Source organism: Typopeltis vanoorti, chromosome 12, assembly GCF_054136105.1.
Source record: "Typopeltis vanoorti isolate ZY-2024b chromosome 12, IOZ_Tvanoo_1.0, whole genome shotgun sequence".
Classification (NCBI taxonomy): Eukaryota; Metazoa; Arthropoda; class Arachnida; order Uropygi; family Thelyphonidae; genus Typopeltis; species Typopeltis vanoorti.
The window spans coordinates 98,530,525-98,674,703 of record NC_143560.1 but is presented as its reverse complement, the minus strand read 5'-3'; the positions used below and the strand labels follow the sequence as shown (position 1 = coordinate 98,674,703).

Genomic DNA, 144,179 nt, shown 5'->3' with positions numbered 1-144,179 from the left:
AACAAACACAGAAGGATGCTATATTCAGGCAATATTGATGAGGAAAGAGCAGTAGCTACAGTATTCAACACTAAATATGAGAATAATTTTGAATGACAGGCTATATCAAGTAGTGATGTAGGTAAATATTAGATCTCACAGGTATTATATTGGATCTCAGAGGATCCAACTAAGGAAGAAGTGGAGGAATATTTTTGCCACATTAGAGAAGGAAGTGATTATTATACATATAGAAATGTTTTGCAAAAATTTGGCAAAAAACAGCAAAGCCACATGGTTTTTCAGGAAATTGACAACGTACACTTAAAATAACTAAAAATTTATTTCCATTATTGCCTAAGTTAAATTGGTATTTTCAGAGATTAATACATTTGTATCAGCACATGCAAGCAGGCATACTTCAGTAAATAAGATAGAACAGGAGAAATACAGGAAGGCCTACTTAAAACTGTGCCACCTATTTATTGACTTTGGTTGGGTGTTATTTGCTGTTGGACTGATCATCTGCAGATGAGATGGTTTCCCAGAGTGGCAAATTTTGATGCAGTCACATTTGTTCAGGTTTTCGATAGTTCATGAGGCTGCAGCAGATAAGTGGTGGTATAGTCATTGGCTAAAAAGAAAATGTTTTTTTGTAGGTGGTTGAGTTCTTTGCTGAGTGCAGTGTTATCAGAGCAAATTAATTTTCTCCTGTGGACTAGGGTTTTTATAGTGCTATATTGTTGTTGGTAGTGATGTGACTGTAGATGAGTATATTTACTTCTGTGTGTGTGGGGAGGGATTAGTTCTATAGAAAGTGAAGACCAGATTGGATCCTTGCATGTTGGCTATTTAAATGGGAAAGGAAGTGGTTAAGATGTCCAGACATGTGTCCAAATAACAAACATATCGTCCAAAGCATAACCAAATAGGTTTTTTTTTTGTGTATCGGGGAATTTCTTTTCAAATGTCTCCTTAAAAAAGTTTGCCAAGAGGAAAGAAAGAGGATAGCCCATGGCTGTGCCTTGTTTGTAGAATTTTCCTTGCCAAATGAAATAGCCTGAGTTCATAGTGGGCTGAAATATTTAAGTGGAAATGCTGTTTGAATTAGAGCAAAGGTGTTTTTTAAGGGGGACATTCAAGAATAAGGAGGAGACATCAAAACTACCATAAGATTTGTGTTGAGGAGGATGAGGTCTTATATATTGGATTTAAAATTGGCTGAGGTTTTTTTTTTTTTTTTTTTTATATATGTGAAGAGGTGTTGTCAGTAATATGAGAGCACTTTGGCTAAATGTTTGCTTTTGTAGGTGGGTGAGCATTTACAATTGGGCATAGTGGTACTTCCTCTTTTTAGATTTTTGAATGTCTATATATTCAGGGAGTCTAGAATTGTAGTGATTTAGCTTGTGGCCACCTCTGCTGGCCAAGATGTGACATTTTTTAGAAGTCTGTGGATGGCTGTGATCTGTCGATTTGTGGGCAATAAGTAGACCAGGCCCTTAGACTAGTATTATCTGAATGGTAGTAGAATTACAATTGCATTGCCCTTATCCGCTTTCAGGATTATTTATTTATTTCTATTTTTGAGATTTCATAGAGCTTTATATTTTCTGTTGGGCAAGTTACGTTTGGGAGGTTTTTCCTGTGACAGCATAATGGCAACATCCAGCCTTAAAAGATGTGCTGTTAGGAAACTCCTGAAAGATGGTTGATTTATTCAGTGTTTTCTTAGATTACTTGGTGTATTTTTAGTATATTATCATGGTTTTTTAGTGTATTTATTGTACTAGGGCATTTAACACCTCCAGAGAGTCCCAAGACTCCTCGAGGGAGGGCACCTGCTCTACAACTCTGTCTCCACCATTCAATCACCAACTACCACTGACCACCACTGGTATTTCCACAGACAATCACAAACATCCATGCCCACAGCGGGATTTGAACCTGCATCCCTTTTAGCTGCAGAGTGGATATGCTATCCACTTGGCCAACCAGGCCAGCTAGAAATATTATTAATTTTTAATAGTCTTAAGAATGTCACCAAAAACTTGTCACAACAGGGCAGTGTCTAAAGTGTTTAAAGCACTACTGAGGAGAACCTTTCTCCTGATGAGCAGAAACATTGCTGCAGTGATGATGATAGTATATCTGAGGATAATCTGACATTGGAAATATCCTGATTAAAAGAAATTATTAGAAAATCAACCAGAGAATTGGTAAAAGTGGAAAAATATTTAATAAAACTTAGACAGGATAAGAAGAAGAATCAGAACAAGAAGTGGCAGGAAAGCACTGAACTTAATGATAATAATAACAGCAAGGTAAGTCAATTAAAATGTAAGAAAAAAAGAGGTGATTTAGTATGATGATTCAATCATAAAATTTGTGCTTGCTGAGGGAGTCGCTACTTCTACCAGGGTGAAAATTAAAGATATGACAAACATAATCAAAAAACAGAAAAGTAAAAGAAATGGTGGTTCTTGTAGAAATTAATAATTTAACTAGCAACAAATCTAGCAAGAGAGAGAGAGGATATGAAGGCTCTGTTGGAAGAAGCAAGAAAGAAGCGAGAGAGTAAAAATTGTAGGTTTGCTACCCAGATACAACAGTACCAAGTGAAGAAAGAGGTCAATGATAGTAAACTATTAAATGCACTGTGTAGAAGAAATAGATGTGATTTTTTAGATTTATGGAGTGCATTTGATGGCAGAAAAGACTTGTATAAGAGGGACAGTCTACACTTGAATTCATTTGGTATTAGTAGCCTAGAAAAATTACTTATTGGGATGAAACCTAATGTAGAGAGTTTGGGAAAGAAACTAAATCATCAATGGAGGAATGGGAAAATGTGTGTGAAAATTCATCTATGGTATGCAAACGTGATAAAGATATGAATGGATTTGAACATGGTTATTCATCTGGCAAAGAGGTGGAAATATACGCTTTGGATCTTTTCAGTATGTCTGGAGAGGGAAAAGAGAAAGTTCTACAACAAGAAAAAATAGATTGCAAATCTAATTATAAGAATAGACCTGTTGATAATTTGTTATGTCTATATATAAATTCCAGGAGCATTAGAAACAAAAGGGTTGAGTTTGTTGCTTTATTGAATATGTTGTGGTCTAATATTGTTAGCATTAGTGAAACGTGGCTATCAGAATCAGATATGGTAACTGGGATTTAGTATAATGGTTATACTATTTTTAGGAATGACAGAAGAGATAGGAGAGGAGGGGGAGTATTACTAATGATATCAGATGACCTTAAGTCCACTTAGGGTAGAAACACAAGAAAACAATGATGGTAATAATGTCCCATGTAGCAGTGAGTTTGAAGCTATCTGGTGTGAAGTGGAAGCTAGCAGAATGAAATATATGGTGAGGTGTTGCCACAGACCTGGCAAGTCAGTTGCAGGAGATGATGAAATGCATCACCAATTTAGTCGTAAGATACTAAATTGGTGATTGTAATTATCCAAACATTGATTAGGTTGAAGAGAAATCTCATGATGAGAATGAAGAGGAATTTATCGAATTGTTGTAAGACAACTTTCTCAAGCAGCATGCGAAAGAAGGAACTCGAGGTTAATGAGTGTTAGATTTGTTCATAGCATCAGAAGAGGTTTCTGTTAAGGTGACAATGATCATGCCTTGCTTTCTTGGGAAGTATACAATTATATTGATGTTCCAATTAAAACAAGTTCCATGCTGAACTACAAAGCTCGAAAAATTATGGGCAGTTTAGGAGAATACTCTTTGGTCCCATGTGTCAGTTACTGAATAGGCAAAGTGTCAGCAGTGCATGAGAATCTTTGAATAAAGTGCTTAAATGAGGTGATATCTGAATGTATCCTTAGAGTACAAAGAATAAATAGGGTGGGAGTGAAATGGATGTGCAAGCTTATTAAGCAATTGATCCACAAGACAAAGATGTGGAAAGAATAAGAGTGAGAGGAGTTATGAAATAAAGGCAGAGTAGAAAAATAACGAGTATTATACGGAAAACTAAATCGGAGTATGAAAAGAAATTGGCTATGCAAGCTTAAAGGCAATCCAAAAGAATTTTATCATTATGCTGCAAGAAAAAGAATGAATGAATGTGGAAGAATAACTTTACTGAATCTAGATGGTACTCTAGTATCAGAAGCTAGTGGATTGTTCAATTAATGAGTATTCACATCTGCTAAGATATATATCAACCAGGTGTATGTAACATAGTGCAGAGTGCTACTGCTACATTGGATGAAGAGTTAGAGGTGTGAGAGTGAGGTTGAAGAGCTATTATGTAACCTGGATAAGAATTGGCAATAGGTACAGATGGAATATCAGCACATATGTTAAATGAATGTTCATCTGAATTGGCTAATCCTTTCATATGTTTGTATAACTTGAGTCTCAGCTCTTGTACCATTGTGCAAAAGTGGTGCAAAAACTGTGTCTAACTACTGAATTTTCAGTATCTCTGGTGTGGTGGTGAAGATTTTAAACAAGTTGGTAAGAACTTGCATATGGAAATGAATAGAAAACAGGCTATACTCTGCAAGGAACAGCATAAGTTTACTAAACGAAGGTTGTGCTTTAGTTGGATAAAGGGAAAGATACACTATGATAATGTTGGATTTTGCTAAGGCGTTTGATAGAATATCACATGAAAGGCTGCTGCATTAACTGCAGAATATGGAATTGGAATATAAACTCTTTACTTGGATAAATGGATGGTTGACCAGACAGACATCAAAAAATGGTATGCAGTAGTTGTGAATCTGCCAGAATTAAGGTGATCAGTGGTGTATCATGGTTCAGTCCATGGGCCATTGTTGTTCAATCTGTACATTAATAACATTAGTAAGGGTCCAACAGGAGATGTGCAATTGTTTGCTGATGCAAAGATAGACAGGGCCATTAGAGATGCTACTGATTTCCAGCACTTAAAGGATGATTTGAATAGACTGGAAATTTGGGCAAACGAAACTTGCTGTCAGTTTAATGTTAGTAAGTGTAAAGTTACGCACTTAGGCATGATGAGATTTCTAGCAGCATATCATATTACCAGGGTTATGCTACAAGAAACTGGTGATGCTAGGGATCTTGGCATAATGGTGGATAGGGATTTGAAGTTCAGAGGTCACATAGCGAAAGTTGCAAATACAACTCAGAGGATAATTACGATGTTGAAGCGAACCTTGACACTTAAGGACAAGGAAGCCATTTTGTCTCTTGATAAGACTCTACCTGGACTACTGTGTGCAGATTTTGTCTCCTGGCTTCTAAGGGAATAAAGAAGCTGTGGAAAGGCTGCAAAGAATGGTTACAAAGGTTATATTGGGATTATGGGATTTAGATTACGAAGACAAATTATGAGTATGTGCATTACTTACTGGGATATCATGTCGTATGATGAAATTTTCATTATATGGAAGGTGGGGAGAGAACATGTGATCATCCATGGAAGTTAAGTTTGTTTGCAATCAAGAAAGGGTTTTACTCACAGAACAGTGAGTCAGTGGAATATAGTTTATCTTTAAAAATAGTGAGTTTATCTGGTGTAAATGAGTTTAAGGGAAGGCATGACAGCTGGTTTGGGTGATATAGCTCCACAATGAGTCCTTAACTCCATGGAGGTCTCAGATAATAATAATATTGTTGGCCTCAATGGAGGGAAGGTTATAGAATCCATGCTCGATTCAGATAACCAAATCTTTAATTGGTACATGTTTGATTCAATGGCAAAAGTTTGGCTGCAATTCAATGCATTGATGGCATCTGCTTTGAGGATAGCGGAGGACAGGTTAACCACATTATTGGGTCGACTTGGAGGCTTTAGCAAATTTTTCACTAGGTTGGCAAACTTTTTGATGTGCTGGTTTTTTACTTTTTGTAATTCCTTATGAACTGATTCATTGGAGACATCTAATAGGACCAGAGGTTGGCATTCAGCATAGCCAAGAGCTCTGCTTGAAGCTTACAGAAAGTTCTGTTAGTGTCTGCAAGCACAGTGTTCATTACACCAATCTGTTCCCATAATAGGGGTGAAGCTAGTGTGCTTATAAATGCTGAGTGCCTTGTTCAAGTGAAACCAGTGTTTTAATTTTAAATAATTGGAGATGATGCTATTATTCCTACAATGTTTTAGGAAAGCCAGCCTGTTAAGTTGTCTCAAAAGTTTCAATTTTAACTTGTGAGCATTTTGTGCCAGTGAAACTCCATGGATTATAGTAATCCTGGTGTATAGGCTTATATGTTGATTATCATGATGTTTCAGGAAATTGACAGTGTAGATTAAATAATAACTAAAAATTTATTTCCAATATTTTGTCAAAGTTAAATTGACAAACTTGAGGGATGGATACACTCGAATCAACACATGTATGCAGGTGCACTTCAGAAAATGGGAATGGGAGAAATACAGGAAGATCTAAAACTACACCACCTTTTGGCTTTGCTTGGGTGTTCTTGGCTGTTGGGTTGATTGTCTGCAGGTGAGGGTTTCCGGGTTGCCCATATAAAAGGCAATTTGATGCAACCATATTTTTCAGGTTGGAATGGTTTGTGAGAGCTGCAGTAGATTCAGGTAAGGTGGCTTTTTTCCCCATCAGATCCTGTGACAGCTATCTAGGGCATGGTCTATCAACAAGCAAGTTTAAATTCGAGATGCTTTTCCCCAGCTGCAGTCCATATACTGGCAAATGGCCACCTGTTGCAAAACAGATGCACATACCATGAATGTGGTTTGTGTCTGCCATTTATTCACCTCCCCCTCCCCTAGCATTGAGTTAATCTGTCCCAGGCTATAGCCATGGGATTGGTTTTCTTCCTGGTACTCTGATTAAAACCAACCGTGCATGTAATTGGTAGAAGTCAGGTGTACATCTAAATTAATATGAATTTAGGCATTTTTGGAATTCACCATTGTCACTCTAGATCAGGGGTCGCCAAACTTCTTTACCGTCGATCCCATCAAGAGTTTCTTGACTTTTTCTCGACCCCCTCTATTTTACTATTACATAATTATAATAGGACAAGCAAAAAAAAATGCTCGTGAGTTTTTAGATTGTTTATTTTATAGTTAGTGTTTATTGTATGTATAATATAGTATATATATTATTATATTGGCTTAATGTCAAAGGGATACGTTTTTGTTTTTGACATCCTTCTTAACATTACATATTTCATAGGAGGGATAAATAATATATAAAATATAAAATTTAATTTAGATAAAAAAATAACAATAATACAATCTTCCTTATATATATGAAAATAAGGCTTTTATTAACTTAGTATACAATTTACTAATATTGTCAATGTGAAGGGTATGCTTCGTGACTCTTGACAAGATTAGTAATGTTGGGTTCAAAATTAATAAGTTTCAAATAGTCTTTGAAGATGATCTTTCATTTTTGCTGGTTTCATTGCATCGTTACTAAAAGTTTTTTTCACAAAGAAGATACATAGGCCTCGTTTCATTTCTTAATGAAGCAATAAACCCGTTTCAAATATTCTACTGAATATTGTCTGCATTTCTATTTAGAATCTGAAGCTGCCATTGTGGTTACTAGGGTTGTAACAAAATAATTAAAGTTGAAGTCAGTAAGCAAAAGTAATAAGTCTAAATAATATACTTACTCACGTATTTCTATAGGATATACAAAACTACCAGCCCTGCTCAACTCTTCAACATAGAGAAGTATGGCGAATGAATAATGATTGAATTATAATATGTATGTCGATGAATTTCAGAACATTAACGCATAATTGTATGTCGATTGCCAAAAATTAGACTGATACGTGTAAGCATAAGTAAATAAGCAACCGCGCACATGTTGCAATCTCGTTCCTGCTGGCAGGAACCACCGACATTCGTTTATTTGTAAATACGTCATTTTGGTCTACTTGATTGGCCTCCGTAACTATTTTCATGACTTTGCTCCATCTTGCAGGTCCTATTCATGTCACTGTTCCCACAATTCACTCTTAATTGCATTGTCATTCAGGATGGAGGTAATCCAAGTTAACCGAATTAAATATTACCCGTACAATGATGTCTTATATTTTTCTATCGACCCCTGAGCCCGAATCGACCCCTAACAATGTTATGTCGACCACTTTGGCGACCACTGCTCTAGATGAATAGATGAACCTTGTGTCATCGGTGGAAGGCTAATCAGATTTAATTCATTTTATTAAATTTGATGGTTCAAGTAAAGAATAGGTTTTTGGAGGTCTGTAAATATTCATTTTCTTTTATTATAATTAAGCATAGTAGTGGCGGTGCCTTGATTACCTTTCAGTATCACATTGTTGAAAAAAATGTAATTTTTATTTAAGCATTCTGATCATTGATGTCTCAGTTTACACTAAAAGTGATTTAAATTCAAATGAATAACAGCAGTGTATATTTCAATAAAATAAACACTGCAAAACCATTGAAAATAACTAAGAACTAAACCTACTTTTAAAAAAATTAATTTGAATTTTACAGTTGAATACATGTACATATTATTTTGAAATGTTATTTTAGTTTTGGCATTTCCTTTGAAAGTGATGTAAACTTTGAATCAGAAAGGAAAAAAAAATTAATATTTCAGATCAGACTCCTGAGGAGATGAGAAAAGAAAAAGAACAAAGGAAAAAAACATTGATTAGGAAGGTCAGTAAATAGTTCTTATTTCTTATTACTAACATATATTTATAGTTATTAGTTTAACTACCTTTTTATGATTGTTTGTAGCATTTACAAAGACAATAAAAGTTAGAGGTGAAATGAAGTTGTCAGTGCCATAAAAACTTTGCTCCTTTCCTGATATCTTTGTTAAAACAGTTCACAAGAGAAGGCATTCTCTTGATTATTTTTTTAATATGATATTTGTTAAAATATTTTAGCCTTATCATAACCTAATCCTAGATAAAAAATATTTATGCAAGTTGGAAATTTTTTGTCATTTTGCAAATAAAATAAAAATGGTTAACCGTATTTCAAGTTGCTTATTGTTTTATATAACACACTTTGACTATATATGCAGTGTATTTTGGGAAATACTCAGTAAATGCTAATAATAACTTTGAAATTACTTTGTCCTTTAAGATTTTGCTGATTGGCACACAAATACAAGCTACCTTCTCTATCTTAGTCTGTTTCTTCTTCAAACAGATTCAAGGGATATCACTTTAATATTATGAATGAATTCGTAGTTGGTAATTTGATTTTTTTATTTTTCTGGTATTTTTCTATTCATGGTTAGAATATTTTGCTATATAAGAATATTTTAACTATGATTTCAAATTTGATGAAACTAAAATGGTCTAATTTCATTTCAAAAAGAAAAGTATAAAATTTACCATTATGTATTCCTTTTGTGCACAGTCACCATTTCATGCTATTAATTTGAAGTGATCTTAATTAAATTTAAGAAATGCCAGCAACTGTTTATCTTTTGGAGCCTTCAATTATTGCATTAGTCATATAGTTAAGAAAAAAATACAAAAAAAAAATCATTCAATGGTAATTGAGAAAGTATCATCATTCTAGATATAAGGGAATGGGATAAGAATAAGAAATAAAACTAAAAAGATTTAACTGAAACTTGTTTTATGTATAGTTTTTCTCCATTTTTTTTTTTTAAACAAAACAGCTCTTCTCTTTTGCTGTCATGCAGTTGTGTTTATTTATAGGAGTGTACTGTTGCATTCTTATAGTTAACTGTTTTTCTATAACTGTTGTTGAAATAAATGGGAGACAGCATATTTCAGAGAGACCTTAATTGGCAATCTTCTTTCAGATAAACCTAAGTTGACCAATATTCCTTCATTATTTCCACCAATTCTTTGTACACTACACTGGTAAAAGCAGTAGTTTGGCCTGCACCCGATGTTCCTATTAATTGCAAAGATGTTATTTTCTCAGAAATTCACAGTAACACACAACATGGTTGTTTATTGTGTCGGAAAATGGGTTTGTTCTGTTAAACCGAAGTGTTGCAGTGGTCATTACACTCTGCCACCAGATTTTGCAGTTCATATGATACATTGATGTATAAGGTATTTCTGAGTGATCTGCAACATCCAAACTTGTTCATCTGATCAGATATACTGATTATTGCTGCTTATTATGGACTTCCAATGCTTCCAAGACCAGCCATGGTCTATGAAGTTCAGCACACTACTGAAGTTTGTGCTGCTGATTACTGTGGTTGATGTTTATCTTAAATGCAGCTGTCTTAACATAGCATCTTACTACTTATATGAATATTGACTTTGGAAACAAACTATAATTTTCAGACTTCCTTATTATCCTTCCAATCCCTGTTTGGTCCCTGGTGTTAGCTTCTCGTACTTCTCTTGGTCAAGATAATTCCCTCACACTTTCATTTACTGGCAGTGTTAGTTATTCACATTTGACATCCATAGATACCTTATGGTCACTCCTATATCTCATAGGGTTTTGAGGGTGGTCTTCTGCTACAAGAAGTGGTAACATCACAGATGACTTTTCCACGAAAAGATAGGACAGTCACAAATATCCATGGCAGGATTCGAACCCACAGCCACTTGGCTGGAGAGTGAATATGTTAACAACTTGGCCAATTGGGCCGGCTGCTGATAATGTTGCCTGCTGTTAATTTTGGGTGAATGCAGTCTTTTTTTCACTTAAGGGTCAAAGTTAATTAACTAGGAGAGACCTCCACATCTTTCAGGAATGCAGAGACCTGACTGGGACTTCTGACCTAATGTGCAATCCTCACCTTCATGTGGTGTGCCCTATTAATAGGTATCTACTGGGTACTGAATGAATGAGGATGGACAAGCAATTTGGGACTTAGCCAACCAAATTGTACTCTCTGTTGACTTAAACCACAAATGCATATGATGGTACAACATAATAATTTCATGGCAGCTGGGGGTGTCACATGATTAAACAAGGCACCTGCTGTTTTCGTTAGGAAACTAGGATGAACAGTGAAAAGCCAGCTACTGGAACAAGTTCCAACTCAATATTTAGGAGAAGAATAAACCTGACATCAGAAGAACTGAAGATAGGAACCATCAATATAAGGAGTATTAATGGAAAGGAAATTGAATTGCAGAAGAATTGGAAAAGTACCATGTGGACATAGGAGACTGAGACAAAGAAGACAAAAACAGGGGAGATCTTAATAAGTATAGGATGTTATTTTCAGGAAAAAATGAACAAGGAAAGAATGGAGTAGCAATACCAAACATAAAGATAAACTTGATTAGAAGCCAGTTTTTTATGGCAATACATATGGTAATTGGTTAGTAGGAAAATCACAAATATCCATGCCCTAGGTGGGATTTGAACCTGCACAGTGGATGCTCTAACCATTTGGCTAACCAGGCTGGCAGCAGTTTCATGTAGAGTTATGTGGGAAAACTTTAAAATGGAGAGATAGACAATGAAACTTGTTTGTGCCCATGGTCCCACAGAAGGTTTTTCTAAGGAAGAAGTGGAGGAATTTTTTGAGTCATGAGAAAAGGCAGCTGGTATAAAGAAAATAAATGGCAGAGTAGGAAATGAATCCCACCAGGCATATACGAACATTGGGAAAATTTGGAGAAAGGGGCGAAGAGATGCCCCTTTGGCAAGTATTTACTGGATTTCTGCTCAGGACATGGACTAGCCATTACTAACACCATGTTTCAACTTAAAGATATGTGCAAGTTCATATGGAGAGAAGACACAAGAAATAAGAAAAACCTCATTGCTGTGATATCAACATGCTGGTTCAGGATATGAGTGTACAGAGGATTTAAAATTGGAAGTGACCATTACTTAGTACTAAGCAGGATAAAAATGGATATCACATTGAAAAGAAGAGTATGTAAGAAAGTTTTAAAAAGAATTAAAGTTGAGCAGCTTTTACAGGTAAATTGTAGACTTGACTTATACAAACATTATTGAAGAAAAAAATGAAACAAATTATAAACAAGAACCAAACCTTGGAGTCTCAGTGGCAAACTCTGAAAAAGACATTGATTCAGTTAGGTAGGTATGTGGTGAAGTTGTGTTGCAAGAAGAGAAAAATAAGAACACCATGGTGGACAGAAGAAGTTAAAGAAGCAATCCTGGAAAAGAAGAAAGCATACCAAAAGTTCCTAGCAAATAAGTAATCAGATTTTAGGACATCAGATGTCTTAAATGAATACATGGGGAAATGTAAGAGAACTAAGCTATGTGTAAAAGTAACTATGTAACTATGTGTAAAAGTCATGGGAAGACCAGTAAGAATATAGAAAAAAGCTGAATGTGAGAATTACAGAGGAATTTCTCTACTCATTGTTCCAGGTAAGATTTATGCTAGCATACTTGAAAACAGGTTGAGAATGATTGTGGAAGAGAAACTTGGAGAAGAACAAGCTGGGTTCAGACCAAATAGAAGTTGTCAAGATCAGATTTTTGCTTTAAGACAAATAGTTGAGAAATCATAGTAATATGACAAGGATCTGTATTAAGTTTTATATATCTCGAAAAGGCATACAACAAGGTGCCCAGAAAAAAGCTTTTAAAACTACTACTTATATGGGGTGAATGGAACATTATATAGAGCAATACCTAGTCTATATTTAAGTTGTCGGTCAGCAGTTCAAATTGAAGACAATACAGGAAGATGGTTTGATGTAAAGTCGGGGGTAAGACAAGGATGCGCATGATCTCCACTCTTACTCATCTATATGGATCACATTATGAAACAAAGTTGCATTAGGCCTGATATTAGAATTGGCAGTCAAATTTAGCTCTTGACTTTAATCAGATGCATTGTACTCCTAAACATATATACTAAATTGAATCATAGCTATAACAAATATGACATGAAAATCAGCAGTAAAAAGACCAAAACTATGAAAATACACTCTCTGCCCAAAAAGAAACCGAACCTTTTGAAAATAGAAGAAACTAGTGGCGCCACTTGTTGTATCTTTTTGTTGTCGAAAGTAGCAACTTTCATTAGTGTTGTATCAACTGTTTATGACATTTGTTTCATTAGAAGCCGAGTTATAGTGCCAAGAGTGACAGTGTGTTTTGACGAACGGTTGAAAAATGAGTTTTAAACATAGAGCTGCGATTGACTTTTGTGTTAAACTTGGTAAAAGTTTTACCGAAACGCATCAAATGCTTCAAAAAGCATACGATGATGAATGCTTATCCCATACTCAAGTTTACGAGTGGTTTAAGCGATTTCAAAGTGGTTGAGAGACGCTTGAGGACAATGAAAAGCTGGGCTGTCCAAAAACTGGACTGAGCGAAGTTAACATCCAAAAAGTGCGTGATTTCATCAAAGAAAACCCAAAATTGTCCATGAGATTAATTGAAGATGAATTGGAGATGCCAAAATCAACTGTGCACAACATTTTGACCGAGAGTTTGGGCCTTCGTAAATTGAACGTTTTGTTCCCCACAAGTTCACCGACGACCCAAAAATGTATCGAATTGAACACTGCAACCTCATTAAAACCACTCGTAAGGACTCAAACTTCCCTGAAACGATTGTTACTGGTGATGAAACATGGTGTTTTGAGTATGAGCCCAAAACCAAGTGCCAGATTCTGAGTGGAGACCACCAGAAGAGGGGCATCTGAAAAAAAGTCGCTTGGAGAAGTCAAAAGTAAAACCAATGCTGATTTGTTTCTACGATTCCAAAGGCATTATCCACAAAGAATTTGTTCGGCCTGGCCAAACAGTCGATGGTGAGTTTTATCTTGAAGTTTTTAAGCGATGGATAGCAAGAATTCATCGTGTATGGCATGAATATTGTGATGCAGGCAGCTGGTTACTTTTGCACGCTAATGCACCATCTCATCGTTCGAACATTGTGAGACAGTTTTTGACCAAAAACTAAGTTTGTGTGTTGGATCACTCACCGTATTCTCCTGTGACTTCTTTCTCTTCCCCCCAACTTCATTTCTCGATGAAAGGAAAGTGATACGACACTATTGAAAACGTTCAAGCGGCAGTAACCATGACCCTCAACTGTATCTCAAAAACCGATATAAAAAAACTCATTTAACGAATTAGTTGACCTTGCCAAATGCTGTATCGAAGCTGAAGGAGAGTATGTTGATTGAAATAAATGATTTGAATAATTATAATCGCCTGTGTTTTATTTTCTATCAAAAGTTCGGTTTCTTTTTGGACAGAGGGTATAGACAGTATGGAAAACTTCAGCTGCATTCTTACTTGTTCTATAGGATCTCCATTCAAATATTTCAGATATTTAGGCACAGTTTTTAGTGAAGATGACAGATTAAAGCTGGAAATAGACAACAGAATAAGCAAAGGTGGTATGGTGGGTAGTCAGCTAAATAAATTTCTTTCTGAGAAATTAGCCAAAACACCAAACACTAGCAGTATACAAGACAGCATTTGAATCAGTTTTAAATTATGGATCTGAGAGTTATGTTAGAAATAAAGTACTTGATTAAAGACTCGAGACTTTTTTCTTAGATAAAATTTGCAAAGGTTTGGTTGAATTGAAACATAAGTAGATATTTCAAGAAAAATAGATATTGGAATGCTCATGTTAGATATTTATTTACATAATTTTTTTTTTCTGGGCATCTTCAGTATGAAGGCAAAAATTAAATAAGGTACAGCATAATGAAAATCTGTCAGTCATATTTGAATAAAGTAGAGTAGCCCTCTAAGCTGTAATGATTTTTTTTTTTGAATATGTTTGGGGGGGGGGGGGGATTAGGGTGACCTCTGTGAAGAACAATTTCCCACAAGGAATAACTTTAGTTCATTAGAGACCTGTTCAGATTGGGGTGATACCAGCAAGTTTTCAAAGCTGTCTGTATACAATTGCTCCATAAAAAAGAAAATGGCTTTTGTGTAGTAGTTAAGCCTTTTTCCAAATAATTCTGTGTTTGAAGAAAATGGTATGTTTCTCAAGTAGAAATTGCTCTGCCTGACTGAATGTAATATGATCAAAGTGCTCCTCACAATGAAGAGCTACAGATTTGCTGGTTTGGCCAAAGTATGATAGATAACAGATATAGGGATTTGATAGACCCCAGGGTAGACCAGAGAGGGAGACTGTCTTCCTTTCTAGAACCTAGGGCTTATTTAAATGGGGGTTAAAGCCATGCTTTCACTAAAGGAAATAAGTAATTTGGGGATTGATTTGTTTGGATACTTTGATCATATGGATTGGTGATACAGTTGACAACTTCTTGGGAGACCTTGCTGTCAAGGCTCGGTGAAGCCATAGGACAAGATGTTGGATTTCATAAAACATATTTCTTGTGTTAGTGTAATGCCTTTGTAGAGCACACTGAGTGAGCTTGAATGGATAAGAGTTTTAATGGTGCCAGATTTTCGATAAGAAAGTGGTGTGACAGAGCATGGATATTAAGTCCAGTGTGAGTTTTCTTTTTAAATAATAAGAAAGTCTGGGAAGGATATTGATCGTTTTAGATTTCTAAAGTAAATTGTATACAACGATGAATAGCATTGATCTTTATAAGAAATTCCTACTTTCAGATAGGGAACCTCTCAAATTCCCTATGCATGTGGTCTGTCATACTTCCGCACTGGCTGATATGCAGCTGTTCATGAGGAACATCTATGGTATGTTAAATATCAGAATCTGGACTTCATGAGCATGCCATCTTTTGTAAATGTAGATTTTTTTGAAAAACAACTAAAATCCTACATAAAAGCAATTTTCTTATGGAGTGATTTTATAAAAAAAGCTGTGAAAAGTTGCTTAATCCCTCTTATATGAATTTGTTCTTCACACAACTCACCTTAGTTAATTTTTTATATGTTTACGAAAAATTTGTTTGGACTTTGCATCATGCTGTTTTACTTTATTCACACGTGACTGACACATTCTCATTATTAATTCTTCAGTTATGTTACACCTAGTTTAATTTTTGGGTGCATGGTGAAGATGTCTTTTATCAGGTGAAAGTTTTATGCAAATAATTGTTTAATTGTATTAATATTTCTTCATGTTTATAATAGGATTTTGAGCTGTATTAACAACTGGCAGGTACTGGTTCATCATTTAGCATTATTCATAGAGATGATTGATTTGGAGTATGAGTGAAATCCTAAGTTTGCAGATGTGTCATCACCATGTGCTGTGTGATTTCATATACCAAATTTGTTAGTCCTTTAAACATTCAGTGACCAAATAGGCACTCTAAAATATTATATTATTATTTAATATTATTTGTTAACATTAACATTAGATAACAAAATATTGTTAACATTAGATAACAAAAATTCACATTTTGTCAATGTGAACAAAATAAACTTTTACCAAATTGGATATGGCATAATTGCATTGCATATGAGTCACATATACCATTTTTTTGTGCAATTTTTCATATATCAGTAATCTCTCCATTATCCAACCAGTGGGAAAGCAATTTGCCAGTTGGATAGCTGTACCAGAAATCATTTGATACACTTAACCCATTTAAAGGTTTGTTAATTGAATTTAATTATCTAATTATCTAATTCCTTTGAATTAGATAATTAAGCAATTACTGTATATGAAATAAATGAACAAGTACAAAAATGAAAAGGAAAAAAAGCATGCTCTTACTCTAAATTAATTGTACAGCTAGTTTTTTACTCTTACGAACATTATGTTCATTATAAAAAGGAGACCAAAATACTGAAGTCATTGCAGTATTTTAGTTCCCTTTCATTTTTTCAGTATTTTCGTATTATATAATTATATTTACAAATAAATGTAATTGGTCTGTTTAATATTAAGTATATGTGTAATATAAACATTTTAATTAATAATTAAGTACAGAAAACAGTATCATGCATGAACTTTATTGTAGAAAAGTGTATACAAATAACACCTAGATGAATTTTTTTCTTATATCTGGAGATTGGAGAGATCCTCCACATGGGCAGGATCATTCTTTGCCTGATCAACTTCCAATTCAGTGGCAGGATTGTAAATTATTAAATTGAGGAGTGAGAGTGGTGACAGACACTAATAATTCACAATTAAATGTTCACCTTTATAAACCTCTAATAAAAGTCATATGAAATACTGTGCAGTTAACTCTTCTTATATGTGGAGATTGCATTCTCAAGAATCACTGTGTATATCAAAAATGCATAAAACGAGACACTTGTAACATGGAATAATGGAGATTGCATTACCAAACGAGCAAGATTCCGATCTTTCAAGATTAATTTAACTGAAAAGCACCTATTTTCACACATATTAAGGCATAAGAGTAGTGAATAAAAATATATATATATATATTCAATACGTATAAAACAAATAACTATAAAGTAATTCTTTGTTTTCAAGATTAATACATCGTGCAACTCCTGCAAAAACTGTTTACTGAAAATCTGCGATTATCCAGCACTTCTTATTTGCTCTCCAAACAGCAGGCATCCTTGCCTTCATGTATCCCTTCAATGACAGTGATTTTTCTGAGTGACTACAAAATATGATCTCTCGCATCATGAGAAGTCTTATTTTGTAGTCGATGAGCATTACCTCCCAAAAGCAACATGCAGAAGATTTTGGCAGCTTTAAATCCATCTACCATCTTCTCTTTGATTGGATATGTAGGTATAACTGGGTATACGCTTCCAAAACAGGCCAGTTTCATCCAGGTTAAACACCTACTTCGATGTGTAACCTCCTTCTATGATCCTTTGCTTTGAAATGATCTGGAGCCTCACCAGTCATGTTGAAGTTTTGGAATGCATAGCAAATCTTACAGCAGTCAAACCACTCAGAACTTGCATCACAAGGTATCGATTGCTTTTCATATTTCATCCCATCTTCATATTTACAGATAGATAATACTGCATAAACCAATAATGCAGGAAGAATCAAAATGGGCACAGCTACTGAGCGCAGTGGACGGAGGTAGGAATCATGGTGCATGCATGGAAGCTTCCATGATGTAGAATAGGAAACAGCAATAATCCTTGTGTACTGAAATGAAACCTCATGTCCTTTCAAGTATCATCTCCATCTAGGAGGTTGGCTATTATGGATCTTGGGCTGTTTTCTTGCTCTCCGCATAGTTTGTGCCTAACAAGTCCTATATGTTCTTGAATGATGTGTGAAATATGCAAAAATGTAGATAATGAAAGTGTGCATAGTGAGTTACCTGTATTAACAAATTGAAGTCACAATAAATGAAACACATGATTGCAAAGTTTGACATCACTTCAGCAGACACAAGCAAATAATGAGAGAACAACATTTGTAAGATCATACTGGAATTGCATGGATGATGAGCCATTAGTTCAAATTACTTAATACATTTTTCTTGAATATTTCTCAGTGTATAACTGAGAATTGGGCATACAAATAAAATGAAAATAGCTGAATATCAGTTTGTATAAGTTCAAATCCATGTAAATTAAACACACATGCATAGAAGACTGTGTATCAGTCCCACACATTGAGAGGCTGCAGAACCTGGGAAAAAGTTGAGAGGACATTTAGCTCTTCTTCTTCTTTTTTTTTTTTTTAAACAAGATCCTTGGGGGAAACATGACATGAACTGTTCCAGAGGAAGTGGTAGATGGAATGAAGGATTCCATCTACCACTGGGCAGTGAGTGGATGATGATGATGATAATGAACAGCAGCTGCATTTCATTTTTATGTCTAAATTAGAGAAATGATGGATGCCATTTCAGTGGAACAATGCCCATTGAAATAGAGGAAGGCAGAATCAGACCACACACAAATAAGGTTTTAGGATCTATTTTTGATGCATTGCCACAAAAGTGAGAATAGGGTTTTCCTGTTGGACAGATTTGTGTCAGTGCTCATCAGCATGTTCCATTGTCATTTGATAGACATATCTGGTAAGAGGAAGCTTTCCACAGTGACCTGCAGTGAATAGTGCAAGAGAAAATTAGCCACCAGCTACTGTGGAACAGGCCAAAGGGTGGCAATATATTTGGAAATTCTGATGAAATCAGTGTTGAGTGCAGCACAGCTGTCTCGAAACTTTTCCATGACCCACATACAAAGATGGACAATAGCTGATTCACCTTTGATCTAGAGTAGCGAAATCCATACTGGTAGCCACTGATCATCTGGTATGCCTCTGAGTGAAGAAGTTTACTTAATTACTTTCATTATTTTAGAGAACTCTGGTAAGAGGTTAGATTCCATGCTCTGTAGGATATACATAAAATTAATATGAACTAAAAGTCAATATCATGTATATGTATATATTCTTTAAAAAATCAGTTTTTATTATGAATTAACAACAGTTTGTTGATTTATGATTGTCTATATGTAATATGATAAGTATCAGTTTTATTTTCTTGCCGTTTCTTCCTTAGCTGAGCTTCCGTCCAACCATTGAAGAACTAAGAGAGAGAAAAATTATTAGGTTTAATGACTATGTAGAAGTTACGCAAGCTCAAGATTATGACCGCCGAGCAGATAAACCTTGGACTCGTCTCACACCAAAAGATAAGGTATGTGTAAATTGCATAGCCTGAAAATCAGTCTAGTATTTAAAATCTTTAATCTTAATTAACTACTTGAATGATTGGACAAATGCATTAGCTTCATAGTTGACAACAGTTGGTGTGTGAACCATCAGGAAGGTGTGTGACTAGTATATCTAGGAAGGGCAAATGGTCAATAGCTTCCTGTTCCATTTCGAAGTGGATTTTAGGGTGTTAGTTATTCAAATGCACTAAAAATGTATCTCATGTTTATGAGCCATGTGGCCAAATAGCAAACTCATCAACATAGTACAGCCATCCAGTGGTGAGCTATAAGGAGCTTGCCCGAGCCCTTTGTTAAATTTTTCTCAAATTTGTGAGCCCTTGTTCTTCTTGTTTACTTTTTTATTTTTTCAAAAAAAAGAAGAAAAAAACATAATTTTTTAAAATATATTAAGCAAAAAACTCATACAGTAACCTAAAAAGCGATTTTATTAAATAAAATGTTATAGTTACTGTTACTACCATTTTACAAATAAGAATTCACTTTTGATAATTGCATATAAATAAATAAGACTATAAAATAATGCCCTTTGATTGGTATCGTTGATTATCACTTGAAGTATAAAAACAAAAGAGAAATATAACATACTTCAATATTATTGTGTTTAAATAATATTTATTATTTATAGATTGTGTTATAAAAACTTCTATCGCAAACAAAAGAAATTTATTTTGTTTATAAAAAATTGGACTATTTCATATGTGCGATTATAAAAGATTTTATTCTTATTATATTTTGATACATAAAAAATGTTTTTCTTATGTAAGATAAATTAACACAGATGATTGTGTGCAAATATTTCATGTTTAAATCATGAAATATTTGTTTAAAAATGATAACCTTTACAGGTTGATTGTCCCCTCATACTTTTTGATTGGCATTTGTACACAAGCTGTATTAATAAACATTTTTCTGTGAAATACGGATTTTTTTTTGCTAGACGATGCGAGCCCTTTGTTAAAATGTCCATAGCTCACCACTGCAGCCATCCAACCAGTTGGATGGCTGCAGTGGTGATATTGGCTCTATTTGAGAGTGGCTGTATTCATTACTCGATTTTCTAAGTGTTCTATGTAGAAATTGGCTAAAAGAGGAGAAAGGGAAGGAGCCCATAGCTGTCCCATCTAGTTTGTACATCTTCCCTTTCCATGCAAAATAACTATTTTGCATGGAAAGGAAAATAATTTATAGTATATTTCCATGCATATACTATAAATTTGAATAATTCAGATATGGTGCGGGGGGATGTAACTTTGACAATTCAAAGGGTGTCAGTTAGTGGTACATTGGTAAATAATGAAGTAATATTGAAGCTAATCATTATGTCTGAATGTTTTAAAAGTGGTCTTTTAATATACTTTTTTAGGTGAACCGAATTTTTTACAAAAGAGGAAGAATTATCTGTGGGAAAGAGGGGGGGGAGGCTACTAATTTGGCCAAATTTAGCTAGTTTGTATGTAGGACTGTTTATACTATCCACAATAGGTATAGGGATGTATCTTGTTTGAATTTTTGGTGCTCCATATATTTTGGCTAAAAAGGCTTGAGTTTGTTGACAGTTTCTTTAGGCCAGGAAGTAACTTTCTTCAGTAATTTACGAACTTTATTCTTTTGCGAGTTTACCTCCTGACTTATGTTTTAGTCATCGAGTGACTATAACATGAGTGGGGTGGTGTTCTTTATTATTAGCACTCACATTTTAATATATACTTGAATTGTAGTAGAAGGAGGCTATTTTGATTAGTTTGTGTTGTGGTTTAGAGAGAGAGAGAGAGTAGTGTAGATATCTGTGTGGTTTGTTAGTAAATTAGTATCATGTGTTGATATATTTGATTTTGTGTAACTAAGTTGTGAATATCATTAATGTATATATTGAAAAAAGTAGGTGATAATATTGTGCATTGAGAGGCTCTATGTTGTATATCCTGGCAGTGAGATAATTCCTGAATAAGAATTAAGTATAATTTGGTCATCATTGTGTCATTGCCAAGTATGTTTAAAGCTTTAATAAGTCAAGAAGGGTAAGGATAGCAAATTTATTTTTAACAAGTACTTTAAATTATTATTCGTAATATAACACTATTAATATTCTTATTATATTATTTTATACTCTTTTATATTTTTTTCTCTTAACAAATTAATGCTTTAATCATTTCATTTCTCATTGTGGCAGAGTGGGTAGTATAGGGATTGCTCCATAATGCTTTAAAGCTCAGCTAATCACTGTTCAGAAAAATCCTGAATAATCTTATGTTTACATTCTATAATTGTAAATTTTAATTGAAATTGTTTTAAATTCTATAAATTGATTTTTACACGTTCCATTTTGCATATGAGCAAACTATTTTGTGAGTGGAAATTAGATTTTATCACACTCTTGGATCATAAACAGGGAAATTTACTAATCAAAATTTCATTAATGTTGAAATCTTGACATTTTCTATAGGCAGCTATTCGAAAAGAGCTGAATGAATTCAAGAGCATGGAGATGGAGGTCCATGAAGACAGTAAGCATTTAACAAGGTATGTTTGAAAAATTGTACAATAAAATTATATATTGTCTGTTTGCAACTTTACTAAATATGTTTTTTCAGTAAATTTTCATTTATAAAGCAGTTTCTGTATCATATCTCTTGGAGCGTACAGTCTTAGTTTTCTATCAACATGATTTTTGTTAATTATTTTATCATTTGGTATGTCTCTTATTTGATCCATTCTTACTCTTCTTAATTAACTACACCAATATTCTCATCAATTTATTCACATCTTTAGATATAATCCATGTTCCTTTTTGATAGAAGTGTACACCCTGCTGTTTTAAATTCAGTTTTTAGCATTGATCAATACCCATCCTTAATTCTTTGTCTTGTCATGTTTCAGATTGTTATTCATCCACTCTGCCTCGTTAATTGGGCATCTCCTTTGAGTTTGACCCATCACAGGAGGCCAACACTAATCATTCATTGTGTATTATTATGAACACAAATCATTGCTTTCAGGGATGACTACACTAATCATTATTAACAATCTTATCCTACCTTTCCTTAAGTTTGTTTACTGCCAGATCACTTATGACCACCTTTAGCAGTCCATTCCACTCATTAACTACTTTCCAAGCAAATATATAGTCCTCACATCCTTGCTAATGACATTCTTACTCAATTTCCAGGGATAACTGAAAAGCATGGGAAGCATTTAGGAAACACTTAAATGATGTAGTATCATGATGTATCTTTAGGGCTCAAAGAATACATAGAGTAGGAGTGAAATGGATGGTCTTTGTGTGGTTGATGGTTGATGTATGGTCTCTTTCTTAATGGGATTTGTAAGAAAAAAGATATAGAAGAAATACTGTGTGAATAAGAGTAATGTCAGTTACGAAAATTGTAAGCAGCAGGCAAGGGTCACAATTATACAGAAAGCTAAGTCTGAGTACGAAAGGAAACTGGCTCTGCAAGCTCTAAAGACAACCCAAATGAATTTTATCGTTATGTTGCAAGTAAAATAAAGAATGAATATGAAAGAATAACTCTACTGAATGCAGGTGACAGATCCAGAAGAGATTATTCAACCTAATGTATGCAGTATTGCATTCCTGCTACCTCTTCACTTGATGAAGAGACTCAGGTGTATGAGAAGGTACTAGAGTTGTTGCACAAATTGAATAAGAATTCACAATAGGAACTGATGGGATATCAGCATAGATGCTAAAAGAGTGCTTAGCATAACTATCTATTCCTTTGTATAAATTCAGTCTCTGGACAGGGAAGATTCCACAGGAGTGGAAAAAATGTAATTCCATTGCACGAGAGTGGTGAAATGCCTGGCATATCCAACTATTGACCTATTAGTATCTCTGGAGTGGTGGTTAAGATTTTAGGAAAGTTGGTTAGGGTTTGCATTCAGAATTGGGTTGATAAAGAATCTCTACTTTGCAATGAACAGCATATCATGGGTTTACTAAGGGAGGGTCATGTTTGAGCAACTTGCATTTTATAATAATGTTACCACTGAGTTAGACAAGAGGAATGGATGCACTGCGATGCTTCTGGATTTTGCTAAGGCTTTTGACAGAATACATATAGTTGACTGGGATTGGATTATAAAATATTGGTGTGAATAAGAGGATGGCTGATTGGCAGATATCAAAAAGTGATATATGGAGAATGTGCATCTGCAAGATTTAAGATAATCAGTTGTGTATCACAGGGATCAGTTCTTGGTCTATTGTTATGCAGTCTATACGTTAATGACATTGGGAAGGATTTCACAGGTGATACACAGTTGGTGATGCAAAGATAGGCAGTGGTTAATCAGGAATGTGGCTGATGTATAATATTTGTATCATTATTTCAATAGGCTGGAATTGTGGGTATATGAAAATGGTTACAAGTTCAATGCTAATAAATGTAAAGTTAGTCATGCATTTTGGTCTGATGAGATGTCCACATGTATATGGTGTGAGCTGAACCTGCAGCTTCTTTGTTGGAAAGCAGGTACTCCAACTATTCAGCCAATCAGGCTGGTAACATCAGAATATGCAAAGCAATTTCTTCCACTTTCCTCTAGATCAGTTAAAACTCATGCAGTAGCTACTCAACATGTTTTATTTGAAACTCAGAAAAAAAAATTTTTTTTTTCTGAGTTTCATCTTTGTTTATTAATTGTAATGCTTAGGGAAAGAATATAATCTGTAGGTTTTCATATCTAACATTAACTAAGAAATAACCACGTGACAAGGCAAGTTAAATCTGGAAATAGACAACAGAATAAGCATAGATGGTATGGTGGATAGCCTGTTGAATAAATTAATATGCAATAAGAGAAAAATTAGCCCAAACACCAAACTAGCAGTATACAAGGCATTGTTCAAACTTGTTTTAAGTTACAGATCTGAGAGTTTGCTTCGAAATGAAGCACTTGATGAATGACTAGACCACAGCTATGACAGTTCTCAGAAAAATTAGGGGAATGAACCATTGCATCAGTGGTAGATTCATATAACAAATGAAGATATTAGAAAGGAACTTGACATTATTAGCATTCAAGAATGTGTCAGCAGAGCTAATCGAAGGTGGTATGGTCAGTTAAATAGAATGGGTAAGGAAAGGTTAACAAAACAGGTGTGTGAAGCCAAGGTGGCAGGAAAAGGTCCAGAGGAGACCAAGATCTAAGTGGATTGATTGAGTCAGAAGTGCCTCAGAAGCACTGAATGTTAGATATGACAATATTGGAGTGCTCATGTAATAGTCTGATTTGGAGAAAAATTGTTGATAGGATCATCATCAAATTCCTGACATGTACTCTCAAGGGGTGTACAGCAGTGTTTCTCAAACTTCGGATATCCGTGTACCCCTTCTTAAATTTTCATTATTACCAAGTACCCCTTTATCAAAATAATAATAAATAAAGTATATTTCATTGTAAATGTATATTTTATTTGAATTTATATGTTCATGTAAACAAAAAATATGATTTATTTTTAATAGTACAAAATTTTGGAATAGGCTCCTCTTCATTTCCCATCCATGAAAATCCACATTTCAAGTAATTCATATCACACTTAGTAAGATTTTTCATCTTCTTCCTAGTTGATTCTCTAGAGATGTCAGACGACACTCCCTTATAAATTTCATTTGATCCAGATACAATATCAACATTTTCTTGTTGCTTACAGCTGCATGTATTTGCTGTATTGCTCTCTTTTGTGTGTTTTATAAATCTAGTCTTTAACCAATGATCCATACTTAAGAATTTGAAAACTAAAAAAATTTCCATATTTACTCAAATATAACTCGCACTTTTTTTCCCAAAATTAAAGCTAAAAAATCGTGGTGTGAGACGTGGGAATTTTCCGAAACTCAAGTTTTCAGAAAAAAAATGAAAATGGTGTGACTTACCAAGAAGCTCCTATTTGATATCACTACTTTTGGCATCAAGAACAGTTTCCTTGTGGGCATCGTCAAAGTCATCTACCCAAATAGCTTCATCTTCTTTCCCATTATTTCAAGCAAAAATTACCAGTTATTTACAAGACTTGAGATACGTAATGAACAATCCTTCACAAATTACTAATGAGAAATATAAGCAGAGTGCGAAACAGATGGCAGTGGTAGGCCAGTAGAGATAGAGCAGCCATGAAGAAGTGCATATGATTTGTGTGGTATTAACAAAAGATCGCGTGAACCAAAGACAAAGGCAAGCCAACAGTAGAGTTGAAATGCTAATTCTCTTCAACCGAATTCCATAATATCTGAAATACATTCACTATATATTTCTTAGTTTTAACACATTCACGACAGGGTGGTGTCAAGCAAAACCATATGTTGCACCAGCAACATATGGTTTTGCTTGAGTCTATACAGCAGTTTCTGTTATAGGGGAGATGCGATTCATTAGTTAGTGCCGTTTTTATCCCAGTTATCTCTTGTATCACTGAATAAGGTACACAGACTGCAAATGCCTCTGTACCTTATTCAGTGATACAATTAAACTACTAGTTTTTCTTGTGTCTTCAGTATAATGATGCTGTTGGGGAGAGCATGTTATTTACCGCAGGGAGCGAGTTACTATCACCAGGACATGAACGTACATCATGGTGATAGTAACTCGCAATTTGAGTAGGAGAATTCATACATAATATATAATTTATTGAGCAATATATATGTTTAAAATAATTCTTTTTTTCTCATTAATGATTCCATGCATTAATGATGCATAGCCAAAAATTGCCACGTACCCCCCCCCCCCCCAAAGACCTTACGCGTACCCCAAGGGGATACGTGTACCACACTTTGAGAAACACTGGTGTACAGGATGATAGTATTTAATGAAAAATTTACATCGTTACTAACTTCCTATCTACAATTTTCCTCCAAATCAATCTGTTATCTGTCAAGACTCCAACATTATATGATCATATATTTCTGTCTTCTAAGGCACTTTTATTTTTACAACTTTTTACTGTATCATTCTACCTACATCTTGGTCTTCCTCAGGATCATTTATCTGTTAACCTGGCAGAGAACACTTGTTTTGCTAACCTTTCCTTTCCCATTCTGTTTAAGTGACCATATCATTATCATCTGAGAACTCTCGGATGCTCTGCTAACACATTTATGGGTGCTAACAATGTCAAGTTTTTTCCTAATATCCTTGTTTTTAATATGATATTGACACTGATGCCATCTGTTCATGCCCCTAATCTTTCTCAGGGATTTGGGATTTAGCTGGCCAAATATATATCACTTGCAATATAAGGGTGCAAGGCCTATAACAAATACATTCTGTGTGTGTGGCTTAAACCACAATGTAAAATGGTTGCAAACTTAATCATGTAGTGCTGTTATAGTAACCTGAACACCCCTTGAGGGTACATATCAGGAAATTGATTATGTTGATGATGACATTAATTAACCCACACACAGAATGTATTTGTTATAGGCCTTGCATCCTTATATTGCAAGTGATATATATTTATAAAAAAAAGTCTTCTTTCTTCAACTTTATTATCATCTGTAGTACTAATATTGTATAGGTTGAACAGTCTCTCATTACCACAGAAAAACTTTAATAATGTAGGCTCTCGAATGTATTATGCTTCTTTCAGCATACAGATTTAGGAATAAAAAAAGTCTCAGTAAATTTCACATGGGTAAGTAACAGGGGTCACACTTCTCTCTTCCAATCCCCCACCACAAAAAAATAATCATCATCATATCATCAAATTTCTGCCATGTACCCTCAAGGAGTGTACAGGTAAAATAATAAAAATAATTATTTCTATTATAATGATGTGCTTTAATAAAGAATATTATTATTATACTGGCACCTCCAATAAGTCTTCAGACTCCTTTGGGTAGTCAATTATAAAAAATAAAAAAAAAATCAACAATTATCAATGCTTGTACAATATCTGTCATATTTTGCCTTGAAAACATCCACCAACAAAACACACAACTGACTCTGACAATCTATTCAGCTCAAACTACTCTCCAACCATATAAAATGCATTGATAACTTTCCTTTTCAAGAATGTTTAAATAAATACATCTGTAAATTATACTTCCATAATAATAAAACTTAAAATTAAAGAACTCTTTATGAAAACCTGTTAAAAAGAACAAAATTAAATCTCAAACAACTATCCATTACTTGCTGATAAAAATTGATAATGGTTCAAATTTACTTATCTCTCGCAGTCAAGTAACATATGATTGAATTTATTGTGGATTATATTTAAATCAATCATCTTCTTCTGAAGTTATTCAGAAAAATCTTAAAATGCCAAGGAAATTACTGAGCATACAAAACATAATAAAATTAACTCGGGGAAAAAAAAAATGTTGAATCGACATACAGGAGAGCCAAACATTTACCTTTTTAGTTAGTTTGATGATACAAAATTTTGCATCCAGATCCATCAACATCAGTTTCTTGATATATATCCCCAAGGGATATTCAGGTTACTATGACAGCACTACATGATTAAGTTTACAGTATTATTAATCTCCTAAAACAATTTTTCTCCACATCAATCTATTAGTTGTGAGTACTCCAATATTGTCATATCTGACATTTCATGCTTCTAAAGCACTTCTGACTGAATCAATCCACCTGAACTTTGGTCTTCTTCTGGTTCTCTTTTCTGCCATCTTGGGATCAATCATCTGATTTTCTAACTTTTCTCTATTTCTAATATCTTCATCTTTAATATGATTCTGTCATTGATGCAATAGTGAACAATGTCTTTCAAACTATTATGTTTATGGATCTGAATGCTTACTAAGCAATAAGTATAGAATGTTATTTTAAGGCAATAATGGTCAAGGAAGGAGAACCAATTGCATTCAATACCAAACACGAAGATAAACTTCATGTGCTTTATATCTAACCCAACTCTCAGATCCATAACTTGAAACTGGTTTAAACATTATCTGGTATACAGCTAGTTTGGTAGTTTTAGGTACAAATAGGTTTCATTGTACATGTCCTCATCTTGAAGTTTATCCACATCTCTACTTAAATCTGCCTTCCCTTCAAGAAGTTTATCTTCATGTTTGGTATTGAATGCTATTGATTCTCCTTCCTTTACTTTCTTGACCATTATTGCCTTAAAATAACATTCTATACTTATTATTTAGTAAGCATTCAGATCCATAAACATAAATATAATAGTTTGAGAGACATTACTTTTCCATTTTTGTGGATGCATCATAACTATGTAAAGAATCACCAATTCATCATCAAATTCCTGCCATGTACCCTCAAGGGGTGTACAGGATATGATAGTACTACATGAAAAAATTACATCATTCCTAACTTCCTATCTACAATTTTCCTCCAAATCAGTCTGTTACTTGTCAAGACTCCAACATTATCAGATCTTATATTTCTATCGTCTAAAGCACTTTGTACCGTATCAATCCACCTATATCTTGGTCTTCCTCTGGGTCGTTTTCCTGCCAACCTGGCAGAGAACACTTGTTTTGCTAATCTTTCCTCTCCCATTCTATTTAAGTGACCATACCACCTGAGATTAGCTCTGCTAACACATTCCTGGATGCTGACAATGTCAAGTTCTTTCCTAATATCCTCATTTTTAATATGATATTGCCATTGATGCCATCTGTTCACGCCTCTAATCTTTCTCAGGACTCTCATATCTGCAGTCTCTAGTCTTTGGTCAAATGTTTTACTTCTGACCCAGCTCTCAGATCCATAAGTTAAAACTGGTTTGAACACTGTCTTGTATACAGCTAATTTAGTGTTCCGACTAATTTCTCTCTTATTCCATATGAATTTATTCAGTTGACTTCCCACCATACCAGCTTTGCTGATTCTGTTGTCTATTTCTATATTTAATTTACCATCTTCAGTAAAAATCATGCCTAAGTAGCTGAAATGTTTTACTTGTTCTATAGGTTCTCCATTCACAACACAGTTGACATTTTCAATGATTCTGCCTATTTTCATTGTCTTTATCTTTTTATTGCTGACCTTCATACCATATCTATTACAACAGCTATTCAATTTAGTCAGAGAATCTTGCAGACTTGTAGTGGATTTATTTAGAAGTATAACATCATCTGCATAAAGCAAAGAACTGACATTAACATCTCCAATTTTGATATCAGGTTTAATACCACTTTCCTTCATAATGTGATCCATATAGATAATGAATAACAGAGGGGATAATGCACATCCATGTCTCACACCAGATTTAACATTAAACCATCTTCCTGTACTTCAATTCTAACTGCTGACTTACAACTCAAATAAAGACTAAGTATTGCTTGATATAATGCCCCATTGACACCATATAACTGCAGCGTATTGATTAGCTTCTCTCTTGGCACCTTGTCATATGCCTTTTCCAAATCGACAAAACTTAAATACAGATCTTTGTTATATTCCCATGCTTTCTCGACTATTTGTCGTAAAGTGAAGATCTGATCCTGACAGCCTCTATTTGGCCTGAATCCAGCTTGTTCTTCACCAAGCTTTTCTTCCACAATTCTTCTCAACCGTTTCTCAAGTATACTTGCATAGATCTTGCCAGGAACACTCAGTAGGAAAATACCTCTGTAATTCTCACATTCAGTTTTATTTCCCTTTTTATATATGGGTACTATGAGAGCTCTACTCCAATCATCGGGAATTCGTCCCTCTGTCCAGGCTTTCTGAACTATGCAGTGCAGCCACTGTAAGACTCTTATACCACCATACTTCAGCATTTCTGGTTGAATATCATCTACTCCTGCTGTCTTTCCACATTTCAAGCCTTGGATGGCTTTTTCTACTTCAAGTATGGATATGTATTCCTGACTGCATGCCTGATCAGTGTTTTTTATCACTGTGCTGTCATCACTGCTTGTTTCATTTAGCAGTTTTTCAAAGTAATTACTCCATACTTCAAGGATATCTTTTTCTCCTTTTTTCATGTTACCTTTATCATCTCTAACTCCTTTTACAGCACTCTTTCCTCCATTCCTAAGCTTCTTCAACAACCTCCAGAATATTTTGCCACCTTCTTGATATTTATTTTCTATATTCTTGCCAAAGTCCTCCCATGACTTTTGTTTAGCTAGTTTTACACACTGTTTAGCTTTCTTACATTTGTCTCTGTATTCTGTAAGAGTAAAAGCTGACTTATTTGCCAGGAACTTTTGATATGCTTTCTTCTTTTCCGTCACTGCCTCTTTTAACTTCCTGTGTCCACCAGGGAGTTCTGATTTTTTTATCCTTGCACACAACCTCACCACATGCCTCTCTGGCAGAATCAATCAATGTTTTCTTCAGAGTTTGCCACTGAATCTCCAAGGTTTGATTCCTGTTCTCAAACTCATTCATTTTCTTTTCAATAATCTTTCTGTATTTTAGTCTACAGTTCACATCTGAGAGCTGCTCAACTTTTATTTGCTTTAAAACTTTCTTACATGTTATTCTTTTCAATATGAAATTCAATTTTATCCTGCTCAAGACTAAATAGTGATCACTTCCAATTTCAAATCCTCTGTACACTCTGGTGTCCTGCACCAGGGAGAAAACATCACTATCAACAATAACATAGTCAATGAGACTTTTCTTATTCCTAGCCTCTTCTCTCCATGTGAATTTGTGCACATTTTTATGTTGGAACATGGTGTTAGTAATAACCAGTCCATGTCCTGAGCAGAAATCCAACAGATATTTGCCATTATTATTAGCTTTGCTCTTTTCTCCAAATTTTCTCAAAATATTTTTGTATGTCACACAATCATTTCCTACTCTGCTATTTAGATCCCCAACAAGGACCAACTTTTCCTTTTTCATTGTGTCAGTTGCTTTTTCTAAAGCGTCAAAAAATTCCTCTACTTCTACCTTAGTAGAACCTTCTGTGGGACCATAGGCACAAATAAGTCTCATTGTCCAGTTCCCCATTCTCATATTTGCCCACATTACTCTACTTGAGACTGACTGCCATTCAAGAAGATTAGCCTCGTATTTTGTGTTGAATACTATGGCTACTCCTTCTTTTCCTTGATTGTCATTGCCTGAATATAACATTTTGTATTTATTGCTCAGAAAGCTCTCACCAGTTTTGGTCTTTTTTGTTTCAGTCACCCCTATTATGTCGATCTGGTACTTATCTAATTCCTCAGCTAGCTCCATTTCTTTGACATTCAGGCTTCTTACGTTGATAGTACCGATCTTTAACTCTGATGTTGAATTGGGGTTTGTTTTCAGATTTGTTCCAGTAGCTGACTTTTCGCTGTTCGCCCTGGTTTCCTGGCGAAAACAACGGGGGCCTTGTTTAACCGGGTGATGCCCCAGCCGGCATGAAATTTTGTCATGTCATGCCATCATTTTTTATTTTGGTTTAACCAATAAGAATACAATTTGGTTGGCTAAATTCCAAATTGCCAGCCCATCCTTGTTCGTTCAGTATCCAAGTCGATACCCAACAGGGTGCACCACGAGAAGGTGCAGATTTTACGTTAGGTCGGAAGCCCTGGTCGGTTCTCCGCATTCCTTTAAAGGCTATGTGGAAGTCTCCTCCCAGTTATACAGCTTTGACCCTTAAGCACCCCATCACCAATTCATTGTTTTTTAATTGATCTTGAATAGATACACTTAAAAAATTAAAAAAAATTTTCAAAACGTGTTCTGTTAAAAAAAAGTTTCTATTAGGCTGCAGCAACCATAAAATGCACTAATAAACTACAAATATATATATGCTCCTATCATACCTTTTAACATATATCTTTCAAGTAAATATATTTTAAGATGGCATGTGCTGAAGGTCATGATCACAAGGCCACAAACCAGTCACTGTAATATTGCTATGCTTTTGAATTTGAAATAAGTCCCAGCATGAGACTTTTACCCTAATTAGGAATAAATTAGGGTAAAGGCGTTTGACAGGATACCACATGAAATTCTAATCCGTAAACTACAACATATGGGAATGGATATAGGGTTGGTGAGATGGATAGGTGGGTGGTTGATGGAGAGATATCAAAGAGTGGTTTATTCAGGAGTGGAGTCCAAAAGACGGCCTGTGACCAGTGGGGTGCTGCAGGGTTCTGTTCTTGGACCACTGCTGTTTAATCTGTTCATTAATGATATAGGGAAGGATCTAAGTGGAACAGTTCATTTGTTCGCTGATGATGCAAAGTTGGGGAGGGCGATAGTGAATGCAGAAGATGCCGAAGTCTTGCAGGATGACTTAGATAGATTGGAGTTCTGGGCTAAGGAGAATGGATGTCAGTTTAATGTGACAAAATGTAAGGTTATGCATTTTGGGGTGAAAAGATTAGCAGCAGTATACCACATGGGTGGAACTGTACTCCAAGAGATTGATGAGGCCAGGGACTTGGGAGTGTTGGTGGATAGGGAGATGAAGTTTAGGGGACACATTGCGAAAGTAGCTAAATCAGCTCATCAACTCACTTGGTTGTTGAAAAATACCTTAATGAGCAGAGACAAGCAAGTTATTGTACCTCTGTACCGAGCCTTGATAAGACCTCATCTTGACTACTGTGCCCAGATTTGGTCACCTCGATTCCTTCTTAATGGGGAGGAGGTGGAGAGGATCCAGAGGCGAGTGACTAAGATGATAGCAGGCCTATGGAATGAACCATATGAGAACAGGTTGAAGATTTGTGGGTTGCAGAAACTGGTTGATAGGCGGAAAAGGGGGGGATATGATTGAGACATTCAAATTGCTAAAATGATTCTATAAGATTAATTCAGAGGATATTTTTGAGATCAGGACTGGTGTTGGGAGAACTAGGGGACACCTATGGAAGCTGGGCAAGAGTGTGGTTAGCAGTGGTGTTAGAGCTGGGTTCTTTACTTTTAGAGTGGTAAATGAGTGGAATAAGCTGCCAGAGTCTGTTGTGGGTGCTATGACAGTGAGAGAGTTCAAGGCAAGGTATGATAGATACTGTGAGAATGTCATATAGTTGTGTGGCCATGATGTTTAGGGCCTCCCTCGATGAGTCTAAGGACTCCCTGGAGTAGCCCAAAAATAATAATAATAATAATAAATTTAAATCTTGAGAAGAAAAGTGTATTACTGGACTTTCCATGTCTCTCCTAATTTTAAAGAGAAATAGATAACATACAGACAAACACAAACCTCTGAAAGCAGTCCATTCACTTCACAGATATGTGATCTTAGTTCTGACCCCAGCGATGTTCGTTACCAACTCCAGTGTGCAAAACCACACTTACTTGAACAAACTTAAATTTCAGTTCTTCAAGCACACTCTAATTCCTTACAGTATCACACTCTTTGACTTCTTTTTGATGTCAGAGTTGCTTTTGTGCATTATTTGCTTTGATATACTTTGATATATAGAGTTTGCAAATTGGAATCTCTTCTTTTTTTTCTATCTTCCTTAGCTAAAAAATGTCTCTACCCATTCTGTCAAATTCATTTCTATTCTCATAATGCTTACAACCATTCTGAACTTTTTGATATCCTTTCTTTAAATGTCTGTTTTCTCCATTTTTCCTAATAATGAAGTTGTAAGATTTTAATGGTCACTACTCCAACTGGCCTTTCTTTTCCATTTACGGTGATCAAGCAGATAGAAATATTGAGACATTTGGTATCACAAATAATCTTACACAAATTGTTTAGATGCTGAGCAGAATCTTTTGATTTATTTTTTGCCATTCCCACTCATGAAAGATTGTAAGCCTGTTACTTTCTTGTTTTTTTATTATTTATATTATTTTTTACATAGGACAGAAACCTTGCTCTACAGGCTAAACATAACTTTATAAAGCCACTTCAGGCCTCCAGTAAGCAGGGCAGTGGTCTTACACTCTGTGATGAAATTCATTTCCCACTTAAAGACAGTTGTTTTCATGCGACAGCAATTTTCAACAAATTAAATTGCTGAATTCATATTCAGCAATTTAATTTGCTGAATATCTTACACAAATTGTTTAGATGTTGAGCAGAATCTTTCGATTTATTTTTTTGTGATTCCCACTCATGAAAGATTTTAAGCCTGTTACTTTCTTGTTTTATTATTTATATGTTTTTTTATTATTTTTTACATAGGACAGAAACCTTGCTCTGCAGGCTAAACATAACTTTATAAAGCCACTTCAGGCCTCCAGTAAGCAGGGCAGTGGTCTTACACTCTGTGATGAAATGCATCTCCCACTTAAAGACAATTGTTTTCATGCGACAGCAATTTTCAACAAATTAAATTGCTGAATTCATATTATATTATCACAATATTATGATGATATTAAGTCGACAATTTACTAGATGGATATCCCTTTCCTGAAATGGGTGTCCATATATAATATTTGCCAAAGATAGTTCAACTTTTTTCTTGACAAGGATGTCATGTTTTCATTTCAAATTGTCTTTTGCTTCCTTGCTTGTGGAGATCTCTGTTTCACCACCTGATACTGCATCTGAGGAAGTGCACAGTTACTAGTAGCAGAATGATTAAGTTTGTCAACTTCCTCACAATATTAGTTGCAAAGGTGGTTTAACAATGGTTTTGCCTTTGCTTTTTTCGTGAGTTGTTTGAAGGTCTGTCTTTGTGTTGTAAATGATGACTTTGTAGACTGAATTGTGATTAATCTGCATTATTTTACATCTTCATCATTAGTTGCCCTCCTGCCATTAATAAACATGGGCTTTTACAGTGTTAACATCAGTTAATGGACACAAATGATGAGAATTGTTCTTAATCAACAGGTCTTGTTCATCTCATCCGTTTTTGAACATGGGAATATAATCCCACTTGTACATGCTTTGTGCTTCAATAAAACATTGTCCATAATATGCATTTTCTTTTACTGAATATTTGTCCTGTTACACCTTCAATCTCAAAATCACTTGACTGTATGCAGTCAGTGGCACAGCTATGGTTACATGAATATCATCAAAACAACTGATTAATCATAGTCATTATTAAATAAACCATAAAAATAAGATTTTGTATTTACAGTTGCATATACACTAAGCAATGAGAACCATCAAAACAAATCTGCAATTAAAAAAATTAATTGCAGATGCTTTGACCTACCATTGTGCATATATTTTAAACAGTTTAATGCATGGAGAGTTTAGTTGCAAGATTCTGAATTTTGTAATCAACTGGTTGTAAGCAGTAAGCATAGTCGCAATTTTTTTTTTTAAGTTTGGAAAAATCAGAGTTTTGAATTAACATATGCATGATGTGCAAAGTCACATGCAGAAAAAAATTTTAATTATTTTTATCAAAAAAAAGGTATCCTATAATAATAATTTAGTCTACAAATTGTGACGTTATAATAAGCTATCATTAAAAAATAACTAGTAATTTCATTAGACATGATTATTAATCTTAATTAATATGTACTATTTTTTTTATAGGTTTCATCGTCCATGATCACTATTAGCTGTTGGATAAAAGGTTTTTGCACCACAGGAGGATTACATGAAAAGACTCATGACATTATCTTTATCTGTGGGTTCCTAAACTTTTATCATTATATACAGTTAGTGCTCGTTGTCCAGCAATACATATGTTGTTGAATTATTGCTGCCTTCACCATTGTCAGTTGTATTTAATACAACTGGATATACGCACATAACTATCAACTCTGGAAAATCCAGCAGTGTTTGTGCAGTTTCATGTTAATATATGGATCTTAGTGATTTGCTTCCTGCCCTTCCACCTTCCCCCCTCTTGCTGTAGTGGAAGGCATGGGGGGAGGGGTGCATATGAACTGTAAGGAAAAAGAATTGTTTCTGAAGTGTTTTCCTAGACATATTGTTTAAAGTTCTGAAAATGGTAGAACAACTGTGTTGCAATCCACAATTTTTAATATATATCTATATATATATATATATATATATATATACATATACACACACAGACAAAGCACCTAGAATGGTATTCTGTATAATACAATCTAAAGTATGGCATTTTAGTCATTCAGATGTGTATGATATAATGTATTATAACTTTCTAACTTTTTTATTAGTTCTCAAGAAATATTTTGATAAGGCAAATTTTGTCCATAGAGAACATTGCGTATTTTAAAATTTTGAAGAACATTTATTAATGTGCAGTTTATTATTTAGGTTGTCTTCTTGTTGATATCCTGTGATAAGTTGTTGTATTTGATAGTATTTGTCTGTGAATATATTTGCAGTGCTTATGTCTTCCCTCATGTGTCTGTGCATATTGCACGTGCAAATGCACCTACATGCATTTATTCGCCAAGTCACAACCATTAAATTTCTCCAAAATGTTAAGATCCTGTGAAATATTATCTAGACATGCAAAAGTGCTTTTTTGTGAATTAAATATAGTTGAACTGTGTATGAGAAGAAATTAAGTCATATATCAGTCTCTTGAAATAAAGGATAGTTTTTTTTAATCCCTTTGAAGTTTATAATGAAATTTTATTATTGCTAATAAGTAATTGAGAATGAAAACATTCTGACGTTTTTGCTTGTCATTTTTTATGTGTAAAGACTTCACAGAAGTAAAGATTTTATTTATGTTAAATTGACCAAAAAAAAAATTCTTGTTTAAAATTTTTAATGTGTGTGAATTTCTAGATGTTTGTGATATGTTAGCTAATGATTGTACTTCTTTTTATAAATAATTTAATATGGACAAAGGAAAGCACTTTGTTAGTCCAAATGTGGTCACAGGTGAATTAATAATACATATCTGTAGCTTAATAATATAGCTGGAGCAAAGAACTCTCACTGCCAGTACTCAGCCTTGGTTTTAACTTAAGTCTGAAACATATTTAAGAATAATTTCTCAAACAGCACCTGCATATCTTAATGCTTACTACTGCTCAGTTGAATTATTTTCTTGAATTCTCTTCTCATTCATTTGCATAAATTAATTACATCTGATGACTGTTTTCAAGCAGACTATTCAGAAATTGAATATATTATTGAAAGCCAAAACACTTCATAAAAAGTATGTTGTCAGATGAGTCTGGAGAAGAAACCAATACAGAATTGTGGTTTTAAACATACTGCTTAATGGTATGTTTAAAAGAACAATTTTGAATAGGTTTCTTTCCCACTCATTTAACAATACATTAGTTTTTTAAGGAAATCGGTATGCAGACAAAAAATGAAACAAAGTATTGGCATTTCCTCTAACTATATTATTATTAGCAGTTAATGCTCTCTTGAGCTCATGTTTATGTATAGAAACACTACACAGCAAATAAGAATTGTCACATAACTTTGCTGACACATACTTGATGTGAAATGCTTCATTTTGCCATTTCTTGTACTACTCAGTCTAATTTTGTAAAATTCTGCTGTGCATGCCAGGCTGGGGAAACATGGAAAATAAGAGGCAAAGCCATTTGTCTTTTTTCATTGTACAGTAGCATACCATGTTTGTAATATTTTACCTCATTACTGCTACATGATAGGAATATTGTCTGATGTGTTTACTCTTTGATAATTCAAACTAATTGAAAAATATATATTAATGAAGTATTTATTAATTTCTTTAGGTTGTGTTTGAATCATGAACATCTAGTCTGATAAACTGAATAGATTACTACGAAATGCTTCCTTTCTCACATTTTTAATGTTTTAAAAATAATGCATAAAAGTTTTAAAGCATAATCTTATTTCCTTCTATAAGTTTTTAGTCTTTCTTTCTTTATTATGGCAGTTGAGTGATTTAGATTCTTCTATGTTCTGTTTTATTGAACACGTGTATTCCTGCGGTGTGAAGAGAAACATAATGTAACTCTTCTGGATCAACTGTGAATTACTTTTCCAATTGTATAAGCAGTGTTATGATAAAAGGAAGTATTAAAATAATATTCATGTAATTTATTTACAGCTGAATAAGCAAAATATACATCACTATTTTGTTGTTCAGAAGAGTATATATATATATAATGCAAGTCTGAATTTCATTAACCCAAAGTTTTTGGGTAGTGCCTTCCCAGTGGTTGTGTGTGTATATGTGTGAAATTTTAGTTCTGTGCTTCAAGAATACCCAAGTGAAAAAGATTATCATTTTCAAATATTTAGTTTGTTTCATACATCAGATTTTATATTTTGAGAGCAAGTAACTTTGAAGTAACTAAGGGAAAAAAAAAAAATCACAACAGAACTTAATATTTGTTATCTTTGGAATTGTGAGATGTCTTGCATAATTCCATTTTGCATATTAAAAGAGCTTCTTCATAGTGCTGCGATGTGCAGTACATTTATATTTATAGTCTGATTTGAAACATAACTTAAGAACTTGAACATAGTGTTTCTTGCTATATAAAGTTGTAGACCTAAATTACAAATGGAAAAGTGAATTTAGTCAGGGATAAAACTATTCCTTCTGTTTGTGATATCTTGACTGTCATCCTGGTATAACATCAGTGACCTTGAACTTTACAAGTTACAGAGAACTAGTTTTTGGTATTATAAAGACTACCTACAACGAAACAGATTTCGATTTGTACAGTATAACAAAGAATTATAATTGTTTAACTCTGTACACTGTTGATGTACATTTTGTTGTTTTCAAAAGAATGTCGCAATTAAACTTGTACAGAATTTACTTCTGTGTTTTATTTGTTATACATATATATATGCACACGTACACTAGTCTGCTAGACACTTCACTGAACCTAACTGCCTTTTTTTATTTATTAGAAATCCTGCTTTTAAAATTTAATATTTTCAGTGTATATTGAAATGTAATTTTTGTATTTTAACAAAGTTATCAACATAACCAAATTAACCAGCTGAAGTTAGATGTGATTTAATGTTCTTTATATGTGATAAGTCACTGCTAGGTGTTTGTACTGTGTAGCACATTTTCAGATTGTGCTACACAGTAGCACAATCTGAAATTTTGATTCCCATTTTTGGTATATTATAGTGGCGGTCAATTCCCAGCCTGTGAAGTTGTTTGCCATGGCTCAAGGCAATTTTTCTTTTTTTCCCCCGTTTATCATCGAAGACAATTTCATGATATTTTCGCAGACATATAAATACATACACCACTTGGAAGAAGGCAGTGGACACCCTTATGTTTGTAGCTGATATAATTTGGAGGAATATGATGCTCCAAAGTCAGTGCAGCTGTGTCCAGATGTGAAAGAGGCATTGTGATAGGATGCCATGCTATCTATTCATCAAATTGTTGACAAATTGGGCCATCCAAGGTCAACAATCGGTGATACCATACTGAGATGCAAGTTCAGGAAGTCAACTGCAGTGCTACTCACAGTGGATGACTCCACACTTACTGGATGTGACTGTAGGTGCTATGAAGGATAATATGTAAAAATCACCATTCATCAGTAAACATGTTGAATGCAGAGTTCCGGGCATCAACTGGAACCTGAATCTGCACAAGAACATTTAGAACTGAGGCCCACAATGTGGGTTTCCATGTAGGACTGCAATATGTAAGCTCCACATTACCCAAACCAACATACAGCATTGTCGTCATTGGTGTAAAGAATGTGTACAGTGGGACATAGACACTTGGAAAGCTGTATTATAGAGCTGTGAATCATGCAACATCCTCTACCAAGCAGATGGATGACTGGCAGATGTGAACATCTCTTACTAGAGTGCATAACCCCAAGTATGAAATTCTGAGGTGGTGGTGTGATGATATGGTCCTGTTTTTCCTTGGACTTCTGTTTGTGGTACCACAAACATTGAACTCCATGAGATATCTGAAAATTCTGGATAATGCAGTGCCTCCTACTTTATGGCATTTCTATGGAATTCACCATTGTATTTTTCACAAGACATGAACATCACCACACTTGACTGACTTCCCCAGACTCCCAATCTCAACCCTGTTGAACATCTGTGGGATGAACTGGAGTGTCAGATGAGGTCAAAGGATGTCTGTCCCACAACATTCCAGGACCTCATTACATGCCTACAGGAAGAATGGTCCAAAATTCTCATTGATTGCTATTGTACACTTGGGGAAAGTATGCCCTGCAGGATTGTTGCAGTCATTGCAATGAAAGGAGGTGGCCCCATAGCTGTTTGTTCCTTACACTCTGGTTGTCTGTTAACATCTTTCCAAGCAGGGTATTGTTTATATTTAAACTTATATTTGATTCTATTTTACATAGTGTATATTGAAATATAAATTTATATTTAATTATATTATTTATTTTCTTTAGAAAATGTCTTATGGCTTGCGAACATCGAAAAAATGTGTGTGGCTCTTGAGTCTAGGAAACTTGGCCACCACTGGTAGATTACACATAAAGCAATGTGGTTATTATAGAGCTGAAATACAAAAGGAAGACCATTCTCCCCCTATCTTTCTACATAGTTAATAGAACTTAATTTTCTGATCATTATATTTTCAAAAGCATGTGACAATTAAAGTTCTCTACATAAATGTAGATCACAATTATCAAATTTCCTTCAGAATACCATTTAAAAATATTGTAAAGAAGCAAAGTATGAATTCTGGAAGTTTTATTACTTGTTTGTTGTTTTGTTCATACATAGTGCAACAAAACAGTAACGAGACCAAATTAAATATGTATGGAAATTGGGAGTATACTTCAGGGAAGGGTACTGTAGAAGCATAAAAGTATGACCATTGCAGTCCTGCCAATCCTAACAAGTTGGCTTTAAATTGCATTTTTCTTAGAGGTTCTTTGTGCATCATGTCTAATGCTATTGTCAGAATACAGAGAATGAAACAACTGATCAATATCAAGGAAAATTCCAGGAGAAATCATATGAATATCTCACAAGACAAGGTTCTGTTCTGAGTACAGACTTTGGAAAAGGAAGAGGGAAAGAGAGAGAAACAGATGATCTTGAAGTGGATGACTAAAATTGCACATATGTTCATGACCTGATGGACAATATGTGCAATTTACGCAATTGAATGTGAATTAATGTTGAGAATGCCAGCAAGTTAAATGCGAGGAATCAATGTCTATAATTATAAACTGGTGGGTTGGGATTGGAGGATAATTTAGAAAATTAAATTCTTGTAAAAAATTTATACAAACATCTGATAATAACCGTGTTGTCCTAAAAGTATGTGACACATACTTTTCCACATTCCCAGCATTATTTCTGGGAATGAGTCTGTTCGTGCCAAGACGGACAGTGTGAAATAGCAATCACAAGACCAAATAACTCTAGAAATCACATAATCAGACAATGCTGATTACATTCTTCAGTCACAAAAAGATGACATCAAATTCATGGTATGTAAGTACTACATGAGGAGTTTATCTAACTTCCTATTAAGAATTTTCTTCCAAATTAGTCTTATCTGTCAGATCCCATACTTTGTTTTCTAAAGCACTTCTAACTGCATAAAACTACTTAGATTTTGGTAATTCTGTATGTCGTCTGCTATAGTAGCATTACATATCTGTTCTGAAACCTTCCTTGTTTTAAAGTGACCATACCACCTGAGATATGCTCTGATCACACATTCCTGAATGATAACAGTGTAAAGTTCTTTCCTAATATCTTCATTTTTAATGTAATTCTGCCATTGATGCCTTCTGTTCACTCCCCAAATTTTTCTGAAAACTCTCATATCTACAGTTCTCTGACCTTTGACAACTGTTTTATTTCTAACCGAACTCAGATCCACAAGTTAAAATTGATTTGAACATGGGCTAGTATGCAGCTAGTTTAGCATTTTGACTAATTTATTTAAAATATGCCGGCCTGGTTGGCTGAGTGGTTAGCATATCTGCTCTCCAGCCAGAAGGCTGCGGGTTTGATTCCTGATATGGATATTTGTGATTGTCTGTGAAAATACTAGTTGTGATGGCGGGCAATAGATGCCTTTGGTGTAGTTACGGTTCGTTAGTTGGTGGATTAATTGGCAGAGATAGAGATGAAGTAGGTGTCCTCCCTCAATGAAGTCTTTGGACTCCTTGGAGTGTGTCATGTAATAATAATCTCTTATTCAAATAAATTTATTCAACCTCACTGTATAGCTCACTTTATTGTTGTCTATTTCCATATTTAATTTGCTGTATCTTCATGAAAAATTGAGATATGTTAGCTGTACTTTAAGTTTCCCATTCACAATTCATTGTTTTCAATGTTCCTACCTATTTTCATAGTTTTTGTCTTTTTTGTTGCTGATTTTCATACCAAAATGTTACAACAGTTATTCATTTTCATTAAGGAATCTTGATGACTTCTATTAGTATTTGCTGTATCTCCTGTGTTTTGTTTCCTGTGAATTTTAAGCTATTTATAACTTATTTTATTGTTGTTAATAATGGCAAATGAAAATCAAAATAAGGGCAATGTTGCTTCTAGCAAAAAGAAGGCTCATAAACCTTATTACATTGGTTGCTAAGATTAAAACTTTTAAATTTAGTGTCAATAGTGTAAACTTACCTCATACTACTGTTACAATTGTTAAAAACCAAGATTAATATTAGTTACCTGTAATCTGACAATCTTACTGCTGAAATGGAAAAGTTTTTCCATTTTGACAAAAAATAAATAAATTGCATAACTGATGTAAATAAATGCTTTATTTACATCAGTTATGAATACATGTGGCTGCTTAAAAATGTTATTAAACCATTCCATGCATCTACAAGTGATGTAATAAAAAATAACTTTACTATATGATGACAGTCTGAAACCTAACTTATCATATGACTGGGGCATACACATATATCTGCATAAAGAGCTGAGATTAACGTCTCCGTTTTTTTTTATTGGGCTTTATGCCACCTTGCTTCATAATGTAATCCATATAGATAATGAATAGCAGTGGAGATAGTGTGCACCCTTGTCTTACAGCTGATTTTACAAACTATAACCATCTTTTATCTTTTTTTATTCTAATTGCTGACTTGCAATTCAAACATAGAAAAGCTTTTGTCATATGCATTTTCAAGATCTACAAAACAAATGCAGATCTTTTATATTCCTGTGATCTCAACTATTTGTATTAAAGTGAAAATTTGATCCTGACAACCTTTGTTTGGCCTGAATTCAGCCTATTCTTTAAGTTCACCTTCTACGATTTTTCTTAGCCTCTTTTCAATTTGCATTACATTTTACCTGGAATATTCAGTAGTGAAATACCTCCTGTAATTTTCACATTGTGTTATCTTTTTTTTTATAGATGGGAGACTATGAGAGTCCTACTCCATCATCCAAAATTTGACCCTTCTGAATTATGCAGTGCAGCCACTAAAACTTTTATGCTTCCATTTGAGCATTTCTAGTTGAATATCATCTGCTCCTGTTGCCTTTCCACATTTTAGAATTTTGATAGCATTTTCTGCTTCAAGTGTTTGATACGTACTCCTGATTGCATTCCTCTTGAATATTTTCTACCACTAAATTAAAGATACCAAGAAATTATACACTTGGTTTAATCCAATATCCAAGTGTAAGCAAACCAAGTTTGCACCTGAAGTATCTTTCAGGACTGGGGCAACTTGTATCAAAGGTGGTGTAAGTTCTCATCACTTGCCTCAGTATCCCATAATGCAAAGCACATCTCCTTGTGGACCTGTATAATACTATGCATTATGACTTCGCCATTACTTCCACCTCAGTATCATCACTTCTGGGCCTGGCTCCCACTGATGAGACCTCAATAAAAGTCAAAACCGCTATGGGTAGTGACCCTTCACTTAATGCATAGCATTATACATGTCTGCAAGGAGATGTGCTTTGCATTATGGGATACTAAGGCAAGTGATGAGAACTTATACCACCTTTGCCATGAGTTGCCCCAGTCCTGAAAGATACTTTAGGCCCAAACTTGGTTTGCTTACACTTGGATAATAGATTAAACCAAGTGAAAAACTTTCAAGAACTATCTATCTCTAATCCAGAGTATTTGTAATAAGGTGTTGACACTTTTTGGCAACTGGTATATGGAAATGTGACTTCTCCATTACTTCCACCTCAGTATCACCACTTCTGGGTCTGGCTCCCACTGACAAGCCCCACTAAGGGTCGAAACTGGTTGGAAGCATGGGTGATGGATGGCAATGCTGATGCCAATGAAGTTCTGAGGCTAGGCTGTTGCTGTTACCCAGGTAGAGGGGTAACAGTAACTGGCATGGCTGTTACCCCTCAGATGAAATATGAGCAGTTCTGCTCGGTGGTGGGGTGGACCTGCTACTGGGTAAAACCAAACGCTGAGAGTTCTTCTCAGTGACATGGTGAGCCTGTTACTGAGGTGAACAATGCTGAGTTTTGATTCTTCGGGTCGCTCATTTTTGGGAGATCTCGTGAGTTTTTGAAGAGTTAACCTTGCACTTAATACAGAGAAACCGGTCTAGGTAGTGACCCCTTCCCTTAATGCATAGCATTATACATGTCTGCAAGGAGATGTGCTTTGCATTATGGGATACTGAGGCAAGTGATGAGAACTTGTACCATCTTTGCCACGAGTTGCCCCAGTCCTGAATGATACTCCGGGTACAAACTTGGTTTGCTTACACTTGGATAATGGATTAAACCAAGTATATATAATTTCTTGGTATCTTTATAATTTATAATATAACCAAGTGAAAAACTTTCAACAATTTTCTACCACTGTTTGTTTCATTTAAGGTCTTTCAAAGTAATTCAAAATGTCTAGAATATCTTCAGTTTTCATGTCATCTTTATCATATGTTTCCTTTGATGGTATTCTTTACTCCATTTTAACTATTACACCTAAGAAACTTTCTTACCTTTGTGTTTACTTTCTTTATTCTTACCAAAATCTTCCCATGACTTGTTTAGCTACTTTTATGCATTGCTTTGCTTTCTTAAATATTTCTCTGTTCTGTGGTTCTTGTTTTCAAATTCATTTTTTTCTGGAACATTATTAGTATGTTTGAGTCTGCAAGTTCACCTCTAAAAGCTGCTTGGTTTTGATTTTTTTTAAACTTTTGTATACATGTTTCTTTTTCAGTATGATATTCATCTTTATTTTACTCAAAACTTGAATGGTAATCACTTCCTATTTCAAATCTGTTTTTTCAGGGCACAGAGTGTATATTGTTGTGTCTGAAATAGCATTAATTTGCCACTATTTTTAGATCCATATTTCATTTACAGAATCTACAGTGATGATCAATGTGTAGCATTTTCTGCAAGTGTTTATTTTACATGATATTGTAGTTCATAGAAATGGTTTTTGTAGATTGCAAACAAAAGTCATTCAAGCAAATCTTGGGTAACTCCATAATTTAGATGAAGTAAATTGCTGTAACTTAGTTTATTTTACTGCTTTTGATCTGGACATTAAATGGCCTTTTTAGCCAGTCAAGAGCATTATCTCTAATTCCTATAGTCTCCAATCGCTTATTTAAAGTAAAATATCATGTAATACAGTGTTAAAAGCTTTCTGTAGGTCCAGAAAGATTGCTAAAGTTAATTTGTCACAAGATCAATATAAATTAAGTTTGCAAAGTTCTAGCATTGTGTGTTGTGTACTCAAAAATACATTCTGGATTTTAGCGATACTGTTTAATTTTTTTTTCCCCTAAAAAAATTAATTCTCTAATATTTTAGGAAAAACCAGAAGAAGGAATATCAGTCTATAATTTAGGATAATTTTTGCATCCCTTTTTAATGAACTAGTATTACCAAAGCTTTCTTTGAAGTCTGTTGGAAATACATTAGTCATCAGCAATAAATGAGAAACACACAAATGTCGATGTGGGCTATCATGGCTCAGAGCAAGAGTTTTTAAGTTTCATAATATTTCTAACTTCAAGTTCACAAGTAGGGAAGTATGTGGAATTCTTGTTTCTAACAGGGCAGTTTACTAATGAGTTATTAGTAATGTTTTTTACAAAAGGTTCATTATCAGTTACAAAGTAATTAAGTTTATCTGTTAAAGTTTTTTGTTGCTTAAATGTAAATGATGGCATTATCATTTGTGTGATCCTGCAAGTATTAGCTCCCAAATATTTTTACTGAGTATATTGCTTACAAATCTACATTTTGTTTTTTTAGCATTACCTTGCATTTTAAATATTCATTAAGTAATAATTGTCCTTTCCTTCTTTCAGTTTATACTTTACTTGATTCCTATAATGCTTAAAGCTATGCCCATAGTATTCATTGTGGGGGAATATTTTTTATACATCTTTTCTCTCAGCTTTATGCATTGTATTATATCTTGAGTTATTCGTGGCTTTGTAAGTCTGATTCTACCTCCTTTAAATACAGTTGGGTTCTATTTGCAGCATTTAATATACTGAAGAATTTTTAGTAAGCCCTAAACAACATAGGTTCACTTTATCTGTTTTCAGGATATGGTATTAGTTTTAATACTCTGTAGTTTATTCTATTGGACAATGTCATCTTTACTGATTATAAATAATTTCAATGGCCATCAGAAAGCAATTTGTGATTGGCTGATTTGACACTAATGTCTGGATTGAATTTATGTACCTGTTGCTTGATCCAGACATGATGCAGGGATTATGAATTCTCCCATTGGAACATTTACATATCGCTCAAGACCATACATGGAATCCGAGCAATATTGGCTGTCTTCTAGCAGATTAATATTGGTGGCTTTGCGGAAATGGAGGAACCAACAGCTTATACTGGAATTGTGATGAATGAGGTAGAGGTAACTAGTCTATTACAGAACCTCAATGTCAATACATCTGTGGGATTGGATGGTATACCAGCTCGTGTCGTACGTGAAGCGGCCAAAGAATTGTCAGTGCCCTTGACCATTATGTTTAATTTGAGCCTCAGGACTGGGTCAGTCCCAAGGGGGTGGAAAGAGGGGAAAATAGTTCCACTGCACAAAGGTGGTTCCAAGGCTGCTGTTGAAAATTACCGGCCAATCAGCATAACAGGAATCATTATCAAGGTCTTAGAGAAAATAGTCAAGAGGAAAATACAAGATTGGATAGAAGAAAATGGGATACTGTATCGGGGACAGCATGGTTTTGTGAAGGGTAGGTCATGCCTCAGTAACTTGCTCACGTATTATAACACAGTGACGGCTGAACTGGATAAGGGTAATGGGTTTACAGTGATTCTGCTGGACCTTGCTAAGGCCTTTGACAGGATACCACATGGAATTCTAATCAGTAAATTGCAGCATATGGGAATGGACATAGGGTTGGTGAGATGGATAGGAGGGTGGTTGACGGAGAGATATCAGAGAGTGGTTTACTCAGGAGTAGAGTCCACTAGACGGCCTGTGACTAGTGGTGTACCACAAGGATCTGTTCTTGGACCACTGCTGTTTAATTTGTTCATAAATGATATAGGAAAGGATCTGAGAGGAACAGTTCATTTGTTTGCGGATGATGCGAAGTTGGGTAGGGCAATAGTGAATGCAGATGATGTCAAAATTTTGCAGGATGATTTGGATAGATTGGAGGTCTGGGCTAGGGAGAATGGATGTCAATTTAATGTGGCAAAATGTAAGGTTATACATTTTGGGGTGAAAAGATGGGAGGCAGTTTACTGCATTGGTGGAACCGTGCTCCAGGAAATTGATGAGGCACGAGATTTAGGAGTGTTGGTGGATAAGGAATTGAAATTTAGGGGACACATTGCAAAAGTGGCCAAATCAGCTCATCAAATCACTTGGTTGCTGAAGAATACGTTGACAAGCAGAGACAAGCAGGTTATTGTTCCTCTGTATCGAGCCTTGATAAGACCTCATCTCGACTACTGTGCTCAGATTTGGTCACCTAGGTTTCTTCTTGATGGGGAGGAGGTAGAGAGGATCCAGAGGCGAGTGACCAAGATGATAGCAGGTCTGTGGAATGAACCGTATGAGAACAGGTTGAGGATTTGTGGGTTGCAAAAATTGGTTGATAGGCGGAGGAGGGGAGATATGATTGAGACATTCAAATTACTGAAGGGTTTCTATAAAATTAATTCAGAAGATATTTTTGAGAACAGGGCTGGTTGTGGGAGGACTAGGGGACATCCATGGAAACTGGGCAAAAGTGTTGTTAGTAAAGGTGTTAGAGCTGGGTTCTTTACTTTTAGAGTAGTGAATGAGTGGAATGCGCTCCCTGAGTCTGTGGTGGATGCTGTGACAGTGAATGAGTTTAAGGCGAGGTATGATAGATACTGTATGAATGTCGAATAGTTGTGATGAAAATGATTTGGGGCCTCCCTCGATGAGTCTAATGACTCCCTGGAGTTGCCCGTAATAATAATAATAATAATAATAATAATAATATTTAATACCAATTAAAATATAACTGATATCATGCAGAATGCTATTCAGTTCTTGTGAGATCAAAGTCGATAACAGGGAGAGAGAGATAAATTATGTAGTTATTGTAATTCAATAAGTAAATATTGACATTCTTGGCAATTTTCATTATTGAACTAGTAATATGATTAACTCCTAAATAATTTTATACAAAGACAATTCCCCAGATCTCTTATAAATTTCTGCACTAATATTTTTTATAAACCTAACTGGGATAGATCACCTTTTGTCTTTTTAATCCACATTTCTCTAAGGATTAACGACCAACCAGCCATGATGTGTACACAAATCAAAGTTACTATGTATGCAAAGTACATATTGTAATTGTAATACCATTGATATTACATTGAAATATATGATGGATATGAAGTGTGTGAGGAGTGGTGTGTTTTATCCATATTGACATCGATGTTGTTAAGATATCTACATTAAGTAGTTTAATATTAGTGTAGTGTTTCAATTTATCTCTTTTACTTATATTTAAATGCAAAACTTTTAGAGTAGGCTCATTATTGGAATTGGAAAGAAAAACTTATTAATTCTGTTATATCATTGCAAGCATACATTTATCAAAAGTAATTTCATGGTTTATTATTTTCAATATCTATCATTAGTCAGTTTTATCAATACATTTTTAAAAGTTTTTGGAGGTCTGTTTCACACCTTACCTATGATATGTACAGTGTCATATTTTCTCATGAAGAACTTAACCAGATGTATTTCTAGCATTTCTCTTCGTTATATTTCTTGGCTGCATACAGTAGGTTTTTCATATTTATAATTAAGCATTTATTTAAGTATATTTTACCATCTTTGAAATTATTGTTCATATCAGTAGCTTCTGTTGTCTCTTGTCACCTTTGACTTAAATTTAAGTTATATGCTTTGGCTTGTTATTCTGTAAATGAAGGAATCTGCGCAACTTCAATGTCTTTATCATCATTTACCCAAATTTTGTGCAGGATCTTTTCTCATTTTCATGTGGCTCCTGAGGGACACCCATAATTCCAAGTTTCTGATGATTTCCTGTTGACCGAGGTCAGTTTGATTAATAACTAAGTTCATACTGTAGCTTTAAATTTTGACAGCTGACAGAGAAATAAAAAAAAAGCAGAGTCGGAAATTAATTCTAGGCATACAGAAATATTTTGGGGAAATTTGGAGGAAAGAGTTAATGGTAAGTGTCTGCTTAATTTTTGTTCAGGACATGAATGGCATTGCTAACACTGTTCTAACATGAAGATGCAACTGAGCTTGCTCTGTGAAAATCATCAAAAAACAGTTGACAATTAGAATTCACAGAAACTTAATTTTTTGATAAAAAATATTGTTTATGTAGATGATCATTGAGATTTTCATTTTGTTGTATTTTAGAACATAACGTGAGGGTACGGCTCCTTAGGATAGGATGATAAATTCCTTACCTTGCCATGTAAATCTGTGATGTATCACAGATTTACAACCATTTGTGGGTGTATGACAAAAAAAAAAAAACCTAAATTCTATAGCACTATCATAGTATCTTGTACAACCTTTGAGGGCAGAAGGAATTGATAATTGACAGCTAAAATGTTTTCTGCCTATTTTCACAATTTTTTTTATTACTGATTTTTATACTAATTTTACATAATTAAAGTTTAATCTGAATATTTTTATATGACACCCCAGTGGAATCTCAGGACTCATCAGGAAGCCACCACAAACATCACAGACTACATGAATGGGTAGAAAGGCTTATATGCTGGCAGTTCATTTCATTTAATTTATTTTAATATCTCAACAAGATAATAAGAAAATGATATGTAACTTATTTGCTGATGTTTCATGGTGAGCATCTTCAGAGTGCATTTTATTTTTATCATGTTTCCATAATTTTTCAACTGTTTAAACAGTTAAAACCTTCAACTGCTATTTGGCCAAAACCTAGCTTGCTGTTCTTGGTTCTTGTTTGTCATCAACAATTTCTCTTGCTTCTCAGTATGCTTGCATGTTTCTTACCAGGAACTGGGGAAATTCCTCTATTATTCTTATATTCAGTTTTATTTTCCTATTTTTATAGGTGAGAACAACTAGAATTCTGTCCTGTTCACCTGGGACTTTCTGACATATTTTGACAACTGTAAAACTTTTATACCTCCCAATTTTTGAGCAGATTTCATTGAATATAGTCAAATTTTATTATAACAAGCATTTTTATAATGAACTCAAACTGTCAACGAGCCAGAGACTTATACTATTCTAAAGAAAATTCACTGTAGCAAACCTTATAATAAATTGTTCTTTTGTTCCCTTATGATGAGTTTGCTGTATCACCTGCTCTTGCTTATTTTTTATACATTTCAGATATATAACAAATGTAATGAACAGCATTCCATTAAGATTTTTTCAACCATGTAACCAGTAACCTCATTTAATGTTTTTCAAAGTACTCAGATATATTCAGAATAGTGATTCCAGAATGTTTTTCTACCTTCAATATTTATCTTTTGCACTCTTCCCAGATTCTTGGTTGGTTATTTTTATAGATAACTTGGCTTTCTTACCACTCTCTCTCCAGTGGTACAGTACATGATGACTTACTTTGACAAGAATTGGATTTTTTCTTTTCCTGTGGAGTTCTTATTTTGTATCTTTACAGATAACTTCACTGCATGCTTTTCTGTCTGGGGACAATGTTTTCTTCAGATTTTTCCACTGTTTCTAAAGTTTGGTTCTTTTTTTTCAAAAACTTTCCACAATAAAATCTGTATTTCAACATAAAATTTGCATGCAAAAACTATTCAGTTTGAGTTGTTTGAAAAATTTCTGTATGCATTTTCTCTCTTCAGTATCGATACTCATTTTGATCACGTTCTAAACTAATCATTTCCTGCTTTACTGGAGTATATTAGTAGTGACCACTCCATGTTCTGAATTAATATTCAATGGGTACCATTAACTTTTCCTTTTGATTAGTTTATTTCGACGAGAATCAGATTTGTCAGTTGCCCTTTCGAATAACTCGATGAATTCCTCTGTCAATTATTAGCACCTTCAATGGGACTGTAGGACAAATAAATTGAATTTCTCAGTTTTCTCTTTTGAAATTTGTCTGTCACTGTACTTGAAGTTGTCAACATTTAGTGCTGAATACAAAAGATATCCTTTTCCTATTTACTATTGCCTTAATGAATTATATTTATTATTTAGAAGAAGGCTGGCAGTTGAATATTTGTCTCAGTAAAAAAAAAAAAAAAAATTGATCATGTTATTTCTCAATTTTGCTACTTTCATCTCTTTTCTATTAATGCTTTGTAACATTGATAACATTTCATTTATGTTCCATTGTTCATTGAATATTGAACAATGAACAATGTTCGTTGAATATTCACTGTCCACCATAATGAAAACAGTACAAACCCCAGCTATTGTGATATTTGTGCAATGCACTATTATAATGCATGTGGTTTAAACCAATACAGGTTAGTTGGTCAGACTTACTGCCAAATTGCCAGTCCATTCTGTATAGAAAAAATATAAACCACTCTATGGTACCTACTCTAATAGAGTAAGTACCGTAGGAGATATTGGATAGGTAAGGATTGGATATTGAGGTAGAACCCCCAATTTGGTTCTCTACATTCCTTACAAAACTGTATGAAGATCTCTTCTCAGTTCACTGGATTTGATCCTCAAGACCTAAACACAACTAAATTTTAAATTTTTTGCCAAGTACAACCTTCTCGGAATATTCTGAGTACACATACACAGTATTTGATTTAAAAAAAAGAAAAGTAAGCGCCTCCATAGTGCAATTGGAAGAATGATGGTATGTTGTGCCCTTCAATGAGAAAAGGCCTGGGTTCAATTCTCATCGTGACAAAAGGAATCTTTATATGGGCTATTTCAATTGATGGTAAGTTAGCCAATCTCATATGGAGGTAGCAGGGCTTTTCATTACATGTACAGGTAAATTGCCCATCAGAACACATGCAATTTACAGACATAAAGATGCCAAGAAATTATATTCTTGGTTTCATCCTTTATCCAAGTGTAAGCAAACAAACTTTGCATGTGGAGTAACTTCACAACTGTGCTACTTGTATATATAGAAGTTAATGCCGTCACATAAATTGCCTTATCCCATAATGCAATGCACATATCCTTGCAGACATGTATAATGCATTATAATTGGTACCAAGCATGCATAACACTACTGTCAAGATGGGTGAAGCAAAAATGCTTTTATATTCCCCTTTGTCTGTAAAAAGGAATATGAAATACTAAGACAATGGCCCCCAGAGGGCAAGCATAAAGTTCGCCCTCTGGGGGGCAGTTGTATTAGTTTTGATCAGCTGGGAGTAAAATAGCCTTTGGTCTTTTGTATTTGTAGTACTCTGTTTCATTGTAATTGACAGCTTGTATGATCAGCGGGTTTAAATGCAAACTTGACTTGACGAATTTTTCTGCGAGATTGCAAAGAAGGGAGGAGATGTGTGGAATGCCAGTTTCTTGATGAATTGAATTTCTGATCTAGAATCATCCTTAGGCACTTATTTTGGGTTCTTTGTAGTTTTGAAATGTTTGATAGTGAAGTCTGACTCATGCTGGTGAGGCGTAAGTAATAACTGGATGTATAACCATCTGGTAAAGTAGTAATTTGTTTTGTACATTCAGTTTACTCTTGCAGTTGATCATTGGGTAGAGTTAAGCTATTACTTTGGATATCTTGGAGCCAATGAGTTTGATATGCTTGTTAAAAAGGAGTTTTTTTATCCAATAGTACTGCAAGATATTTGGTCTCTGATTGCCATCGGATCTTTTGACCAGAGAGCAGGATGTCTTCTTTAAATTCAGACTTTTTTTTTTTCTAGAGAATAGCATGGCTGAGCTTTTGAGGGGGTTTTACTTGAATTCTCCAGTTTGTGAACCATTTTTCCAGTACATTGATACTTCCTTGAAGGTCTACTGATTGCCAGGCGAGGGCTGAGAGACCTTGCTAGAACAGCAGTGTCGTTGGCATACAAGGCCACAATGGTTGTTCTTAAATTTAGAGGAAGATCTGATACATAAGTTGAGAACAGTAGTGGGGCCAGAAGGGAGCCTTGTGGTACATCAGCCAGGATTTTGCACCTTGATGAAACAATTCCATTGAGCTTTATCTGCATGTATCTTTTGCTAAGGTATGAGTTTTACTAGCTTAAATGGGATGTTGTTTTCTTTGTTTGAAGATAAGGCCTTGATGAAGGCCTTGGCAATGTCCAAGAACACAGCAGCATGGAGGTGCCATTTGAAACCATGGATGATGTGCTCTGTTAATCGGTGAATTTGTTGCACTGTGCAATGAGCCTTGCGAAAACCAAATTGCTCATTTGGGATTATTTTATGTTTGTCCACTGCTAGTTGTAGCCTTGTTAGGATGAATTTTTTCTGTTACTTTACCAAGGCTGGAAAGAAGACTGATGGGCCTGTAGCTTTGGGAGAGTTGTAGGTTATTACCAGGCTTTTTCAGAGGAATGATGCCAGCAGTTTTCTAAGCTGTGGGAAAGTGCTGGAGTCTTAATATGGAATTGGTTATATTTACTAGATGAACTATGGCCTTTCTTGGGAGTAATTTTATTATTCGATTGGTGATGCCGTCGGGACCAGGAGCGTTTTTATTCATTTGAATAAAGAATTCAATTGGATATAATGTTGATTATTTCTGTTGGAGTAGTGGGGGTGATGAGATCTGAATTACCTCATCTTAAGGCTTTTCTGATCTGATGAACTTTATAAATGAGATTAATATTAAGTTTTCTTAAGATGGGCTGCATTGATTTTTCAAGTTGTCAATTAGGGCTTCTACTTTTTCTTCCCCTGAGTGTGCAATTCCATGTTTAGTCTTCATAGGGGAAGGGGTTGTTTTTTTTGGTACATAGATTTTTTTAGAAATTTCCAGATGGAGTTATCATCTGGATTGATTTCCGTAAGTTTAGATTCCCATTCTGAATTCCTGTGTTTCTGGAGAGCTGCTTGAACCTGTCTGTTCAAGTTGTTTAAGATTGTTTTGTCCTGCTGGGCTCTCGTGTTGTGGTATCGCTTTCTGGCTTTGTTTTTAGCTCTGATCAGGTCTATAACCTCTTCTGGAATCTGAATGGAAGACGGTGGTTTGCATGACTGATGCTATTGCTGTGTTAATTTGTCTTGTTAGGTTGCTTACAGCTAAGTCTGTCTTCTTTTTTTGAGAATGACAGGAGGTGGGCCGATCTGCACTGGGTGAACCTTAGAGAGCTTATCCCATGCTATAAAAGAGTGTTGGAGAGTTGATCCTGGGTACCTAGCTTGAGCTGGACAGGGTTATGATGTGAAGAAGTATGCTCTTCTAATGTCTCCAGCTGATATTGATATCTGATGTTTTTGAGGATGACTGTCTAGTACATCCGAACTTCCTGATGGGCCGTAATGGGTGGGCTCGGTGGGTCCAACTGCTATTGAAGAGTTGAGAGACGTAGTTAAATAAAGTACGGCCTTTGGAGTCGATTGATGAACTGAACCAAGCTGTATGTTTGGAGTTGAGGTCTCCTGCTATAATTATAGAATCTGTGGAGCCGAGGATGGAGTCTAAATCCAATGTTAATAGTGGAATGCTGGGAGAATTGTACACTGCATAGATTTTAAGTCTACTTGCATTGTTTGTGTGTGCCTCCACACCTGTCACTTCAAGGTTCAAAGTTTGAGGGTTGGTTAAAATATTGTGGCTTAAATAATTTTTGATAAAAATGACTGTGCCACCACCACTAGAGTTAAGTCTGTCTTATATAGTGTATATCTTCTTAATCTGGGGTTGTTATATGGTCTGAGGTGTGATTCACTGATCAAGATCATTTCTGGATTATATCTATTTGCGAGCCCTTGCAATTCCAGAATTTTATTTGTCAGGCTATTAGCATTCCATGCTATAATCTTTTTTTTTTTTAATTATTATCCCATGGTATTATTACACCATATCATAGAGGTCAAATTCATGCATTTTATACAGCACCTTTTCTGGGTTGTTATAAAGGTCACATTTGGAAATATTCATACAATTTAGTAAATGTATTGGCAATGTTTCCTCGATGTTACAGATTTTGCAGATGGGGAAGACTTTTATGCCATTGCTAAACTTTAATTGGTCTTGTGTGGCCAGTCTTGAGACGAGAGATCATGGTAGTAGCACAGCGATTAAACTTGGAGTTGATGGTAGTTCCTGGTTTTTCTGCTGAATACCAGTGGTGAGCCATGTCCTGGAGAATCGTTCTTTTCATGTTTTCTTTTTGAGTGGTTTTAAAAAGATTGAAATCGGTGGTATCACTTGATGTTGCAGCCATTTTTGCTATTTCATCTGAAGTTTCATTTCCCCTTAATCCCACATGGGATGGAATCCAGTGGAAAATTATTTTGGAATCCTTATGTAGTTTATGTTTTTTGCTATGTCTCTAAGTATTTCTTGATGGCTAGTGTAGCAGTTCTTAATAGATTGAAGGCTGTTAAGGAATCTGTGAAAAATATAAATTCCTTGGGGTTTTGTTTATCCAAATGTTGCAATGCTGTGATAATGGCTATAATCAGTTAAAATGCTATATCACGAGTGAGTTTGGTTTGAATTTTTTATACATTGTAGAGAGTTGTCAACGTGGATTGGGTTTCTAGATAGAATTTCTTTCTGGAAGATGGTGATGGGCTTGCTTTGCTGAATTCCTGTAGCATGGTGGCAGGCGAAGCAGTTAGAACTGATGTTAAGTTGGAGCGTGTTTACTCTTGAGATGAAGGAATCTGAGTTCGTGCTGCCTCTGTGTATGTTTTGGTCATGGATGAAGGTCGTGCACTTTCCTGTGCTGCTGAAGGTGAGGTATTTCGAACAGGAGGGCAACTTGCTTGGTTGCTTATGGTGTTATTGCATGGGGGAGCAAGGTTCACTCTTGTTGACCCATGATTTTTTGGGTGGAAAAGGCACCCCTTGTAATTAGCAGGATGTGGACCTCTACAGTTAGCACAACAGGCAGGTGTTGATCTTGGCTTTCCACAGGTATTGGTCTGATGTCCGTCTCCGCATTTCAGACACCTGTGGGCAGCCCTGCACAACTTTTGGGCGTGCCTGAATTTTTGGCATCTATGGCATTTCCCTGGCGATGCCTTCTTTCTTAGATACTTGGTTGTAATTTTGAGCCTGCAAATATCTCTCTTCATATCATTTTCTGTGTTGCTGATTTCAACCAACACCAGCAGCATTGGCTTTTTGTCAGATCTTGGCATTCTGCTGACTTTGATTGGAGTCAGTCTTTGACTGATGAGGTCAGCAGTGATCTCATCAGTTGTGATGCTCTCAGCAACCCCTCTAAGCACCACTTTAAGATTTTTCTCGCTTGCTAGTGCAAAGGCACGGAAGGGAAATTTGGGGTTGTCCAGCATTTTCGTCATCTTATGATAATCTGAGACAGTAGCAGGATGAATCTTTACACCCTCATCTGTATTTCTGGCCCTGGAGAAGTTGATGTTTTGTTCTCCTAGGGACCTTGAAACTGAGATTCACTTCTCTTTGTCTCAGAGGGAACCTTTTCTTTTCTATCTTGGGTATCATGTGTTGCTACATCCTCTTCCATATGATCTTCAAATGTTCTTCGCCTTTTGTTTGATTGTTCCTCCTGAGAACAATCATATTGTGTGGGAGTCTTTGGTGGTGGAACAGGTGTGAGGTCCCCTTCAGTGTTCACATCACCTTCTTCCGTGTCGCTAACCTGAGTGTAAATATTCAGGAAGCCGGAATATTCTGCCTCAAATTTCTTTAAGGTAAATTTAAGAACGTCAAGTGTCAGATTTCTGTTTAGATTTTGAATGGCATCCTTGATGTCTTATATGTTTTCCATTTTTTGTACACCGTATATTGTTGGAGAATATTCCAGTGTCTATATATAATCCTGTAGAATTTAGAGGGTCTACTGACAAAAATCCCAAAGATCTTACTATCTTCCAACAAAGTCCCATAGACACACAAATGTGTCTACCAGCAAATCAATGCTTAAGTATGGGGAAGGAGTGTCGAGAATTCACTTGGCCACAGAATGAAGGCCTACATCCCTAAAAAACCATAAATCCACCACTGGTCCTTATCGTGGGTGGGGCTTACATGCCATCAGATCTCGTGCATTTTCATGCAGAAGGGGAGACAGTAGGAATCAAACTGTTCAGTGCCAGTGCAATGTGAGATTCCTGAAAAACCTTGTATGAAATCTAATCAGACTCAATCTAAAATAACATGTCTGATCTCGTCAAAAGTCCAAGCCTAATCCCAATCATTCAACCTGGTACCAAGACTAAAGTAATGCAGAAATCATATTTCCATATACAAATAGTCAAGTAGTCATCATCAAATTCCTGCCATGTACCCTCAAGGGGTGTACAGGATATGATAGTACTACATGAAAAAAAAATTGCATCATTATTAATTTCCTATCTACAATTTTCTTCCAAATCAGTCTGTTACTTGTCAAGACTCCAACATTATCAGATCTTATATTTCTATCGTCTAAAGCACTTTGTACCGTATCAATCCACCTATATCTTGGTCTTCCTCTGGGTTGTTTTGCTGCCAACCTGGCAGAGAACACTTGTTTTGCTAATCTTTCCTTGCCCATTCTGTTTAAGTGACCATACCATCTGAGATTAGCTCTGCTAACGCATTCCTGGATGCTGACAATGTCAAGTTCTTTCCTAATATCCTCGTTTTTAATATGATACTGCCATTGATGCCATCTGTTCACGCCTATAATCTTTCTCAGGACTCTCAGATCCATAAGTTAAAACTGGTTTGAACACTGTCTTGTATACAGCTAATTTAGTGTTCCAACTAATTTCTTTCTTATTCCATATGAATTTATTCAATTGACTTCCCACCATACCAGCTTTGCTGATTCTGTTGTCTATTTCTATATTTAATTTACCATCTTCAGTAAAAATCGTGCCTAAATAGCTGAAATGTTTTACTTGTTCCACAGGTTCTCCATTCACAACACAGTTGACATTTTCAATGATTCTGCCTATTTTCATTGTCTTTTTATTGCTGACCTTCATACCATATCTATTACAACAGCTATTCAAATTAGTCAGAGAATCTTGCAGACTTGTAGCGGATTTATTTAGAAGTATAACATCATCCGCATAAAGCAAAGAGCTGACAACATTAACATCTCCAATTTTGATATCATGTTTAATACCACTTTCCTTCATAATGTGATCCATATAGATAATGAATAACCAAGGGGATAATGTACATCCTTGTCTCACACCAGATTTAACATTAAACCATCTTCCTGTACTTCCTTCAATTCTAACTGCTGACTTACAACTCAAAGACTAAGTATTGCTTGATATAATCCATTGACACCATATAACTGCAGCGTATTGAATAGCTTCTCTCTTGGCACCGTGTCATATGCTTTTTCCAAATCGATAAAACTTAAATACAGATCTTTGTTATATTCCCATGCTTTCTCGACTATTTGTCTTAAAGTGAAGATCTGATCCTGACAGCCTCTATTTGCCTGAATCCAGCTTGTTCTTCACCAAGCTTTTCTTCCACAATACTTCTCAACCGTTTCTCAAGTATACTTACACATATCTTACCAGGAACATCAGTAGGGAAATACCTCTGTAATTCTCACATGCAGTTTTGTTTCTCTTTTTATATATGGGTACTATGAGAGCTCTACTCCAATCATCAGGAATTCGTCCCTCTGTCCAGGCTTTCTGAACTATGCAGTGCAGCCACTGTAAGACTCTTATACCACCATGCTTCAGCATTTCTGGTCAAATATCATCTACTCCTGCTGTCTTTCCACATTTCAAGCCTTTGATGGCTTTTTCTACTTCAAGTATGGATATGTATTCCTGACTGCATGCCTGGTCAGTGTTTTTTACCACTGTGCTGTCATCACTGCTTGTTTCATTTAGCAGTTTTTCAAAATAATTACTCCATACTTCAAGGATATCTTTTTCTCCTTTTTTCATGTTACCTTTATCATCTCTAACTCCTTTTACAGCACTCTTTCCTCCATTCCTAAGCTTCTTCAACAAACTCCAGAATATTTTGCCACCTTCTTGATATTTATTTTCTATATTCTTGCCAAAGTCCTCCCATGACTTTTGTTTAGCTAGTTTTACAGTGTTTAGCATTCTTGCATTTGTGTCTATATTCTCTAAGAGCACAAGCTGACTTATTTGACAGGAACTTTTGGTATGCTTTCTTCTTTTCCTTCACTGCCTCTTTAACTTCCTGTGTCCACCAGGGAGTTCTGATTTTTTTATCCTTACAGACAACCTCACCACATGCCTCTCTGGCAGAATCAATCAATGTTTTCTTCAGAGTTTGCCACTGAATCTCCAAGGTTTGATTCCTGTTCTCAAACTCTTTCATTTTTTCTTCAATAATCTTTGTGTATTTTAGTCTACAGCTCACATCTGAGAGCTGCTCAACTTTTATTTGCTTTAAAACTTTCTTACATGTTATTCTTTTCAATATGAAATTCAATTTTATCCTGCTCAAGACTAAATAGTAATCACTTCCAATTTCAAATCCTCTGTACACTCTGGTGTCCTGCACCAGGGAGAAAACATCACTATCAACAATAACATAGTCAATGAGACTTTTCTTATTCCTAGCCTCTTCTCTCCATGTGAATTTGTGCACATTTTTATGTTGGAACATGGTGTTAGTAATAACCAGTCCATGTCCTGAGCAGAAATCCAACAGATATTTGCCATTATTATTAGCTTTGCTCTTTTATCCAAATTTTCCCAAAATATTTTTGTATGTCTCACAATCATTTCCTACTCTGCTATTTAGATCCCCAACAAGGACCAACTTTTCCTTTTTCATTGTGTCAGTTGCTTTTTCTAAAGCGTCAAAAAATTCCTCTACTTCTACCTTAGTAGAACCTTCTGTGGGACCATAGGCACAAATAAGTCTTATTGTCCAGTTCCCCATTCTCATATTTGCCCACATTACTCTACTTGAGACTGACTGCCATTCAAGAAGATTAGCCTCGTATTTTGTGTTGAATACTATGGCTACTCCTTTTCCTTGATTGTCATTGCCTGAATATAACATTTTGTATTTATTGCTCAGAAAGCTCTCACCAGTTTTGGTCTTTTTTTGTTTTAGTCACCCCTATTATGTCGATCTGGTACTTATCTAATTCCTCAGCTAGCTCCATTTCTTTGCCATTCAGGCTTCTTACGTTGATAGTACCGATCTTTAACTCTGTTGATGACAGTTGGGGTTTATTTTCAGATTTGTTCTAGTAGCTGACTTTTCGCTGTTCGCCCTGGTTCCCTGGAGAAAACAACGGGGGCCTTGTTTAACCGGGTGATGCCCCAGCCGGCATGAAATTTTGTCATGTTGTACCATCATTCTATATTTTGGTTTAATCAATAAGAATACAATTTGGTCGGCTAAATCCCAAATTGCCAGCCCATCCTCGTCCGTTCAGTATCCAAGTAGATACCCAACAGGGTGCACCACGAGAAGGTGAGGATTGGACATTAGGTCAGAAGCCCTGGTCGGTTCTCCGCATTCCTTTAAAGGCTATGTGGAGGTCTCCTCTGTTATACAGCTTTGACCCTTAAGCACCCCACACTTGGTTATACTATGGTTATATATTGCCATATGTTTGACAGTCCTGTGTTTTTACTGGTTTATCACTGCCCTGTGACTGTAATTCTTGAATGAAAAAATTCATGGTTTTTGAATGCATCTAACAGTCATTAATTAGGAGAACTGGTTATGAAAAAACTCATGTCGAGAGTGGAGAAGGTATTTAATATTTCAGTTGGCAGTGAGTGATTTGCATTAGATCACTGCTTACAACAAATACTTCTCTGTATCATTTCCTTTTTGGAAGGTGGAATTAGAAAAGGAAAATGTTGGCGTTGTGGACAACCTAGGAAGATGATTCCACTCTTTGAGTAAGTTGGAATTCAAAATTAAAGCTTCAGGAATAAGTTTAGGTCTTAGTGAATTTTCAGAATTTGAAGTGGTAAATAGAGTAGATTAATGTTATGGAAATAAGGAAACCTAAGACAATGAAGGTCGAGAAACGGGGGATTTCAGATTTGGCATTCTTTTGAAAGCAATACTGCATTTCAAAAGGTTCATTCAGGTATCTGGTTCAGTCAAAAATAGATGAATTCTAGAAGTATGTAAGCAATGATGTGCATCATTTATGCTATGAATGTTGAAGAGGATGTGAAACTGATTTGGGGGGGGGGGGATAATAATGTTTAAATATAAGGTTTTTGGTTTTACAATTTTGTTGGTGTGTTTTAAATCAATACTAGAGCTTGGGAAATATTGCTATTTTGAGACCCAAATAAATCCACAGTCAAGTCTAGTTCTAGATGCTGAGTCCAAGTAAAATTTTTTTATCATTTAATAAACTTTTTTTTTTTAAATATATATATATATATATATGTATACACACACACACACATATTTTACTTAAATGCCACAAAATTTTAGCATAAAAACAATAAAACATTAATAACCACAAAATGGGTAACTGTATCATAGAGTAAATTATGTTAATTCTTCAAGAGTCAAAAACTCATTGGGAAAAATAGTTATACCATTAACAATTACAAGTAATATATAAAGCATATATTAGAAGTCCACAAAACCTATGGAAAATATCTCTTGCCTGCAACATATCTGTCATACTTAAACTTAGCCATTCACACTCTTAGTTATCTCAACATATTCAGGTAGCACACTGCATCTTGTTAAGTGTCTTAATCCCTTTCAAATTCTAGTAGATTTGAGCACAACTAGTCCAGATGGAATCATCATTTTCTCTGCTGATTTATGTCCTTAGTATTGCAGTAATCCTTAGTTATCTTTGTGATATGTCTCTTTGATTTCAAATATCAATCTGTCATTACAAAGATTAGATGCTTCCTCCAGTATACTTCCACATACAGAGTATGTAGTCTTCCATCTGCAAATCCCAATTAAGACCTTATGATTAGCAATGTTAAACTGAAATCCCTATTCATCTGCTTAATTTTCCAGCTTATTCTCATTCTCCTGATGAGCCACAATATCAGCACTACTCTGCAAACAACTGACTATCTCCCTGAATTCTTATGACAATATCACTGATATGAAGGTGGTTGAAAAGTAATGGTCCCCAGCACAGAAGAGCATTGTGTAACCCTATTGGTAACATTCCTTTTCCCTGATACTGTTCCTTCATACACAACTCTTTGATATCTATCGGACAGAGATAATTGCTAATCCACCCCAACTTAATATCCAGACTTATACAATAAAGTTTAAATATCAATTAAATATCAAAAAAGTTTAAATATCAAAAAAAAAAAAAAAAATGCATTGTATGCATTTCCCTTCATCAGCTACTCTTGTTAGATTATTACAAAAATTAACCAGATTATTGAAATAAAGAGTGCCTATTAACAACTGTTGAACTTAATTGATAATATTCTCATCTGCCCAAGTCCGTATATGAGCTCTTAATCTGTTCAACACATTAACAATCACATAATACAAACTGGTCTACAGTTTGCCGCATTTCTTCCTCCACCTTTATGCAGTGGCACTATCTTACCCACCTTTCATTCCCTAGTGATTCTAATTTTTCTGGAAAAAGAACTTAACAGCACCATTTTTCATTAATGGTGCTGTTAGTTCTTTAGCACGTTCCCTTGAGACACGTTAAAGTTCATCTGGTCCCATTGCCTTGCTGACATTCAGAGTAATACACTTCACTCATTTATAATTCTCCAGCCTTTTGGAATAAAACTTGATTTGCCAGAATGAAATACTCTAATAAATTAGAAATTTGTTAATTCATTAAACTATATCATTTGCCTTGGTCATTCGACCTCTTGTTCCACCTAGGTAGTAGACATCTGCTACCGAGGTGGTAGGTGTGTCTTTCATCACCCAGTGAAATTCTATCACCTTGCTTATTAGAGACCTGAAGTGGATGCAGCAATGTTTGGTTGCTAGAACAAGTGTTTTGGTTTCTGTCCCTCCTCCTTACTTTTTCCAAATTCAGTGAGAGTGATACCCTCTGTGACATACCAGTGTCACTGTAGGGAATCCCTGGTGCCCCCCATTTGAGGTTACAGCAGTAAAATTGTTCTGCAGGCTGGCTGCTGGTTAGTACATGGGACCAAACCAGTTAATAACAAATGTGGAGGCTTCCTGGTCAGCTAACATCAAATCCTACAACTGTGTATTTTGTCAGTTTGTGGCTGCGTGGGGAGGGGGGGGGGGGAGAAACTGTTGAGGCCACGTATATGGACAGGACACCAAGTTCCCTCTGTCGTGCAGTGAGAGGCGACAGATTTGCTTGCAAATCTGTCGCCTCTCACTGCATGCCCCACTCCCTCTTTATCTCTTCCTCATCAAATACAATGTGGATTTTGAGATCCACAGTCAAAATGCAATTTGACTGTGGATCTCAAAAATCTCCCACAAAAAATAATTTTAAAAAATCCAACCCTAAAAAATCATAAAAAGCAAAGAAATCCATCTAAACAACCCACCAACACTAATTGCCAAAAAAGTTTCCACATACACTTCACCAACATCCATGGCCTAAACAGCAATGTAAATGATGTGCAATGCCACCTACAGTCATCTAAACTAGAATTACTGTTCTTATCAGAACCACAACTGGCAACCTCAACTGCCCAAAAAAAAAACTACACATTACACAGCTCTTTCTGCCACAAGGGTGACACTTGTACATTCATCAGAACCAACATATCATGCCAGCGACTGCAAATCCCTGAACCCTCACTGTTTGATTTGCTTTGATTCAAAATTTCTCTACCATATCAACCTGCCCTTTTCATATGCTCTCTATTGCTCTCCAAAGTCTGTCGACCACTCTGACCTCTTAAAATAACTCTCTCTTAAGCTCAACTTTCTGCAGTTAAAATACCCCAATAGCAAGGTCATCCTTCTTGGGGACTTCAGTGTCCACAACTCATATTGGCTCCAAACTCAGTTCTGTCTGATCTCTCATAAGAAAGAGCTCACATCCCTCCCCCTTTTCTTCAGTAATACTGAGATATCCAAACATGATCAGATTTCCTTTCTTGGACTGACCTGCACCTCTGATCATCTTTCCTGGCACAAACACATTTCAACTATAGCTTCTACAGCCACCAAAATACTTGGTGTACTTTTGCACAAGACACTTCTCCACAACTGCTAACTTTATACAAAGCCCAAATCTGCCCAGCCATGGAATATTGCCAAAGTCCTCTCTAAGATTGCTTGATTCTATCCAGAAGGCAGTCCAGCTAATTAATGATCCCTCTCTCACATACCCAATTCAATTCCTCTCGCACAGACTTTCTTTCTGCCTTGTGCCTCTTCTACAGATATTTTCATGGACAGTACTCTGCTGAATTGGCCACTATTATTTCTCCACTCTCCTCCAAAATCATTAAAACAAGAGCCACTGCTAACCAATGCTCTTTTATAATCCATCTTGAAACTCACTGCATCTTCATTCATTCCATCTACTTTTTGTCCTTTAGAACAGTCTCTCCCATTCTGCCTTTCCCAAAGATTACAACCCACAGCTGTTCAAGCGAAATGTGAACATATTCCTTTCTTTTCCTCTTGCCCACACATGGGACTAATGTGGCCTTTCATGTGTGGATCAGATTAAAAAAAATAATTTAAGACCATTTGTCCATATTCATTCTTTCTATTGCTAGCCACATGATAAAAGAATTCCTTGGATTTTTTTTTTTCTTACCTGAACTAGTCTCAACTAATTTTTACCTCCTTGCTATACTAGTTGCCTTTCTCACTTGAATTTTATATTCCCACCCAACTGTTCATCACCTCTCACTTTCATAGCTTCTTTTTCATCTGTAATTCTTTTTTTGATATCCTTAGTCATCCATTTTACCTGAGTTTTTTTTCCTCTCACCTGTTGTATACAGTTTGCTATTGCTGTTAACAAATCTCCACTTGTATTGGCATACATCACTCTCCCTTTTCATACTCTCTCTCACATTGCTCTCCCACTTTCATGTTTGTCTTTCCCTTACTTCAGTACCTTATGCAGCCTGGTTGAGTGGTTAGTGTACCTCTTCTCCAACCCAACAGATCACAGGTTCAAATCATGATTCTTTGTGATTGCCTTTTGATCGGAGATATATTTCATTGCCCATTTTGAGATCACTTCCTCGCTTATTGGAGGCCTGAGGTAACTTTAAAAAGTTCCATGTTTGGTCTTCTCTAGTGCAGGGTTTTCAGACTCTAAAAACGAACAAATTACAAAAATATATATAAAATTGATAAAAATGGGGGGGGGGGTCATAATAGTACCTATAGGTTTTCTTACCTTTTGTGGGTGGGAACCACATTTAAAAAAGAAAAAAAAAAAAAGGTCCCTAACTAACTTCCGTGAACCATTGACCTCTTCACCTTCCAATTCCTCCATCCATGGTCCTGCCTCAATTTGGTTTCTAAGATTGTCAAAATCATCTGCCTTGTAATTCCACATCAGTTCCTTTCTCTTTTACCTAATTATGCAACCCCTGGTCAGTAGTGCATGGTCACTCTCACTAAGTAGAAGCAAGTATGACATTTCAGTCACAAATCCTCTGATGTTATAACCAAATTATAACTCTTGATCCTCATGTCACGTACCATCTAAGACATTCATCCCTCAAGGATTTCTAAAATTGACTTTCTTTATTACCATACGCTACTTCCGTTATCCCATCAATATTGCCATAATTCAAATTGTACATAATGATTACCTACTTTCCATCCATCAAGCCAATTTGTCTAAACATTTCTTGCTCATCCTCTTATACATTTCCTGGCCTATAAGGACATCTTACTATATATGCATGTTGCATATCTGATCCTACCTACCTCCATTCCCACCACACACTCTCAATAATGCATGTTATATCCCTTCTAGCTCTCTCCCAGAGCACATTGCAAATATCATAAGCAACGCTATCACCCAGTTCCTTTCTGTATCTTGCCAGAAAACAGCATATCCTTCTATCCCTTTCAGGACATCATCCACTGTTAGTCATGTTTCACTAATACTGATAACCATTTTTTTTGTGTGTGTGGGGTGGGAAAGGATTGAGTCAGTCAGTGCCAAACATCAGAAGTAAAGGGAATGAATTTGACTCATTCTCCTTGTTCCTCGCATTTGTAATAGAAAGAGGCACATTCTTTTTATACTACTCAAGTACCCTATATCCATTATTGTCTGCTCTAGTTTCCAATGTATTCCATGATGCCATCTCCCAAAACAACACCACACAAAGTCATCCCCCTCACTCAACTCTGTCAATTCTGGTTTCCTGACCAAACACTTGCTCAGAGAATAGCAACCTGTTCAAATGCTTATGCCCTTCCATATTCAGATGCAACCCATCTCTTGCATTTGGCTCTCTTCTGCCATCAAATACATTCCAGACATCATATTCTAAACCTTTCCTCTTACACATTCTTGCAATTATATTATTGATTATTATCACGTTTCAACTCCGCAATGTTATTCCCCCCCCCCCTTCCACACACACTTTTTCTACTGTACAATCTTTAACACTGTTCTCGCATTCTTTGCAACTTGATTCATGCTGCTTCTCAGGTCATTTGTGCTATCGTCTCCATATTGTCTTCATCATATCTTTATTCAGCCACTCTCTCTCTGTTGTTCTACCAACCAACCAACCAAGCATGTACTCTAATATTTTGCTCTGAACCACTGAATCACCATACATATATATATATATATATGGCGATCAGCTTTTACTCGGTTGTTATACATTTGAAAAAAAATAGATTTAATGACTCCAAGACCGAGATAACATATAAAGATTTTAATGATAAATACTACTAGTTTCGGCATATAGCAGCCTTCTTCCTTTCCTTTATAAATACCTGAAGAAGGCTGCTATATGCCGAAACTAGTAGTATTTATCATTAAAATCTTTATATGTTATCTCGGTCTTGGAGTCATTAAATCTATTTTTTTCAAATTATATATATATATATATATATATATTAATCTCTTATACCTTCATCCCCATCCGTACTGACATACCTCACTTTCCATTTTAGATAACTTCCAAGTGTGGCCCCCTGTTTTCTCTCTACTACCATGTATTGCAAAATTTCTTTTGTGTTAATCTTATAGAATCCCTTTAATAACTTCTATCATATCTCATCTCATCTCCTCTGCCTGTCATCTAGACTCTGCAACCCACACACCTTCAATCTATCCTCACATGGAGCATTCCACAAACCCGTTACTAGCTTGGTCATTTATCTCTGAATCCTTTCCACCACCTGATACCTCAGAAGCCCAGGGGTGACCAAATCATAGCCTTATAAAGAGGGATAATAACCTCCTTATCTTTTCTTGTCAATCCTTTGAGTTATTTTGCCAATTTTTTGCAATATGTCCTCTGAAGTTCAAATCTCTGTCCACCACGTGCACAACCAGACCTATCATTTGCACAAAGGGAACAAAGACTCCAGCTTCAAAGACAACTCGAAGAAAAACATCAAAACGGTGATAACAACTGGACCATCGACCTCAGATAAGATAAACTGGTGAAAAAAACCAAGTGATGCCACTAGCAGCCACCAAGGAGACCAGCATATAGGCACACATAGGAAATGTGCAAGACCCATGCGGTCCAACATACGACACACAAAACACTACACATCCACTTCACCAACATCCGTGGCCTAAACTCCAACCTGAATAGTGTCCACTACCACCTACAGTCTACCAAATCCCCACCTGCTCTTCCTGACAGAAACACAAATATCACCTCCCTGCAATACCACTTATCTCAACCTTCCAAGCTACTCTCTCTTCAACAACTTTCATTCCAAGGGTGGTGTCTGCACATACATCCACTCTGACATACCTTGCCAGAGAGTACCAACCTAGGATCACCCAACTTTGACCTCCTTTGGTTGAAAATATCCCTACCCCACTCAGTGGGGTAGACGACAGCACACTACACTCTTCGCTTGCATTTGATAAGCTTTACCCTACACAACTCTCCTCAACCTACAGAACATCAACCACCATGACCCTCAACTCCGATCTCCAAGCCATCCTCCAATGGGGTTAGATAACCTCATAAATTTCAATACCAATAAAACCCAGTTCTGTACTATTTCCTATAAAAAAAAGAACCATTTTTTTCCCAATATCATTAAAAATGATATTGGGAAAAAAACCAAATCTCCAGACAGTTTGAAATCTCACTCCTTGGAATCACCCTCACATCAAACCTCTCCTGGCATAAATATATCTCAAACATTTCATCCTCAGCCTCAAAAAAACTATCAATAGGATTTCTCTTTTGCTCAAGACGTTACTTCACCCCTGAACAGTTATTAACATTATACAAGTCACAAATCTGCCCATCTATTGAATTCTGCTCTCAAATATGGGGTGGGGACCCTCCAAAAAGCTCTCTCAAAATGCTTGACTCAATACAGAGGAGAGCAATTAGACTTATCAATGATCCATCCCTTACCAACTCCCTCCCCCCCTCTTTCACACAGACATATGGTCTCTGCAGTATGTATATTCTACAAATATTTCCATGGGAAATGCTAATTGGAAATATCAATAATTCCTCCACTCAGTACTAAACTCATTGGAACACTTACAGCTGCTGCACAACATCCCTTCACAGTTCATCTAGAAACAAACAGAACAAGTTTCTTTTCCTCTTCCTTCATCCCTGCAACTGCTGCACTGTGGAACAGTCTCCCACCTGCTGTGTTTCCCAAAGAATACAATTTAAAGTCATTCAAATCAAATGTAAACAAATTCCTCCTTTCCCAACCCAACACCCATACGCAGTACTAATGTACTATAGGTTGACCAACCAACCTCCTGTGTATGGGCTCAACATAAAAAAAAAAAAAAAAAAAAAAAAAAAAACATATCACTCCCAGATCCCTAGCCACAACAATTAACTGGTAATCCAGTACCATCAATATGATAAAAATTACATAATCCTTTCATACCATAGTGTAGTCATTACCTTACATTTTGCAACAATAAAACAACCATTGTCCTTTGTCCACACTGCCAATTTATTTAAATCGTTTGCAAATGAAGGATATCTCTTCATTTGCAAACAGCTGAATATCCCATCTTAAATCTTTCCTTATATCATTAATATACAAATTAAACAGTAGTGGCCCTAGTACAGAGCCCTGAGGCACTCTGCTAATCACCCTCATTTGCCTATTCCACTCTACCATATACTACACTCTGATGTCCAACTGTCAACCACCTCCCTATCCATGTCACCAGTTTCAGATCCATTATCATTCGCTCCATAATTAAAGATGCTAAGAAATTATATTTTTGGATTTATCCAAGTGTAAGCAAACAAAGTTTGTGCATGAAGTTACTTCACGACTGGGTTACTTGTACATACAGGTCAATGACTTCACATCAATTGCCTTAGTATCCCATGATGCAATGCACATATACTTACAGACATGTACACTAGTGGCCAAAATTGTGGAAACCTTTTGGAAAAAGTGTATTTTTGAGGTTTGATGGCTCATAACACCACTTTTCTTTTGGTGTAATACCATAAAATTAATTCAATGGAAAGATAATTTAATCAAGAACGTAATGCAACAAAGTTTGTTCAATTATCTGTATTAAATGAAAAGTTATAGCCAAATAACCAGAAAAAAGAAGCTTAACTTGCTTAGATTGGTATGAAGTAGCTTTCCTTCATATTAATGTAGCCAATGAGCATGAGTGTTTAGAGATCCAATCAAGGGTCGTCTTGTTTTGGCAATGAGCCAATAAGGTCACAGTAGGATTCAGCTATTGATGTCATGTATTGGAGCTGAGAGGAGGACATTTGTCAGTGTGTTATGTAATTGCTATCAAGTTGGTTGGGTTTTTTTTGTGAGCTTGTAAAACGTAATAAAATTAAAGAAATGGCGCAAAGAGTTGACTGGTCACCCAGAAAGCTATGTAAAATAGTACTCTTAAGTGAACAAGGCTACAGTTATGAAGAAATTAAAAGAAAAATTGGTGAAAACTAAACCAAAGGTGGCATTTCTAAATTTTTTGAAGAGGTATAAGGACACTTGGTCATACAAAAACAGCAAGTGATGATAGAAGAATTTAGACACTGTGCCTACGTGACAGAAGAAATCATCTGGATGTATACAAGATGAAATGGTGCAATACAATGTGAAGTTGAGTGCGAGGACGGTTTGGTGCAGACTGCAGGAATTTGGTCTAAATGCTAGAATTCCACGAAAAAAGCCATTTTTATCTCTCAAACAAAGGTTGAAAAGATTAAACATGGGCTAAAACCCATGTTAACTGGACAGCGGAACAATGGAACAGTTATTTGGAGTGATGAGACCAAAATCTCCCTGTTTGGTTGTGATTGCATAAAATATGTAAGGAGAAGAATCTGAGATTTGCATCCTACTTGCATTACATATGATCTGGGATTGTATGACATCAAAAGGTGTGGGCAGAATTTGCGTGATTGATGGGAATATAAATGCCCAAAAGTACATAAATGAAATACTTTAGCCCAAACCGAACCCTTCAGCACGTGATCTTTTCCAAGATAATGAAGCATTCATATTTCAACAGGATTCAGCTCCATGTCATGTTGCTGCTTTGTGCAAAAAGTGGTTTCAAGATAATCATATTTCACTGCTGGAATAGCCCAGACATTAACCCAATCGGAAATCTATGGAGCCTTGTTAGAAGCAACCCACCAATAAAACCCGATTAATAGAAGCAATAATTCAATCTTGGTTTCACATTATAACAGCTACAGAACTAAAAAACTTGGTTCACTCCATGGGAAGGCGTTGTAAGGCCGTAATTAACGCTAAAGGTTATTACCCAACTAAGCATTAACTCGCAATGTGAGAATTTTTGTATATCTCATTTTTTCTGTGTTTCACTTTTCTTCTTTATAACTGCTGTTCTAATAAAAAAATCCTTCATCAAAGTTATTGCATTACTTGATTAAATTATCTTTCCATTGATGATATATAATTTTATGGTATTACTCAAAAAAAAGTGGTGTTATGAGCCATCAAATCTCAAAAGTACACTTTTTCCAAAAGGTTTCCACAATTTTGGCCACTAGTGTATAATGCTATGTATTATGGGAAGGGACACTGTTCAGACTGTTTTCGCCCTTTATTGAGGTCTCTTCAACTGGAGCCAGACCGAGAAGTGATACCAAGGTAGAAGAAATGCAGAAGTCATATTTCCATATACAAATAGTCGAAATTTGTCATACCTTATTACTAAAATACGCTGGATTAGAGACATGTGACATGTTGAAAGTTTTTTTTTCTCTTGATTCTATTTTTTTTTTTATAGTATAACCAAGTGATGTTTTTACTGTTCAAAGATTAGCACTGAGTATGACGTTTGTAGCAGTCGGTAACTGACGATACCCATTGGTTGGAAAGACCTGCGTTCTATTCCGATGTAATAATACAAGAGGAATATTTATAAGGACTTAAGACTACTTAAAGGCGCTTTAGCCGATCACATATGGGGGGGGGGGGGGAAGAACGTTTTCCTCTCCAGAATCTGGAGGTTTTTAACCCAATAGATATATGCACCAGCTAGAGGACAAGCGCGATCTACAGATATAATACACTGCAGGCATCATTACTGCTGTAAGAATTCGGAAAATTAAGAAATCTGAACACTGTGTGAGCATTCCTGATTGTTGACCTTCGATTGTAATACAGAAGGAATAATTATCGATTAATTAACAATAATAAAACTAAGGTCTGATCCTCGAATGGCATAGAATATTTAAGGACGAGGAGTGCAGTAGGCATAATTTGTACAAAAAGATAGACAACAGGACAGACAATGCTTGTTGTACACTGCCTAATATACAACATTAAGGCAAGTTTTATGATCCACCAGGTTGTCCCAACCGGTTACCGGGCGTGTTCAATGTTACTTACGTCTTTTTCTTTTAGTAGGCGGGTGGTTTAGTGCCAAGGACGTCAATGTTTACTAACTTTCTCTGATCCGTAACATCGAAGGTAGTGAATCAGTAAGCTCAAGGTGTTTTTTTTTCTCTCTAAATGTCTCTGTTTGCATACTGCTCTTTAAAAAAATTTTTTAGTTGTTGATAAAACATTCAAATTCTCAGTCAATAGAAACAACGTTATGTCCTAATCATTTGGAATGATTAGATTATAACTGAAGATTTCATGTATGTACGTGAGGGAGAGATTAAGTCATTCCAAGGAATTCGCAACACAACGATGCAGACAATTGTACCAGTTAAAAATCGTTCACTTAATTCCTTCTTCCCATTCAATAGCAATAATTAGCGAGTTTATTTTAATATATAATATATAAGGTCAAAGGGAATTAAGTCTGATTTTAGTGTCTGGATGGACTTTAGTTAAAGCCGTGAATGTTCTTCCTCCGGTTGGCTACAGCGATCATACTGTACAGACTTACTGTACAATTTATGAATGTTACATGCTAAACTATAAGGCAGAAATTATGACAAACCGAGGAGTATACTAGTTCTGTCCCATGCTATCGTTTATTATTATCATTTACGTGACACCTCCAAGGACTCATCGTGGGAGAGCACTATACGCAACTCGCCATCTCCCCTACTTAATCCTCCAACTATTATTACCTCAACGACACTACTACCAGGTCATGTTTGAGAAACTTGCTTACATTTTATGATAATGCTACCGTTGAGGTAGACAATGGGAATGGAAGCACCACGATACTTTTATACTTTGCGAAGACCTTTGACAGAATACTGCATGAAAGAGGTTTCATAAATTGGAGAATATGGGATTGAGTTATAAAGTATTACGTGGATAAGAGAATAGTTGATTGGCAGATATCAAAAAAGTGATGTATGGGGGAATGTGAGTCTGTAAGATTTAAGGTGACTAGTGATATACCACAGAGATCAGTCTTTGGTCCATTATTATTCGCCCTTTATATTAATGACATTGGAAAAGGTAAACAGATATGCAGTACTTGCAGAATGATTTGAATAAGCTAGAATTGTGAGCATGTGAAAATGACTCAGTTCAATGCTAATAAATGTAAAGTCATGCACTTTGGAATAATGAGATATCCAATATCATTATATTGCTAGGATTATGCTAAAAGAAACTGATCAAGCTATGAACATTGAAGTTTATGTGCCGTGTAGCAAAGATTCCAAATAGAACTTAGAGGATAATGTAAAGCTGAAAACGAACCTTAACATGTAATAAGGATAAAAGTCATTTTGTTTCTTTATAAGGCCATGATACGACCTCACTTTGGACTACTGCGCTCAGGTCTGGTCTACTGGTGTTTGTGTGATGCTGATACAGTAGAGTGAGCCAAGGAGAGTGCTAAAGACGATATCGAGACTGACTGAGAATGAGGGGTTGATATGACTGAGACTTATAAACTTCTGAAAAGGTCATGCAGGATACCAGTAGATGAGATTTTTTATTTTATGGAGTGTGGGAAGAGGACGAGAAAGCATCCATGAAAGTTGAAAAGGAAGGCAGTGAAGAAAGCGATAAGAGCTATCTATCTATATACAGTATATATATATTTGTCTTGTGTAATTTTTTCTCTTTTATTATTAGTTTATGTGTATTCTACTTGCCAAGTTTAGTGATCTTGTCCTGATAGCAATTGAGTAAATGCCTTTAATTCAAGATATCCCCCCCCCTCCCGTTTATTCCATTATAGTGATACGGAAACATCTGTTTCGAAATGTAGCCTTATCCTGTCGTGTAATTGGCATTCACAGCCTGTAGACGGGTGAGAGCTATCGACTTAACCAAACAAGCCGGTGATTTTTATTAAAACGTGTTTCAGTTACATGTTTGGTAACAAAATTAAGTAAAATATGCCCATGCATATTCTGAGGTAAAAACGGCTGAACGTTTCTTAAACTTTTCATACATTCGTGTTTTTTTTTTTTTTTTTTTAACTCAGGTAGTGAAATACCATTTGATAGAACTCTTCAGATGCCATTTAGAACGCCGGTGTTAGAGGAGTGCTAGTGACGGGATATTCACTTACCGACATTGCCACATTAAAAAAAAAAAGTAAATAAGTGAAATGAATCATAAAGACGAGTAGCTACGAATTTGCCATGTGCCAAAAGCCTAACAACGCTAGTGGAATTGCGCCACAAAAGACTAAAGCTTTTTTAGAATTTTTTTTAAAAATTTTATGTTTATTTATTCTTTTATTTTTGGATAGGTTAGAGCCAGGAGTTAATTCTGACTCCTACTCTAGAGACCTAACGTGGTAACTTTCTATGACGTCAAGCCATTTCAAATCTCCAGTGAGTAGGGTGGCGATTTCACAGTGGAATATGAAAATCTTATACCACCTGAAGACTTCTACAGATATGAACGCCATAGCAGGATATGAACTCATGATAAAGTTTAATGGAATAATTACAGCATAAAGAGATATAATTAAACAGCAGGTTTAATTGTTTCAATATTTCGTCTCAACAAAAATAAACAATAAATGGAAGAAATGAAATTCTATTGAGGGACGCCCTCTATGGGTGCTAGTCTTAGATGTTGGGCGGTTGGCCAAAGAATTAAAATTTCCCAAAGCTTGTCAAGTTTAATACAACCATATTTATTAAGATTAGGCTGGGTTTTAAACCTGCTGCTGATTCTAAAAAGAGTCTTTCAAGTTTGTATTTACTATGATGGAGCATAATAGTTTTCTTCGATCTGATTCTGTGCAAGGTATCCATCCGCCATCTGAACATAGTTCTGATGGCGGATGTGTTTTTGTGTGTGTGTGTGTTTTTCTAGGTGGATGTTAGAAGATCTCCCGTTTGACCATAGTATGATAAGCTCCAAAAACAAGGAACCTTGTAAACGCCTGGAATCGAAAAGGGAGGAAATGGATCCTTAGGAGAACTGAAAAGGTAAGCAGGCTTCAAATGAGTTTCAAAGCAGTGCAGAGATTAGATTTCTTTAAAGTTCTGGCTATTTTTTCTGAACTGTCTCGGACCGGCCTGGTTGGCGGAGTGGTTAGCGTGTCTGCTTTCTAGCCAAAAGGCTGCGGGTTCGAATTATGCCGTGGGCATAGATGTTTGTGAAAGTTGTGGTCGGCGGTAGATGGCGCTGGTGTAGATGAAGGTAGTTGCGATTAGTGGAGTGGTGAAGATGGAGAGCTGTAGAGCAAGATGGCCTCCGTCGATGAGTCTTTGAACTCTCTGGGGTGTTATGTAATAATAACATAGGAAATGGTTATCGCATTACTGTAGTCTTTATGTTGAGAGGAATGTGAGGCAGTGAAAGGGACAGATAATTGTAGATCTCTTTTGGCCTTGTAATAATTGGACAAGGCCAAATTATTACTTTATGCCAGAAATTTGGCTAATTTCTGGCATAAAGGTAGTTTGGGTGGAACAGGGTTGAAGGCTCTGTTGACAAGAATTTTGATGACACCATATTGTGTAATGGAATGGAATGGGGGAAAAGTTTATGTATATATCTATCTGTTTGGGTGGGTTTTCTGTAAACTACAAAAGAAAGGATGCCATTGGATATATAACAAAGGCAAACTGCTGTTATTTTTGTAGGATATGAACCTACAGCTCGCTTGTTTTTGGGGAGCAGCGATATTCGCGGTAAATCAGACCACAAATACTAATGTTTAATACTATCATATATTTGCCATTTTTACTTAAATTTCTGGACGAAATTTTGCTATCTTATGAGCGTGCCATGCTCAAATTACACGGCTCGGGTAGTTAGTTGATAATTGTGACGTGCGATTGATACAAAAACTATTTGCAAGAGTAGGAAGATTAAAAAAAAATTTCTTTGATAGACAGAACAGCAGTGGTTGTGATAATACAATAAGTTCAGAGGTTCAGCAGAGTATTAGCAAATGTATAAATAATGGGTTTGCTCTTTTTGTGCAAATACTGTAGTTTTGAATACCTTGTCCGAGTTTTTTTTTTTTTTTTCGTTGATTTTACTTTAAAGGAATCGCGCACTCTAGTGATCAGCTTCCTTTCGTACATTCATATCAGGGTGACCCAGGGCCGTTGCGAGAGTAGCTGACGCCCCTAGGCAAAGAAAATTTAGGCGCCCCTATACAATGTCTCTATGCAGTAATTCGATTAGTGCGCCTACATACATCTTAAAAATAAATGTTACAGATTTTTAAAATTTTCCGTCTATGCATTTTTATGCCTAACTATTTTAAAAAATCACTCACAAGAATGAAATAATTTAGTTACCGATTTAAAAATTTTACAAAGTTATTTTTAATGGCATACTACACTACTTCCATGTAAGGAAGTATTTTCTTAATCTGTTCCGTCAATATCTCTAGAATTATCACGTGTTAAATAATTTTCCAATATCAAACATTTTTAAGCTGTTCTGCTGAAGTAATTTTTTGAAATTCATATATATTTAAAAGAAAACCAAACTTTTCATTAATTGTAGACATGTGCTTGAATTTTTGATCAACAGATGCAATTGCAGTATCAATAATTGAAAAATAAAAATCTACCACAAATTTTTGTTTAAAATCTGTTATGAATTCATCCTCTGCTTCACACACAAATTGTTTCTTTTTTTTTCTTTCTTAACTGTTTCTTGTTCAAAATTAGGCGTTACACCTAAGACCTCTGCGATTTTTTCCGCATTTGTTAACATCTTTTCAAATTCATCGTCATTTCGGATTTTCATCAAGAAATTCTTTGTATCATTAATACAATTTATGGCACCATTTATATCAAGGCTTGTATTCTGAAGTTGTTTACTTGTAAAGTTTATTTCAAAAAGTATATTATACCACATTACTAAGGATGCGATAAATTTGAACTTCCTTAAAGTTTCAAGAAGACTGCTTGCGTCTAATTTCATGGTATTTACACTTAATCCATATAAACTATCATCTTGAGATATTTCTTGCAGTGCTTCGCAAACATCGGACAAATTATATCTTAGGGGCTTTAATGAGTCAATTCGACTCTCCCATCGTGTATCACAGACTGGTTTGAGTGTAAAATTACTTAAGTGTCTTTTGAGGTATTCCCATCGACGAGTCGAACCGGAAAAAAATACATATAGACGATGTACCGCGTCAAAAAAATGCTGTGGCATCTAAAGTATTAGCAGTGCAATTCACTGCTAAATTTAATGAATGTAAACTACAGCGTTGCTCTCGGGTTAATATTTGAAATTCGTCGCTGCACACCTTTTACATCATCTTTCATATTACTGGCGTTATCGTAACCTTGACCTCGTAAATCTTGTATCGGTAATGAAAATTTGTCTAGAGTTCCTAGTATTTCATTTGATAAAAATTCTCCAGTGGTATTTTTTATTTCTTTAAATCCCAAAAAGTGTTCTTTTATAGAAACCGTGTCTACGAATCGAAGTACTATGCTCATTTGTTCCGCGTGACCAATGTCGGACGTACAGTCAATAATTATGGAAAAATATTTTGCGGCAACAACAGATTCTAAAATTTTCTTTTTTATCGCATTGGCGAAGATGTTTATTATTTCATTTTGAATATCTTTTCCAAGATAATGCACATATGTATATTTATCTTTTATTCTTCGAAGATGTTCATTCATTATTGGATCAAACTTGGCTAGAAATTCGACAAATTTCAAAAAATTTCCGTATCCATGCGAAAACGATGTTTCGTTATATAAATAAATAAATCAACTAACGCCTTTTATTCCCTAATAGGGAGTAGGCGAGGCCTTTATACACTATCTAGCTTTTGGAGACTGAGTGGGCAGTTCAATCTCCACCGGTAGCCAATCAGAGATAGCTGGCCCATGTCTATTACTAATTATAGCAGCCGCCAATGAAGAGGCTGGCAAACAAGTGCTGCCATCTCTTGGTACCTAACCCTAACAAGATATGTCACTGTCTGAAATAATGTGGGTACTACGGTCGATTTTCTTGAGTTTACGGGACGAAAAACCCGCTTGCCTGTGCCAGAGATCGACTAACTCGGGAATCGGTCGAAGATAGGCTTAGAAAAAGTTCCTCCAGAAATGATAAATTTTGAATAGCTAAAGTCTGAACTAAAGCAAAGAGTCTTTCTAATACTTGCACCCAATGTTTCTCCTCTTTTCTAATAGCTAGTAAGTTCTCTTCATCAATGGTTTTCTTTTCTTTTATTCGAATTTCTAATTCTTTCCGCTTATGGTAATTTTCAACGTGTCTTTCACTTTTTTCATGCGTAGCTAAAATATAAGAAGCATTTTTCCAGTCCCTCAATCCAAAAGCAGCAAGGTTAACCGCCATTGATCATCAAATAATAAACAGAAGCAAAATGCAGAATCCGTGGATTTTTAATACAATAACGACAAAGCTGCATTGTACGCGTTAAATGGTCTTCGCGCATAATGAGTCATTGAAAATTCTCTATTATTGTTATCTTTCGGAAAATCAAAATAATGAATCTTTTCAAGTCCATGTTCAACTAATAGTTGACGTAATTGATTGATATTGGAAAATTTTACAGGACACCAAGTTGCTGGATCATTATAATTTAAATTTGTAAAATCAAATCCTTTTGTGATTGGATCTGTAGAACAACCAGCTTCAGACTCAACAATACTCATATGATTTGTAGATTTCTTCTTCGATGTTTTAATCCAATTTTTGGTATCTGCAGAATTCTCAAATTCGTTAATCGAAACTATAGACGAATTATCCAACGAATAATCTTGATGATTTTCTTTTTGTATGCGATTACGATCTTCTCGTCAAAGATATTTTAAAAATGCACCGCTTGTTTTTTCAAACTTTCTTCCTTTTCCGCTTTACGTTTGCGATATTGAAAACCCGATTTCTTTTTATCCATTTTCAAAATCCAGTAACTGAAAAATGTATAAATATAAATAAAAATAAACTTAATTATAAAAAATATGGACTTTAAACTATTCAGTAATTCACAAATAAATGTTTATACATTTACTTAATGAAGTATTTATCAATAATATATACCTTATAACTATATAACTTATCTATCATACATTTATAATCTAATAATTCAACAATATCGTTTTCTATGAACATAATTGACAAATTTCTCAAATGCATCTGACTTAACGAATTGTGTAAATATTTTTAACGCGTTTAAGTACAGAAAATGAGCGTTCACCGCTAGCATTACAGGGCCGCATTTATACTTTTCGAGACCCGAGGCGCAACATCATTATGAGGCGTCAAAAATAAGCACTTTTTTTAGTTTATTGAAAATAAAAGTTAAAATTTCCATGATAAGTAATTTTAATAACACAATAAAACATTGGTATACATATATTTGCATTTTAAAAAAAGTATAAAAATAAATCACCGCATTATATCTATATATATAGATATATCTATATATATCTATAATATATATCTACAATTATATCTACAAATATATCTATAATGTGATCATGATTGATCGAGTCCATTACATCTGATTCAATGCATAATAACGACATGTCACTTGTTTTTATTTTGGTGCAAGTTGCTTCTTAAATAATTGTATAAGGATAAAAGTTGTTTTTTTTTTTAAAGAGAAAAGAAAAGAATTTAAATGCAATCAAATTAAGCTTGCTAATCAAGGTAAAAATAGGAACTTCATCAACTGTAAAGTTCAGACATTCTCACTAAAAAATAAAAATTTTGAATTTACGGTAATAAAAATTGTAGCAAAAATCATTATATTTATGGAATTACAACATGGATCTAAATATAAATATAAAACGTTTCAGTTTGCAGTAACATGCACAGTATGCCTCCCTGGTTGACAGAATGGTCAAAGTATCTGCTTTCCAACCACTCAACTTTAGGTGAAAGGTAAATTTTATCGCCTAGTGCGAGACCACCTTACTTACTGGAGGCCTGGGATACACGTAAAAAGCACATAATATATATATGTGATTAATTCAGTATAGAATATATATATATATAGGATTAATTCAGTTCCAAATTTATTGCACAATTATTAAGATTTATTCAACTTCAAATTTGATTTTTTTTTAAGTTGCAGTAATAAGCATAATAATTCCAGCTTTAGTTAAAACGTAGAGGCAATCAATAGTAACGATAACTTGCTGTGCTCGCTAACATCCACTTTTTTACTCGACATTTTACCCTAAAATAACTAGAATCCTAATGCACAAAAAATGAATTGAAAAATCATTTAATTTATAAATAATAATAAACTTGAAAATCAAATGTTTATGTGATATAGAAACTGCTCTTACCCAACTAATTAATACAAATAGCAGCAGCACACACACAAAAAAACCTCTGTTGTCTCGGAAACGTGTTTCAAAATGATCGCAAGTTCAATACTCAGCGATCTGTTCTTTCTTAGCAGGATTCTGGGAAATCACAGGGTGAAATATTCTAAATGTTATGGATTAAACTGACCATATATTTAATCTCTGGATTAAACTGCTAAGTCAGTGATTGGTCAACACAAGTCAAACATTTAGTAAGAGAAATTTCCAGAGAACGAGATTGGAATTTAGTAATATTGATAAGAACAATAGTCCAGGTAGTTCAGAAGCGAAAACCATCTGTGACAAAATAAAACTATTTATTTAATTAAAAACACAAAAATACAACCAATTTATTAAATATATAAATTTATAGAGTTCATAATTAAAAGGACTCTAATAATAATAATAATAATAATAATAATAATAATAATAGATTTCTACAGATGTGTCTCATCTTGTTTTGGTATTATCAAAATTATCAAATTATTCTGAAGCATTATGAATTTTGCTATTTTATTATTATGCCGCTAATATTTCTTCGAATGCGGCACTTTTTACAACAAAACAGGCTAAGTTATCTGTTTGCAAATATACTCAAAATCCCTTTGACCTAATAAAAATGTAGAATGCTGATGAAACTTCATCAGAATTTATTTTAAAATGCAATTATTCCCCCCCCCCCCCCTTCGCCGTTAACGGATTATTGTCTTTATGTGCACTGTATTACTTGGAATTTCTTTACTGGCCTATGATATTTGACCTTTTTTTGCTGCAAAATTTATTTATTGTGTCTCTTCCCAAATAAAAAAAAAAAAATGAATTTCGCATGTGCAAAAATAAATAATCAAACGTTTGTTTACATTGGAAATATTATGTCAAATATTTGTATTTTTTAAATTTTATTGAAATAAATATGACATTTTGCTTTCTTTCCTTGCAAAATAAAATTATATGGGTCGCACATTTCAATTTTAGGAACGATTTTTTTTTTTTTTTTAATGAACAACAAATGATGTTAAACTGCATTACTTGGGGTTTCCGATTGTGAGTCTTTTTAATATCAAATATTTATATCCAATGATATATTTCATCAGAGATTCTTCGCCTTTGTCTTTTGCTTAAAACTGCAACAGTACAATGACTTTGGAAAAATAACGAATTCAAATAAAAAGAACGTGCACGTATGTTATCTAGCAGTATTTTGTGTGCGTGTGTGTGTGTGTGTGTGTTGTGATAATTTTGGGAGGGGGGAGTAGCCATTAAAGGCGAATTAATTCTGTTATGAAAATTTTGGAAATAAAATTTCATTTTGACGCATGCACCTACACATGTTTCGAAGGATAAAGTGTAGGGAAACTGCCCCATAATACCGAAAATATGTACATAACAATTGATTTCATAACTGCCGTTTATTTCGATTTGTAGGGAGTGATTGGGGGGAACCAAGAAAGTTGAAATGCAAAAACCTACAGATTACGTTCATAAAAATTATACATTACATGATATGATTCAAGATTTACATATGATTCTCTATAAAGCAAAATTTAAAAGCGCGAACCTTCGCGCAATCTGTGAACTAACTTTCGAACTAAGATTATGAATAAAAAAGAAAACTTAATTTGGAACAGATGGAGGCTGTATTCATTTTTAGATTCGAATTTTCATGAATTTATAAAATAATTGTTTGACAAAAATAATTATCTTCAATCAAGTTCTGGGAGAATTTTAAAATGTATTGGTGATTGAAATAATTAGCAAAAAAAATGATAGTGACATTGATCTTCCATAGTGATACAATATGAAGTGAAGAAAGTATGAAAGGATTTCTTATTTTGCGCTGGCATTAAAACTCTAATTATACGATAAAAACAAGCAGCAAAATGAATATAACTCGTAGATATTTAGTCTGATGTAACTTAGATTCCGGTTACCGAGCAAACGGCAAGCAACTGCATTTCTTCCTGTACGCAACTGAACATAGCTACTACATACGCCAAGTAATATAGTTAAGTGTTCTTTTCTGCGTGAAGGATTATTGTCCCTTCTAATGGACATGATGGTCAAACTACACTTCTTATCCATGTTCTTTCAGCAGGTGGACAGAATATTATCCAGGTTTGCTGGACGTGTATATACGTCCAGCAAAGAAATTATACATGAATTTTATGAAATACAAGAGTTCCTGTTAGTTTTACATAGTTTTATATGTTTTATATGTAGCAAAATCTGGTGCCCCGAAGTCTTGGCACCCATAGACGATTGCTTAGGTTTGCGTAATGATAAAACCGGCCCTGGGGTGAGCACCACTGTACCTTCACGAACAGATCTAGCACTTTCTTCCTTCCGAATAATAATAACAACAATAACAACATGAGAGTTAGACATATGAGTTGAATATTTTTCTCTTCTCCCACCTCTCCATATGTCACATTCATGATTTCTCTTTTTTTCCTTCCCCCTCACTGTTCGCTAACCTTCTCCCATGCTCACACAGCTATTGAAAATATATTATTCGCTATTCAAACACCTCTCGCGCGTTATAAGATCATTACAGCAATGAAAATAAGTGGAAAAATTTACTATTTTAATATGAGTAACCACTTTTTATCGATGCACAGCGTAATTTGGATCCCATTGAAAAGATAAATCCAGCCACAATGGTCAGGTTTTTAGACGTAGAAAATGTATATCTAGGGGCGGTATGAAGAGCTTGACTTCAATGGTTTTTTGGAATAAAGTTTTTGAAATGAAAAATGCTGTAGGAGAACAAATGTTTCCTAATTTAGCAACATTAGTTAAAGCTGTACTGTGCCTCCCTCATTCATCAGCAGCAACTGAAAGAATATTTTCGGCAATGACAATAAATAAGAATAAAATAAGAAAATCAATCACAAACTCCCTTGATGAATGGACTCCTTTTAAAAAAGAAAAATTGAAACATTCATCAACTACGGATTTTACTATTTCTGAAGAATTAATTTAGCAAAATCTGCTAAAAATAATGAATAAATACTTCCAGTGTTTTTCTTGTGAATGGAACCCCTGTATATGTATATATGTAAATAGCATAATAAATAACTGAAAATTTAATGTTACATTATTTTAAACACTAAAAAGTATATGTTAATTAATACATATATTAAGTGCTAGAGTTACAACTGGGATTTCTGTTATGATGATTGACAACTCCAGCTCTTGGACTCATAGATGACTACAGTGAGGTGAGTTTTGACTATTTTTCTTTTCATTTTTGTCGTACATGTGTTAATTTAGAGGTTTTACATTGAGTTCATCTAGATAATAAGGTAGTAATATCGTAAAATGCCCTAAATAGAGTGAAACGAAAGCAAATAAAAACGAAGTACTTTTTTTTTTTTTTTCAGATTTAGTACTTCTTTCTTGCATAAGTTGGTACTAAATATTTTTGCTGGGTGGTCATCCTGACTCCCAGTAAAAATATACTGGGAGTCAGATGTTGGCGACCGGCAAGGTATTTCCAAAAAAATTAATTATTAAAAAAAATAGATAAATAAAGATTTATTTAAATAATAAATATAGACTAGAATATATCGAATAATTTAAGTTTAAATCTAAATAGACATATACACACAATATATCTATTTATATGTCTGTGAAAAAGATTATATACATATCATGAATTTTTGTCTTTTATGATAAACATAAAACCAAACTTGCTCTGAAAGCCTCATCGAACAACTTCGTCATCCGGGATTTGGCCACCGCTGCTAATACCGTTCACCAGCGTATACTCTTAATATCCCTTCCTCTCCACATACACTTATCTATCGCCAAAAGCAAATAGCTTTTGTACAATTGGCCCTCATGTTCAGCATACCGAAGATGAAATTCGCTTAATCACTCTTCTCTGGACTCTTTCCCAAAGCTCTTCGTCTCCTCAGAATTGGGCCTAATCAAGGCCATGTGCACAGACCTACATCGTTATTTCTACATGTTATTGCCTTCGTTATTGTCATAATCCACTGTAGAATCCTAATAACAGTTCCTTAAATGCGACACCTGAATTTCAGGTAATTTTTCAACAACCCTAGGTACTTTATTCCCTTGATCTCTTCATTGCAATCCCTCCAATTGAATACAAAGTATTCTATCTCGCGTTCCAGATTTCAGAACCTTACACTTCACAACATCGAGTTGTTAGCTCTAGGCATCTATCCACATGCCGTTTTCAAATCTTCCTGACGAGTCACAACATACAGATTTAAGTTTTGCTCCTTAGCTCTCCAAATGTTTGCATCATCTACATAAAACTGCATATCCTGTTTAAATCTCTTCTAGTATCATTTGCGGATAAGTTAAATAACAATAGTCCTGCTTAATATCACCATTCATGTATTTATATTTACTCAAAAAGGAATGTATGGACTTCTGGAAGAGCTCGTGTTCTTGTCATTTAAGTAGTGCAAGTCAAGGCAAATCCGATGCCGAGAGTTGTATTTTCGTGAGCTCTCTTTTCATTTTCGAACCTTTCTAAGTTTCAATTCCTTACTTATGTAATAAGGGACGGATTTATAATGTTTCCCATTTCATTTGCCTCACATTGCCAAATTGAAACATTTAAGCTTTTCTTCCATGATTATAATTACCTAGTTAACCGCCTTATCTTTAGAATATATTCATATATTTATTTGTAGCTTAACTAATCATGCCACATCTAATGCAGGTATTGCGAGAGAAGTCCCATTTTAGTGGTCTCTTTCGCGCCCAACGTGACCCATGGCCATAGCCGGGATTCGAATCCACAGACTGGTGGATGGTTATCAGAGACTACTCGGCCAACGAGGCTGGCAATTAAGTGCCAACAATTCTGGTGGTGTTATTAATTCATGATAAAATATTTTAAAAAAAATATATATAAAGATACATCCATGAAAAAAATACATGATGAAATTTTTGAATTGTAGACTTAGATTCAGCATCTTAAAATACAAAAGAATCACCTAAATTTGTTTCACTTTAAAAAATAGTTTTTAATTTGTTGACAGTGTCATTTAAGGAAGCACCGTATTATCCAGAAGCATTGCACCATTCTTCCAAGCAATACACCCAAAGGTCCGAGTTCAGCTATGCTCCCACTCGAGGTTGCGTGATTCATCATTCTATTACAGACTCGCAGGTTTCTAATGCTTTATGTATCAATCATGACATTTATTACCCCAATTCACGTTGCACTGTCGACTGTCATGTGTGATGTCTCGGCAATATGCATCCTGCCGCTCTTCATTTGAAATCGAGATCATACAGCACATGAACCAACGTCTATCTGCTGACCTGAATTTCTGTTGACTGTCTGAATCGTGGTTGTTCATTTCACATCGACGTAAGGAGCTTAAGGATCTTTCTCAGCCATAGCCAAGTTAGCAGGTTTTGGGCGTGGACAGCAGGGTTTTTCCACCAGTTTATCTGGGGTGTCCTGCAGGCATGCAAACCGGCCCCGTGAACACACAGGCTACAGTCATAGGATATAGTACTTAATCCCTCATTAGGAGGGCTCAGCCAGTCCTAAGGGACGGTCGAGGAACGGGAGAACTCACACGAAAAAATAAAAAAAATTCACTGCGAACTGCCTAGATTTTAGTACCATTTGTTACCTTGTGTTAGCTTCTTGTTCGTATCTTGGCTGATGTACCACTCCGCCATGTTTTCATTGGCTGATAATGTTGCCCAGTTGTTTTTATGCTATAGTATTTCACTAAGGTCACGACGACTTCGATTACGTCGAAGCAGCTAAGGCTATGGGGGAAAAATGTTATATCTGTTAATTGTTACATCTCTTCTGGTAGAAAGACGAATTTGCCTAGAATGAAGAGCCTTTATAGGGGAACTTTCTGTTGATGATGAGTTAGGTAGCCTCATAATGAAATGAGATTTAGTTTAATCCTTTATCCAAGTGTGAGCAAACAAAGTTTGCGCCTGAAAGTATCTTCAGGACTGGGGTAAGGTGGTACAACACCAGGACATTCCTTGCAAAGCTGGAGCAAGCTACCAACACTCCTATCTCAGTAACTCCCATAATGCAAAACACATCTCCTTGCGGATATGTCTAATGTTATGCATTAAGGGAAGGGCCACTACACAGACTAGTTTCGACCTTTATTGAGGTCTCTTCAGTGGGAGCCAGGCCCAAGTGGAGATACCAGGCAGAAGCATTAGCAGGTCATCTCTACCTATGGGAGTTGTCAAATGGTGTGCTACCCTTTTTTAATAAATTACTCTGGATTTAGAGAAGGATGTCGATGTTTAGAGAAATAAAGGTCGAAACTAGTCTGGGTTGTGGCCCTTCCCTTAATGCATAACATTAGACATATCCACAAGGAGATGTGTTTTGCATTATGGGAGTTACTGAGATAGGAGTGTTGGTAGCTTGCTCCACCTTTGCAAGGAGTGACCTGGTGTTGTACCACCTTAGCCCAGTCCTGAAGATACTTTCAGGCGCAAACTTTGTTTGCTCACACTTGGATAAAGGATTAAACTAAATTTATTATAAGCAATGGTATTTGTTTCCATTCTACGCAGAAAGCTTCACGAAGGTAGTTTGTATGCTAGGCGACCAGTAATCTCCTTGTTCCTTTCCTTACGCTACAGGAGAGAACGTTTAAAATGGGGCAGGCGCCACGTCAACTGGAACAAAGAACAATGGGGATCGGTGTTGTTTACAGATGAGTCCCGATTTGCTCTACAAGGCAATGCTAGGCATGCTGTGTGATCTGGAGAGAACCAGAGACACGTTAACATTCCTCTAATCCGTGAAAGGGACACTAATGGTGGCAGAAGTGTGATGCTTTGGGAAGACATCTCGTTGTGTGGAGACAGTGACCTGTATGTGCTTCTTGGTGGAAGTATGAATGATGCAACATATAAAAATGAATTGCTGGACCCCTCTGTTCGTCCTTATGCGGATAAGATTAGGGAAATCATTTATCCTACAAGATGACAATGCTCGTCCTCATCAAACGAAACTTGTGGACCAGTATATCCAAGAAGAGACTATCGTGCATTTGGGCTGACCAGCCAGGTCTCCTGACCTTAATCCTATTGAGCATGTCTGGGATGCTGTAGGTAAATCTATTGTTGCTCTTAATCCCCCTTCCCGAAAACTTCAGGGACTTAGGAGAACTTTGTTGGAGCAATGATTGTTATTACCAACTGAGCTCCTGGACATCATCATAAACAGTATGAAACATCGTTGTGAGCGCTGCATTGCTGTGAGGAGTGAGTGACCGCATTCTTTTTTGAGGCACTTTGGCAATCTCATTTTGGCTTCTTGTTTCTGACCATTGTCTTCATGTAACCATTTGTTACTGAATTGAACTATTTATTTGTAATGTTTGTTGGAGTTTCTTTCACATCTCATATCACCGCTTTTGTGATTTTTCTCTTTGTTCTTTAATTTATGGAAAGTAGTGAAAGAGCCTCCGTAGCTCAGTCGGTATAGACGAAGCTCTTTGGTCGAAAAGACCTGGGTTTGATTCCCGTCAGGGACGTGAGGAACCTTTGTCTGGTTTCTTTCGACTAAAGGTGAGTTAGCTGGTCTCATACGGAGGTAGGGAATTTTTTCCACCCGGAAACTCGGGTTTTTCATCCCTCAGAATAGGCAAACCGGCTCCGTGAACACACGTGGATTACAGTCATGAATACGTCCCAGTCATATGCCGGTCCCGAGTGCGGATGAAATTGAGAGGTTGGGGAAAGAAATTGTGAACTACCGTGTGCAAACTTTACCAGGAATAATTTGTGGGCAATGCCTACAAAGTCACCTATGGTCGGAAACGACTGAAAGGGAAAAACCAGCACACCACACCATACCTATTGGACTTAACGATCCTTTCGTCTGTCTCTTGAATATGTCAATTTTATTTATTTTTTATATGACCGCATGCCCAAATCAAACTTGGTGTTTTCTATTTACGGGATACTCAAGAATCCTTTGCATGTGGCCTTCATAGCAGCGCAATTGTTTCCAAGATACCATTACAGGCCCCTTAACTCCCACTAACATCTGTATTCGAAGTCATTCGGATCCATTTTGCTCAATTATCACAAACACAGACTCAGATACCATTCCTTTGAGCAAACACAGTATATTTTATCTACAGCGGTGCCCGTTATTAGTGGAGTTCCATTTAGCATTGAGATTCTAATATTTTGCCTACTGAATGTATAGTCTGGAATCTTATACAAACCATAGGACTGTCGCCGGTGGTATAAGCTTAGTTACTTTTATAAACTTAATGATAGCGAAGCTTTGTGATATATTTTATAAAGTTTTCATCACCAAAACGTGACAAGTAAAAATTCTGCGTACATAATATATAATTTGTAATATACAGTATATATATAACGATGACGTCCTTGGGAATGTAACGTTACACTCCCAAGTACCCTTGAATTTTGTAACCGATTTCCTATATATATATATATATATATATATATATATATATATATATATATATATATATATATATATATATATATATATATATATATATATATATATATATATATATATATATATATGATGCGGGGGAAAGGAATGTATTTTTGACTGTTGCAGCGTGCGTTCACGGGGACGGTTTGCCTGTTCTGAGGGACGAAAAACCCGAGTTTCCATGAGAAATAACCCTTTCCCACCGTATGGGACCTGCTAACTCACCTTTAGTCGAACGAGACCAGATAAAGGTTCGTCACGTCACTGACGGGAATCGAACCCAACGGGCTTCGCCTATACTGACTGAGCTACAAAGGCTCTTGGATATGTTTCGGAGATGAGAATAATTATTTATATGAACATGTTGAAGTAAAGAATGACAGCTTCATGAGTCTCAATTATTTATTCGGTAGCGGTGACGCTATTTACTTGGAACAATCTGGCTTCGAATCTCGTCTGGAACATGACCTTTATAAGGACTTTTCAAATGAATGATCTAGTGAATTTCATGCAAAAGTGACAGAGTTCTTACTTCCGGAGACTCTTGTTTTCTATCAGGCAGACCGGTCAGAAGAACACACGCAAACAGACATAATAACTGCTTCGATCGTAACTCCAGCTAGCCATAACCATAGCGTTACTTGCTTCGGCCATAATTCTAAACATTCCACTATTTTGAGTGCTCTACAATTTGGAAAGATTTTCCTCATATTTAAAATTAGATTTTCGGCACTTATATAATTATATTTGTGTGAATTATACATTCACATCTAGCTGTTTTTTTTTAGCTAGCCCGGTGCCATCTCTCTCTTGGCATCAAACAAAGGTTTGCTAGTCTAACGACATTTTGACATTATTTCGGAACATTTGAAAAAACATTGAAACGTGAAGACATTTTAAAATTCGTATTATTAAAAAAAAAAAAAATGGAAATTATCCGTTCATTGTACAAAAAGAAATTACGTCCAAAGTGATGAATAGATTACTTGAACGCTGTGAACTCTTGCTTTTACTTATCCGAATGTGGAAGCGCACTTGGTAACGATGACGACACCCTTTGATTGGAAAGACGGAGGATTCATTCCTGTTGTAGTTTCAAGTTTACAAGGACTTTTCAATTAAAGGTGAGTTAGTCGGTTTCATACGGAGGCAGAAGCAGTCGTTTTTATCTTGCTCTAAGAAAACAGAGAAAACCAACCGGCCTAAAAATTAACAGTCGAACATTCTGTGGCTCAATAACTCGTATAATTAAATTTTCTATCACCCAAAGAAGCAAACATTAACCTTATCAATAACTAAAAGCTACTTTGCTCATCCAGATACGGAATCGCATGCTTTTTTTTTTTAAATTTTTGCTTCCACCCCTTCCATTATCTTAAGAATGCCGTCTCCACCCTATTCGTTGTTATTCATATTCAATTGAAGGTGTTCTTAGCAAGGTTACAGGAGAAAGTGTCGTGTCGTTTCGCCTTAACGCAGCAGCACCATATGTTTCCATAAATCAGTGGTTCTCCGTTCTTAATCCAAGTCTCGACTGTAATCGCGAGGCAGATGTTTTTTTTAAACCGAAGGTGCTGTTCAACTGTTGGTCAATAATGGTAGAATAAAAACAAATAGTTCGCGCTGGTATTTTAAAACGAGATCATAATTACACGTTCAGAGTAGCCTATGTGCCTATATAAGGCAAGCGACTCGGCAAGTTGCTACATTGATGAAATAGGAAGTGATTATAAGCAAGGTCGCTGATAGTTGGCTTCCAATTACAGGAAGCGAAGTTTAAGAAACGTATTTCTGATAACGAGACGTCGTTTTTGTACACTGAGAGAAAAATGGAAGAAAGACCAGTTCGTTCTCATACATTATAAGAGAATTTGGCAAGGACAACATTTTACCAGTATTGAAACAGCAGAATCCCAAGGAGTGCTTCTCGTTCTGTTTGACGAAAAGTGATTATTATTTAATATCTGCGTTGGAAAATCACTTGTGAAACAGGGAAATGGGTAAGCTTCAAACAGCCCTTTAAAACTATGTTTACGAAATAAAGAACGATTCCCAGGGATAAAAATCCAGGTTGTTAGAAATCGGAATTCTCGTGCATGCTGGCTCTTCAGGAAGCATGTGAGAACCAAGCTTTTTCATAGGACAGTCGCATAGCAGGTGTCAAGATTTCTCTAAGGTTGGGATGGTGGGTACGATGACCCAATTCGAGGACTTTCTTCTCATTTACAATTAACGCGCGGAGCTCCGTCAATCAAAATTGCAACTTGGAGTTTGGTCTACGAGATCGTTTCTCTTTCGTAACCACAGCGGCTCATTCGATCTCGTTTATTTCAGAGTGCATGTACCACTTATTCCGCTGGTTGAGTTACTTTTTGTTCCCCATGAATATATTTTTTTCATGTGAATACGACCTGTGAAATGTTTTGAACCTATTACACATGAATAACGCTGACGGAATAAGGACTAAATGATCATAGAGCGCCGCTATTCAAAGGCCAAACAGGGAATTTTTTCAAAGCTACATCAAGCCTTCAGTAATCACACTAGGGCGATGAAATCCATCTTTTACTTACAGATATTCACAACCATCTGTGCCCACAGTGCTCAGTTAAGGTTATGTATAACTTTTGGTTATAACTCCAAGATAATCTGGAGTTATGATAACAAAAGTTATAATCAAACTTATTTTCTGGGAATCATTTAGCTGGAATCAGCTTATAAATAAGCTATCCCAGCTAAGATTTCTACAAATTCAGCTAACCAAGAAATTGGAAAAGAAATGTCCGAGATTAAATTTAGACACTTTCTTAAGGGGGGGGGGTGTAGAAAAAAAGAGCTGTCAGCCACTTGCAAAGTGACTAATGCATCTTTGCGACTGGACGATAACTCTTTTTTTTTTTTTTTTTTTTAATTACGAAAGCGTGTGAATTTCCATCTCGGACATTTCTTTCAGAATTTCTTGGACAACTGAATTTGTTAAAATCAATTAGTCGGGATCAAGTGTAGAAAGGTGTGTGTGTGTGGGGGGGGGGGGGTTTAGTAATCTCCCTTCACTTGGGAAAGAGAAAGAAACAGTTTTATCACTGAGTGCATCACGAGCAGAGCTCAGTTCTATGATCTGAAATCTGACTACATCATAAGTAATGAGACTGATTTTTATGACTCCTTCCCATATGATTGATTCTATTCTGTTTTGTAATATTTTGTTGGTAACAGTTGCGATTTTATGGAAGCAGTGGTTGTAGAAATAAATAATATATATATATATATATCAGTTTTTAGTGAAAATCGGCAAAAAACCGTTCGAAATTAGTGTAACACTATTCAGGCCTCCGATAATCGGGGAGTTGGTCTTACACAGCGATGAAATTTATCTCCCACTTAACGATAATCACAAATATCCATGCTCACGGAGGAATTAGCGCCCAGCAGCCCGTTGGTTGCAGAACGTTACGTTAACCATTCGGCCAACCGGGCTTTTTTTTTTTTTTTTTGCACTTTTTAAAATTTAATTTTTAATTTGTAAAAAAAAATCGAGAGATTTCAGTTTCATTCCAAAGACTATATGTAAAGTAGAAGGATATTTTACTTGTGGAAATTTTATTTCCAGAAGAAAATTTTTAAGCGCACAGCTCAGAAAAATCGACTATAGAATACACTCATAGAAACATACACATTACTAGTTAAAATTAGAAAGTCTAGAGGCAGCAGACCTCTCTCTTTCTTTCTTTCTTTCTTTTTTTTTTCCCCCTTCTAGCATGCCAGCAAACATTTACTCAACTCTCGCGATGGTAAAAGGTGAAAAACCGGTTGGTCTACGGATTTCCAAATTGTTAGGGTTAAAAGAACGCCGCCTATTTCCTCTAGGAAGTGAAGAGGCGTTAGAAGATTTATTTATATATATATATTTACAGAGATATATAGAAAGAAAATGAAACTATTTTAAACAGTGTAATAATTTCCACGATTGCTCCGAAACCTGATTCAAATGACGCAGAGATTACCTCTAAAGAGATCTTCGGAGGTTGCTATCAGAAAGACAAATCCTGTCTTTTTTATAGAAAGACGGGTATTTTTGATTATTCATAATATCAATTAATAGTATAAACAACATCAAGAGAGGAAAAAATAAATTAATTGATTGAACTTACTAACATTTCACCGGTTTTCTACCCAGCATCTTCAGAATACAAATTATAATTTGACAAGCACTCACAGACTAAACTAAATCATTAGGAAGAAGTCAAAGTGTAACGAAACAAAAGTAATGTACTAACATGGCATTCGCTATGAACGGGATAACCATAAAGTTAATTTGGATTAGTCAGGCTATTTAATCTTAGACATGACTGCTTCCCAAATTTTTGGTAAATGAATGCATCTACTGTATATTTGTTGAAGTTGGGAGAGTGCTTCATAGTGCTTCTTCCATTTAATCCTGTGTGAAAGAACATCCAGATCATCGTGTGGATAAATCCAGCTAAGTTAAAACTTGGCCTAGATTAGCTTAATCTACATAAAGTTCAAGTAGCCTCTAACTGAAGCGAACATAGATTGGGTGTTTAGCCTAGAATACGTACATTATGTCCTTGTCTTGTCTTAAGCTTTTTCACGAATCACTGAGGCTTTTTAGCTGTGGACTTCACAACCGCAAACGTCTCGAGGATAAGGTGGTTGACCCCTATGTCTGCAGATGTGTGTGTTCACGGGACCAGTTTGCCTGTTTTGGGGGACGAAAAACCCGAGTTTCAGGGTGAAAAATTCTCTACCTCCGTATGAGACCGCCTAACTCACTTTTAGTCGAAAGAGACCAGATAAAGGTTCCTCACTACTTGGACGGGAATCGAACCCAGGTCTTTCCGACCGAAGGGCTTCGTCTATACCGACTGAGCTACGGAGGTTCACATTATGTCCTTGAGAGAAGTTAAACGCCGTCTGTTCACATCCCTAACCATTTTTTCCCCTCAAATTCTTATATATCTGGTTTCTAGTCTTTTATTGACTTTTTTTTTTATTTCTAACTTAGCTCTCAGATCCGTAAGCTATAATTGGTTTGAGCACTGTTGTGTATACAGCTAGTTTAGTGTTTTGAATCGTTTCGCTCTTATTCTATATTAATGTATTCAATTGCCTACCCCCCAACCATACCATCTCTGTTTACTTTATTATCTATTTTCATTTTCAATTTGCCATTGTCACTAAAAACTATGCCTAAATAACTTAAATGTTTTACTTGTTCTATAAGTTCTCCATTCAGGAAGCAGCTGATGTTTTCAGTATTTCTACATATTTTCATACTGTTTGTCTTTTTTATTTTTCTCATTTTTATACCAATTTTTTTATATTAATTATTCAATGTAGTTAAGAAGTCCTGTTTGACTTTAATGAGGGGAATAACGTCATCTGCATTTTCATATCCAATTTTGATATCACTTTTAATGCCACAGCGCGCACCCTTAATTTGTCTTACACCTGATTTTATACCTCTGTAATTCTGATTGTTACATCTTAAATAAAGACCACGTAAATATAACATCCCGTTTTACACCTTATAAATGTAGCTTTTTGAACAGTTTACAGCTTTTCTCTTTTCACCTTCTCATATGTTTTTTTTTTTCTTTTCTTTTCAGATCTATAAAACTCAAATAAAGATCCTTGTTATATTCCTATGATTTCTCAACCACTTGTCTTAAAGTGAAAATCGGATCCTGACAATCCCTATTTAGCTTGAATTCAGCTTGTTCTTCTACAAAAATATTTTCCACAGGTTTTGAGAACAAGGTGAGTTCATGCAGAATAGAGGTGGTCAGAAGTTTTACTAATTTTCTAACTGCATTAAATATTACGTAACTTTTTTTTTTACTATTGGATTCCTTAATATGACAAAGCGCTAATTTGTAGCAATTATTGCATTGATTGCCATTCAAAATTAGCGTTAATCAGTAACCGTTAATATTTCTGATGTTTAGATACTAATTCCACCTAGTATCTTTTAAAAATCACATTTTTTTTCTATGAAAATAGAAGAAAATGTATTAATTAGACTATTGTAAGCAGTGTTCACAAAAGGAGAAAATCAGGGAAGTTTCGGCGTTTTTCTTTTAACACTTTTTATTATTTTTTATTCATTATTTTTACGTTAAGATACATGGCGGTATTTCCCTGATTTCAGTTAATTTCTTGTGTTTGTATTATCTGGAGAAACAAAATGAATGGATTAGGTAGATGTCTAATATTAAAAAAAAAAAAAAAATCACTTTTAACATGCAAACCAATAGCTAAAATTTTGATAATGCATCCATTGAGAGAAATCTAGTCTTTTTGTCGAGATAGCCCAGCCAGCATTTATTATAGAAATTGTTTATGGTTGTTTTATAGTCTGAAGGAGTTAAGTAACTGGCTTCACCATCTCGCCTTCTTAATATTCGTCACGTAACCCAAATAGTCACTGTCGTATTAGCACGTGATGTGAGAAATTAATATCTTGCCGGGGCATACTTAAAACTGGTACCCTCTTCACGACTGTTTCATTGCACAGAACACTGGAAATATTATAGTGCACTTACGTTAATTTTAAAAATGGCTCTAATTTAATTTTAATTATACCAGTTTTATAGAAGTTTATGATGTGAAAATGCTATATTTTTTTATTAAAAATCTCTTATCCAGTCTGTGCAGAACGGTTTTTTTTTAAACTCAGACAATTTTTTTTTTTTTTACTTTTGTTTGTGTGGATGGATGGGAAGAACTTAAGAAATTTTGACACCAGATTAAGCGAAGGTAGAAAGTAATACTGAGCTTTTCACTTCGATCCCTTATAACAACAACAACAACAAAAAGAAAACTCACTCTTAATAACACCCTACCGCCATCTATAGATTAGGATGTAAACTATGATGTATTTTACTATTTATATCCATAAAAATTTAAATCCATAGATTGCTTCCTACGAAAGCAAATTATCATACGCTTGCTGTACTCAGATAATCACGTAAAGAAAAGAAATTTTAAATCGTGTTACATCATGTTCAGGCGGGCGTTCTTCGATAAAGAATGCTCTCTCACGCATTCTTTGCAAAGTCAAAGGGTTTTATCTCGACTCTAGCCAGATTATAAATAAAGACTTGAATATTGTTAATAATTGAATCCTTTATTAAATCTAGATCTTTTCTAGGCCAGAAATATCTCTGCCTAGTTAAATATACATTTTACACAACCTAAGGTGAAAAAATATTTCATTATGAAATCGAGGATTTTTATGGCGCATTCTTGATATCATATAACGGTACCCCCCCTCACCTTTTACAGTTATTATTATTATTATTACAGTCCCATCGGCATGACCTGTTTGCCTAAATTTGCAAAGTAATTCATAAAATACAATAAAAATAATTAATAAAAATTAATTCTACGCTTTGCAAATATCAGCCATCGAGAATAATAACATAGCGTAAATTGCAGTTATTATTAAAATAATAATATAAAAAAAGAAGCCACGCTAATTGCATAGGGGGCGTTAATGCTCGACTAAGCTAAAACCCGTATGAACTCTAGCCCAGTTTAGTATTTTGATATGTCTATTGTGAAATAGTTGCATTCTATATTAACGCGTAAACTGTAACAGGCAGAATATTAACTATAAAACGCAAAGCTATGTATAAATTCATCTATAAAATCGTAGTTTAATCTCATTAGACACGAAGAAAATATTGTACGTAACAATCCATTAACGTAAGTACGATTTAGCAACCACTTAATGCTAACAAGAAAATTAATCAGTAATTTCTTACTTATTCATGAAGGATCGTTTAGTTGAAGACTTGCCTAATCGCAAAATACTCGTTCACAGGTTCTGACGCCTTATATGATATCTTAAATGGCTTTGTTTTCTGGTATTCTTGATGACCTTGGGCGAGAGAACTCGTTTATAAGCGTATGCATTCAAGATCACTATTTTACTTTCACTTAATGGGGGGGGGGGAAGGGAGTTTTCGTAATGAGTATTACAAGTTCCTTTTCCGTCCAGTGTTTTCAGTAAGAAACATTTATGCGAAAAATAAAAAAAAATAAATAATAAATAACACGACCATGATTTCAGCGTTATTAATATTTACAGCTAATACAAATAGTCTTAGAGATATTTCAACTTCTATATCCACTTCGTCATAACCAATAATATTTACCGCACATTGCTATATAAGGGAGAAGGGGGAAGCGATATAAATACAAACTGTGCACGTCGAATAATACACGCATATAAATAAAATAAATGAATAAAAAAATAGAAGGAAAGAAAAATAAAAAATCCACGGATCCTAACTGTTGCTCTGGATTGAGTCAACGCTACAACATCGAGGCCATAAACCGTAAAAGGAATTATGTCACTAGGTAGGCGAGAGTGGGACTAGGCGATCTTTACGAGGCATGCGCATTTGTAGTTTCTGAAGCCGCCGGCTGCGAACGCACCTGTCTGGCGAAACCAGTTACTTAACAGGTGTGATTGGAGAAACGCCGGCCTCCGTATCTGTCCTGATTCCAGGAACAGGACGATTCTGTAGGAAGAATCCCAATTCAGTTGAATTCACGTGTAGTTTCTATGGTAACCTTCCTTGAGTCGGTACATTTCCGGAAATTTGTTTTTCTAAGATCTTCTGACATTTTTTAGTAGCCGATTGTGATTCTCTCCTGCATGGTGCACTTAGAGAAATCATCCCCAACTTGCTTATGTGCGCAGTACTATCCAAATGCACGCGCATCAAAACAAGACGCGAAGGTAAGCCTAGCATCATCCTTTCTATTAGCTAATCTTCTGCTGATTTGAGTGAAAGGTCACGGCATGAAACACGAGTGAAGGCAAAGGTGGTACAATATTACGGGCAGTGTACCATGCCAAAATCCTTGAATTTCGCGCCTTTATCTGTCTCATGTTAGTTCAAAAATTTTCTCTTTCATTTCATTGAACGAGGCTAGCATCATTTAAAAACAAAAAATTTTTATACTGTTTTTGTGCATTGAGCAAAATTCGTGGGAATAATTTTATGAACGTTAACCAGATACTACGGTGTACTAATTGAGAAATAAATTCAAAATTTGTAATAGATTTTTTTTAACACTCTAATTAAAAATGTAACTTCCATCTACAAAAGGTATACCCATAGTATCGTGAGTCCGGCAAAGTTTTTTTAAAATTTTTTATTTTTAATAGATTAAATCTCAATTATTCACCGATTATGACTAATGAACAATGGTTACTACTAATTAGTACAACTATTCGTCTCAATTTTGATTTTTAAACTTCCAAGAAACATCAAAAACCTCAAGAGAGAAAGCTAGATTTATTTAATTAAATTATTTTATTTTATTTTTTATTTTTTTTGTAAGCTAATGAATCATGACGGTGTTATTGTGAGGAGGGAATACCACCTGCATCACTCATCCAGATTCGCTTTTCCCTAAAGATTTCTGTTTTTCCTCATCGAGATTCTTTTTTTACGAAGATTAATTTTTTAGACCCAAATTAGTCCATTTCTAATTAGTAGTTATTTCTTTGAGTATGTGAATAACAGAAATATATATATATATATATTTCTATTATTCACATACTCATATATTCACATTCACATTCACATACTCATTCACATATATATATATATATATATATATATATTTTTTTTTTTTTTTTGTTTTTTTTTTAAATTTAACAATATATATTGTTTGTTACTGTTTATATACTATATCAGTCTATATTAGTTCCTCAAAATATATTCAAATAAAATATCTTCAAAGACTTGTCTTATCTAGATGAGGAAAATCTCTTATAGCGAATCAATCCTTCCAGATATTTTCTATGATTTTAATGTTATAACTAGTTATCCATAAATTTATAAATTAACGAAAATAATTATTTTTTATTTATTATATGTGAATTCTATACTATATTTCCCGCCTAACTATATTAATCAGATCAGAGAAAGTTGAACGTTTTTTGAAATAAATTGAATATTTTAATTTGTTAAAGCTTGTTTTTGCATTTTTTATTTAATTATTCCCTTAGGATATATCATGACCTGCTGGTTTATTTTTCTGTGTGTTTTAGCCACTTTCTATTTATATTTCTTTTTATTTTATATTGGGTAATTGAGTCCCACTGGATTACTGAGTAGGATTCAATGACCGTCTTTTACAAAAGTCAGCACTGTATAAAAAGATTTTTAAAAATGTATTATATTTTTATAGTTATTTATAAAATTCTTCGACCAAATTTTAATAATTCGAGAGAGCTTTTGCCATTTTATTTCACTGAAGTTCACTTCAACAAATCTGTATTCTTGGCATGTAGTTTTCGTGCCTTTACACGTCGCATTTTTCCGCTAGCTACCCTTGCCTACCAGTTACGTAAATCCATAATTTTAGACTTCTCTGCATTGCAAAAAAGAAAAAAAAGTTCTAGCACCATACTCAAGCGCCGTGTAAGACTCGTCAGATGAAACAAGAATAATTACAATCCTTTCAAATCAGACGTGTTAATAGCTGACACAAAATATCTTCACACTCGAAATAGGATTAATTTTCTTACTTCTTAGTATTCAAACTGATATTTTAGTGCAAAAACAAAGTTAAATTTCATCTCATTTATTCAAGAACGTCATAATAACAACATACCCTTGAATTCATTGTAATACACTGATTGTCTTTTACAAAATTTTCTCGCATAAGTGATGACGTAATGTTATAGCAAGTTCACTCAAGCTGAATTTATTTCACGCTGCATGCTGGTATGTGAAAAGTAATATTATCATAATTAATTAAATTATGAGTTAATTAGCATTAAGAATTTCTTCTTTCCTTCCAAAAAATCCTGTAATTATTTAAGTAGGAAGTTCAGCTGCTTCAAATATATTTCTAAAGATAATGACGTAATGGTATAGCAAGTTCACTCAAGCTGAATTTATTTCACGCTGCATGCTGGTATGTGAAAAGTAATATTATCATAATTAATTAAATTATGACATAATTAGCATTAAGAATTTCTTCTTTCCTTCCAAAAAATCCTGTAATTATTTAAGTAGGAAGTTCAGCTGCTTCAAATATATTTCTAAAGATAAATTATTTATAATATGATAAATTAGGATATAGATGTTATAGTATATAAACAGATAGTCTTATCTATCGAGTAACAAATGTCTTAATTGCAGGCTACGAAAATAATTTTCAACGGAATATTAATAGGTGTTCTTTTAAAGAGCAGTCTTTGCTATTCATTTCACCCCTGTAAAATTCTTGGGTACTTGTAGATTTAGCAAATTGATAATTAAATTAATTCTAATACAGTTTGCTACTCGATAGATGGGGCTAACATCATTTAGTTCTATAATGTTTATTTACATTAGTGATGACGTAATTTTTATTAACCAATAACACTTGCGGAGAAAACTTCACCGCAAGTGTTATTGGAAGCGAACATACTTTATACAGAACTTTGTTCTGTATGAAGTATGTTCGCTGTCCCCTAACAGATACAAACAGGTTGTTAGTGGAAACGTAACATAAAAGTAAAATAATTCAGACTTATTCAGGTGACAGGAGATTTAACTGGTCTGAGATACAATATTTAACAGAAGGATTACTTCTGAAGTAGAGAGCATCTACTGAACCACGAAAAAAAAAAAAAGATTTAGAACACTGTGAAAATATTTGTATCCGTTCTTGTCATTGCTGTAATAAATAAGGAATATTGTCAAGGCTCGTGCCATTGTTATATTGCAGATGTCCGTATCTATTATTTCCATTATTAACTTGCGTTAATATTAAGTTTGCATTTAAGCCCATAGATTTTTCATAAGAAATAATCTAAAATAATAATAATAATGATAAACTTTAATAACCATCTATAAAACTCAGTTACCAATTAACTGCGTTATAGTATTCGTTAAAGTTTTTAAAAATATGTATAATATAAATATAATATAACCCACACTTGGCCAGCGTGGTGAATTAATGGCCTAACCTTCTAAGATGAATCCAACAGAAATAAAATGACCCTCATTCCCCGGAGGCCATATTGTTACTACTTATGGCAGCAGGCAGTTAAACATGAAGGCAGAGGGTGCTAAGAATCCCCGGGTAACCAGATCATGCTGCCATTGGAAACTAGAGTTTGGAACATTAAACTGTAGGACTCTGAGCGGTGAAGCACGGTTAACTGAACTAACTGAAGAGCTAAAGCGACTAAAATGGGACATTCTTGGACTGTGCAAAGTCAGACGTAATGGTGAAGAAATTCTTCGATTAAAAAATGAAGAAATATTATATTATAGAGGTCAAGATAAAGAAAGAATCAGTGGAGTTGGATTCTTGATCAACAAAAAATGAAAACCAACATAATAGAATTTGATAGTGTATCCGATCGAATAGCAAGTATTGTTGTTCAAATCTCGAAAAGATACACTCTTAAGATCGTCCAAGTCTACGCACCAACAATAAGTCATACTGATGAAGAAATTGAAGCCTTCTATTGATATATCCCAGCTCTACAATAAAGGAAAACATCATTTGAGAATTGTAATGGGAGACTTTAATGCTAGAATTCAACATTCCGATGAAAGCTCAATGGGAAATTTTGGATATGGCATGAGAGATGACAGAGGAGCAAGGTTAATAGAATTTGCAGAAAAAGAAAACCTGTATATCATGAATTCCTTCTTCAAGAAAAAAACACATAGAAAGTGGACATGGAAAAGTCCAAACGGAAAAACTAGTGAAATTGACTTTATCCTCAGCAATAAGAAAAACATCTTTCAAGATTGCTCTGTTATAAACACCTGCAACATTGGAAGTGACCATCGTATGGTACGCAGTAAGATTCAAATAAACTGCCAAAAAGAAAGAAGAAAAATGTTTAGTAAATCAAAGCAAAACATAGATGTACACAACCTCAACATTAAAAAAGATATATACCAACACGAACTAAACAATAGATTTAAACATCTTATTATAGATGACAATGCTGATCTATCAGAAAGTAATGCTATTATTATCCAAAACCTTTTACAATGCTCACTTGAAATAGCTGATACCACAGAACAGAAACAAGACAAAATCTCTGAAGAAACAAAACAGCTTACGAAGAAACGAAGAGAAATGAAACAATCAATTAACCTACAGAATAAAATTGAATACACAGAATTGTGCAAAACAATCAGAAAACGTATCACAGAAGAAATAAGAAAATTCAATTGTAAATTCATACAACAAACAATTGAAAACAACAACCATAGTCTCAAAAGAGCCAACAGCAAACAGATGGTTACAGTCAAACTACAAGACGGGACCATCACCAGAGATAGATATGCAATAGCAAAAAGAATTGAAGAATTCCACTCGATATTATACCAGAATGATGAATTAAATGAAGAAGAAAACTACAACACAGCTGAAGTACCACAGATTCTATCAGAAGAAGTTATGCAGAGCATCCAAAGCTTCCAAAATGGGAAAGCTGCAGGTGAAGATGGAGTTATAGCTGAACTTCTAAAAACAAGTGGAAAATAATCTACGAACTCTTAGCAAAACTATTTACTTTATACCTGAAGAAAAATGATGTACCAAGAACATGGAAGAAGGCTAACTACCCTAATTCTGATACATAAAAAAGGTGAGATAGAAGACTTGACGAACTACCGACCTATGTCTACTATCAGTGGTCTACAAAGTGTTTACAAAAGTCTTAGCTAATAGATTTTGTACGACTCTGGACCTAGCACAACCAAAAGAACAGGCAGGCTTTCGAAGGGGCTTTAGTACAATGGGCCATATTCAAGTTGTACAGCAGATTATTGAACGGTGTAATGAATATCAATTACCACTATGTCTGTTTTATTGACTATGAGAAAGCCTTTGATTCACTTAAAACTTGTGCAATACTTAAAGCATTACGAAACCAACAAGTGGAGGAGCCCTACATCAGAACCATCAAATCAGCATACACCAATGCCACAGCAGCAATTCATTTCAATGGAAACATCTCTACTGTGGGAATACAGAAAGGTATAAGACAGGGAGACACATTATCTCCAAAATTATTCACAGCGTGCCTAGAAGAAATATTCAAACTTCTTGATTGGGAAGGGAAAGGTCTGAAGATAAATGGTAGATATTTAAACTATTTATGCTTTGCAGATGACATAGTTATCTTTACTTCAACTGCACATGAATTACAGACTCGCATCCATGAGCTCCAAATTGCTAGCAATTTGGAGCTCATGGATGCGAGGCCTAAAGCAGCAGGCCTAAACATAAACCTAAAGAAGACCCAAGTTATGTTCAGTAGTTATGTCCAACCAGAAATAATAAAAATCAATAATGAGGAAATTAAGCAAGTAGATCATTACATATACTTAGGACAACAGATATCAATGGAACAAAATATCATTGATGAAATTAAAAGGCGTGCGATGCTTGGGTGGAAAGCATTTGGAAAATTACATTCAATATTCAAAAGCCCACTACCATTATGCTTAAAGAGAAAGGTTTTTAACCAGTGTATTCTTCCTACACTGACATATGGCTGTGAAACATGGACACTGAATGCAAAGGAAATTCAAAAATTAAGAACAACACAATTTAGTATGGAAAGAAGTATTTTTGGTATCACAATATTGGATCACAAAAGGAATACATGGATAAGAAATCAAACCAAAGTCTCTGACATCATAGGAAGAGTGAAACATCTGAAGTGGCAACGGGCTGGGCATATTGCCCAAAGACATCAGCGATGGACAAAAGAAGTATTGGACTGTATTCCACGAGAGGAAAAACGACCACGACGCCGACCGAAATCATGGTGGATTGATGATACCATCAGATTTGCAGGAGTGACATGGAAAAGGAGAGCCATGGACAGAGAGTGTGTTGGAGTAATCTTGGAAAGGCCTTCATCCAGAAGTGGATCGATAATGGCTGCTGCTGCTGCTGATGATATATATATATATATATCTTTGGAAATAGCATTAGATCCTAAACTTTTAAATATTAATCAAAGTATTAACTTGTCTCATTACATCCTTCATTAGTCAAGAACGTTCACGTGAATGCGTAAACATTCATAACGTTCGGAACAATTAGAAATAATTTTTAAAAAATAACATCAGTCTCTTAAAAAATAAGAAATTTTTAAAAATAACATCAGTCTCTTAAAAAATAAGAAATTTTTAAAAATAACATCAGTAAAAGATAGCCATCCTTTCTTCAAATATGCTGACGTTTACAACATACCCTGCTCGTGCGGCTTGAATTACATCGGCCAGACTTCAAGGAGCCTTGAAATTAGGCAAAAAGAACACATTGGTGACGTCAATAATAACAGAGAAGAAAAATCGGGGTTAGCTTTTCATTTCTCAAGAACGAACCATATCATAGAATGGGATAGAAACACAATTCCTTACATAGAGGAGGACTTCCGCTCCAGAATTTTTAAAGAAGCCACAGCAGTTGCCGCTGTATACAAAACCTTAACAGGAACTAATCTTGCCCGTGATCTGGAAGACCCTTATTAGATCTCTTAACTCACTAGAACTGAATTACAGTGGCAACTATACAACGTTCCTAAATAACAACAAGTGATATCATGCACGCTCTGTGCATGTACTGTACACGCTCTGTTCTTTGTCTAATATAATTGGAATCGGTTGATTATAGTTTGTAACAGTTTTTTACTTTTTAGTGCCTTACATCAGTTATGTACCCTGAAGATGCCAACAGCCTTAGTTGGTGAAACTAGTTGGTATAACATAGTTGTTTATTATATGTACTTGATCAATGTAGTCCCATTAGAAGTCATTCCAGAGCTTTTATGGACAAGAAAATTAAACGTTTTTTAACAACATCAGTCTCTTTTATATAACTGCATAACAGTTGTCACCTTTGTTACCGTTTTGTCTATTAGTCTGTATGTTTACACCTGAAAAAAATCCTGTGCAATTGGGATGAAACGTCATGTTACTAAGTAAATAAATGTGATCAACTTATTCCGATGTTCTGCCTTATAAACTTTAATCAAATATAAATTATATATATATATATATAATATCGGAGTTTATATTTACTCGGTAAATAATGTTATGAATATTAATATAGTTTAAATGATTAAACCTTATTCTTTTTTATTCTCGGTGTTATAGTCATTTAAACTATATTAATATTCATATTTAGAAATAAGTATATATATATATATAGTCGTATATACTGAGAGATAAATAAATAAAAATATTAAAAACTTAAACGAAAACTATAAGCAGTTAATTGGTAACCGAGTTTTATACATGGTTATTAAAATTTATCGTTATATATATATATATATATATATATAAAACTACCTGCACGTAGTGCAAGTCTAAGTTGCCTCAGACTTGCACTACTTGCAGGCGCAAACTTGACTTGTTTACTTGGGAAATAGGATTAAAAACCAAGTTTATATAAAATTATTTGGTATCCTGAATATATATATAATTAGTTAAATGACTATATACCGAGAATGAAAAAACAACAAGGTTTAATATTAAGATATGACTAGTTTCGTTGAATGATTCAACTTCTTCAGGTATCGCAGGCAAAGAATTATACAAAAAATGACAGAGACATGATAAAATTACACACACACACACACACACATTATATATATATATATATATATATATATATATATATATAAGCATCAAGGGGCATCATCTGCAACGAAGAGAACTACATACTGAAGTGGAGCGAGACGAGGCACAGCAGTAGTAAGCAGGAGGGGAAGATACTCCCAGTAGATATGTAAAATACAGTCGAGTAATTTAAGGCGTGCCTAATAATTTTAGAGGTATGTGATTTAGAAGTGAAAAGTGTAATTATCGCTCGTCTATTTTCGCAGTTCGCGACATGAGGGCTACACGCCCTCCTCAGTAGAAAGTCTTGCATATTTGAATCTTGAGCCTATTTAAATGCCGTCTTGTATAATAGTCTTATTTTATCTAGAAATTATAAACCACTACTATATTTATAACAGTTTTCATATAAATGCTTATAAGTATTGATATAAATGTATCGATACTTAAGTGTATTGATACATCAGTACTTATATAACTATTTCACATTAACATGCCCGTTCTCAATTTAATTTACAAATATAATAATTAAGCAGAATATTAATTTAGAAAAAAAAAAGTTCAGTTAGCTTTGCCGGCAGGCTGGACTCACAGGATCGACGCCAATTATTATCACAGTTTTGAAACCAGTATATATAAGTAAATATAAACAAAATAGAACATTTAAATCGAATGGACAATAGCAGAAATACTATATAGATATAAAATAAACGAAAAAGAAGAATTGGAAGACCAATAAAGCGATGGCATAAGACCGGAACAGGCCACTTGGCCTGAGATCTATGATAGGAGGAGGAGGAGGAAGAAGAAGAAGCTATGCACATCGTGGTATGATGATTAAGGCTGAAAGGAGGAGACCACATTGGTTTCTGGGATAATTCCTTTGTCCTTTGAAACGAACAACATCGAAACATATAGCTAGGAATCATTCTTAAATTGAAATCTTATAATCAGATTCCTAACTACCATTCTGGAACTCAGAGGCTCGAGAGCTTGAGTGGGCTCATCGAAGAGTCCAGCAAAAATACTGAACTGATTCAGAGAAAGCTTGTTACAAGAGGATCCGAAAGTCTGGAGGTCACTGGTTATAGTCCCTCTCCCTTCCCTTCCTTTCTTCGATTCCTCCACTAATGAAAGATGTAGTATCGTTCACATTCACGTCTTCGTTATGCACTTATTCTTTCAGTTCACGTTGTAGTCATTGTAGGCTACTCAGATAGAAAGTGTGATTAACTGTTCGAACCCCGGGGCATAAATGTATGGCCAAAGAATGCTATCTGCACCTTCGTCACATTGGATATCATTTGTCATACTTTCTTTGGACAGTAATGTTAGAAATTCCGGAAGACTTTGGCATTTAGTTCTTGTCAGCCGAAGTTTCATTATCCGTTAGAATGTTTTAAGAAATTTAAGATCGCTAGTAGAATTGCTTTGAAGCACCTACTTCTTAACATTCTGGGCATAAACATAGCAACGTTGAGTACCTAGTCCATTCGCTCCGCCTTAGGAATGATTAGTTTATTGCAATAAAAAAAATAACACATGCATACGCTGCGACACAAGCGTAGGGGAATGTATGTTATGCACGGACACCTATAAATTTCATTTGCAAGACGTATCGTACGAAAGAAGAAAGATATAACAGTGATTCATTCATGGTTTTACTATTATTAGATAATCACTGAATTACTCCACACAAAAAGCAGTGAATTGTAAACTCCCTTGCATATATCTACTTAGTTATCCATATATATATTTTTCTTTTTGTTACAAAGACATTGAACTGAAACAACGTAAGCCTCTAATGCTTTGCAGTTGTGTACGACTGTCAGCAACTATGCTTTGATGTGACTCGATTAAAAGTTTTTTTTTTTTTTTGTGATCCATTTGAACAAGCAGTAAATGGAAAGTTCCTATGGACACTTATTTGTAGTCTTCAGATGAATTAAATGCTATTTTTCTCTTTATCATCATCATTTGCTACTACTTTGCAGATATTTTACATAAAACTTTTTTTTCACCCCTAGTTATTTGAATATTGAAATAAACCACCTGTTCCCCCCCCTTTTTTTTTTTGGTACTGGCAAAAGGAATTATTATATATAATTTCATATTCATTACGCAAAGCTAATAAACAAAAACGAAGTAGAAGGCAATTCAAAAGCAGATATTTTACGAAGAGAGGAATCAAAACTCCCATTTTTGAAAATATACACTTTCAGATAAATTACCGAAGTTTTTAACTCATTTTAATTTCTTTTCATGGTCGAAAGTTACATATATTATTACGCTGCAGGCTAAATATACTACTCAAGTACACGCCCTCTATATGCGTTGGTTAAATGCAGCAGATAAATTACATCATTAAGAGATAATGTAATATGTATTTACGCGATGGGTTGTTTGCAGCCGACAGGTACAACAGAACTCTTCACTGGGTGTACTTAATCTACAGATGCAAAAGTCATAATTTACTCTTCAAAAGAAGGTATGCTTTTTAACAATAATCCAGTGTAATAAAATAAACTACTATTCATATATTTTCTCTCGATGGATTAACTCTTTTTTAATATATATATTTTAAATCTCTACGAATGAGATATGCAGTGACGGATTATCTTTGAATATATTTTTAAAATCAGTATTGTTGTTATAATATGTAATACGAAAAAACACACAGACACTGGCTATTATGTATAACTTTTTTTTTCTAAATTGTACTCAAATCATGATTTGTTGAAAAAATTTGACATCTTGGATATTTTATCACCCTTAGCGCATCGTTGCCCGCGATTACACAATTGTTCCTCTTCTAGATAGGCTTTCCGCTCAAATGTTTATAAATAGGTATTTTGGCCAATTCCTCTTTACAAATAGCAGATAGTGTCTGTTCTGTGGTAAAGCTGGACAAATTGGACGCATTAATCTTACTTCAGCCGACATTCTAACGCCTTCCAGAGGCGCTGATTGGGTTTCTGTACTGATCATTCTAGCCTCTACACTCCCATTTTCTCAAACCCTCTGCCACTATCCTTGCGCGTGACATGGTGCAGTATCATGTTAATACTTAACCGAATAGTTACTATACAGACGCTGCAAAATATGCAGTACAAAAATTGTCCAGAATACCGATAAATTGCTGTTCATTCTACTGCGCTTTAAAAGATTGGATGATACGCTGTAGTAAAAGCAAAACAAGACATTTTACTCGCAGCTTTGTAATCACAACAAGCACTGTACCACGGAAGCTTGGGACAATAAGGCTTATCTTGTATGTAGCAAGATTTGGATGTACATACTTAGCTTGTGTATAGATCAGTAGATGCTCAGGCACAGGCCTCTACAGCTGTAGACACCGAACTGCTAATTAAGCGAATCCAGTGATCCGCTACCGGAGGAATGTCCAACATTTTGAACACTTCTTTATCCGTTCCGATGACTTTTTATAATCTGTCTGACCGTTTCACAGGTTTTTCTTTTTATCATCACGTTACGTCGACCACAGTTGGTACTCATATATCTATTTATGCTGCAATCTCACGAACTGATTGATAACGCGCTGAAAGTTGGTCAACACTAAGCAACTTTCTTTTTTTATATAATATTGTCAACGTGTGCATTCCTTTACCTTTATATCTTACTATGAATCCACGTGTTTCACAGGTACACAGTATCGAAGAAAAATTGAGTGTACAAATAATTTTGGAAATGCCTACTGTAATTTGGAAGTTCTGTATCTATAAAACATGGGTGCAGGTTTCTTTCTTTCTTTCTTTCTTTCTTTTTTTTTTTTAACTGTTCTCGATTTTACTGCCTACTGCATTTATTTTGTTAATGCATAAGTAGCACAAACATAGTGTGTGGGAATCGTGAAAATTCATTAGGAAAACATTCGAATTAAAAAAAAAAAATCAGGAAACATTTGGACGAGGGCTGCTCATGTGGGCTGCCTAATTTATTAATGCATGCAATTAAAAGCTGCCTGCTGAACAGGATTGCTTCTTTCAAAGCCAAGGCTTAGTATTAGTTTTATTTGAATTGTCGTCGCTTATGTATAACGAATAAGAAGCTTTTCTTTCCCCTAAAACATATTTTCTTATATAGTATCCTCTGGCAAAGATTCATTTAAGAAGTGCGTGATTTTCGTATTTTTATATTGCACTTTTCCTTGTAGGCTGCTCAAAAAAAAAAAAAAAAAAAAAAAAAAAGCCCAGTGAAACACTTACTTTTCCTGGTTTTACTTTTTTTGTGTGATATCTCTTATAAATAACAAGTAAAACTCATTAATTTTTTTAATGTTATCTCCTCTTAATCTAGTCTTCATCTGTTTCCCAAATGTGGGCATTTCCCATAGGGAGAATGAACTTATATATATATATATATATATATATAAAATCACTTTTTGTGATAAAGGTGATCTATCCCGTCCCATTTCTTTCATTATTTTTCTCTCATAAACGTCATATGTTCTCTCTTCCTCTAGAGAAATTTGATCACACGTTATGTGGCTTATTTTAGTTCAAAACTCAGTCTTGGGGAGTAAAATGTACTTTTCAAGACTGAGTTTTGAATTAGCAACTAGAACGAAAAGAAAAGCTAAAGAACAGAGGTATTTAATAGATCAAATAAACTATTGGTTACAAAATAAATAAATACAGCGAACCATGTTTCTTGTTCGATTTCACAAGATAGTTATTGGTGGCGGCAATGAAGTGACTTCAGTGTGCGTGCATGTGATATTCTTGGATATATAAATTACAGCATGAAACTTAACAGTATACTTATGTACTTAGCATTTTGAAATTTTTGAAAAGACAAATCTTGTTATCATTAAAACATCACAAATCATAGGTTTTGTTTAGCTACAGCGGGCGCGATGTTATATTTTTCATGGCAATGATGGCTTTTGCATGCTTCTAGCAGGTAGCAGAGTAGTCTGCGTATGATTCAGCTGTCAGCAGCGTAATCTTGCCAATAAATAAATAAATAACTATTTATTTAATTAGCTGGTTTTGAATTACGTCGTCAAGAACGAAATACGCGATATTGGTAAAGATATCCAGTCCAGTTTAAGTTGTGGCATTTTTATAATAAAATTTACATTTTATATTAACTAAACATTACATTTAATTATACATTTATTGTTACAGTTAAGTTAAATTTTAATTACAATTAAAGTTGAATTATTGATTTAATTCATATTTTACTGAAATATTCAAAATTCCGAATTAAGTGTTAATTTAATCGAATTTAAACTGTGATCGCCATACCATTGTTCAGTGGGACGATGAAAACCTAGCAGCCTTTAACTTCAAAGCACAGTTCAACCTTCTTTCCAGAAGAAAGAAAAAAATCTTAATTAATCTCTCCTTAACCTTTAATGATACTTAGATTGCTAGACATTATTAGAGGTCTCTCTTCTTGAGACGATATTTACCTCTGCCTGTCATAAACACACATCGATAGCTTTCAAAGTCTCAACCCCCACCCCCCCCAAAAAAAAAACAACAACTTCAGTCATCTTTTCTTGCTAACTCCGTACATATTCTAAATACCTCCAACGTTAGAATACCGTTCTCATAAATGTGAGAACGGTATTCTAAAGTACACAAAAAACCTTAAAAATTCTTGATCTGTGTAGACTAAGATAGTTTGGCTAATCCATAACCCCTATCTCACAAATTCACTACAACTGCTTACTATCTTACAGATTATCTGTTTCTTACACGCTGTTTTCCACCGAGTTCAAGGCGTGTAGTCTCAAGCTATTCAAAAAAGAATACCAGTAGTTTTCTTCTCTCTTAACCCTTACCTACACGGCACTAATATGCTATAGTTCTGCAACCTCTCTTGAATGCAACTTTTTAAAAAATTACAATTTTCTTTATAAACAGGTTATAATTATTGAAGGGTGGGTGACACAAAATTTAAGACAACCTCTGAGAGGAGGAGTACACTAATTAAAAAAGTTTAGAACTTTCTAGTTTGGCAAGGAATGTCACCTGTCATGGGTGCGAACCTGCACGACATCCCAAATAAGAGGTCTTAGTTTCAACCAGCGAGCCCATTATTAAGAGTAGCTAGCCATCCCGTTATTCAGTCTAAATAGCCCATCTGATAAAGGTGAGTGCCACTGACTGTTTGCCCTCCTTCAGGTCAGTCACTTCAAATTAAGAGAGGGGTGAAAGAAATTGAGTCTGTTAGAGCTATGAACTGTTCATTTAGCTTTTCAGGGAGAGAAGGGACCCAGGCGGACATAACCAACCACCTGTTTTTCAGCACACTCTTGAGATATCATCATTTTACAGCTGAAAGTGTGGGGAACCACACTTTCAACTGCAATCGTTGATATACGAAATGGTTAAAGTGATCCAATCCCTTTCTTTGAGCATCTTCGTATCCCTTTATCGTAGTTCAAGTTCAAGACTGAACTTGAACGAGGAGAAAATGAGACGTCCACAATGGAGGTAATCAAGTCAGCCAAACTAACATTTGCAGTGAGTTTCGTTGAGTTGGTTAGCATTAATGCCAAAGCAGCTAACGTCATGAAGTAAGTGTATTATCTCTTCAGTTACATGTGTGCATTCACTGTTGAGTTTATTTACTATGCAGGACAAAAAAAAAAAAGCTTTCAGGTGGGGGGGGGATGCATGCTCTCTCTCTCTCTCTCTCTCTGAGATCGGCTTATTCGGTCAACTGCACTTTTGTTGGAAATACCTTTGACTCATCTAGGACGCAAAGAATCTTTATAAAGATTTTTCATGTAAAGGTGGGTTTAGCCAGTCTCATAAGACCGTGTCATACCTGTCCATATGGGTCTTATAGCCATTGCATCATCATATACTAAATAAATTAATAAATCTGTTCACTTATTTGTTTGTTATTATTGTTGTTGTTTATGATGTCACTTGACCTGCTAACTGTAAAGTGGCACAAACGCCACTTGCTACTGTTAGGCTGCTATGTTTCTGACACTGCTTGGTTAAGAGCTGTGGACACCTTGCAAAATATTAATATCCATTTTAAGGCTTTCCACAAAACTGAGTTTCGAAAGTGATGTGTACATATAAACCTGAAACCGCCCCTATAACGTTTGCTATTCTAATTTGCAATAAGCAAAGCTTTATTTTTAAAGCGCCTGCGATTCTTTAATCGCCTTTTTAGTTTATTTAGAGAAAAAAAATCATTCTAATTATTTACAAATAGTGAACTTGACCTGCATTATAACTCAAGGAATTTGATAAATATCTTCAGGAAGAAGAGGACAAGCTCACTGTCAGAAAGCAATTAGAATATTCTCTCTAAGTTCAGATGCTCAGTTAAACTTTTAAAAAGTATTTTGATTGGCATATCCTTAAATCAATTTTCACGTTAAACTCGTATTACTACCACTATAAAACTCGCTATCTTCATAGGGAGTTTCATAGTGGTAGCAATACCAGTTTAACAACTTGTAGTATACTAACTAATCTTTGGATTGGAATATTGCGTTAGGTTACAGAAACTTAATGATAGGATAAAATTCTTTTTAATGACCAGGTTTATGCAATGTTATTTGTTATGCAATGCTGTTTTGTTTTTTGAACCGAATTAAATGGCAAGCGCAAAGGTTAGTTGCCTTATTCAGTATGAAGTTACTTGATTATGGAATTTAATATAGATACATTGGTGACATAATCGAGAAATTGGAGTGCCAGATTTCAAACATTTTACTTTTTTATGGGGGGGGGGCATCCTTGTCTTGTTCTAAATCTTTTTTTATCCCGAAGACTATCTAGTTTTCAAGATTTCTAGACCTCAGGATAGAGATTGATTGTCGAGTACAATGACATAGCATGCCATTCGCTGTAGCACACAACTAAACAATCGCCATGATTATTTCTATCTGTATTAAATCGATTGTGAAGGCAGTTTTTCGGCTCACTTCCTATTTTGAATAGCTAATTTCAACTTTGTCGACACGAGCAAAATGCCAATGTATTGTAAGTCACGCGTTGGGAACTCTTATCAAAATAAGAGGTGAAATCTGAACAGCATACAACTACATAATTGCGAACAACCGTGAGCACTCATGTTCTCAATTATTTTCGGTATCCTGTGGTGGGATCTCTCGTAATCACACCTGGCTCCATTCTCTCTTCTCAGTAAAGTGCTAGATCTAATTCTCCCCCCACGTGGGCATATAATGAAAAGATAATGATTGTAATCGTTAACTCCGTAGTCCTTTTTCTATTGTCAAAATCATGTTTTGTTTTGTGTTTTTTCCAGATTATAAAAATCACGCGAGCTCTTTCCGCTCTCGTAGTTTTTAAGCTCACATGAATATATTGTCTACATATCGAGCACAAAGTTGGCGATTTATTAACTCTGTGCATGTACCGAGATCTCTACAATACTTCTGAACTGTCCGTGAATATTTCCTTGAAACGCCCACCAACAACGAAACCAGTACCTTTCTAAACGGGACTAAAAACTTGACCAGACAACTCTTTCTCTTCTGTCTGGTTTAGCCGGCTGGTGTGTAAAACTTCTTTGGGGGTGTGCGTTGAGGGCGACCTGTTGTAGCCTCGTCCTCGATAAATCATTGTTGCAAAGTGGGTGAATGTCAGTCACTTCCCCAAAGGGTTCTTTTTAACATAGCAGACGAAATGGGCCGCACAAAAACAAATGGAACCCCGCAGATGGGGACACTTAAAATACACGATGTTTTGATAAGCGAAACTTTACATAGAAGTAGGATAGGAGCCGAATAAATTAATTTTTTTTATCAAATATAATTATTAAATGTAAAAAAAATGAGTCATGCTTGCCCAATTGTATGTTTTTTTCTTATTTCTCTTAACAGGACCGCTGCAATATAGTATATAGAGCTTAACAAATGTCACTATGTTATTTCGTGTAAATATACCACACAAAAGAGGTAGTTAATATTGAATCTGTAGTCGTTGTCATTATTTAGCTCTGGAGGTTTCAAAATAAAGTAACGAGAAAAAATAAAGAAATAAAAATTCGGAAGTGGTCACTACTCATAACGTGACAAGATAATTGTCATGTAAAAAAAAAAAAAAATCAGTCTAACTTTTCTTTTAAGACATAAAAAAAAATGCCGCCAGACCTTCCAGGAAGTTTGTCAAATTCTATGGGTTCCGAACTTCAGTAAAAAGCTTCTGCTAAAACACTATAATTATATTTGAAAACTTCTAGCAGTGCAGACGAGCCATTTAACACTCCCCCCCCGTTCCTCTCCAAGCCACTTGTCAGTCTTCACTGCTGCCACAAAAATTGTTTAAAGCCGATGACCCTTGTTAATGGAACTTGTAGTAATGAATTTGCAAAATCTGTGACTTAAACCTTTAAGCACGAATCGCTCCATTAAATTACAGAGGGGAAAATCACACATCCTCCATTCGCATGTAAAATTAAACTGTTTGTATGCTTGTACACTTCAACACCAGAATAATCACTCCTCTCCTGTCCCTCTTGATTCTAGTTAATTTGTAACCAAGCAATACTCATTGTTTTCATCATGGCTCTGTTTCGTTTAAAATTATCTTCTCTTGTCTGTTTAATCCTAGAATTAATCAGCGTTTTGAATCGTTTGAGAAATTTGCCATCAGTAAATCGACTTCTTTTTTTTTTTTTTTAATTTGTGAAAGCACTGATCTAATTTTCTTATTTACTTGAACGCCAGTGGCGAATTTCACTTATATCCTTAGGCTCGTATAATGTACTTCATTTTGAATCCTACGATATCCATCTGGCCTACAATCATAAAAAAAATAATAAACAACTAGGTCAATATGGTAAGCTGGTCAATGAACGCTATATTTGGAGAAGGCGACATTTTTTAAGTAAGATTGAAATCACTCCATCAAGTTGTCCAACAAAATCAAGAACAAGCATTTCTCTTTATTAATGTTTTGTAATATATATGGAGATTATGTATTTTTTAACGTTTAATACATTCCATCAAATGCATAATGCAAAGTTTTAAGATCAGCGAGTCATTAATTTCCCAGTTGTATTTAATATGACTTTAATTTAATAATAGACTTAAAGTGGCATTAAAAAAAATACATGTTTGGTCTTTTAGAGTGGAGTTTCCTGAATATATAAAAAATAGATAAACTCTTAAAAAATAATAAATATATATATTTCAAATTACTAATTATATGAAGAGCCAAAGACTTCAATTCGGCGACATAACTTATTTATGAGAAAATATGCAGTAATAGGTAAATAGAAACAAGCACCTTCATAGCACACTTGGATTGGAAAAAGACCCGCGTTCAACTATCGTCGTGACGGAGGAATCTTTCTATGGAATCTTTTTTTAATAGAAGGTGAGTTACCTGGTCTCGTACGGGAGTAGCAGGGTTTTGGGGGTTTTTTTTGGGGGGGGGGAGTTTCATACGCATACAGGCAAATCGGCAATGAGAGCAAGCGCAATTTGCAGACAAAATATAATATTGATAGTGGTCGTGGTGATGGGTGGCAGATTGCATTTTATGTTGATGGTAGTAGTATTGTGTTGTTGGAGGTTTAAGGTAGAGGTTGAGTTATAGTGGAGGTGTGACCTCCCATGATGAGTCCAAGACCTCCTTGGAGGTGTCACGTAATAACTATAGGTATTAAGGTAATTTATACTCTGGTAGTATAAATATCAAGATTATTAGAAGGAAGATGAATATTATTAAGCCTCCATATAAGCATTTACAGTAATATAGTAATAGCAAGTTGATATGTTTATTGATCTGCATACGACAGAGTGCCAAGGCAAGAAGTCTGGAGGTGTCTGAGGGAGAAGAGGGTACCCGAGAAATATGTCAGGTTGGTGCAGAGATGTACAACAATGTGAGAGACAAGAGTTCGGACCTGCCTGGGAGAGAGAAAGTTTTCAAGTGACAGTTGGCTTGCATCAAGGGTCAGCATTAAGTCCGTTCCTGTTTAATATTGTGATGGAGGTGGTGACTGAGGAGGTGAGAGAAGACGCGCCTTGGACTATGTTGTATGCAGATGACATCGTGCTGTGTGCAGAATCAAGAGAAGAAGTGGCAGCTAAACTGGAAGAGAGAGGTATGAGACTGAGCAGAAGTAAGACAGAGTATATGTGTTGCAAAGTGGATGGCAGCCAGGAGACAGATCTGGAGCTGTAAGGAAATGTCATCAGGAAGGTTAGGGACTTTAGATACTTAGGTTCAACAGTGGAAGAGGATGGAGAGGTTGAGAAGGAAGTGGGCAGGATACAAGTAGGAAGGAGGAACTGGAGAGAGAGAGAGATGGCTGGAGTGCTATGCGATAAGAGGGAGCCGATCAATCTAAAAGGCCAAATCTATAGGACAGTAGTGAGACCAGTTATGACATATGCTATGGAAACTATGGCCCTGAGGAAAAATAACATCAGCAGGATGGAGGTAGCGGAGATGAGAATGCTTAAGTGGATGTGAGGTGTGACCAGAAAGGATCGTATGAGAAATGACTATGTGAGGGGGAACGGTGAAAGTTACGAACTGAGAAACGAAGATACAAGAGGTGAAGTTGAGATGGTTTGGTCATGTGATGAGGAGCGAGGACGAATATGTGGGAAGAAAGGTCATGCAGATTGATGTGCAGGGGAGGAGGAAGCACGGGTGGCCAAAGAAGAGATGGAGGGAGCTGGTGGAGGAAGACTTGAGGATGAATAACTTGGATGTGGCCACAGCCCGAGACAGGAGGATGTCGAAGAGACTCACCAACAACAGTGACCCTACTTAAGTGGGACAAGCTGCAGAAGAAATAATAGCAAGTTGATAGATAATCAGTGTTTCTTTAATGTCATACAGTGACTGTAACCCCTTATTCGAAATATCGAGAAGGTGAACACGCACGGTACTCAAAATGCTGTGAGCCTGCTACTGCCGTATTATGATGACCGTTTGAATTTCACATTCTAAATTCCTGCTAGAACCAGTACTGTGTTAATTATTACACGCACTTTGGAAGTATATTTCTATTTCCGACAAAATTATTTTTTTCTGTTTTGTTTTTGATGATTAGTGATAGCACTCATTACTAAGGTCCTGTCAATCGCGACATCATCGTTGCTATATGTAACCATTCCTCAATTAGTTGACAGCTGTGGAATGAAATTTATGAAAGAAAACGAACACCCTGTTTTAAAATATAAAATGTTCTGAAACATTTTGTGCCTCCAAGACTAACTCAATCCTGAGTTGTATTCTTAAAGTTGTAACTTGAAGATTCAATTTCTAGATTGTAAGTTATAAAAGCGTTGATGATTGTAACTCAGTTATAAGCCCTGAAAGAAAATTAGACGTGTTTCGTATACTATATGTCGACCTGCAAAAGAGTGATTTAACTCAGCCAAGCAACAAAGACAGATGTGGCTACAACATCAGTTTCTAAACACAGCCGGTTCTAACTTAGCAAGGGAGAGGAAAAAGGAACTTGTCGAGAACAGTAAAATATTCATACTTTTCCTTTTCAATAATTAATAGATAAATTTTGGAAAAGGAAAACGTAATGTTCTGGTTGTCTCATAAGTCTGGTTCCATAGGAAAACCCACTTATTTGACAAAAAATAGGAAATGTAGAGAAAAAATTGCTGCAATTCATTTATGTATTCCTTATTTAAATGTCGGAGTTTTTTTTTTATTGCGTTAGATGAAATCTTACGATCCTACACTCTCGACATATCAGTAGCAAAAGTTATTGTGAGTTTCTAAATTTGGGATCAACGTCATAACTTTTTAATATATAAATCAAATACTTAATATTTTATATTTGCCTAGAGTAGCAGCCTCATGTTTGCCTGCTAGTAGCAGACTAATTTTTTATTTTTTTAAAAGAATTTTTTTTTTAAAGTAATGGTTTTTCGAGGCACAGCAGCCCTAAATTAATAGCAGATAATTCATTGATAAACTGAACGACAAAGAGAATCGATAAAGTGAAATCTCCTTGGGGAAAAATGTTATCAATTAGAACCATGATTTAAATTAAATATTTTTTACTCGTTAAAAGGTAAAAATTCACCTTTTAAGACAAAGTAAAAAGCAAAGGAAAATTCGCACTATGAACTAATTGAGATCACTGGCGAAATCAGCTCATTGAAAATTCGGCATGGTAGATCTAATCTACCATGTCGAAGTTTTCGTTGAAATGGAAAGTCCAAAAAGGCTAAGATCGAAGTGTGATTATTATTGTTGTGAGCGAAACATTGGTTTTCATAGCGTAAATTTTGTCTTTCAGTACAGTTTAAAGGATAGCTTTTATCCTTGGTCAACCAGAGTGATGTAATCTTGTGCAAGAAACACACTGTTAAGCTCATGAAAGATCTCAAGAGAGAGAGAGAGAGAGAGAGAGAGAGAGAGATAACACCTAGTAAAATAGGAATACTGGATATTAGGATATATAGGATGGATATTAAGGAATACGTATGCTTCGATTTTGTAGTTATTTTCGGTACAAATTTTCACTTCATACGCGTGTTAAATTTCCCTGACCTTTATTTGTTGAATCAACAATGAAAATAAGAAATAACTTCAAATTATTGCATACTGTAATATGGGAATTATTAAAAAATTGTTTTGCAAAAAATAACCCTTAATTAATTCAAAACAAAATTTGAATTAACTGAATTCAGAATTAGAGCTTCCGTAGTTGGTATAAACGAGCCCTTTGGTTGAAAAGATCCGAGTTCGAATCCCGTCTAGGATGTGAGGAACCGTTAGCAGGTCTTTTCAATCAAATTGTGAGTTATCCAGTCTCATACAGAGATGGAGGTTTTTTCTTTCGGAAACGCGCGTTTCGTCCCTTATAACAGACAAACTGGCCCCGTTAACACACATACAGTTCTACAGACATAAAATACTTACTCCTAGAGGGATGCAGCAGAGGAATGGCAAGCAGGCTGCATTAAATTGTCTAAAATCCTCTAATCAGGGAACTCAGTCCGTCTTGGACGGATGAGAAATGGATGGAATGGAATTCAGAATTGATTATTTTGGGATCATACAATTCGAGAAAAATAAAAAAATATTAATTCCGCATAGTTTCGTGGATTTTTCTTTGAGATCCCACATTCAGTGTTATAATGATAAGCTAACGCCTTTTATTCCCTTATAGGGAGTAGGCGAAGCTTTTTAACCCTATCTAGCTTTTGAAGACTGAGTGGGCAGTTCAGTGTCCACAAGTAGCCAATCAGAGATAGCGGGCCATAACTGTCTCTAATTATAGGCGGCAACCGATGAAGAGACTGGCAAACAAATGCTGGCATCTCTTGGTACCTAACCCTAGCATGATATGTTACTTTCTGAAATAATGTGTGTTCTATGGTCGATTTTCTTGAGTTTACGAGACGAAAAATCCGAGTTTTCGGGAGAAAAACCCGCTTGCCCTTACCAGAGATCTACTAACTCAGTGACCAGTCGAAGAAAGGCTTAGAAAAAGTTCCTCCAGTCGGTGACTAGACTTGAACTATAACTCTATCTTCGAGCAGCCTAGCACAGAGGATGCAAGCGCCACTTTCACTGAGCTACACAGGCCTTCTCGTCCTGTTTTAAGTTTTTCACTTACCATTGACGTTCTTTAGCTGTGGACTTCACAACCGCAACCATCTCGGGGATAAGGTGGTTGGCCCTATGCCTCCCGGTGTGTCCTATGTCTGCGTGTGTTCACGGGGCCGGTTTGCCTGTTCTGGGGATGAAAAAACAGTTTCCAGGTGAAATCCTCCCCCCCCCACCACCTGTGTATGAGACCGGCTAATTCACCTTTAGTCGAAAGTGACCAGATAAAGGTTCCTCACGTCATTGATGGGAATCGAGCCCAGGTCTTTCCAACAAAAAGGCTTCGTCTATAACGACTGAGCTACGGAGGCTCTCTTTCAATGTTATATACCTTCTTTATATAAAGATTCCGATCGATTCTAGTGAATCTGTTCATCACTTTCTGAATAAGTTTTGAATGATGAAAAAAATACTTGTTATTTCCCAGATTTTTCTTGTGGAAAATCTTTAAGGCAGAATTTTTTCCGTTAAAAATCATTGTCTATGGATAGCCATTTTCTTTGAGATCCCCTCCCATTCTTTAACATTAAGTTCACATTTCATGTGAACTTGCATGAAATTATGTCTGTAGATGCGTGTGTTCACGCGGGCGGTTTGCCTGTTCTGGGGACGAAAAAAAAGACTTTCCGAGTGAAATCCCTCCCGGAAACTTAATTTAACATTAAGTTCACATGAAATGTGAAAGCTCATAACATTCATTGGATGTTGGACAATATTTCTGAGATTTCTGCAACTCCTATATGAGAAGAATTTCTTCTGAAGATTTTCATGATTGTACTATTTTTGAAAAATTTTCAGATTAAGAATAGAATGTGATGGCGTTCTTTTTTTTCTATGTTAGAAAGGTAGACTAATTCTACCAAAAATCACGAGATTCCCCTCCGATTGCAAGGAAATGGATGCCACTTTGCAATACGCAAATTATATGCCCTATAATGAAAAATTCACCAGTTCGGCTGAAAGTAATTTCGAATGATGAGTAGTCGGAAAGAGCATTCAGAGGAAGGATATTGCATGGCGGAAATGTCGGTGCCTGCTGTTTGCTTTGCTTGGTCATTTCCAAAATCCACAGTTGGCAACATTTCAAGAAATGGAAGTTCACAGGTGACACTAAACCCAAGATGCAACCAGATGATTCTAAAATATAGATGCTGATGTTCCTTGAGAAGGCCAAGCATCTCATCTCATCTCCTAAGTCCATGTACCAATCGTCGATTGGTACGTGGACCTAGGATCGACAAGATACTTAAAATGTAAGCAATAGGAATTAATCCTATGTACCGACAATTCCGCTAAGCACTTCTAGTCTGATGGAGAAGGTTTAGTGAACACTTTTTATCTTATACTTCGCCAAGGATGAAGTTCAGATGTGGCACTGTAATGATGTAGATTAAGTCCCGCATTGTTTGCTGGTCTTTCGGCGTTCTACGAGGATAACGCTTCATGTCACAAAACACAGAGTTTAAAGAGAATAACATCGGAATATAGCGGTGTTGGGGTTGGACTCTGTGCTGACGACATCATCTGTGGGATGAACCGGAAAGGAGAATTAAGGTACTGTCTAAACAATCCTTTTCATTAAGAAAACATGCTTTAATGCAGAAGTGGGCAACCCCATGGCCACTGGCCAAATGTAGCCAGCGGCCATGAGGTTAGATATAGAATAACTAAAAAATTGTTTTTCTTCAGAACTAGATGAGTCAGCAGATGTGACACGCAGTTGATATTTTGGGTTCGATATGTGACTTCAGATCATCAAGTTAAGGGAAGATATACTTGGCATTTGTGGATAACACATTTGTGACCAACGGTGTTTTTGGAAAAAGTTAAAATTATATTATATAAAATTATGCTTTTTGCAGTCCGCGCAGTTAGCCTAGTGGCTGTTCGCTTCGCAACCATATGCCTGTCAGTGGCGAATTCTCCATACTTTCTGCGTAAGCTCATTAATTGAGAAAGAAGTAATATTTATTTGTTAATGCATGCATGCATTTATAAGCATTCCATTTAGATTTTATTTTTGTAGACAGAAGACGTTTTAAGCTTGCGCGGCAATAATTGAGTTTTGCGTTGTGTATCAAAGGCCGACGCTAGTCAAGCTACCTTGGTTTGCTCGGTTGTGGGAGCATCCAGGTCCTCGCTTCGGCACCGTGATTTCATGCTCGCACATAGCCATTTCCGCTCCCTCCACGTCATCTCATCCTGTTGCTTAAACACAGGCCATACGCAGTCAAAGTAGCTCTAACCATTGAGCTTCAGCCAGCCTTTACAAGTGTACGTGTTGCTTGGGAAAATTAAGTTACAACCAACTTTTTATGACGATGCTATTGACCAGTTCATAAAGAAGAACCATAGGGTAGAATTTGTACTCAAGTAGCTAAATTGAAAAAGATAGAATATCATTTGTAAAATAAATGTTGTATTTGTATGATTAACTGTGCATAAATTTCTAAATACTGTATATAGTTTTAAATGGTCAGTAATTCATTATTCCGCTAATCAGACTTCAATCACACCTCTCATTCCCTGAATGACAACAAGAGCAAACGTGAATTTCAAGACCTGCATTCGCCCCTGATGCCTGTGAGAAGGAGTGTCCTAGGTTCGATTCCCGTCGGAGACGTGAGGAACTGAAGGATTTTCCTCAGCCATAGCCAAGTTAGCCTGGCGTGGACAGTAGGGTTTTTTCCACAGTTTATCCTGGGGTTTTTCAATCCACAAATAGGCAAACCGGACCCATGAACATATAGGATACTGCCACAGGATATAGTACGGCATCCTTGCTGTACTATATCCTATGGCAACGGGAAACCACCTTGCTCATAGTCACTTCCCTAGTATGGTAGCATAGCTTCCCCTACCATCCGTATGGATGAAAAGGAAACTAATCATCAATGCTTTTTGTATATTTTCATTGGTAAAATCTTATTTTCTTATTTGGCGAGTTAAGCATAAACGTTTGTTTATTTTTATCGTAAATTTGGTAATATGAGGCAAATGTACTTCCTCGAGTAATTTTTTTTTTTTTTTTTTTTTTTTTCATACGCGACTCAGCACATTTTGTAATGGCAGTCTGGCTTAGTTGTTTTTCAGCAAATGTGGGTAAGTAATTATGTACCTTTTGCATGCTCTTGCAAACAAAATTGTATATTGCAACTTTAAGTGTTTAAATAAATTTTATTTTAAATCTATAATATGGATAAGTGGATAATTCGAAAACTAAAGAATTCAGATGATGGGGAAACCTCAAAATGTAAAGACAATTTAATTAATTCTGTCATTGCAGCCGAAAAGAGAATGGCATGTGACCGGAAAAACGTGAAACAAATATTTAACGAAAGTTGGGAGTTGAAATTTGCAGTGATGAAGCCAGTGTGTCCATTGCGTAACAGTTTTCAGTGATACAAAACTATACAACTTTAAGCAACACTTTAAAAATACCGAATTTAATGTAAAATTTCAAGTTGATACCCAAAATCAATTTAATTAAATTAGCAGCCTCAAAGCACAACTTCATGAGTAAAAGAGAAGCCTAAGAAGATTTTTATCATCGTTAGCTTGGGATCTAGCTCAAAAAAAAAAAAAAAAAAAAAAAAGTTTCCGATGCTGAACTAATAAGAGAAATATTGATTGTTGTCATTGAAACTCTGTTGGAGAATTATGATTCAAAAAAGATAATATTCTTCAAAAGGTAAATAATTTACAATTAAGTCGAAGAATAATTGTTCACAGAAGGCTAGAGTTAGCGAAAGACAGAAATTCATTTGCTTGAACAACTAAAAGACTATTTTTCTTTAAAACTAGATGAGTCCGCAGATGTGACACGCAGTTGATATTTTGGATTCGATATGTGACTTCAGATCATCGAGTTAGGGGAAGACATGCTTGGCATTTGTGGATTACGAGATCGAATATGTGGAAAAGACATCTTTTGAAAATTTTCTTGAAATGTTAAACAAAATTAATCTGGATTTTTAAAAAAAACACTGATTTCTCTCGCAACAGACGGTGCACCCGCTATCATTGAGGTGAAATTAGGATTTGTTTCTCCTTTGAAGCAGCATTTAAATGAAAACAATGTGAAGTCTACGCTGCCATCTTTTCATTGCATTTTGCACCGGGAAAATTTATGTGCTCAGATGTCTAAAAGTAATGAATTGAAAAATGTAATGGACATTGTTGTAAAAATCGTGAATTATATTAGTAATGGAAGCTCTTTCATTCATTTATCGACAGTTTGTTGAGTCTTTGAAGAAAAGTGGTAAATTCACTTTTGTTGATCTTACAAATGTAAGATGGTTAAGTAGAGGAAACGTCTTGGAACAATTTACTTCCTTACTTCCTCAATAAAAGAGTATCTTGTTGAAAAAAGTAAAATTGAAAATTTCCCTGAAATTGAAACTTTTTCATGGCAGTATGATTTGTTGCCTCACTTGAAAGAGATAAAATAATAAGCGAGTAATTATTGTCTTCATGAATTTCAGTTAAAGCTGAACCTCCTTGCTGAACAATTCCAAAAGAATGATTTGATTGAAAAATGTGATGTTGAGTGGTTTTCTAGAAATTTCTGTCTATTTTCTAGAGGTTTGTATCTCAGAAATTTGAATCACGTTTCTCCGAAATTGAAAATTTGACATTAATATTTAATTTTTTGCATGATCCATTTCAATTTGACTTAACAGATTCCATTAAGGAATCTGCATTGTTCTCATGGCACTGAAATCAATCTTTAATTCTCCACTCATGTTGTTTCCGCCACACATTTATTATCTATCTGACATATCGATCTGCGCTACATTTTCATCCATCTAAAATTCAGCATCATCATCAATAGACATTACTCAACTTTTGAACATAGCAAACCGATTAAATGTTTGAGTTATGCTCGTTATATGCGTCTTAAAAGTTCCAACATCTTGACGATTTTTTCTCGACCACTTGTGGCAGTTTTCCCAATTTGAGTGGGAACTTGATGTACATGTACTGCGCTTCTGAAGCGTGTCATTATTGCAGTTATAGCAAAGGACACAGTATACAATTGCAGTTTATAAAGTTGCTTCTCAATGTGATATATTCTATTCTACCCTATTCGTAGAGGCGAACTTTTTTTTTTTTGTAATACTCCCGGAGTGTCATCCAGAGCAGAAAAATGATTATTCCTCGTATACAATTAATTATCCAGGAATAAAACTGATTTAACTACTTTCTGTGTTTTTCTTATTGTTAAAGAAATCACATCAGTGTTCTTTTCCAAAATTTATGTTACTCTGCATACGTTTTCCACTAATGTGCTCATTAAGTTTAGTCATTTTCTGTTGAAATTGTTTTAGCAATTTTTCTCTTTCTTCATTGCATTCACCTCCAAATATTCTATTCCGAACATAGTGACGGATGTGGGAGAACGAACAGAATTTACTATTCGACAAACTTTCACATTTGAAGAAAGAAAATTTTATAAACGTAAGGAGTTAACATGTCTGCTGATCTGCGCCCATTTGACGACAGTTGCAACCCTTACGACCTATCGAAGGATTGCGTCATCGCACCAAACCCTACTCTCCTTCAACATTAATGTTGGTCAAACTGGTTCTTAGCCTACTCTTCCCTGGTAACCTGCCGAGACATTTCTCACTGTTTATCTGAATGCCTTTCTTGGTAAAGCGTCACTTCCTCTTAAAGAATAATAAAGTTCTTCCTCGTGAAAAAATCCATGATCAGTAGAAATTTGTAATAAGGGGACGATTGTATACACAATACACTCGTATTTCGATATTGATTTGAAATAAGTAAATTGTTCAAAAAAAAAAAAGATGTGAAAACATGACAATGCTTGAATTAAATTTTGTTTTTCCAGTTTATGAACTCCCTTTACGGTTGCATCATCAATTTTGAAAACCTTTTGTGGTTCGGTAGCGGAGGTTTATTTCAAACTCATATCTCCCATTATCCACTTTCGAGGACTGCACAAGTCATTCCTTTTATTCAGGTAAACACAAGAAAACTTGTCATTATGCAGCCATAAGATTTATCAGTTGCAGTGTCGTATCCGATATATCAGAATCCTTGTAAAATTCCTGCTAATGATGAAATAAAAAAAAAGGAAATAATATTTAGTGGAACACCGAATGACTAATACACGTAAATAAATATCATATTGTTGAACTTATTCTCAGCCTTCTCTGGATGAGTAGCTCCCTTTTGCCTACGGGTAAGAAAACGTCGTTATTTGTAACAAAGGAAAAATTTAAACAAATATCTACCCTAGTGCTAGTTTTTCCTGGAGTTGAAGATTACGCGGTGTTGTCCTTGGCCGTGATTATTTCTAGTTCATCACATATGTAATGCGAAATCAAGTTGACAGAAGCAAATCGTTCTGGTCTGTTGCTTTTTGTTCTATAAACCTCAATGCGTAATTCATTACCGATCTTCTATGCATGCATAAAGGCGGTGCAAATACACAGAAGATTGAACGTTTTCATCGACGGGAGATAATTATTTATAGTAGTGAAAAAAAAATTATTGTAGGAATTAAGAAACTTCCTCCTTACAATATAAGGAATAATTTAATACTGAACCTTCAGTAGAAGGAAGTTGAATGAAAATAGAGTGGATAAACTAGATTTTGCTTTCGACTAGATTTTAAACCCTCTACCCCACCTCAGCACACACAGACATTAACGTTTTATAGACTTTTTCAACCTGTTCTCATTTACCGATTTCGGATGGCGGTGGTTCTCGGAAACTCCCGAGAACAAATGCGTTTGACAAACAATATCCTAACGCCTCCTGAGTTTAATACCTTAGGACTAATTCAAAATAATTCATTTCAGCTAAAAAAAAATTACGCAAGATCAATATCACGTGTGTCGTAAATGCATGACCTCATCAGTAGAAAGAGTATAAAAATTTAATTTCATACTCTTTCTTTCTGTAACATAATACATTAGTTTATTACTTCGAATTGTGTACGAGTTTACGAAATCTTAGCCACTTACAAGCATTTTGTATCAGAACAGAAAAGACAAGCAGTAGTCACATGAAAATTGAACGCAGTTTAACAAGCTGTAATCCTCTTTCTATATGTTGTATTGTATAATTTCTTCATGCTTTCTGCTGCTGCAGCAGCATTTCCCCTTTGTTGTTTAGATTATAAAAATAAAATTATAAAGTGACTGTGACTGTCCTGGAAGAAACTGGAAACTTAGTTGACTCTGTTATTTATATGAGTAGATTGAATTGATACCACATCATATCCAGTGACTTTCCCCCTCTCCCACGCTTGCGGGATTTTTTTTGTCGATAAATATCTCTTATTGTCTACTAATTAGATAAATTTATTTTCTGTTTTCTCCAATTAAACAGTACAAACAAAGACTTTCATCCCCGCACTAATTTAGGGCCTTTTTTTTTGTTTTTCCCACTCGATAAATATATCTGTTATCGTCTGCTAATTAGACAAACTAAGTTTGCTTATTTTTTTCTCATATATATCTTTTAAGTCATGAAGGCCCAGGACCATGATGCTGTATAATATTTGTAATATAAATAATCTAAATGCCTTATTTGGATGTATATTATTCTAAGTAGCAAAATTATTGAAAAGGAGGACATTTTATGTTTTAGAAGATAAAAAAAAAATGTCACCCTTTTTACAACACTAGAGGATGTTTGGAAGACCTAGTTGCATTCACGTTATTATTATTTTTATAGGCAATCCCACTCATGAAAGGTTAATGACCTATAGTGTATTAATACTGTGGGTAGGAAAGGGTTTTTGGGGTAAATTGTTAACTATTTCTGATCTACGACAAAGCCGATTTCTGACCTATTTTCCGCCTGAGACAAATGTAAAATTCGTATAAAATATTCTAGAACAGATCTCCTTTCTTGAGTGTTCCAAAAAAAGTAGCAAGAAAAATTAGCTAGTAATATGGGAAGCGAATCACTCTGGATAATTTTATTTATTTCTTTATTTGTATTCAAATCCCATTCAAGAAAGGTGGTATATAAACCTATAATACATTAGTGCTGCGGGGAGCTAAGGGTAAGGTAATTCGAAAGTATGTTTTAGGGAAAAAAAAAGTCAAATATTTTTATTGCTGAATTTATGGAGCAAAACGCAAAGACAGTGAAGTTAAAACGAGGTGATTGTGAATTCAATTTTGACTTCTATTAATAACTTCGCTTTCAAAAGTTACAGATAGTCTTCTTCTCCTTTATTGACAGGCTACCAATTAGTCGATTTGATTCAACATGAAAATCTATAATAGTTTGTGACACTTCATCCATATACGTAATAGTATTCGTGAAATATTGCTACGTGATGTTCTATGCTCATTTTATTAAGCCATGTTTTGCGACTGAATTTTTAGCGGATGAGTTGGCAAAAGGGAATTGGGGGTGGGGGCAGGTGCTACAACCTTCAACTTAGCATCTCAACGTTTCCCAGTTTATATAACTTCCAATGAATTGTATGATAATTACGGATGCTAATACTTTCAATGGAAAAGATAAATGTTAACTTCACATGTCCTTGCTCAAATTCAACATTTGCCATCCGAAATCCCACTTACTGCAAATGCATCCAGAGCAACCTTTGTGGTGTACTCGGATATTAACGTGCATAAACCGGAACTGTGGATCAGTTGGACTAAACACAAAACAGGGAATGATTGTCGTGCCTGTAGGAAATATCGTTCAAGGTTCATACGTACAAAACTATTTTGAGGGCCACAACTAATCCTTCCTCGCATTGTGTGGGAGGTACCAATAATTAGAAAAAGTAAGAATATCGAGATTTGCCATTGATGTTTTCTTTTATTTATGTTGCACCATTTTTCTCCTTTTTCTTTCTATTACTGGACTTTTACTGGTGGCAAACCAACATGTGGTTTGAAATTGATTCGTATAAGATGAAAACATGGCTTTGCATTCAATAAATTCTATATGTCGCATTTAATATTTACATGCAGAAAAGCCAATTATTATTATTATCACATACCAGTAGGTATCAGTTGCTAATGTAGATCATTTCATAAAGTAATAATAGAATAAAAATATTGAAATTAGAATTAATGCCGGTTACTCCTACATGCATGAATATTAAAAACATCTAAAATGGGACACTTGTCGGCAGAAACTCTACACTCAGAATGAATTATTAGAAAATATGATAACTTTGGAAAGTAGAAAAATGTTTTTCTAATTACATTCATATCCGTTTTCGTTAGTTATCACGTAACTTGTTTGCGAATTCTCCCAATATTTAAATTGCATTATTTGTATAACTTAAAATATCGATTGTCGTCTGCCTAGTAAAAGACAATTCTGATGCTTCCTCAAAACTTCAGTGTACATTTATTTATAATTTATTCAAATAACTGCAAATAACATTGAGTCATACCAATCTGGTTTCATTCTGCTATAATTTAGAAGGAAAAAAAAAGACATATATAATAACTGATAATGAGATGAGACTTTATTCAAATAATTGCAAATAACATACGTCCAAATTCCAATTTCTTTGCGAGATTGATGGAAATTGGAATGAAAAGGATAAGAATAAAGGGAATTAACAGTAAATTATCCTTAAAGGAAAAATCTTCACATGCAGTAATCGGGACGAGATCACATTATCGACAACAAACAATAAAGATCAAAAGTTCTCTGTAATAGAGATTTCATTTCCCTCTGTTGCCATTTATGTGCTAATGTGAGTTTATATATGCAAAGGACACATAATTTTGAACTTAACGTTACTGTAGACCTTTCACTGCAGTCAGAACAAAAGCTTCGAGGATGTTCGTGAGACGAATGTAAATAGCACAACAGCTATGTCGGGTGGATCCCTCGCTCGTCTCTCATGACCCTGACTATATGTTATATGGATGGCAACCTGTGGGAACGAGGATGTCACACTGTTTGCTTTCCTTATCCAGTACGGAAATGGTGCGAAAGATTTTTCCTTTTATCCTCCTAGATTATAAATAGTTTTGTTTCTCTTTTTTTTTTTTAATCTTTAATGGCTGTTCTGTGTGCACGTCTGACATGAAAAAGGGGTGGGGAAAGAGATAATTTTGTTTTATTATACCTATTTCCAACGTGATCGCTGAAATTATCAAGAGTCATTGACTGTGGGGAGAGATCGAAATTCGAGGTGCTTCTCTTATTTCATTTCAATTTCATGCAATTTTATTTCATTTCAAGAGATTACACATTCTGTATGATTAGAAACATTAATTCTACGTAATATCGTTACAAAATAGCGATAAAATGTCAAAAACATTATCTTTCTTCTCCTCCTCCGCAGTCATCCTCTACAGGGTGAGTCCTTCAGTGGGTTTCGACCAAATATGGAATCTAGTTGTTTCTGATGTTGCTTAAGGTCTTCTGGGAAATCCAACCTAACTGGACTAAAATGAAGGCGGGGGAGGCGGGATTTCTTATACACCGCTAAATCATTCAACTCGTTTCGACCAAATTTGGAATGTTTTTTAAGTTTTTTATGCTCCCGAAAGTTTCAGTCAAACCGAACAAAAATAAAAGGAGGTTGTGAGAGGATACTTCCGGATCGCAGTTTAGTTGATTTGACCCCACTGGAAATAGTGTCATTTCTTAACGTTACTTAAAGGTACCCTGAGAAAAACTTCAGCAGTGGGATCAAACTGGAGGGATCAGGGTTGTAAAGGGGGAGGAGAGTCAAATGCTTCGGATATGTCGACGGGTCTTATTATTCAATATTTTTACCAGTTGTTCCTCGACTGCTTTACATGCTTCATCTAAAACAATAAGTGATATCTATTTTAAAAAAAAGTCCCATTTGTAAAAATGTGAACTGAAGGCTGAGAAAGCGGTAATTTTGCGTGCCATTTTTTGCTGTTGAGAATGTGATTTTCTTCCGAAAATTCAAGCAGCATCATAACATAAAAAAATACTTCTAATTGAAAAAAGTCCACTGAAATAATTCCACAAGTATCCGCTTCTAAATTGCCGTCAACTTCATGTTGTGTCAGTACTTTGTCTCACACTTTTATATGCAGAATGCTTTATAAGATTCGTTTTACAAAGGCGTTATGTTTCGCTGAGTTCTAATTTTTAAGTCTGTATTAACTACACTGAGTCATACCAAACTGGTTTCATTCTGCTATAATTTAGAAGGAAAAAAGACATATATAATAATCTATAATGGGATGAGACTTGATTCGTTATGAGGCAGCATAGTTGGTATAAGAACTATCATAGAATAAAATTCTAGAGAGAGAGAGAGAGAGAAAGAGCGAGAAATGTAAATCTGTCACGTTTTTATTATATCAACAATTTTTGCCTTCTGATAGAAACAAATAGTAACTCTATTACACTTTTTTTATAATGTTAGTCAAGTAGCTTTTATTTTATCGTCCTACATGTTTCGCCAATTTTTCTATCGGCATCTTCAGGGAATACAAATTAGTAAGCTATATGAAGGTAACAGACTAGGTTATAACTGATGGTTCTAATTCATACAAAAATTAGTATTGTGCGAGACAATGCGCGTGTCTCTGGAACGTGATTTATTCGTTATGGATGATGTAATTGTCATGAAAGAACCTTCAAGGAAGCAGCTACAGTCGCCCGTAAAACTGAAAATCTAAACAAGAACCAAGGTCTAACCTTACCAGAAATTTGGAAAGCTTTAATCAGATCATTAAACATCAAAGAAATGAACTTTCATGACAATTACATCATGAGCCATAACGAATAAATCACGTTCCCGAGACACGCGCATTGTCTCGCACAATACTAATTTTTGTATGAATTAGAACCATCAGTTATAACCTAGTCTGTTACCTTCATATAGCTTACTAATTTGTATTCCCTGAAGATGCCGATAGAAAAATTGGCGAAACATGTAGGACGATAAAATAAAAGCTACTTGACTAACATTATAAAAAAAGTGTAATAGTTATATACATAATAGTCAAGAAAAAATACCACACAAATAGTAACCCTGTTGAGGGATTATTTCACTGTCCAACAAGAGCACATCCTTTCGTTGTAAATCAGTTGTATGCGTCAGTGCTGATTTTTCTTCCACTTTTCACATTTCCTGTTTGTGAAATGTGAAACATTTGCTATTTCACAGGAAATGTGAAACAGCAAATACAACAACATTGCATTTGACATATAATGTCAAATGCAATGTTGTTGTTGATAGAAGAAAAAAATAATAAATAACATCTATTTTTTAAAATGACATATGTTATTCCTTATCATATATTTCTTGTGTTTATTTCTAAAATCTTATTTTGTTTTAAGCGATGTGTTTTTCACATTTTTTAAATAAATTTTTCATTCCGCTATTATGTACGAATGTACTTATTTTTCTCTCCTTTTTTATCTCAGATTTGCTATGAATTTATGAATTCAATAAGGATTTCATATTTATCATAGTAGAAATGTTTGCTTGCCTTTTAATCTTCAAAAGGTTGGAATTTTGATAACTATTGCCTCAACGAAAAGAAACCACTTTGATATTAATGAAGTGCGAGTTGAATGATTTCAAAGTTTTAATAAAACGAAAATCTTCAAACAAAATAGAGTTGTAGTCTGCCTTTAAATTTTACTCTTCTTGAATTAAAAAGTGACACGCCTATCATCTTTGATTCATGCGTGTTATCTGCAGTGTTGTATTTACGCATAAGCAATACAGACATAGCTTATAGTGCCATATTCAAATATTTCGAAACAGCAAATAGTTTTAAAAGGTTTTAATATAATATATAAAGTATCATTTCATTTAATTCTGACTAGTTTTAAATTTATATTTTTATAGCTACTTTAGAGTATTATATTATATTTTATATAAATGTTGATAATTAAATAAATAGTTATATTATAAACTATTTTAATAATAATTTGTGTAAATTTATAGTAATATTATGTTGTTAAAAAGACTAAATAATAACAAATCACTCACATCAGTTTTTCCTGTGCTTAATTTGGAAGTTCTGACTACAATTGGGAGCAGTATTAGTACCTTCACCACTAATTTTAGAACCGGTGAATATTGCCTTAATGCATTTAAATGAAATTTGATAATTTCATTTAAATGCATTAAAAGGGTTGGGTGACTACCCTTTTTAGTTTTCCTAAAAGATTTCCTAAAGAACATTTCTATTCCATGGAATAGAAATGTTCTTTAGGAAATCTTTCATTTCCATTCCAACATTCTTCCCATCATTATCTTGGCTTTTCAACTGAAGGTGAGTTAGCCGATCTCATATAGAGGTGGAAGGATTTTTTTCCTTCCAGAAACTCGAGTTTACCATCCCGCAAAAGAGACAAATGGGCCATAGGAACATGCCAGTTAACAGACATAGTATACTGGCCTCGTAGCCCGGGTTGCTTCAGCCTTAAATATCCAAATAACCATAATTATCATTCACTTTTTCTAGCTAATCTACATATTATTATATCCTTCCTAGGTTCTCTTTTTTTTTCGAATGTAGGACATATGAGTTAGAACTTGCATCTTTACTATGAAACCGTGTAAATAATTGAAGGAGGGGGAACCGTGTAAATAATTGAAGATGATGACGCAATTTTATTGCGTCATCATCATCATCATCATCATCATGCGTATGAAGGATTGAGGCCTAGCGTGGCCTGTTCCGGCCTTAGAAGACATCGTTGAATCTTTCAAGAGGACGCCCTATTTTCTCTTTCCTATTGTTTTTATTTTTATTGCGTGCACTCTATAAAGTGATTGCAATATTTATTGCATACAACTGATTGCAATCTGCAATTTATTAATATCAATTTTTCAGCCTCATCACTTGCTATCTGGAAACTTTTTGCATGCTCATGACATCCAGAAATGCCTTCATTGGGATGGATGTTTCACTGTTTTCCAGATGCACATGTTCCTAAGGAGTTTTTGAAGGATTCTATCATATAACGTCATGCAGTATTCAATAAATGTCTCCGTCTGCGATGCAATTTAAGTTTTGGTACTGTAATTTTAGAATTGCACCATGTGTTAAAGCGTAGGATATTCTCACAGTCGTAAACTACAATTAGCAACACCTATACATTATTTAGTCCTTAGTGAAGATACACCTTTAGTTAGAAAGACATGGGTTGGAACACTGTCTAAGACGCGAGAAAACTTTATAAGGGTCTTCAGCTGAATAAGTTAATCTTATACTCAAATGACAGTTCTTTTTTTCCTTCTTATTCTTCTCCTTGCAAAATTCCGTCTTTCCTTCCAAGCTAGCAAGAAAATTCACATAGTTGATAGATATAATACACGTGACTCGTGATTCTTTTTATGAGTATATTCTACACCAGCGGTAGTCTAACCTTTTCGGCTCGAGCACTTGTGATCTTTTCCTAAACTCATCGCGGACCATATACATCCCCTAACTTGCATAAAAATTATTAAAAGTAATTTATTCATGTCAGAGTGCACCTTAGTATCTCTTATCTTCATGCGGTATCCAAACCTCTATTTTCAATGCAGTTTAAGTATTAGTCTAACAAAATATCAATGGAATTTTTCATAATAAACTTTGTAAAGATTGATGGGAAAGGAAGCAAATAGCGTGAGCGACCCGAAATCGAAAATACATAAAAGGAAATCTGGCATGAAAAAAGGCGTCACAATATGGAATGATGACCTCCAAGTCCAATTTAGAGAGAACTCTTGGTAAGCTTAAAAAGAGGTCATCAGCACATTCAGGGATCTTGTATCTCTGTAAGTATAAATTTTTGAAGGTTTGTGCAATGAACCGTAACTTATCCTCTGTTTTCTTGAACTGAGGAGAAATTTTGATAATTTACTTCTATGTTACGTTGCTTGTTTACGTTGCCTAAAAAATTTCGGCCAATTTGGTAGAAATAAAGAACTATAAGGACAGTAATTAGCGAGGAGATCAAAGTCATTGGGACTTATCTCAGTGGGATCGAGATGAATGCTTCATGAATGTTGGATGATTCTCTTCATCTGCCCAATAATTAATTATGACACTAAAGGTAGATGACATGCTCTGTGTATTATATATAATTATTTGCTCTATAAAAAGAACAAATAATTATAGTAAACAGATCAACTATTGATTTATGTAACTATTGATTTTTCCGGCCTGTTTTACAGATGAGAGCCTGCTTATCAAAGCAAAACGAAGTAATGTTTTGCTTTGCTGACATAATAACACATCTGAATGAGTTCACTTCTTTCAGCATTTCTTTTTTATTATTTACTAATTGTAGTCTGCATGTATGTTGTTCTGGTTGATTTGAGATCTATGCATTAGTTAAATAAGTTGCGAACTGTTCGCAACTTAGTTAACTGTTTGCAAATTCGAGAGTTCCGTTAAGCAGTTTATTTGGAAGCAGACAGTAGAAAAGTAACTGTAACTTATAATGCAAAGTGTGCTGCAAGGCGTTCTTTCTAACCCACGTATTTTCCAATTCTAATTAGATTGTTATTGTGACTAGACGAGATTTGTCGAATTTCTTTTTCAAAAATTTGTTCTTCCACCAGGCTTTATATCATTCTTTTTCCCCGTCTTTTCTTGAAAAGCAGCAATTCAGGTTTTCAATCCTCTTCCATCGTGTTTCGCAACTATTTTCTTCAGAAGAAATCATAACAAGCAAGGATTTTAGTCGATATGTGGGCTGGGTCATGGACAGACGATGCGTGGGGAGATAGCATTTGGTTGATGTAGGTATACTGGGAAAGGCGGTGGAACTCCACGTGTAAGCCCGCCTACATCACGGAACGCCATCTGTGTCAAATGTTCGATTTATTGACTATTAAATGACATTTTTACACTTCAGACTACTTCGATGAAATAATTTAAGTCAAGAACTAAATGGTAAATAAAAAAGTTGTCGTGATTTGTCAATTAAAATAGAAATTTAAGCGCCTACAGTTTGCACCAGCTTTAATTGCGAAATAAATTTACCTTAATGGAAATTATACATTCAATGTTTGGTTGCTGAGATCTGTTCCTATCCGATAAGGATTAATAGTGTTCCTTGACACATGCAGAATATGCTTACTCCGAATGTTGGATTATGTTGAAGTAGTAACATGTATTCAGTTAATATGTGCATACAGAATGATTTCTTTTGGTTCTAATAATACTGTTTTGTTTCTTTGTTAGGACTTTGTCACCTACTTCTAACTCCATCACCCACGTGCCTTGAAGTAGATATCACATCCAATTACTTCCTGAAAGTTTTGCTTGGCATACAGGAGCACTTGGATTTCATGTCAGCTGACTAGACACCCTCAATACCTCTCTGCGCAGAAAGTCTGCGCATGTCCCACGCGTTAAACGACGCGGGACGAAGATGCCAGTCAGTCTTTTCGGTTCAGGTGTGAAAGTCACACGGCATGACTCAACGCGCTCCGATCGCTCGGATGCCTCTGCATGTAGTACTGACTCTCGTAATTCAGCCAAGAAAGTGAGTTTCAACAAGGCTGTCAGGGTGAAGAAATATCCACGCAGGAAAAAGGATACTTCAGAAGCAGATGTCACTGCAAACGATGATCTGAGTCCTGAGAAACGATTCTGGTTTAAGGTGTATAAGAATCGCTACAACGAGGAGCCAGACGTTGACAGGTTTGCTTACGAAGACTCCGTCTTAAGCACTTCAGAATCAGCGACTCAAACTCCAAACCACAAACAAAATTTCAATTCTTCTCCTGTTTTATATCACAACACAGGTTTTCGCAACTCGAGTACTCCTCTTCATCCAAGTCAGATGCCTCCCGATCCTCCAGATGTGCGCAAAAATCATGTGAAAACAATCGTCGAGAAATTTAACGAAGAAGCTGTTATTCATCTTCCTCCAGAGGATAGTGAAGACGAGGAAGACTTGGGACGTATTTCTCCCAGTGTGCAAGTGATGACGCAAAAACACATTACAGAACCTTCAACTGACTATTACCGTCACGCTACAGTGGAAACGAAATATGACGGGGTTTCATCAAAACCTAAACGAAATCCTATTGTCAATGGAGTGAGGGTTATGTTCGGCTTGTCTCAGAAAAAGAAAAATGAAAAAAATAAGACTGATGCTGAAAAAAGAAGCGAAGCAGCTAAGAAATATCACAAGAAGACTGTCGTTGATAGTCCGCTCATAAGCGATACTCATTCCAGAAGCTCCCCTTCTACTCACTTCACATCTGACGATAAACATTTCCAGAAATCTCATAGTAGGGAAAGGAATTTCTATGCCAATGCCCATCAGTTAAAGAGTAAAAAAAGGGACAAACGAAGCTCTTCGCCCTTATTTGAGCGTAAGCAATGGGAATATGATGAGCCAATCGACAGTTCCCATAGAAACTCCTCTCTAGTAAGGATGTCGTCTGATGATGACCTTGTGCGTCGAGGATCCCCATTGCCACCAAATGTGAACATGGAAAAGTGGCATAGCGGTGATCAGTTAATTCTCGATACCACCGATTTCCAAACGATGAATGAAAAGACTGATGAAGGTGAGTTTTTAAAAGCTGTAGGAGAAAAGCATCAAGTATGGCGAAATGAAACACGAACCATTTTTTACGAAGAGCCGTCGCCAAAACCACCTCCCCGTAGAAAAGCGAAGTCCCAGAATGACTTAAGAGATGTTAACAATTATGAGGGCGAATACAACTCCTATCGCCATGTACAGTCGCGGGAAAAGGGTGTTTCCACAGATGACTTGCATTCCAGAGCAACTTCCAGTGACAGAGGAAGAGAAGAAAGAAACAGAAAAACAACCAAGAAAGACAAAGGTGTCCAGTGTTCCAAAGTTCCGGACCTTAGAGAATTCCACAATCTTGAAGATTCAAACGATGGGAAATATCGAGTCATTAAATCCAAAAACGGTTATGTTTCAGCGTTTAGTGATGCTCCAGTGTTACATCCCAGTAACGAGTTACCTAAAGCAAGGAATGTTTCATACGAATATTCTGCTCGTGCATCCAGTCTCGAAAGAAGTACTCCAAGAAATGGTGCTATTTATAGCCAAGTAGACAAATCGAAAAAAAAGAAGAATAAAGAGAACTCCTCCCATTATTTGTCTGTCGATCACATATCTCCATATGCAATGCAAAGTGAAGACGGAAGTGAAATGCAGCATGACGTCAAAGGAGAAAAGAAGGTAAAAAGTTCAAAACGTCTCTTTGGTTTCAAACTGAAGCCAAATCGGTCGGACAATAATACCTCCGATCCAGTGAAAAACCGGAAACATGTTAGTACCTATGAAGACGATGACGACTGGTATGATATCGATGCAGATTTGATAGCTCTACAGAAAGAAAAAAGGAATAATAAACATCAAGAGCCCATAGAAGTGAGACCAGAAGAAGATTGTGCTTCTGATATTTCAATTGAAGCTGGCGATCTCTATCGAAGTGAAGAAACAGCTCCGAGTTCTGTAGTTCGCGAAGTTGACTTTAAAAAACGGGAAATATCCTATGAGAATGTGCCTCGACAGGAAGCAGGTACTGAAGGAGGGGTTGTAACAAGTGGTGGTTTGTGGTTCCGTGAAGCTGATGAGGATTATCGTCGAGAAATGGCGCAAAGCGAAGTTTCATATCCTGCAGGAAGCCAAGTTGGAAATGACAAATATTCTAGCCTTGGTCGGTTGGACAAAACTAAGCGTGATGTTCCACCCTCTCCTAAAGCTTATACGTTAGATAAACGTCACATGCAAGACAGATGGAAAAAAAAGAAGAACGTGCCAAACACGACTGGTGTCAAAATCATGGTGAATGGCGAGGAAGTGGACGATATAGGTCGCGATTCCAAGAAGAGAAGTCAACGCAAAGTTCTGCATTATGAGGAAGACAACACAAATCTCTCTTCTGTTCAAAGTGACCCTATGTACGTTCGCGGAGGATTAGCCGCTGCTTATCAAGCCCGTCAGAGGGAAGCAATAAAACGTAGTAAGAGTAATGCTAGTGGATTGGCCAACGGATACCGTGGACGTTTAAGCCCAAGAGGAGATCATAAAGGTCAAGTGGCGTCTTCGGCTGCTTCTGGTGTTTCCAGTTCGGATAGCGATTCGACACGGCGAAGAAGAACTCTGGTTATGTTTATTCCTGGGGTAAGTCATCAGCAGCGTCGAGCTGAGGATGACGATGAGCGTCTCTCCGGAGCAAGTGTTTCTCGTAGTCAGTCTATGCTGTCCTCCAGACCAACAAAATATATCAAAAACGGCGCCAGTCGCAGTAATAGGCAAAAGACTGTTGAAGAAGAAATTATACCATTAGCATCTGATGGCAAGAAAAAATCCAAGTCAGGTCACGACAGTAAAAAGAATGATATCCGACGAAGGCATTCTATGCCAAAAGACACGAAATTTTCATGGCTAAAATGGAGAATTAAAGGAAAGCCATCCAGAGAGCCTTAAAAACTTTCTTCTTATGAAAAATATTAAAAAAAATAAAAATAAAAACATTTCTTGTAAAAAATGCAAAAGTTTGTAAAACTGAAATATATCGCAAAATAATGACTTAACAGGTACTGTATATTCGACCAATATGTTATTTTTAATCAAAGTACATCGAATATAACCGTGGCAAGGGTGAACATTGTGCTGTAATTTGTTAAATATGAATGCGTAATCGGACAACCATTTTTCTTTTTTATTCTGTATAAAATGCAACTGTTTACGCTTTTCTAAGTCGTAATTGTGATTAACATAATTCTGAAGATTTTTTATTTTATTATTTTTTTTGCTTGAATTTATCTGCAATAAAGAATAATAGTCGCCTCCGTTGGAGATTACTGTTCATCAAGTGTACAGATTATTAGTATTTTATGAACTTCCTTTATAAGAATATAAAGCAGTATGTTATAATTATTGCAATATTGTTTAGAATTCTTGTGCCAACATTTGATATAATCTTCTGTAAAGCTTATTACAAAGTGCCATCTAGTTTTACATTGCTGGAAGAGTGGATTATATTTTAATTTGTAATGTTGCATTGCAGTTGCTTGATATATTATTTTTTTGATATTCTGAGATAAACAACTAGTTTATACTTGTAATAATTTTAATGATTTTTAATTTATTAGCAAATTTAATTTTTTTTTCGTTGTGATTAAAAAAAAATCAAAACTGCAGATGTAGAATAATACATATACAATAAATATAGTTGGGGTTTTGTCGACTTATTTGTTTTGATATTTAATTATTACACAATCCTGATCTGTTGTATTTCAACCGATAAAGCATAAATAATACTTTATGTCATTTCCGCTAGGAATAAATAATTTTTAAGAGGTTTTTAGATATGACAGACAGTGCTGCCTCCTTTATGTAACTTCGTGACAGTAAGCCATACGGTAAGTTCATTACGTACATTACGCATGCAATTATTGGAAATTTTATTTGTAATTTAATTCTGGGGAGATAATAACCATAGATTAAATGAAAAATGCGAGTTAAGATTCTTCCCTAAGCATGACAATATATACATATAATGTAAGCAATATGGATTTAACTGACGTGTGTTTTTAATAAACTGTAATTCAGTTTCTTACAATGTCTACGCTGTTCACTGTACTGCTTTAATCACTTTACACCAGTGAAAAGTAAACGTCACTACCTAGTTACTATGTGTCTTGTTTTCTAGTATTAAGCGATGTGTAACATTATCAGAATGGACAACGTTACCGATGAAACGCATAGATATTTAGCGAAAGTATTACCGTGTAATTTTTAAGTAAATTACATGAGTTAACCTATAATTTACTCATGTGTTATCACCAATTATGGTTGGATGTCTGTCTCCTATATAGAGAGAGTGAAATAATGTAAGTTTTATGAACTCATAATGCTCAAACTCACTATCGTGAATTTGAGGAAGTTTATGAGAACTCATTTTCATCGAAAGTTTGAAAATCTTAATTTTCAGAGAAGGGAAGGGAAATTAAAGCAGTATTTTTTCATAGCTTAAGAGACGAAATGAGCATGCAGTTTTACGATATTCGTAGTTTAACAGTAACAGTAATTGGTTACATGTTCAATGGCGAAGTTAAAACAGAAGTACAATTAATTTTCATTTATTAATTTATATAAAGAGTAATAATGAATTTTGTTTAAGATTTTTGTATATTATCATTCCATATATTTTACAGCTGAGTGATTGTGAATTTTGTTTAGTTAATAGCTGTTTAGAATAAAAGTTCTCGGAGAACTGAAGAGAAATTGTGTTTTTTTAGATTTCGATGAAATTATTAAATTATAATCGTGATGTGTTTATGTCACAGTGGAATTTGATCTTATTTGGATATACAGCAGTTATGAGAGGTATTTGATACTGATATAATTTTTTAAAAAGAGTTCAAAATGTTTAGAGATCAACATTTTAAGGTCAGTCACAGAAGGTGTTAATTGTTTCTTTGTTAAACCGTAGTAAAGAATAAAGATATGTAAAGCAGAGATGAGATTTGCAGCCCTTGGATTGGTTTATGATTATTAGATTTTTAAAAGAAAAAAAAAGTAGTACTAATTCTGAATCACTAAATAATTTCCTTATAACTTTATTGGTACAATCTGTTTATTAACTTGTCCCGCTTAGAAATAAACTGCATAGCATGCACTGATTTGCTGAAAATTCTTCACGTTTGTGATTTTAGCTGTCGATAATTTACGTCAAACATTCCTCCATTTTCACAAAATGTCTGGTTATCATGATTAAACTTAAAAACTGCATTTTCGATGAAACATTTTCATATATGGTAATAAAATCTTTGTAACAAATTCAATAGAATAGAAGGAAAAGAAAAAAAAAAAGTTAGCGCCGGAATAAAAACAAAAGACGCATTCGACTTTCAAGCAGTGTTTTGGAAACCCGTCTGAGACGTGATGAATCTTTATATCTGCTTTTTAACAGAAGGTGAGTTAGCTGGTTTCATATAGATGTGACAAGGTTTTTCATCCCGTAAACCAGGCCGGTAACGCAAAAAATTAGCAACATAATACTGTTGTCAATTTTGTACCTCTTTTAATTTAGTAATTACATTTAGTAATTTAATTTAATAATTTAGAAAAAAGAACATGGGGTTCTGCTTAGAAAAACAGAATTTTTGAAAATATCGGAATTTTAAAGGCGTTTCATATTTCCTGTTTTTTTTAGCCGAGGCTGGTAATGCCATGAAGAGAGTGGAGCGTATTATTTTTTACAAAGAGGGAAGTAAATAGTTTCTTAGTACTTTTTCAACTGAGTTTGTTAGCATCCAGCCTCATGGTTTGCAGCCTCTGCAGCAAGGGTTTTCCCGCCCTGCATCATACTCCGATATTCTAAGAACATGGCATTGATGGATTTTCACTGTAGTTTACTCACGGCACTGAAGTATGTTAGAGGTTTATAACCTATAGTGGGTGGATTGGCATAATTTTTTTTTTTTTTTTAATTACAGATAAAAATATCTGGGCGGAGTGGAGGGAGGTGGCCCACCCCCGAGACCTGAAGTATATTTTCTACTCGTACAGGTAACAAGGAATTTTACTGAAAATAATATTGGTAAATTATTTCAGTTACGCTGAATTAGAATTCATAAGTTTTAAAACATATTTCCGTTTTGCCATTTTTATATAACCATTTTATTTTGTGGAGGAGTGCAGTCTTCATTCCGATATTGAAAATGTCAACACCTCCACATTTCGCGCACAATGCATCTACGGAGTTTCATTTGCAAAGTTGATAAGGGGTATCTCAGAATGCATTGTATTCGCGTGGCCATTTATAGTTCAGGTGAGTGCTTTTTCTTTTTTAGTTCATTAGTTTTCTATTTCATCTTAATCATTTTGACATGCAGTTTATTATTTCCTCAAATAGAAGCTTCTGTCAAATGTTTACATCTTATATACAGTAGGTTCCACTTAATACGATCAGTTCGGCATTACAAACTGAGAAAAATTAGCTTTTATCAGCTAATTTTTATCACTTTAGCAACTGATAAATGGAGGTATCTGAATAACCTAGGGGGGTCCAAAAGACCTGCTGTTAGCACACGATTTAACAAATTACGGTAATTATCATTTAACCTAATTATGAAATTGAAAATTTTGATATGAAAAAACATTATACAAAATAAGTGGACTATAATTTTTTAGTTTCTAAAACATTAATTTTCAGATCTGATTACAAGAGATTTATAGCTCTTGTAATCAGATTTTTAGTATTTGTTAATGTGAACTATAAAATAATTTAGAGTTGTCACTATTCCCTCTCGCAAAGAAATCTGAATATGCGCACAGATATCTGATTTTTCTCAGTGCATTGAATCGTATTTATAAAAAAGGCCTTTTTAACAGGGTAAAGAAAACACATTAAAAATAAATTTTTCTGAATATAATTCTAACCTGATATTTAATTAACCTATCATTTAAGGCGATGGTTGTACTTGCATCTGGGTAACCAGCTTCAAATTCGCGGCCGATTGTTAAAGCCAACCCTCATGTCATCAGTTTGTTT

The 144,179-nt window shown here is 35.1% G+C and overlaps 2 protein-coding genes across 6 annotated transcripts in view; both read left to right on the top strand.

Moving 5' to 3' along the window:
• LOC150101049 (phosphatase and actin regulator 2-like) overlaps window positions 1–39,032 on the top strand; it is a 305,287-nt gene extending 266,255 nt beyond the window's left edge. For all 5 annotated transcript variants that reach the window (XM_090401166.1, XM_090401167.1, XM_090401168.1 and 2 more), the window contains 4 exons: window positions 8,567–8,628; window positions 19,299–19,436; window positions 21,920–21,996; window positions 35,849–39,032. In XM_090401166.1, coding sequence (XP_090257292.1) covers window positions 8,567–8,628; window positions 19,299–19,436; window positions 21,920–21,996; window positions 35,849–35,864 — 293 coding nt within the window. In that variant the 3' untranslated portion in view covers window positions 35,865–39,032. The remainder of the gene's footprint in view (window positions 1–8,566; window positions 8,629–19,298; window positions 19,437–21,919; window positions 21,997–35,848) is intronic.
• A 58,993-nt stretch (window positions 39,033–98,025) lies between these two features.
• LOC150101048 (uncharacterized) lies at window positions 98,026–140,713 on the top strand. Its single transcript, XM_090401584.1, has 2 exons — window positions 98,026–98,281; window positions 136,864–140,713. Exon 2 carries the CDS (start codon window positions 137,054–137,056, stop codon window positions 140,102–140,104), a length of 3,051 nt encoding a protein of 1,016 aa, XP_090257710.1. The 5' UTR covers window positions 98,026–98,281; window positions 136,864–137,053; the 3' UTR covers window positions 140,105–140,713.
• Window positions 140,714–144,179: the final 3,466 nt, after the last annotated feature.

Coding starts and splice junctions, on each gene's coding strand:
- LOC150101048 (XM_090401584.1), top strand. CDS start 137,054: ATGCCAGTCAGTCTTTTCGGTTCAGGTGTGAAAGTCACACGGCATGAC.